This window comes from Catharus ustulatus, chromosome 12 (genome assembly GCF_009819885.2).
Source record: "Catharus ustulatus isolate bCatUst1 chromosome 12, bCatUst1.pri.v2, whole genome shotgun sequence".
Taxonomy (NCBI): domain Eukaryota; kingdom Metazoa; phylum Chordata; class Aves; order Passeriformes; family Turdidae; genus Catharus; species Catharus ustulatus.
In genome coordinates this window covers 2,401,130-2,530,362 of record NC_046232.1, presented here as the reverse complement: position 1 = coordinate 2,530,362, position 129,233 = coordinate 2,401,130, and the positions used below count along the sequence as shown (strand labels likewise).

The following is a 129,233-nucleotide window of genomic DNA, read 5'->3' as shown; positions in this document are numbered from 1 at the left end:
GCTCCCGGCTCCTGCCTGCACCCAGCCCCTGCCCGCTCCCGGCTCCTGCCCGCTCCCGGCTCCTGCCTGCACCCAGCCCCTGCCCGCTCCCGGCTCCTACGCGCTCCCGGCCCCTGCCCGCTGCCAGCTCCTGCCTGCTCCCAGCTCCTGCCTGCTCCCATCTCCAGGGGCTGGCTCCTCCCTGCTGCCTCTGCCCGCATCCCGCTCACCTGAGCGGAAACAAGCCGGCGAGCAACGACGGGAGCGTGTAAGGCTTTAAACTATAGAGCAGAATTTCTCTGTTCATGTTTTGTTGTTGTTGTTTCGTTTGTTTAGTTGGTTTTTGGCGGGTTTTTTCTTTTTTTTTTTTTCTTCTTTTTTTTTTTTTTCTTAAGCCTTTAGCACAGCACATGCATTAACATGACCAGGCCATGAATTATTTACACCCAGCTCTACTAAGCTTTTACTCTGGGACCCGCTCGCCTCGGAGCTAAAGTAGGTCACGTCTGCTCCGAGGGTCCCCGGGCGGCCCTTCCCCGGCCGGAGCCAGGCGTGCGGACACACGTGTGCCATGGCCCAGCCGCGCGTGCCCTACCCCGGCTGCTCCCGATGGGGTCCTGCTCAAAGGGACGCTCTGGGAGGTGATCTGGGGACACGGAATGCCCCCAAAATATCTACATCACCAGACAGGATGAAGCTCTCTCGGTGCAGGGAAGCTCTGGGTGGGGCACGAGCTGTTGGCATCACCAGGGAAAGGATGCAGGTCCATGGCTGGTCCTGTGCAGCCTGGGCATGTTGGCTAATAGCCAAAGGACAAACCTACCAGGGAACACAGAAGATGATACTGGGGCTGGAAAAAATATAGATAAGGGAAAAAGGCGTCTATTGTCATGATTTTCTTTTACACTTTACTGGAAACTCCTCCTCTTTTACTTGTTTTGAAGGTGGGACAAAAGATAAATCTCGGAGCTTTTCAGTTCTTTTCTCCTGAACGTGCTGTACTCTGCCACAGTGTGTGGGCACTGAGGCAACACAGTGGGAATAGAAACTCCAGCTGTTGTGATGCAAAGGGACCTCTTGGCATGGCTGTACTGGGTAAGCTGCTCCCATTGGGGGTGATCAGACATGCTCACAGCCAGCTAGGGGGGCCACATCCAAAACTCTGTCCCTGCTGCAGCCAGAGAGGTAGGAAGGGACTCAGGTCATCTCACACCAGCATTCATCCACTGCTGTGCTGATCACAGGAGCTCCTGTCTCTTAGGGCCATCTCACAGTGCTGATGCTCCCCTCGTGTCCCACACACCTTTGCTGATAGGTAAGGGTCCCCAGATGCAGCTCAGTCCCTTTCACCCATTTCTTCAGGAAATGCAATGAAGAACAATTCAAAGGCTTTTGTAAAGGATCAAACCCCAGCAATTCTCATCTGCTGGTCTGTGCCAGCACTGATGCCACCGTCCCCTTTCCTGTCCTCTCTCAGGCCAAAGCCTATCATGGCTAGAGATCATTTTGAGCATTACTGATGACCTGCCTGTTGTTTGTCTATCAGGCAGAGAACAATGGCCAGAGCTGTAAGGAAATGTCTGAGAGCCCCAGCTCCACACTGCAGCAGGATTTAGCAGCTACTGCTCCCTGCTGATTTTCATGAATCATAGAATCACAGAATTTTTAAAGCTGGAAAAGCCCTCTAAGACTGTGGAGTGCATCCATTCTCCAGCACTGCCAAGTCCACCACTAAACCAACATTCCCAAGCACCACATATTTGAACAGTTCCAGGAATGGTGACTCCGCTACTGCACTGGGCAGCCCTTTACAATGCCTGATCACCACTTCAGAGAACAAATTTTCCCCAACACTCAACCTAAACCTCCCCTGGCATAACTTGGGGCCTTTTCCTCTCATCCTGTCCATTGTTCCCTGGAAGCAGAGCCCAACTTTTCCCCTAGCTCCCTCTTCCTGTCAGGGAGTTGTGGAGACCCAGAAGATCCCCCCCCAAGCCTCCCTTTCTCCAGGCTGAGCTCTCCTTCCCCCGCCACCACTCCCTCAGCTGCTTCTGATGCTGCAGCCCCTTCCCCAGCTCCATTCCCTTCTCTGGGCACACTTCAGCCCCTCAATGTCGTGAGGGGCCCAAAGATGAACACAGGATTTGACCCGTGGCAAGAAGCTGAATCTCATGCAATGTTGCTGGGATTCCCCAAGCAAATATATGTTGTCCACCCCTGCATGGGTGAGGAGCAGATCTCCTGTGGTCAGGGAGCATCACATGTCTATGGGCCCCAGCCCATGGCATGTAGCCAGATAAAATGACTGGCCGAGATGTATAATGATGGATGAGCTCAGTAGCACCTCTGGAAGAGGCAGGTTGGGCTGGCAGGTGTACAAGCAGGCTCAGCCAGGCCTGAAATACCACCAGGAGTGTAGGAAGAGGTAGGGAGTGATGGACACCAAGCAGGGAGGAGACAATGCTCTGGCTGCCTCAGGATTCCTTATTGCATTGTGCCCCCTCTCAGGAGTTTTGCTTGGATATCACCACACTCTCACAGCTCCAAAAATACCTCTGCTGTCCCTCTGCCAAACATCTACTTGTTCAATTATTCCCCAACCCAGCAACAAGTCTGTAGAGACCTGGAATTGGCATCCCATTCCCCTGTGGAATGACACAGGTGATAAACAACGAGTGCCACAGGGATCATGTAACAAAATACACCCTAAAAATAACTGTTGGGGAAAGGTGAGGGGGAACAGTTCCTACCTCCAAAGTGATGACATCCCAGAGAGCCCTTGGAACTCAAGATGTTGCTTTGATGGGATCCTGAGGGTTATTAATTACAGGAGGTAACTCCATGTCGATGCAAAAAATACATGATACCGGGTCAGTTCTACAAAGAACAAAAGCTGCTCTGAGCCAGTCAGGCCTTAACGGCGTTGTTATTTGGGATAGTGTGGTGAGAAATGTGCTCCCGGTCTGCTCTGTCACGACATGTACAGTTTAGCAGGAAAGCCAGGAGGTGGCATCCGAGACCTGAGCACAGGAAACCATAACACTCCAGCAGGAGCTCGACAGCAGTTTGCAGCTCAGGAGAGTGGAGGAAACCTGCGTGCATTCTGTCATGCACTTTCTTCTCCTCCTTGGTATGGGGCGAGCTGAGATACTTCAGGCAAAAAAGCACTATATTAAGTTAATGGAGGAAAATATTTTATTTTTTCCTGTGGTCAGCTACAGCGTTGTTATCAAAAATACACCGAATTTGAGCTGGAACGGGACAGGATGGGGAGTGTTGCTGAGGTGGGACTATGGCCACTCAGGCTGGTCCTGGCTTGTTCCAGCTGAGTCTGGGAATCCCCTGGGGCTGTCCCTCTTCTGCGTGCCTCTCCCATGCATAGCTCCTGGTATTACTCATTTAACTCAATAAAGAAGAAGTGTGATGCCTTCTGGGATGACACAGCCATGACATACTCCGCTCTATACATACGGGGAGTGGGAGCCACCCCCGTGGGGCACTGGGCAACCTGTGCGGCTCCTTTGGTGAGTGAGCCTGAGATGGGCAGGAGCACCACTGTCATGCCTCAGTGTGTTGGGACTGACAGCAGATGGCACTGGGAAGCTAGAAAGGGACTAGCTGGGATGCCTGAAGGGAGAAGAAGCCACTGCTGCACTTGCAGGTTTCAGCCCAGCACAGGCAGGAACCAAGAAGAGTCAGCTGCAGCCACCCTTGGGACAGGGGAACACCAGCTCCTGATAAAAACCTGGAAGGATCTCCAAATATGTCCAAAATGTCCTGTTCTCTTGGTCTGGGGTGCTCAGATTGGGAGAAATCCCAGCTTTTCACCTGTCTCTAGAGTGTTTGTCCTGCTATGGGAAGCCAGAGCTCTCCCATTCCCTGCATTTCCCATGCTCCCTAGGCATGGCAGAGCGTGCCTCATCTCCTGGACTTCATCAGGTGAGATTCACCTGGTGGATTTCATCCATTGGGCATCATCCCTGGGCTTTGTCCATTTGGCTTCCCCTGCTGGGCTTGATTGTGGCTGACACATTCCTTTCATGCTCCTCTGGGTGCCAGGAGTGAGTCTGACCTTCTGAATCTCTCCTGGGTTCCAAGTCTCCATGCTGCTTAGCCAGGACAGGAGTTCCAGCAGGCAAAGGGAGAGTGGCAGCTTGTGCCAGCATGTTAAAGCCAATGGAGCAATTGGTTAAAGCCAATTGCTGCCACTGGCAGGAATTACTGGCTGTCAGGGCAGGCTGGTCCCACCACTGATGTGTTTCCATCACTTCCCTCAGCCCTTTGTCCTCTTGCTGTCCTTGGCATTAATGCTGAGGGCTGGGTTGGTTGCTCAGGGCTCTATGTGTGACAGCATGCTCCCCCTCATGGGACATCTACAAGTGCTCCTTCTCTGGTGGCAAAGACAGCAAGACCTACCCACTCTCAATAGGAGTCAGTCCGAATGTGCTGGGGAATCTGTCACCCTTAAGGATCATGAGCAAGGTTTGGCAGAAGAGCCTGATCCTTGCAAATGTCTGGGAAAGGCTGTCAGCTACTCTCTGTCCACAGCGCTCCTGGTGTTGGCCTGAGCTGGATCATTCTTCCCGCAGTAAGAAGCGTTATGGCTGCCCAGCTTCAAATATCTGCCACCTCCTCCCTGCCAGGGGTTGGTTCATGCCTGCCAATACCCCCAGGAAGTTTCTGCACTGGTGGGTGACCCTGTGTGGCAGGTGAAGGCCAACTAACTCCCTGCATCTTTCCTCGGGAGTAAGGCAGTCACAATCTGAGCCTTCAGTGTCACAGCAGGGCCTCTGATGGGGTGGGAAACACCTGATAACACCTCCCACATCACAAAAGCCTCCTGTAGCTTCTCCAGCCCTCCTGACAGACCTGCAGCTATACATCTGCTTCCCAAATCCCACCTGGATGTAATGAGGAAATATGGGAAGGAGTTTGGAGCACGAGGAGCAGCTGAAGGAGCTGGAGGGGCTCAGCCTGGAGAAAAGGAGGCTCAGGGAGGATCTTCTGGCTTTCCACAACTCCCTGACAGGAAGGGGTAGCCAGGTGGGGATCAGTCTCTGCTTCCACGGAACAAGGGACAGGATGAGAGGAAATGGCCTCAAGTCACACCAGGGGAGGCTTAGATTGGATATTATGGAAAAATTCTTCATTGAAAGGATGGTCAAGCACAGGAACAGGATGCCCAGGGCAATAGTGGAGTCACCATCCCTGGAAATGTTCAAGAATTGTGTGGATGTGGCACTTGGGGATATGGTTTAGTGGTGAGCACAGGAGTGTTGGGGGAACAGTTAGACTGGATCATTTCAGAGGCCTTTCCCAGCCTAAACAATTCCATAATTCTGTGTTCCTGTTCCAGCCTTACTTTTGTGTCCCAAGCACATTAAATGCTGAGGACCAAACGGGGTAAAATTTGATTAATTAAATATCCCTATTTTAGGTTGCCCCTCTGGTGTAGCACCTTGATATGGGCTGGGAATCAGTAAGGAAATAATGTTTTTCCATGGAAGTTGATGCTTGTGGGTAGTTGCCTCTTTAGGGGCAATTTTTGGGAATTGGAGAGAAATTTTTCTCATGTGGATCAGCCTGGCTGTGCCAGTATCCTCCTGAGACACAGTAACTGGATTTGAACAGACCATTTTGACATGGGCCTACTTCCTTAATATTTACCAAGGAAAGGTTTACCTGGAAATCCAAGGGACCACTGTGCCTGTTGTCTTGGTTTATTTTCTAAAAAAACCCCAAAAACCAAAAATGCAGGGGAAAAAACAGGGGATGGAGGGGGAAAGAAGATAAAAGAAAAAAAAGCCAATTATGAAGAATTTGTCCTTGCCACAGATCAGAAAATGCCAGAGCATCTCTTGGGATGATATGTTGAGTTCCAGTGATGGATTTGGCTTTATTAAACAGACATAGAAAGCCTATATCCAATATATGTAAAAAAAAAATGTGGTGAATGTGGAACCTCAAATACTATATGTGAGTATTTAATGAGAGGAATGGGAAATGGGAGGAATTCAAGTTGGATACAAGGGAAAAAAATGACATTGAGAACAGCAGAGTGACTGGACAGGATATGGAGCAGTGGTGAGGGGTTCACTTCATCCTTGGAGACCTTGAGAATTGCCTCCAACTTGATCTTTTCTTGTTCCTTGCAATTTAGGGTACATTGCATGGGAGAGGGATAACTCTGACAAAACTGGTCTCTCAGGCCACAGTCAGTAGTAATTTATCACTCAATAAATAAGGATGAGCAGATACTTTTTATTTTAAAAATGTTTCTAGCCAAAGTGGAAATTATCTATTGTTTTAGGGATTAAATATATGGCACTGAATGCAGACAATGTTTTCCAGAAGGTTTAAACCTTTCTAGAGTGTTCAAGCACTTCTTGGTGTTCTCTTCTCTTCATGCCTGCCCTTAAATAAAAACATAATATAAAACAAAACTGAAAAATAACTTCTTTTTAATCTGTTTGTATTCTTAAAAGGATTATTACAAACAGACACACAAATCCCTAGCCAGTAAGCACACCTTGGGTTTCTAAAGAAAATATGTTGTGGTGAAGAAAAAGGTGAACTCCCAGCAGTATGTGTTTGTGTATGGGATCAGAGCAAAGTTGCCATGTGCGGAAGGTTCTTGAGATAGTGAAAGCAAATGCTGGTGGCACTCACAGAAAGTGCTTTGGCATGAGCACTGAAAAAACAAAAGGTTTTCTGCATGTTTTTCTCAGTGGAAACACTCAGAAGTATGGGCTTTTCCTTTCTGGGCAAAGTTTTAGGCATGAACATCAGACCTTGCTGCTCCAAGGATGGAGAAGGATTGATCACAGCCAGCATCAGGATGAGAAAGGGGAGAGTTGGGCAGAGCTGTTCAGGTTTAAAACATCCCTGAGCCACCACATGGAATGCTTTGTGTTGTGGACTATGGAAAGTCGTATTTTTGTAACTACTTCCATTTCATTTCATGCCTCTTCATCCAAGCATAGCCCTGCATGAATGAGGCAGGATGCAGGGCAGCATTTTGGGACAGTCTCAGAAGAAAAGCCAAATGGTGGAGTACTGCTAGGAGTAGTGAGGAACAGCATCTCCAGAGCCTGTGATGAAAGAGACATGCAAGGACAGGAGACATCTCCTCCCTGAGATAAAGGAGCAGTGATGGACACCTTCCCTTGGACAAGCTGTTCCACAAAACCATCCCAGAAAGAACAGAAGACTTGGCTGGGGTGAATCAGCTCCATGTTTGCCTAGCAAACCGTGTGGGGCCTGAGTTGTGCCCAGTAACAGTTCTCATGGGTTGACACTCCTTGATAATGCCAACTGGTGTCAAGAAAGCATTCAACAGTCTTTGTTTCGTACTTAGAGAGATGTGCCTTGAGGTGCCCTGACTTGCCCACAGAAATCCCACTGCTGCTCAAAGCAGAGCTTTTGGGTAAACACAAGCAAACCTAACCTGCTCAGTGGAAGTTCTGGGGCTAGAGGGACACACACACTCATGTCCAGAGAGTGCTCCTAGGCATGCCTTCCTTACCTCCCACTCCTACAGATTTTGGATGGACTTACATATGCCTTCTCTCTGTCACCTGTATCGCACTCTTTTATTCCCTTTCTAGGATCTCCTGCTACAGTGATATTTCTGGTCACTCTTGAAAGATGTAATAAAGATGTAAACTCTTTGTGGGGGAAAAAGGTCAGCTGGTTTAGATAATTTTGAAAATATTCTTCTAGGGAAGAGCAAATACAGGCTTTACATCAGCACTGACACTTATTTGACTAAGGCCTATAGGAGCAGAGCTTGAGCTGAATGCCTTGTTCTGGTGATTTGAACCAACAAGTAGATCATTGAATCACAGAATCATGGAATATCCTGAGTTAGAAGGGATTCAGTCCAACTCCTTGCCCTGCACAGGACAACCCAAGAATCACCTCATGCATCTGAGATTATTGTCTAAATGCTTCTAAATGTGATAGTCCACAATGTGCAGCCCGTGAGCCTGGGGAATTGGAACAGTGCTTGACTCTCATGGAGGCTGGAGATGAAGTTGCCAGAGGAATTCTAGCAGTCTCTTGAATGAAAGGTGTCTGTAACATCAGTAAAATTGTGCTTCAAAGAGAAGGGGATCAGAGCAGGCAGGTGGGAGCACAGCAACACAAGAATGATGCTGGTGCATGGACATGGGAAGGTGGGATTTATCTGCTCTTGGGGTGGCAACATCAGAGCAAGGAAGGAAGTAGTTTGGGAGGCTTTAAAATAGATTTCCAGTAAGACCTTGCTGATTGTAAAGCAGTTTTAAAACTGCAGGTACCTGGGAGAAGAGACAAGTGCTGTTTGTGGGCACACAGAGCAGGAGTTAGTCACAAAGCAATGTGGAGATTCTGTGGGTTATGGCCTTGACCCTGATGATATAAGGGATCATGCCTTATCAGCAGGCATGAGAAGTGAGAGCAGGGGTGGACAAGGAAGTAAGGGCTGAGGATGGCTTCTGTGGAAATCACAAATCTGAGTATGCAAACAACTCCATGTTTAGTAAATACCCGACTGATGTAGTCATGGCATTTATAGAAGAGGTGGAGGGAGCAGTGGCATGTACATGAGGGGGTGGGAAAATCTTGACCCAGAACAGAACAATAATGCAAAAACTTACCACCAGCAGCCACAAAGGCTTCCAGGGCCTTCTTCTCCCATTGGATCATTTGATTATTATTTCAGAATCTAATCGGAGCTATCTTATAGGATTACTGAACTTCATCCTAATCTAGTTGGGTGGTAGGTCCCTATCTTACATAACTCTACCACTCAAGGTCCTTGGGTTCAGAGGAGAGATAAGACTGCCACAGAATGGTGGCTTTACTGCTGAGGTACAGTTATCACAGTTAGTATTGTAAAAACTAATTGACTTATTTTTCCAACTCTGTCAAAGGTGATGGTAGACCTTGGACAGGCACCTTAGAATTATCTGTATTAGTTCAGGAGAAAACACTTCGATGCAGTTGGTCAGAAATAGAATTGTGGTGTTGGGATGTGGAAGAAGCTCCAGAGTGATCCTGTTGAGAGTGACAACACCTCCAAGGCAAACACAAGAATCCTTCATAAGGAAACTAAGGGAAGGAGAATAGGAGCATCTGCCTCCAATGTGAGTCCTGCTTGATCTGCGCATGGAGATGGAGAGTTCATACAGATGGAGAGGTTTAGCTCCGGCTAAAGAGAATTCAGCCCTTTGGTTGCATTTTGGAGAGGCTTACCCTGACATCTGATCTTACAGCAGCTATTTGGCCACTCCACACAGGGTCCCCAGGACAACATCACCCTGAGGCTCCCCTGGCTGTGGGACAGCTGAAGGATCACTGCAGGGATCCCTGGGTTCCAAGAATTGTCCTCCCCCTCCATTGGGATTGGTGGGTGTGTGACCTGCAATGCTACTCTTTATTTTGGGGAGTTCATCCTCCAAGACATAGGGATGCATCTCCCCAGGTCATGTCCTGCCGTTCCTCACTGAGTTAGTTCTGAGGTGTTTTATAGTTTGCACACAAGGAAAATACAAACTGAGTTTGACTGCTGCAAGTGAACTAAGTTATTTTCATGTCAACAAAGCACCCACCTCCTTACCCATTGAGGCCACAATGATCCTGATCATAGACTAAACAGGTAAACATTTGGTTGCGTTAATGCAAAGTGAAATGGCGCTGGTAATAAGGATTGTTGTGCGAGGTCACACCATGGCTGTGACATAATCCCACAGCACTGCTCTTGTGTTCCTGAGGGAACATGAATGTCTGCCTTGCCAGTGAAAGCTGGACACCCACACACCTAGGTGAAAGAGAAATTAATTAGGACTAAGTCCTAAGTGTGTTTTGACTTTGGGTGGTAGTCAAAAGGGCTTATCAGGCAATGCCGAAGGCAAAGGAAGAGAAATGGACCATTGCAAGGTCTTCAAAACATCTTTTAGAGGATCTTGGAGGGATTTGTGGTGGCTGGTGAAGTCCTTGTGGTCCTGAAGGAAGAGCAGGCCCAGCAGGCACAGGCAGTAAAATATGGCAGAGAAAACATAGAAGTGTGAAGTGAATCTGATTCATAAAGGAAGTTGGAAAGAGAAGGGAAGAAAACTGAAGGCAAAGTGCTGACAATCACAGCAGGGATGAGCAGAAGCGCTGAAGGAACCAGTTTCCTTGCCCCAACAAAAAGTCACTTTTTGCCCAAAGGCTGGGAAGGAACTGGTGTTAGAACCCAAAGGACTTTTATCATAGCAGGAGCCCTGAGTCCTAGGGAAGCTCCCAGTCCATGCCTCCAGCATTTTTTTTCCAATTTAGGGAGCCCAGGCATCAGTCTGTGCTGTGCTTGTAGAGCTGCAGGATTTCATGGTCAATCCCATGCAGATAATTAGTGTGGCAAGTCAAGTCTGGAGGCAAATACACCCTAAAAAGGAAAGGCACAAGCAAGTGCCTTGAGCAAACAAGCATATCCAGGAAGAAACAACTTTTCCCCACCTTTCCATAAAATGCAAATATTCCTTCTTGGATGTGGCAGGAATTATGTTGCTGTGTAAACACTAAGGTATTTTGTCACAGCTTCTTGCGAACTTGTTCCCCTTCCCTCAGAATAACCGCAGTGATGAAGCTGACACTCACTCCAATTAGTGTTCCAGGGAATGACCCTGACAGTGAAAAAAAAATTCATCAGTCTTCATGTGCCTGGGAGGTGAAACATTTTTAGGGAAACTAAATTCATAAATATATCTATTCATGCAAGGAGGAAGACAAAATAACATTAGAAACAGAGGTCATTTTTTAGCTGGTTCTGGCAATTTTACATGACAAATCCTGTATATTTTCTATTTCTCTGGGGAAGTCAAGCTTGGAAAGCTTTCAGCTACAGAATGTTCTTAGAATGCTCTTCCCTCTGGTGACCTATGACAGGACCCAAGGGAACAACTGGAGTTGTGTCAGGGGAGGGTTAGGTTTGATATGAGGAAAAGGTTCTTCCCCAGAGGGTGGTTGGGCACTGCAAAGGCTCCCCAGGGAACGGTCACAGCCCCAAGGCTGCCAGAGCTTCAGGAGCATTTGGACAATTCTCTCAAGCACAGTGTGGGATTGTTGGGGTGTCCTGTGCAAGGACAGGACTTGGACTCAATGGTTCTTGCGAGTACCTTGAACCCAGGATATTCCATGATTCCATGATTCAATGACAGTGGAGGGGATAATCTATTTGAGATGTTTGTCAACTCCATTTGAGCAGAAAACGTCCTTTCCTCAAAACCTAGAATCCCTGAAGTCTCAATTTTTTCCCCCCAAAAAAGCTATTTCTGCAGCTGAGATAGCCACATTCCAATTGTGTTATGTCCACACAAGCTCACAGACCACATTTAATGAATTTTAGTCAAAGTGCAGGGTGCAGTGTTGTCACCAGCATGGCCTGGCGCTGGAGCTGAGGCTGGGATTGGGTCTGGAAACAGTGGCTGGGGCTGGAGCTGGGGTCGGGACTGGAGATGGGACTGGGGCTGGAAGCAGCACCTGGAGCAGAGGTGGGACTGGAACTGGAGCAGGGGCAGCAGCTGGAGCCAGGACCTGGAGCCAGGGAGTAGGGTAGGGAGGAGTGGTGTGATGCTGAGTGAGAAACAAAACAGCACTACAGAATTAAAAAAAAAAAAAAAAAAAAAAAAAAAGTTTAATAGGAAATAAAATAAGATATAAAAGTCCAGCACTGGGGCGCTCCTGGCAAACAGCCACCAAATAAGATATCAGCAGTCCCTATAGTGTTATCTTTATACTGTTATATAACTGAGATACCTGCATATTCATACAGTCCATGCATTCATAATTTTAGCATTTTTGTGAACTGTTCAATGTTATGGGAATTCTTCTGTTTGGTTTCTTCATACTCTGGCTTATCTGCATGATGTCCTGTGTGTCAAGTTAATATATTTTATTCCTCCTTGTGTGTCCATCCTGTTGTTTTACGTCCTCTGATAAGGATGTCATCTTTAAATTTAACATGGTATTTTCTAATTGTCCTCTGGTGCTCTGGTTTGTGTAATCGTTATCACTTGGAGAATTCAGTCAGGGAAGAAGGGGGGGTAACATGATTGCTTTACACCATTTGTTTTGATTACATAGAGGTATTTAACACCCAGAGTTTAGTTAAAGGCTATAATATCGTATATTCACCACACTACTATTTCTATAAACTATGCAATACATATTTAAACTGATAGATTATGTTATACTAACAAGCAGCTAAATAAAGGTATATATAATACTGTATCTAAACACTTATGATCAATGCAAAAACTAATATATAAATGTGAAAACCAATTTCATATTGCAGTCCTTTTTTTAACAGCTGTAACTGGACCAGGACCCAGGGCTGGAGCAGGCGCTGGAGCTGGAGCTGGTGCTGGACCCAGCATTTGAAGCTGGAGCTGGGATTAGAGCCTGGAGCTGCAGCTGGAGCTGGGGCTGGAGCTGGAGCAGGGGCTGAGGCCTGGAATTGGAGCTGGGGCCTGGAGCTGGAGGACCCGGGCCCGGAGGTGGGCCTGGAGCTGGAGCTGGCGCAAGGGTCGGGGCTGAGCCTGAAGCTGGGGATGGAGCTGGAGCAGGGGCTGAGGCCTGGGGCTGCCGCGGGAGCCGGGCCTGGCGCTGGGGTCGGGCTGGAGCCGTGCCCGGCCCGGCCGTGCCCGCTCGGTGCCGGGGGCGGTGCCGGGCCCACGGCGGGCGGGGGCCGTAGCAAGGGCGCCCCCCTCAGCAGCGACCCTTGAACCCGGGGCCACACCGAAAAAGCCATGGCGGCGCCGGGGCAGAACGTGGCCGTGGTGGTTCACCGAGCGGGGGACCTGCGCCTGGTACGGCCGGGAGCAGCCGGGGCCGGGCGGGGGCGGCGGGGCCGCGCTCGGAGGAGGGCGGGGGGCAGCGGCTCCCGCGGGCCTTGGGCTGAGCCTGCGGCACCGGGGAGGGGAGTGAGGCGCCCCCGGCTCCGGGTGAGCGTGACCCGGCCCCCAGCGGGGCCACCTGGGGGGCGCGGGGACCCAAATTCGGGGTGTCCCGTGTCTGGAGCCCTCCCATCCCCTCCGTGAGGGGAGCCGGTGGCCGCTTCGGGCTCTGCACAGCGTAACGGGGAAGGACCCGGACAGGAAAAAAAAAAAAATTCACCGGCCCTCGTGTGCCTGGGAGATGTAACATTTTTGCAATGGAAATAAATTCATAGATACACTCATTCAGGGAAGGAGAAGGATGCAACAGTATCAGAAGCATGGTCTATTTTTAGCTGGTTCTCGCAACTTTGTGTGTCCTATTTTGTGTGTATATTTTCTGTTTCGCCAATCTTGGAAAGGTTTCAGCTGCAGAATGCTCTTAGGGGACCCGGGAGAGGATAATCTTGAGATCTTTGCCAAGAACCTTTATCCCTGTAACCCAGCATCCCCAAAAACTTCCCCCCCACCCTCAGTCCCCTCCTCGCATCCTCACAGCTGAAATAGGCCCTTCCAGGGAGCAGGGATGGAAGCTGGCTGTTGCTTCTTTGGGCTGTCAGAGCCAGGTAAGCAGCAGGACAGAGTGTTTAGAGGGAGCAGGTGCTAAGGACCCTCCTGGACAGCGGGAGCTTTTATTTTGTATTTGTTTAGTACTTCAGGTTAGTTTTTCTTCTCTGGCTGCTAATGCTCTGTTTTTTTCTGGGTGCTGAATCACTGTGGCGCTGCTGGAGAGCTGTGTTTTCCAGTCTGGCGAGTGCCCAAAGAGGGCAAGGAAGATTTCCATGGGCAGACATTGGCAGGCAGCTTTCTGTACACAGAGTCCTGGCAGGAGGGCTCTCGGGAACACACGGACTTTAGATATGTGCCTTGTTTAGGGAATGTTTACCAGGAAAGAGGTTGATTTTTTACTATTCCTGCCCAGCTAAAGTGACACATGCCAAAGCCTGAGCGGTGCCATGTAGGTGGCTCCTGGTGGCTCCCAGGTGTCCCTCAGGCTCTGTGGACACAATTTCACTTTCCCTGTAATCACATGTAACCTCACTACCAAAAGAAATCAAAATGGGTTGAGGACTCTAGTTCAAGAACACATTTCCAAACCCCTGTGTTTAAGAAAGGTGTCTGAGACTTGTGAAGGTGGACACTGGCTCCATCGCATCTGTGTTGCTGCTCTCTAAACTGGCTTACACCCAGACATGTGAGTTTTCCTTGGATATTTGTACTGCTGGAGACCTTAGAGCTGGTCACCAGTGCCCTCCTGCCTCACTGGCAGCACCTTGTGTGATCCTCCTGGGCTTCCCTGAAGCTTCCACGATGTGGATGGTGCTCTTTGTATTGACCCACTTGTCATAGGAGTAGTCTCAGCAGTGAACTCTGAACTTGTTATCTGTTATTGATACCCAAAGCTGGGTGAAGCCATCTTCCCGTAATTCCCACACCCTTCTTAATTTTTGGACATGCTTCCTGTGGGCAGAGTTGCTGTGATGCCTGTGCTGCGTGAAAATGTGTTTGCTTTGTTTTGTTGACTCTCCTCTTGTCCTTAAGTAGGTGCACAGACTCCTTTTTGCTGTCTATTTATGATTTATTGGTTTCATATTTGTACCATGGCCTCTCTTCCCACATCTCCTTTTGCAGAAAATATTTACTGTGTTTACTTTACCAGTTGCCATTTCTGAACTTCTTAGTGAACAACAGACAACAAGCAGAATTTGCGTCTTTGGTGTTCTCCACTTTCGTCACTCCTATTTTCTTCAAATCAGGCTGGAGAATTCACGTCCCACCAAGATGTCTAGGTTTTCTGGGCACAGTTATTATTGCCAGAAAAAAGAAAAAAAAAAAAAAGGGCTGGGGTTTTTTTCCACACACACGTTTTCAGCTAGAAGTTGACTTTATCTCTCACTGTGGACTTTCTGTTCAGTCTGAGGTGATCCGTTACCTATGGTGTGTCACCAGATCCTGTGCTTATTGCATTTTCTATAGAAGAGGTTACATCTAGATTGACCTCTTTTAGAAATAAGGCTGTGTTCTTAGTGGAAAAAAACAAATCCCCCACACAGAAAAATTGCAGATACAGGTCTGAACATGGAAAATTTCAGTTGGTTGAGTCATATGAGAGCATAGGAGAAATATGCTGGGATTTAAATAGTTAAAATTCAGAACAGTGCTTCTCAAAGTCTGAGCAGCAAACAAATTTTTAAGAGTTTGCTGTTGGCACTACTCTGGGGGGACTTTTCTTAGAGACATAATCCTCAGGGTGGGTGTTGTATTGTCCTGATGTTGTAAAACTCAGCAAAATTAGTCCTTTGGCTTTTGAAGCAGCTGAGGGAGCTTGGTGAAGGCAAAAACCCTGCAGACCTTTTGGGTGGAAGGGTAATAGTGGCCACTTTTCTGACTTTGGTTTTGTCATTCATCCCATAAAGAGGTGCCATGGCAATTACAAGAGAATGTGCATGTAGACATTAATAGTTATAAATCATTATATATATATTATGTATAAATTATTATGTATAAATATTATATGTAAGTTATGTACTACTGGCACAAGTTGGTGAGGCCTGGCACAGGTTGCTCAGAGAAGCTGTGGCTGCCCCATCCTGGGAAGTGTTCAAGGATGTGGCTTGGAGCAACCTGGTCTAGCAGAAGGTATCCCTGACAGTGTAGAATGAGATGAGCTTTAAGGTCCTTTCCAACCCAAACCATTCTGTGATTTTGTTATTCTGTGATTATGTAGTAAAAAAGTTTGTGTTATTTAAAATAATAATAAAAGCACTGCAATATTAAGGCTTCATAGAACAGGTGGTTCAGAATCTTCCTGGTTACAGAAGGTGTTATTTTTTTTCAGCCAGTGAGATGGATGAAGGATTCAGCTGAAACTTAGGGCTGCTCAAGTGCAGGGAAATTTAGTATGTCTCTTATCTGGTCAGGGGAAGTGAATTTACTGGAAACTGATTTGGAGAGTGGATTTGCAAGCTGGTAGTGTGCTTACTCTTACAACTACCTGTGTTATTCCACTGAGTATGGAAAATGAGGGGAGCTTAGGAGCAGGCTCCACATGGCACAGCCATGTCTTATGGAGCAGACAGAGCCAAAACCCCTGTCTGGTCATGGATTTGCCTGAGCTAACCAGAGCTAAGTTTCTGCAGATATTCCCAGGGATATGAACAAGCAGCTAAATGCATTTTTTTTTTCCTTTTGTCCATAGGAAAACCGTCCAATCCCAGAACCAGGTCCTAATGGTAGGTCTATAGATGACTGATTCTGGCTGCTTTCTTTACTCCTCTGTTTTTTCATTCTCTTTTGTTGCTTCTTGATAATATAGAATATTTCTGAGGAAGTACAAAATTATCCAAAATATTATTGCTTTGCTGAAACAGATAATGCTGCTTTTCCAGCTGAAAAGAAGAGCTGGAGCAGTCACAGATAAACCCCTTTATCTGGCTTTTTTTTTTTCCCCCGTTCCATCAGTTCATGTATGTTACAGTAAACGGTACTTGGGACATGTCAGATGATGTTATGCAGGACTAAACATTAATAGGATGGGCATATGGGCTGATAGAAATTTGATTCACTAACTCTCTGGGGCTGAAATCATAGCTTTGGGAGAAGGGAAAATTAAATGGACTTGCTATTTTATTCCTTCTCCAGCAATAATAACATCCCTCTTTAATTGTATTACTTTGTTTGCCGTATTTTTATTGACATAAGTTTTTTTTCTTACCCTATTTTAAGCCTTCTTGCTATGTGAATCATTGCATAGTTCTGTATTTCTGCAGGTGGCTCATGAATGTGCCACTCTTCTAATGTGTGCACACACAATTCTGGTGTGTTGATTGAATGCCAATAAATTTGCATATGTCGATACTGGCTTGGTGTTTGCTCTGGGACCCAGGAACAGCCTGTGTGCTGCTCTTTCAGTGCCTAAGAAGGCTGGTTTTTCTACAAGGAACCTTCCCTCCTTTTCTGGCAGAGGTCCTCCTGCGCATGCATTCCGTTGGGATCTGTGGCTCTGACGTTCACTACTGGCAACACGGTCGAATTGGGGATTTTGTTGTCAAGGATCCCATGGTGTTGGGACATGAAGCTTCCGGGACTGTCGTGAAAGTGGGCTCTGGGGTGACTCATCTGAAACCAGGTACCTGGAACCAAACCCATTTGTTTGTTTTCCTCCTAATCAGTTTTGAGAAGGTCACAACAGGTTGTGTTCCGTCACGTAAATTTATCTGAAGTTCTGAACTCATAGAGTGACCTCCTTAATAAAGTGTCACTGCACTGCAATTAGTCACCCATCTTGGCCACTAGTATATGATATTCCGTAGATAGCTTTACCCTGGTATATGTTGAGCTGAACTGGCCTGGCTGTATTTTAATGCAGAGCAGAGTGTATACTGGTAGAAGGTGCCTTTTAAGGAAGCTTGATAAACCTTCAGAAACCACACCTACAGCTCTTGCCAGCAACTTGCTGTGAGTGTTTCTTCTCTGTGTGTGTTCTTGAAGGAGCAAATGGCCCCCTGCAGTGCAGAGGTCACTGGACCAACTGCTCCAGGCGCTGTGGTGGGACCTCCACAGTTTGCTATGAATATCCTAGAAAATGGACTAGCAGGGAATTTTGCAAAGTTTGCTGATGACAGCAACTAAGGCAAGCTGGAGAGGATGTGGGGGAGAACCAGCAAGAGTTACAGACAGACTTGAGAGATGCCAGTGACATGCAGGTGAGATTCAATGCAGGCAAACACAAAGTGATATCCACAACAGAACAAACAAAACCAGCTTCATATCTGAAATGCTGTGCTGACCATCACTGCTGAAGGGTGAGACCTTTGGCACTGACACTGGGCATAGCAGCATTGGCTCTACAGCAGTGAAAATGCAAATCACTGTTGAGAAGATGACAGAGACTCAGAGGATGTCAGTGCGCATCTGGAACTCTGCATGCAGTTCTGGTCTCCTCCTTTCCAAAAGGATGCAAAACAAGTGAGAAAGGTTCAGAGGAGGACAAGGAGATAATGACATGTGGAGCAGCATCTCTGACAAATGTCCAGGTCAGGAATTTGAGCTGAGAGCTAGAGAGACAACTCAAGGATGTGCGGACTCATGGAGGGCTGGGAGAACAGGTTGCCCATTGTCTGGTTGCTCTAGCACCAGAGCAAGGCACAGTGAGACAAACCATTCACCTGAGATGTAGAAGACCATGTAGTTTACATGGTGGAAGGAGGAGAAGTTGTTGAGCGTTGCTAAATACAAACAAACCACTCGCAACTTGGGAGGCCTTACAGCTGTGTACAGTCTGAGGCTGGGAGAGTATTCAGTATGTGCTTGTCCTGCCTCTGTCCTGTCAGACACATGTTGTTGGCCAGCTCAGAGAGGATGTAGTGACCTAGATGGCTCTTTACTTCCATCCTGCTTATCCCCATGTCTGTCTTGGTGGAGGGCTTTGCTCAGAGGTTTGTCTCTGATTTCTCTGCCAAATACACGTGAGGCTTGGTGTCCCTTGTGTACTTGCAAGTTGTACTGTGCTCACCCTGCTTTCTCTGGTCCATACTGCTTTGTGACTGCAATTAAATAATAGCTCTTTGTCCTGCAGCATGGGTCCTTCCTGCACCCTGGGCTACTCTATTGTAGCACCAAGCTGTCTCTGTTCCCAGAGAAATCCTACCAGGCGTCTGGGTGTTCTGCACCTTAAGCTTCCTTCTCTGTGAGGGTGATGAGGCCTGGTACAAGTTGACCAGAGAAGCTGTGACTGCCCAATTCCTGGAAGTGTTCAAGGCCGGATTGGATGGGGCTTGGAGCAACCTGCAATAGTGGAAGGTGTCCCTGCCCGTGGTAGGAAGTGGAACAATCTGAGCTTTAAGTTCCCTTCCAACACAAATATTTCCATGATTTTGTGATTCCCAGGGAACAGCCCTTTCCATCTCTGGCAGTGTGGTGGCTAGCCGAGTTCACTGGCTCCATCCTCAGTATTGCCTCTTCTACAGGTTCAGCAAAATATCTGGTCACAGTATGATTGCCTGGGGGCTGCCCTTTCATGTGCTCAGGTTGGCTGCAAGGCAGCTGGAGGAAGGTTTGTGTGTGGCTGAGTTTCGATCTGTGCTTATAAAACACCATCTCTTTCCGAGTGTCTGGGAAGATCTTGGTGATGGGGCTGCTGTGAAGGGAGCATTGGGACACAGCCTGGTGTGCGCAGCAAGACCTTCCTAATGTCCCTCCTGCCTGTATGGTGCCGGTGTTTCTGTGGTTTTTTGGTGCTACTCCTACTTGTGTGCCACCCTGTCCCTGACCCACTCCATCTGGTTTCATCCTGGCAGGTGACCGTGTGGCCATCGAGCCGGGTGTCCCAAGGGAAATGGATGAATTCTGCAAAACTGGGCGCTACAACCTGTCCCCGACCATCTTCTTCTGCGCAACACCCCCTGACGACGGGAACCTGTGCCGCTACTACAAGCACAGTGCAAGCTACTGCTACAAGTCAGTCCATGCTCCCTCCACAGAGAAATATATACTCCCTGGGGGAAGATTAGTTGCAGCAATCACCTCTTGGCCCTTTGGAACACTCTTTATGTGATCTCAACAGGTCTTATTGCTTTCTGATCCATAAATAACATGCCTAAACTTGGATGGCAGCCATTTTGCAAACGGTTTGTCAGGCAGGTAGTTTATCCCCTCTGGTGCCAGACACAAACATTTCTTGCAAGTCTCCTGGTATGTCACCACTGGTTTACCCTTTAATTATTTTCCTTTTCCCATTTGCTTCCTGCTCTTGGTTTCTTTCCTGTCTCTTTTCATATCCTTGCCTTCCTAGGCTGGTGCCTGAAGGTCTTTTTCTGGTTCTTTGCGCTGAATTTTGCTGCTGCTTTTCAGGAAACACCAGGGTGATTACTGACATCTCTCTCTCTTTTTTGAAAAAAAGTCATTCCACTTCGAGCAGAACAGGAACAGAAAGCAGTGGCCCTGCTGAGCTGGTTTTTCATGTGTCTCTGAGTGTCTCCACTAAGCTACCAGCATGACAACATATCTGTTTTCATGTCCAGTTCAGCAAACTTGAATATGTTATTAATTGTGGCAGCACTGGCACATTTGCTTAGAAGCAAATCTGTGCTTAAACACTCTGGCAAATCATAGAATCCCAAAAGGGTTTGGTTTGGAAGGGGCCTTAAAGCTCTTCCCATTCCACCTCCTACCATGGACAGGGACTCCTTTCACTAATGAAGATTGCTCCAAGTCCCATTCAGCCTGACATGAACACTTCCAGAGATGGGACAGCCACAACTTCTCTGCCACAACCTGTGCCAGGGCCTCAAATACTCCAAAGACCTGAAAAATTCATATGATATTATAACCACTTAAGTGCCTTTAACAAGGAGTTAAAAATAGCCCAAGTAGTGTCCCCCTGAGTCTGCTCTACCTGTGGAACTTGTCCTTTTTCAGCATGTATGGGGTTGATACGTCCATGAGCAGGAATGTCCTTGGGATTGATCTCTGGTGTCTGCATGATAAGTGTTCAGGTGTGTCAGTCAGAAGGAGGCGCTTGACTGCTCTTCTCCTGAGAGTCCTCGGGCAGGAAGCTTTCAAAACAGATACCAAGCAGCTGCAGTCAAGATGAGGTGCTGGTCTGGATGGGATTAGCATCTCACTGTCCAAACCTGCTGTCATAGATTTCCTGTGTATCAAAAAAGCGTTTTCTGACAACATCATCAGTCTTTGCTTGAGAGGAAGTGGTTGGTTTGTAGCTGGCTTCTTCCAGGCTTTTGCTTTTTTCCTCCAATTTGAGCAAGTATTACTTTGACCTATTCTATTCTATTCTATTCTATTCTATTCTATTCTATTCTATTCTATTCTATTCTATTCTATTCTATTCTATTCTATTCTATTCTATTCTATTCTATTCTATTCTATTCTATTCTATTCTATTTTGTTGCTTTGGGATGCAAAGCCTGGACCTGGTGCTCTCAGTTTCAGATCAGCAGTGCTGTGGCTGGCTCATGCAGAGCAGATTCCCTGGCATGCAGACACTCTGCCAACACATATTTCCTAAGAACAGATGATGGCTGAGCTCAGTGAGCATTCACACATTTGGGCAGTTTTTGTGTGTCCTGCTGGTGTCCAGATTCTGTGTTGGGTGCTCTGATGGAGGTGGGATCATACTGTGAAGCTACCCCTCCCCATTGACAGGGCAGGGCCCAAACCCAAAAATAGCAAACGTGATGCCAAACTCTGTGACAATGGAGCTCTTGGAGTCAAACCTCTTGGAAATAAGGGATATGCAGATACCTTACAGCTGTCTTCCCACAACCATAATTTCCATTTCCTTGGCTTCACATTGACCTGGCTGAGATCTGACCTTGAGCTTCCCAGTCACAGAGACCCTACCTAGCAGGTACCCAGAGCTATGGGAGAATCCACACTGATGGCCTGCTGGTGGGCAGTGTTGTGGGGCTTTTTTTAAAATTTCTGTCAGCAGTTCAGAATGGTTTAACTTCCTCTGCTTTTTTCCATCACTTATGTTGACTTCATTACAGGGCTGTTTTTGTCCAAAAGGTGTTTGATACCCACTGCACACATTGTCCCTGACTGCTGGGAGAGTGCGTGCTGGGACCAATCCACTTGTTAAAACACTTGGTGCACCAGGGAAGGTGATCCTGGGTGTTATGGGGAGACCTGGATCTGGCTGCCTTTCCTGGTGGCATCACCTTTGGCCGCAGCTTTTTCTAAAAGCTGATTCGACCCTGGTGAGCGGTCTGGGAACTCACTGTTGGATGAGCCATAGGACAGCTTTAGGGTGGTATATATGCAACTGGGGGGTTTATTCCAAAAGGAATGAGTGGCAAAGGAGTCCTTGTTGATTCACCAAGTACTGGAGATTTGATGTGGGGAAGTATGTGGGTCCCTGGGTGTGGTGCTTGGGCAAACCTCGCTGATAACTGATTCAGGTGCACTTGATGCTGTTTCAGAGGAGGGAAAGAAGCAATGGAACCTCTTGAAGTGTGTTCCAGCATGTTTCTCTGACCACAGGTGGCAGTGTGTTTTGCCACTGTGATTTACACCCCTGTTTGGTCTTCACCCTCATAAACTACATTGGTGACTGTTCCTTGTGTCCCATTCTTGCAGGCTTCCAGATAACGTCACCTTTGAGGAAGGAGCCCTTATTGAGCCCCTCTCAGTGGGAATCCATGCCTGCAGAAGAGCAGGAGTCACTCTGGGAAGCAAAGTCTTCGTGTCTGGCTCTGGTACAGTGATCACAGTCAGTTCCCTGCCTGCTGGGAGGGGTGGGCAGGCTCGTGCTCTGCTTCTGGGCTCTGCTGTAAGTGTGAGTCATGGCAGAGTCACAGGCGTGATGAGGGTGACCTTGGTGCTGCCAAAGCCTCCCTTGGCCAGGAGCACACTGAACTCTGGGCATGTTCAGAGGTGGGGCTGATGCTGCCTGGCAGTGGTACATGCTCTCTTTCTACCCTTTGTACCTAGGACCAATCGGCCTCGTTAATGTGATTGTTGCTAAGATGATGGGTGCAGCAGTCGTGGTAGTTACAGGTAAGTCCTTTGAGCCCTTTCAGAGTGTGCCTGTTTCCCACCATACAGAATCACAAAAATTGAGTCCACCATAAACCCAGCACTGTCAAGCCCATCCCTGTCCATAAGTGCTTCATCCACATGTTTTTTGAACAGTTCCAGGTACAGTGATTTTGCCATTTCCCTGGACAGCCTGTTCCAGTACCTGACCACCTTTCTGGGAGGTTTGATCTTGGCAGGTTTTTTTTATCTCTGGTAGTGTTGGATGATGGCCCAGACAGTGTTTGCACACTGTTTTCTGTGTGCAGCCACACTGTACTTCTCCACTTGTCTTTCTTTGCCCTTCTGTCTGCTCCTGCTGGAGGTTTCATTTTTCATTGTTTAGCCACAGTGACAAAAATTACCTTTTTGGGGTGTCTGCATTTCAGAAATGGGGATTCCTTGCATAACTGTATCCTGGACATTAGGCTGCTGCTTACACAGTCTTTGTCCACCTGTGTCAGGAAAAACTCTGAGGAAGGAGATCCATTTTTCTAGATACCTTCTCCAGGTTTGCATCTCTTGATGATGAAGTTTTTCTAGGGTCCACTCACAAAATGTCACTTACAGAAATTTCCCCTTGATACAAGAACTGAAATGAATCTTCATCACCTTTGCAACTGCCCTTCAGGTTGTTGAGACAGCCATTCCATTCCCCACTTTTTTTGCCATGCTAATCTAGCCCAGCTCCTCCTAGTTCCTAGGCCCTCTCTCTCTGTAGCTTGCCCAGAAGGATAGAGAGCAGGACTAACGTCAGGATGTTTTCTGGTTGAAATTTCCACATGGGGGTTGAACAGAGTCTGGAAATGGTGTTTCCATCTCCCACTATTACCCTTCAAAATATATTCTGAGTGGTGATGGCCATGAGGAGCAGTTAGAGGTCCCACTGGAAATTGAGCACAGATTACTGCAGTTTTTATGTCAAAACCCTAAAGGATCTGGACCTTTCAGAAGGCTACTCACCTCCCATACTTTGAGCCAGGTGTATTTTTGACCTTTCCATTATTGTGTGTCCATTTTTGGGTCAAGAGATAAAATTTAGGTCCCACCCTCTTGCCTTCACAGAAACATCCTTCAATAGTAGCACAGGTCAAAACACAAGGCACAATATTGCCTTCTCCTCCCTTAATCCTTTTGCAGTCAAATCCAGGGCATTTTTAGCTGTGCTGGCCTCACCCTGCAGGTGTGTGTTCTTGATGAATGTATCGGTCCACACCTCAGATTTTGTGAAGTGTTGTCTTTTGAGGATGATGTTTGCTGTAGCAGGAAAAACAGCTCTGCCTCCTGAATCACACACAAGGAACCTTGTGCCCAGGTGGTGCTGGGCTGGGGCAAGGGCTGGGGGTGACCCATTCCCTGGGTGGGGAAGGCTTAGTGAGTGGGGGTTGGTGGGGCTGAAGCAGCTGGCTCAGTCTGCCCCTCATTTCTGCTCCAGCCTGGGTGTGTACCCCTTAGAACCAGGAGCTGGTGCTGATGGGGACCTTGGGCCAGCTGAGCTGGCTGTCACAGGAGTTTCCTGGTACATGGTTTGTAGGATCGTCAAGCTTGGATGCATGGAATTACCCTTTCTTATCTTTATGTGCTAGGCTAGGTACTGATTCTGACTTATGGATATCTCTTCCACGTGAGGGGAGTCTGGCGGAGGCACTTAAAGACTCCCATGAAGGTGCTGTCCCAAGTCAAATATTTGTGTGTAACGTGAGCTGAGGAATGGGTTTGGTTTGGCTTGTTGCTGCTGGAGGTTTTGCTGCCTGTCTCAAGGAACTGATTTTTGTTTTGGCTTTATGAGTCAACACCTGTGAGGTGCCCATCTACCCAGAGAGGCCTTTTTGTATTTTGCTGCAAGATTATTTGAATTCATTGCCCTGTGTTTTTATCATGTCTGTGACGAGCTTTGTCTGTGCAGCACTTATGGCTTTAAAAGTTTGTGTTTGTTTTGACAAGCATAGAAATATTTAGAAAAGCTTTTTTGTGAGAACTCACCTCCTACAGCTTCTGTCTTTGGCATGTCTGGAGTGTTTGATATATTTAATGGATGCCAGTTGGGTGAGAAGACCAATTTGTTTCCTGAGTCCTCATCTACTCTACCACAGGGTCTGTGTCTGTCTCCACTCCTGAGTGGGTGTGATTGATATTTACGGGCAACCTTCTCCAGTCCTTCTGCCTTGCTGTTGCTCGAAAAAGCTGCTTTTCTCCTTAGATATATGCAAAAGATCAGCCTTCCTCCCCAGTAAGTGAAGGGGCTGTTTAGGTGTTCATGTTGGGCCATCTTGCATTGCACTGTCTGTCACTGAAGGTGCACTTAATAATTCCTACTTAAGGAAAATTATTCTCCTTGCTCTATCTGAATCTGAATTCTGGATGTTGATGCCTCCAGAAACCCTGGAATTAAAGGTCAGGAGAGGTAACTGTACAGTTCTCAACTCCTTTGAGAAAAAAAGTCAACACAGTAAAATCTGAGAATAATAAAGACTATTTGTTTGCCTGTTAAATTGGCTCACAAACCATCATGAGAGACTTAAGGGTAATTTTATAACTTCATTGAAAGCAATCAAAACTTTAATTAGTTCCAGGTGCTGGAAAGTGAAAACAAATTTCTGACTAGAGGCAAGATGCAAGCCATTAATTGTTTAATGACCAGTTTCCCATAATTGTGTGAGTTTAAAGTCCAAAGGACTTGCTCCTTCCAGAGACTCACAAGTGCCTGGATCTCTGAATGATCCAGTGACCTGCAGATGTGTCTGCTTCACTAAGTGCTTCCTGGTGATTCAGGCGTACTGAGATGTTATTGCAGCCCTGGCTAGGGCTGACAGTGTTGCTGCTGCATTCGACATGCTGCTTAGAGCCAGGGCTTCCTTCCCAAGCAGGTCAGCAAATCAGAGGCCAGTTACAGGGAAGATGTGTAATTTTTTGCTGCCTGAGAGTGTTTTTGTGACCCTTTGAAATGCACTGGCTGCCTTGTTACTATAGGACACTGTGGAATATTTCTACCAGAGGGAAAGTATAAAATATATAGAATATATAAATATGCAAAATATAGACTACAATGACTCTAATATTTTAATATTTATATATTATACATATATAATAATTTAAATATATATTTATAATTTAAAATACGTTAGTGACTCGTGGATGTTAAAAATGATAGAATCCATTTGTGTCTGCTGTGAGCTGCTAGTGTGAGACCAAACTTCACAGGGAGTTTAGTCATTACTTGATAGGACTTTTGAACCCCTGGAGAATCCTTGCCATACACTGAGATTTGGGAGACACCAACCATGCTGGGCTAAAGTGTTTTTGAGGCACTTCAAGTGCCTCAAAATGCCCCTGGCCACGCAATCGGTACATGGGAGGTCTCTGAGTGCACCTCAGCTAGGGTCAAGCATGGCCCCACACATGGGCTGGAGCTCAATCCTAAGAGCTTGGGAGGGACAGATGTGACTCCTGCAGCCACAGGAGCAAGTCCATGTTGGGGCTCCAGCATGACGCTGCCCTTTCTTTTCAGCCTTGGCTTTTCCTCTTTTGTCTGCATTTTATTACCCTTTGTTACCCCTTCTTGAAATGCCCTCCACAGTTCCCCTAGGTGTTCAGCTTGGTAGGTTAGGTGTGCTCACACTTACCATCCCGAGCCTTACAGCTGCCTGTGGGGGCTTGTCCATCTTCTGGCCTGCCAGTGAGAGCCTGTCTATCCCCTGCCCTGCCAGTGAGTACCATCATTTTTGCTGTGGGATGGGCAGGGTAGAGCCTCTGGCCTGACTTGCTCCCAGGACTGCGGCTGAGTCAGAGCAGTTCATGTCAGAGAACTGGTCTTATCATCCTCCTCTTTCCCTTGATATTTTCACTCCACCCCATCTCTGACTTCTCTGAAGACTCAGCCCTGGTGAGAGGGATGTTATCTTTTTTGCTATGTGTGCCCTTAGCAGGCATTGTTTTCTGACTCTTCAGACCCAGGACTTCTGGGTGGAAACCACCCCTCAATTTTGGGATTAGGAAATCTTGTCTGTTACATCTTTTCCAGTACCAGCATGCAGACCCCTGTAGACCACTGCTTTAGTGTAGGGAAAAGAGGTGATTCTTTCCTGGGAAATCCCACTCTTCTCCTCGGCTGTCCACATCCTTATCTCCAGAGGTGACCTGGTTACCAGTGGTGCCTGGAGAGGAATAGGTGCCTTTCTCCCAGGGGATGTGGGATGCCTCAGCAGGACAGCTTGGTCCATAGTACAAAGCCCCCATGGCTCTTCGGGTGATACTTACAGCCCTGTGAAGATCCCTCAGGACAGAGTGCAGGAGTACAGCCATGCCCTCAGAGATGTTTATGATCACCAGCTTTGTTGCTCATTGTTAATGGAGTGTCTCAGGTCCACCTTATTACCAGATCCACTCCCTATTTTCTTCATGGGCTTGCCTGCTCAGTCAGGCAAAAACTATCTGAGAGATGCTCAGCAGCCTTCAGAACTGCTACAGGGAGGGTAAAGAGCAGGACAGGTCTGTGACAGTGTGGAGACACTGAGTGTTTACAATGAATGCATTCTGCACTTTGCTCATTTGCTTATCTGAAGGCATCTGCTGAGGGTTCCTTGAGGAGCTGAGGAAGTCCTTGAAGAGCTCATGATCTGTTCTCATTGTGCACTGTTAGAAGTGAAATGGCCACATTAATGATCCTCCAAGCCTGTTGTCTCCTGTTGGAAAGATTTCTTGGTTCTGTCCATAGCCAGGTGATTTCTGGGCCATCAAGGAGCAGGGTCAGAGCAAGCTTGCCCCTGGCTTGTGCTCTTTGAGAGGTGTCCTTTAGGGTGGAGGTAAATAATGCGGACAGCCAAGAAGGAAAAATACGAGAGTGGTGGTGATCTGCCTCATTGTAGGCTGTTCACTAGGCTAACTCACTGTGTGTGTGCAATGGGGTTTCATACAGTCCATTCTCACTAGAGGATGAAGATCCTGTGGGAGTTAGTGAAGCTGCTGCATCAGAGTCATTACCAGAGGGACACTGGGCAGGGCAGTTGCTGAGGCAGGTTTAGGTAGGTGCAGTAGGTGCCCCATCTGCCCTGGTCTCCTGCTGCATTTAGCCTTTGCCTGCACTGAGATTCCTCTGCTCTGATGTGTCAGGACAATGACCAGGACAACCACAATAGCCTGGCCTCAGCTGTTCCTGATCTGGTTCCTTTTTGTGGTGTCCCCGTAGTGCCCTTTGGAGTTAAGCTTGGGCTTCTGCTTTTTCTTGATGCACTCTCAGTGTTCTGGCAGCACCAAAGAGAAACTGGGCCATCTACAATCTGTTGGTCTTAGAAGACACTTCCCCAGTCTAGTGGTGGTGGCTGTCCCTTGACTCAGACATTGCTCTGCATGGTGTGGGTTTCACCTGTGGGTTTGTGCTTCAGGCTCTTTGAAGCACACCCTCTTCTGCAGCTGGGGAGCCTTTGGCATCTCCTATGTCATTAAGTTGTCCTCATCACTCGCACTTCATCATCCTCGTCATCTGGACCCCTCAGCACAAGAAATATGTGGATCTGTTAGAGCAGGTCCAAAGGAGAAGAATGAAGATAATGAAGGAGAGGGCTGGAGCCTTTCTGCTCTGGAGCCAGGCTGGGACAGCTGGGGGTGTCCAGCCTAGAGAAGAGAAGGCTCCGGGAAGACCTTAGAGCCCCTTCCAGTGACTAAAGGGGCTACAAGAGAGATGAAGAGGAACTTGTATCAAGGGCCTGGAAAGACAGAACAAGGGGGAATGGCTTCCCACTGCCAGAGGGCAGGGCTGGATGAGATATTGGAAGTTCTCCCCTGTGAGGTTGATGAGGCCCTGGCACAGATTGCCCAGAACAGCTGTGGCTGCTGCATCCCTGGAAGTGTTCAAAGCTGGGCAAGGCTTGGAGCACCCTGGTCTAGTGGAAGGTGTCCCTGTCCATGGCAGGGAATGGAACTTCAAAGCGGATTGGAGCTTTGAAGTCCCTTCCAACCCAAACTATTCCAGGATTTTATCATTCTCTGTCTGCCAAGAAGGTGTGAATCCTCACTGCTTCTGGCTGTGCACTGCTGTGTACACACATGTAGTGAGCAGATACCAGGTTCGGGTTCTTCCTCCTCTTTCATGTAATGCTCCAGTTCTTGACTTGGTTTTCTTTCCACAGACTTATCTGCCTCTCGCCTGCAAAAAGCCAAGGAGGTGGGGGCAGATTTCACCATTCAGGTGAAGAATGAGACCCCAAAGGAGGTGGCTGCCAAAGTGGAAAGTGTGCTTGGCTGCATGCCTGAGATAACTGTGGAGTGCACAGGAGTGCAAGCCTGTATCCAGGCTGGAATTTATGTGAGTACCACTTGTTCCGAAGGCAGACCAGTGATGGTGTTGGTGTGTTTCTTCTGGGATGGTTCAGTGAATGAGCTATTTCACTCCCACAGTGCTTAAATTAAAGTGGGCTCATTGAGGGGAGAGAAGCTGCTCCTTAGGCTGAAAACAAAGAGGGACAATTAAAGTGTTGATGCTTGGGTGCTTAACCACTTACCAAGGAGACTCCAGTAAGATTCCCAAACCCAGGAAGTTGGACAGCATTCTCCATTGAAGTTATCTCCAAATAAGAAGAACAATCAAGAAAATTAATCCCAGAAGCAATGAAAGAAGCAATTAAGAAAAGGATATTTTGATGCCATGAACATCCTACAGGAGCATGGAGGGAAGGTTAATGTGGAGTTACATAGTCAAAAAACAGGAGGGGAATGGGACAAACTGCAAAAAGAGAAATTCCAGTAGAGCATCGGGTCTTAGTTTTAAGTCTCTCCCACTGAAATCCCAAAGTACTTTTTGTAGTCCTAAAAGCCAGCCATTTTTCAGAACAGGAATTTCAGATTTCTACCAAAATCCTTCAGAGATTTTCAAAAGATTGCATTTTTAGTTTTGATTACCATGTGTTTCACTCTTACAGACTCCTGACAGCATCCTGCTTCTCTTTGGCTTCTCTGCTGTGCCCCAGGCGGTCAATTGCAGCCACAAAGGGCTGACCCTGCACAGGCTCCTGCAACTGTGTTCTGGAAAATGTAACCTGTTTATGTGTTTGTTCTCCAGGCCACTCGTTCTGGAGGGACCATGGTTCTGGTGGGGCTGGGGCCTGAGATGGTGACAGTGCCCATTGTGAATGCTGCTGTGCGGGAAGTGGATGTCCGGGGCATATTCCGCTACTGCAACACGTGAGTCTTGTGCAGGGGTGGGGCTGATGTGTCTCCAAGTTAAAATTCCTCAGAGCTGTACTTTCTTGCTAATAAAGAAAGTACTTTTCTTAATCTGTAGCTCTTCAGGAAGGATTTATGGGATGTTGTCACTCTCCTTAAAATGAGAAGTGTTATTAAGTAGGCGGTTTGAGAACTAGATTAGCTGCTGCATCCCTTTGTATCCCTATTGCTCTAATTTAGCCCATTTGTGGTTGGGCTTGATGATCTTGGAGGCCTTTTCCAATCTCATTGTTTCTATGATTCTAAATGGAGTGGCAATGCAATCCGTATTAAGGACTCTGCCAGAGAAGAGGCTGGAAGCTGACTGAGGCTTTTCCTTTTCTCTCCCTGTGCTGAATCCATGAGTTTGAGCTCCACCATGATCAGTGTGCAGGCAAGACACTGGGCAAGAGGAGAGCAGAGCATGGTGGTTTTGGTTTTCATTTAGGGCTTCCAAAGTAGTAGTTTCCTGTGATTTTCACTTGCTTCCTGTGATTTCACTTACCCTCTCAACTGTCTGTGTAGTAGTGCCTGTTTTCTCAGAGGTCAACAGAGCAGTTGGCTTGTCCCATCTCCCACACCAGACACCTGAGGTTCCCTCCCCAGAAGATTCTTTGCAGGCAAAGTTTCCTGGGCTAAGGAAATAACTGTGATGATCCAGACTGCTCCATGCTCTTTTCTTAGACTCCAAACTAGTGGCTGCTCTCATCCCCTGCTCTCTGCTTCTCTTGCAGGTGGCCTGTGGCCATCGCTCTTCTCGCATCCAAGCGGATCAATGTCAAGCCCTTGGTTACGCACCGTTTTCCCCTGGAGAAGGCTCTGGAGGCTTTTGAGACCACCAAGAGGGGTGAAGGGGTCAAAGTCATGCTGAAGTGTGACCCCAATGATCAGGGCCCCTGAGCTGTCCTAGTGCCTGGCCCTCATCCCTGCTGTTTGTAACTAGAAAATCACATGTAATGAGGGTGAATGGCACTGGGATTCACCATTAGAGCATTAACAGATAACTAGAAATGGATAGCCAATAGTTTGAATCAAAATCCTGAATTAGAGATGATGATTTGCAGAATTTGATGGCTCTTCTTCACAGATCACCATGTGCAGGAGAGCCTGGCCAGGTTCCTCCGTGCCAGGGAGGGTGTCACTGGCATGTGGCACAGCAAGGGCGGAGGTGCTGGCCCTCCCCTTTCCCCTCCCGTACTGCCCTGGCTGCAACATTTCCTGCATGACAATGCCTGGATGCAAGATAGTCCTATGTGAATACCTCCCCTTCCCTCGTGAGTGCTCAGGGACTGGACAGCCTGTGGAACAAAGCCTAGCCCTCCCCACTCCATGGGAAGCACTGGCACATTCAGGTCATTCTCTCCACACTCTTCTCAAAGCTCAGAACCAGGGTTTTTGTGACTCTTGGAGGCCAGCTGGCACCATGTCTGCTCCCAGCAGCTCCTTGTGGGACCACTGCAGGCAGGGAACTGCTCCCAGCAGCTCCTTATGGGACCACTGCAGGCAGGGAAACTGGGATTGCTGAGAGCCCTGTCTTTATGTGCCTCCCATGAAAGGGCTGTTGGGGGACACAGCTGCTTTTGACATGGAGGGGAGCACAGGTGAGACATGAAGGGACAGCATCACTCAAAGGTTTTACCACTGCGAACACATTATAATTATTTGAGAATATCAAGCCTTCCTGCTGAGTTTGTGAGCCACAAACAAGGTACTAACAAAGTAGAAAAAAATCTAATCTTTGATTACAGTCATGTTAATTTTAGTATTGAGAAATCAACTTCTGCCTTGGGCTGGTACTGAACTTTCCTCAATAAATTCTGGCTGCCTGAGTCCTTCCAGATGTGTCTCTTGAGGTGTGGGGTGGGTGGATTGGAAGGGTTTGCAGGGGCTGTGCAGACCTAAGCCTCACTGGTGTGCAGGTTGAGCTCAGTGTTGGCAGGACTGTGAAACATCAAACAACCCACTGCTTGCAAATGAAATCTCATGCTTTTTCCAGATGTGGCCAAGTTAATCCTGGCAGAGATGGAAGGCTTCAAGTCCATGCTGAATTTTATAGGGATGAAACAACCCAGGGGAACCTTCTGTAACTGGAAGAAGTGATCAAATATGTGCTCAGCACATTCCCATGCTGGGAGGAACCCCATGCATGGCTGAGGATTCACTGGCCATCCCGACTCGTGTCATGTGGGGATTCCCATTGGCATGGCTGGAATACCAGTAGCCGTTGCAAGGTTGTTCTTACTGGGAAATGGAAACTTGCTCTCTGTAGTCTTAGGGGCCTGCTTAGCATCCTGAGGGCTGGAGTTATCTCCACAGCTCAGCCTGGTTGGGCTCCTTGTCTCACCTGCTCCCTCATCAGGTGTTGCTGGGGGCTTTGACACTGTGGGAGCAGGTGGGGACAATAGGTCTGGTGGATGTAATCAGTGGAGTTGTGCCTATGATCCCCCATCCCTGACTCCATTGTATGTTGCCAGTGCAGGGGAAACTCTCTGCAACTTAGCCCATGTTCCAGTGGGCTGGAGTTAATGCTCTGTTCTAGGAGCAAGGCCAGCACTTTCCATAAGTATTACAACACTTGAAGAGGCAAGAAAGAGTTTTAAGACTTCAATCAGATTTATTTGAGCTCAACCACAAAAGCAGCAGTGATGCAAAGCCAGGCATTACTGAAACAAGCACAACTGATCCCTGACTGAAGGACTATGACACTGCTGGAAGAAGCCAGTTCAAACACAACTAAGGCCCTATGCAAACACCCAGGGAAGGTTTGGAGGGGTAACAAGCAGACACTGAACAGTATGTGAAGAAAGCTGTTTCAAGAAGAGGGATAGCAGGGAGCTCCCTGGCTTCTCACCCCATCTGTTTACCACATGGGTCTTGGAACAAAGTGCTGTGAATTCAGTTTGTGCAGGCAGCAAGCTGTTCCTCAAAGCTGGTCAGAGACATTCCCTGAGTCTCCCAGCAGAGCACAAGCTCTGTCTCGAGCAATTAAGGTGGCAGAGCTGTGTTTAACTCAAACAGTGAGTTTTCTGGATTGGGACACACCAGCATGACCCTGGGGAGGGGGCTGTAGGGATGTGTGGATGGTAGCAGGATGCCCTGGGCTCAGGGGTTCACACTGGGGCCTTGTAGGGCAGTGCTGGGATGGCAAGGCTTTATTAGCACACCGGCCTCTGCTCTGTGGGTCTCTCCCTGTTCTCATCTGTGGATGACATTCATCTGGGAGAGTCATGGGTGGGAGCTCGGCACCATGGCCACTTATTGTTGCTAGGTGCTGAGGTGAAAAAATGCAGCTGCAGCCACAGGGTGGAACAGTGTGGGATAGGGTCAGAAGTTCTCATAATGATGTGCAAAGTAAGTCTGGTCCTTCTTGTTCATCTGCCGGCAAGCATGTTCCACGCTCTTTGTCATCCCGGGTGGGCCACAGCTGAAGACCCCGATCTTTTGCACCTGGGGAAGAAGGGAACCAAGGGGGTCAGACTGCAGCACCAGTTCTCCCTACAGTCCAGCCCCTCTTGATCCCTTGCTCTCTGACAGCTTTGGGCATGGATGCTGGCTGAGCAATCTATCTCAGCCTCCAGAGGCTTTTGGGGAGGTTGTCACATTCCCATGGAGCTGCCAGGGCCATGGAGGAAGGATGGGAGCCCCTCAGCTCTGGCCAGTGGTTGCAGCCGGGGTCCTGCAGTAGCAGGGGGTGTTTCACAGGTATGGGGCATTTCTGACTCTTGCAGCTCAGCCTGGCTCCAGAGGGAAAACAGGAAAGGATTCATTCCCCTTCCACTCTGTTCTTGGTGCAGATGCCACTAGGTCTCCAGGACTTTGGGGACAGGCTGGGACCAGTCGTCCACAATGGCCAGTGGGTGCACCTCCTCCTGTCCCCAGCTGGACACTGACCTCAGGGTGCACCTCCTGCAGTGAGTTGAAAAAGGGTACGAAGGGAGGGCGCCCAAAGTGGGTGACGGAGCGCAGCCCTGTGAACAGGCTCTTGTTCAGCACCTTCTGGAAGTGCCGCTCACAGATGTACTGAAAGAGAGATTGGTGCACGTCAGATGGCCCAGCACAGTGCAGCATGGCCCTGCACAGCCTGGCATGACATGGCCTGGCATCCTCCCCATTGGATATCCAGGCTCACCAGCATGGTGGTGCGCAGGTCGAACTTCTCGGCCAGCTGTGTGATGTAGATGTGCACAGAGACTAAGTTGTTCTTGTCTGATTCCTCCACCTCCCGGATGATGTCTGTCAGCCACTCAAACTGCCGCTGCGTGCGTGTCACCCAGATGAAGTAGATCTGTGGCACATTGGAACGAGGCCTAGAGTGAGGCCAGCATCCTTATCGATGTCCACGGACTCCATGGAGGATTTTATCCCCAAAGAGGCCAGCAGCAGCAGGAGGCATCTCAGAATCAAAGCATCAATCAGGTTGGAAAAGACCTCTGAGATCATTCAGTCCAACCTCTCAGGGGAGTTTGTCTTTCAGATACTCTTACCTTCTTACACACCATCTTTGAGTTTATGGATGACTTGAAGACCAGATCCTTGAGAATGGATGCAAAAGGTGTCACCCCAATGCCTCCTCCTACCAATACTGACACCTCAAACTTGTTCCACTCCTGGTGGCCCTCCCCGAAGGGTCCGTCCAGGTAGAGCTGGAAGGGAGTCAGCTGTTAGCAGAAGTCTCTGCTTGCCCAGGTCTTAGAAGCCCTCAGGGCTAAGCAAGTGCCTCAGGCTTGGCACAACTCATTGCTGAGATGCCTCATGGGTGACATCCTGTGCAGGGCTCACCTTGGGCATTGTGCCAAGTAGGGCCAACTTTTCAGGAGAGTAGAGTTCCCGCAGACGGGTGGTCCAGGGCCCAACGGCGCGGATGTGCAGGCTCAGCGTGTCTTCGTGCGGAGCCGAGGTCAGTGTGAAGGGGTGGTACTCGGTGGTGCCCAGGGCCATGCAGGCGATGCGCACCCACTGCCCAGACTTGTAGTCAAAGTCCTGCAGCCGCTGGAACTGCAGGTGGGTGACACCTGTGGGGAGACGGGGAGGGGGCTCCATTAAGTTGGAGATGTTGAGGAGTTGATGTTCCTGCATAGCTGCAGCCCCTGATGCTCTTGCAGGGAGCCTGGGCTGTGCTGGTGCTGTGTGACATGGGATGTTGTGGTACCTGAGGGCAGGAGCTCAGCTTTCACCACACTGATCTCCACCTTTTTCCTGCTCAGGCTGTACAGCTTGTCTGCACTGTAGATGAGAGCTGGGATGATGAAGTAGATGTAGAAACGGGGCTGCTGGATCAGTGCGTAGCTGCCATGGATGATGGTCTGGACAGGGAACAGAACCCTTTACCAAGGCGAGTCATCACCCCTGGGATGATTTGGTGGCAGCTCAACAGCAATGGGGAGCCAGGACTGGGGCTACCATCTCCCTTGGGACTACCCCAAGCTATTCCATCTCATCAGCTGCACTGACTTGACCTACAGGCTTTCAGTGCGTCAGCACCACCCCTCCCTTCCAGCCCAAATCCTTTACCAGGATGTAGAGCAGCACGTAGAGGTGGTGAGTGATCCAAAAGCCCTGAAAGCTGACACGCCGGAAGTGGTGGGTGGCAAACACATACATCACAGCAAGGACCACAAGCAGCAGCACTCCTGTCATGCCTGTGAGAGGAAGAGTTGGGAGACCCTGTGGGGGAGAACAGGGCAGCCCCATAGGGGCTCTAACTGGACTGGGAAGAGGGCTGCCCATCCTAAACACAGGTGAGCAGGTCTGTGTGGTAGGTGTTCTCACCTGGAACAGTCTGGAAGAACCACCAGTAATACTTCTGTGGGACCTGTGACCTGGAGAAGAACAAGAGATTGCACCATGGAGTAACCAGAATGAACTAGTGGTTTCCATTTTAATTTCTGTCCACGGCCAGGACACCGTGTCTGGACTCTGCTTCAAATTCCACCTACCCATCATTTGTAAAGACACTGGAGAAGAGGCATGACAGCACACTAAGAGGTGTGACTGAGAAGATGTAGACATTCACTACATGACCTGCAGTGTGGAGCACTGTAACAGACAAAAACACGGAGAAAGAAGCATCACTTGATGTGGATGGAGATGTCAGACCCTGCTGATGTTCCCAGGGACCTGGAGATTCCTCCTCTTCTGTAGCGTAAAGGCATCTATGTCTCTCCAAGGTCTTTAAGCTTCTGCCTGGTCCTTCCATAATGTGATGGGCTGGTCCTCTGCTTGTGGGTGGCAATCCCCCAGCAGCCCACCTACCTGAGAAAATCAGGGCTGCCATGGCAATCCAGCGGTGGAAGTCAACAGCAGCATCGAAGGGGATGTAGTGATTAAGGAAGGTCTCCCGCAGGACGGTGATGAGGTTGCGGCACATGGTAAGCAGGATGTAGGAGTACATGAAGGAGATGGAGGCAGCTGATCCCCGGGAGATGATGAGCCCCACAAAGGTGGTCTGTGCAATTCCAGTGCTGGGGGATGCAAAGGCATAGTCTGGGGAGAGAGAGTGGAGGGGGTGTCATGGGCCCAGCACTGAGAGCCACGACCCTTCCTGCAACAAGGAAACAGCCACCTGTGTGGCTCCACCAAAAACAGGACACCAGGGATGGATCTATGTGGGGAAGGGGACACAATGACCCAGAACTGCTGGATGACAGGATGTCCTTGGAGATCCAGGGAGGAGAATGTCCACCTGGGAATCTGCACCTTGGGACTGTGGCCTCAGTTGAGGAATCCAATATAAGAGGTGTCCCATAAAATGGAACTAGTCCAGTGGAGACCACCAGGATGGGTGAGAGCTGGAGGACACATAGAGCTATGTCTATGTAAGGGAAAGACTGAGGGAAACGGGCTTGTTCAGGCTAGAGGAGATGGGTCAGGGAAGCTGGCTGTCTTCAGCCATTTCATGGGTGCACAGAGCAAGTCTTTCTCAGGGATGCACAGTGGAAGGATGTAATGCAAGAGCACGAATTTCACTCTAGAAAATTCAGGTTTGAATTCTTGAAATTCTTCACAGGGAGGATGGTCGAAAACCAGCATAGGCCTGGTAAGGCGGTGGAATCACCAGCCTTGGAACTGTTCACACCTTCTCTAGACAAGGCCTTCAGCAGCCTCATTCAGCTCTGGAAAAGGGTTTTCTCTGAGCAGGGCATTGGACCAGACCCTTCCAGAGATCCCTTTCAACCCCAGTGATCCTTTGGGGACCCTCAATCCAGGGCAAAACTGACACTGTTGCCTAAAGCTGTGCCAGCCAAGTCCCCATCGTGCCCCAGGCAACCACCAGCTTTTAGGGATGAAGCCCATGCCCCCCACAGCAGGGCTGGGTGGGCACTCACAGTAGGCTCTCTCAGCAAAGACGCCAGCGGTGATGGCAGAGAAGAGGGTGACACAGATGATATGGCGCCGATAATTCTCAACGAAGCGCTTGAACTCCTGGATCTTCTGCTGAACTCTGTTCTTCTCGTACTTCTTCCGTTGTGCTTCTGTGTACAGATGCAGCTGGTACTGGTTCCCCCTGACAAATACAGGAATGCTGGTGTCACCATGAGGTTTCCCTGGCAAGGAATGGCTCAGGGCCCAGGTTTGGGTTTCCTCTCAAAGTACCCCTGCACATCAGTAACAGGGGTGACCTGCAGATCACACCCTCAGAGGGTGATCTCAAGTCAGCCTGATCTACAGTGCCCTCAAAAGCTAGTAGTAAATGGGGAGGCAGTGACTCACAAATGAAACTGTAGATGAGAACAGCAAAAGAAAATTTCATAGTAATATTAAACCATTAACAATTATCCACAAAAAGAGAATTTCCTTATCTGGTGCAATTAAGGTAAACCAAGACATTCTGGCCACCAATAACAAAAGCTGAATTGCTTCCTTGAACAAATACTTGTTGCTGCCACAGCAGGGAGAACCAAATTCTCTCCTGCAGCTGTTGCAGGCAGCCCAGGTGAACCAGCAGCACTCCATGAAGCAGAGGAGCACAGACAGGAACTGTCAGACAAGACCCCTCTTTAAAAACCACTATGCCAAACTCTGGTGTTGGCCACTTAATTAGTTTGGTGGTTTTTTTGTAGATGCATATCACCCAGACCCAGCTATGGCACTGTCCTGCCAAGATGGGACTGTTTCTGTAGCTCCTTGGCCAATGAGTGCTCCTTGGAGGGAGGGCTGGAGGGCTACCCAGTCTGACATGGAGATGTGAGAAACAGCAAACAGGATGAGAGGACTCACTTTCTTCCTGGTCTCCTCCTCAGCTCTTGGCCTTTTCGCTCCGTGTAATGACTCGTGGTGTCCAGATTTGGGTCTTTCTTCTCCTCTGAGATGGTTCTGTGCAAATAGATCCATGTCTACCCAAAGCTCTATTTGCCAGAAGTGCTTGCCAAAATTTTCCCCTTTTCTCCACTTCCCATCTCAGGCTCAGCTGGGAACATGTCCAGCTCTTTTCCACAAGCCTGCTTGCATTAACTTCAAGTGCAAATGGTCTGGATTTACCCCAAGAGAGCCCCTCCATCTGAAAAGCAATGCAGGACTCCCGTCTCCACACAGAGGATACAACAGGACTCTGCAGGGGGCAATTCCGCCCTTCGGCTGTGCCTGGGGAGGAGGATGGCAGCCCCACCGCAGCATCCAGCATGCATTTCCCACCCTTTCCCCAGCACTGGGACTTCTAACATCTGGTGGGAGCATTTATTGGAAGGCTTGGGGTGAAGGATAGATGTGAGCCAGGGCAGCAAGAGAAGGAATAGCAACAGCGACACTAAGGAAGGGAGCTTACCCTTTTGGCTCTTTTTTAATGAAGGAGACACAGTTGTGCGGATTTTGTTTCAACACCTCAGGGACACCTTTGAGGAAACAGAAGGACAAACAGCCATTCAGAAAGTGTAAGACAAAGTTCAGGAATCTCCTGTGGGCAGGGAAAAGCTCTGAAGAGACCCAAACATGTCACACATGAAGCAACAGCTGATGCCCCATTATTGCAGTTGAAGTGGGGAGATGGATGGGCCAGAATTTGAGAGTTCCATATTGGGTGCTGCCCATTGCCTGCAGCCTTGCAGGACCTGGGCTATCCCAGTGCTCATGCCCACTGACCTTTGACACAGAGCTGGGTGAGCCGAAGCTCGTTGTCATGGTCTCGCAGCATGTAATGGAAATTCTCCCATGTCAGCTCATTCCTGTCCTGAAACCCCGAGGCCTGGAACATGGACTCGGTCACCTGGTCTGCCTGTTCTCTTGATAGGCAGTTGTTGGAGATCTCAATGAAGGACCTGGAGCAAGGAGGTGAGATGGGGACACCAGCTGAGTCCCTCAAATAACACAGGGCAGAGTCTCAGACCAGTTCCATGGGAGAAATGGGTTCTTGGTTACAAGGGTTGAGTCCATGGTCTTCACGGGGCCTGAAGCACAGAAACTGGGAGGTGCTTCTGAAGACATGTCTATAAACATTGTGAAAACATTAGGAGAGAGGAGGAAGAGTACCTGACCATCCTCAGAAACTCTTCCTTGGAGAGGAACCCATTCTCATCAACGTCATACATCCTAAACATCATCTTGGACTTCTCCTCCGGGGACCCTGATAGGGTGAGGAAGAGGCAAAGTAAGAACAAGAAAACAAGAACAAAAAAAACAACAACTTCATTTCCGTCAACAAAGATGCTTTCATATGTTGTTTTTGAGTGTCTGGACCTTGCAGCAGCGCAACCTCATCCTTCCACTTGACTTTCTCAAGTGCAAGGTGAAATATTGGGTAGACACACGTTCTTTCTTGGGCATTATTTTTCAAAGTCAAAGTGCTTTTGCAGAGCAATGATTTTTCTGGGAGTTGTTTTGATTGAATCTGGCATTCAACATCATTACCTATGAATCCACCATTCCAGTGGTCTTTTAGGGAGAATCAGATACCAGAAACAGTTACTATGGTCTCTCAAGTACAGGATGCACAGTCCCTTCAAGAGAAAGGGTAGACATGTCTGTGGTGGTAGAAGACAGCTCCCCTCATGAACCATCTTCCAGAAAACACAATTATGTTGTCATGCCTCGTAACCCAAGCTGAAGCTGTCCCGAGTGAAGGAAATTTTAATCTGTAGCTTGTGTCTACAGGTTGACCTGCTGGGTAAATCTTGTCCTCCACTCTGACAGAGCCCAGAAACAGGTCCAAGGGCAGCAGATGGAGGCATTAACCAGCTCCCACCTTTCATGAAGACCACCAAGATGTCCAGGAACTCTCGGAAGGAGATGTAGCCATTGCCATCTTTGTCAGCCAGGGAGAACATGGACTCCACAAACGTGGAGTCCTCTTTGAGCCCCAGGGCTTCAGCAAACTCAGCTCTGCTCAGCTCACACGTAAGAGACTCCTTTGCCTTCTGTGAAGATTCAAAGCTGAGCTCTCCAGCATCGGATCTGTCAATTTCCAGCACCTGCAGGTTGTGTCCCACAAAAGAAATGTTCTGAATGATGGCGGAGCAGAAGGCTGGTGTTTCCTTTCTGACTCATTGCACAAAGACTGGTGGCTCCCTGGCACAAAACTCATGGCAGATACCATGGAGAAAGTCCTGCACCTCTCCTACACAATGTGACTTCACACTCCAGGTGACTAACCACTCTGGAGACCCGTCACATCACCCAATAGTCTCTTTGCCACTTTAGACACTCGTATCACTGCAACAGATCTCCCTTTGTCTTCTGCAAAGGAAAATGTCCCTGGAAGTATTGGCCCTTGTGTGTGGCTTACCAGTTTTACAGAGAGCAGCAACCCCAATGTTCATTGCTTAATCAATACAGAAATACCTTCTCCCATGCATCAGGGCTTGCTGCACCTCTACATACCTGTGCAAACAGGTGCCTGAAAAAAATCTCCAGAATTTTTTTTCTCTGCTCTTGAGTGACTGCCCGTTTCATCAGGCTCTGTTCCTTCATCTCAGATAGATGCAGTTCAAGTCTGCTCTCCTTCAAGTAGTCTCCTAGCTTTTTGACAAAGATGCTCCTCTCGGCCTCCTCATTGAAGAGCAACACCTGCAAAGGACCCACAACTGGATGTGATCATCAGAGGCTCAGCTCCATGGTATTTGCTGGACCTAGTGGTTCTCAGGAGACCACAACTCAGCAGAGTGGTGCAGAGGACTGTAAGAAGTCCAGGAGAAGGTGTCATAACCCAGGCACCATAGTACTCACCAGGTCATATTCCTTGGGGCTCTTCAGGAGCAGAGCTTTGTTCCCTTTGTTGTTGGAGAGGATCACCTCCACTCTTTGGTGGGCTTTCAGGTTGATGCTCCGGAGTACAGATCCTCTGTTATCCAGCACTTTGAGCACTTTTTCAGCTTGGAGCCGAATGTAGACAGGAGAGTTGTCTGTCTTGGGCCCATGCCACTCTGTGGCTGGTGAGAGAGAGCACAGGACTCAGCTGGAAAGGTTCCTACCTATCTCAGAACCTCCTTCACCAAGAGGCATTTTGGGAGTGATTTCATGACCAGGTGTATCTTAAAGGAACAATGATGATGTCCTAACTGCAGAGCTCAAACACATGCACACAAGAGGAGTACAAAATATGGAGTAGAGAGGCAGGACTTTTCCAGTGTGCAGAGCAAGGAGACACTATCCCTGTCCTGGAACTACTGGTGTGATTGCTCTACACAGATTTCCTTCGCAGGCATGACCTGGAGAGGATTGGAATTACAGAGGCACAGGATGGCTCAGGTTGGAAGGGACTTCTGTTGGAAGGCTATTTTGCCCAACCTCATGTCCAAAGTAAGACCAGCCACAGGTCAGTCTGCTCAATGCTTTATCTGGTCAGGTTTTGGATAGGATGGGCTACCAAGTTCTCTGGGCTTCGTGTTCCACTGCTTGACTATCCTCCTGGAGAAACAATTCCTCCGTACATCCCATCTTAAAGCCCCAGGCCCAGCCCTGCCTCAGTGTGTGCCCTGACTGCAGCAGCAGCATCACCAGACGCCATCACAGGGTTGATAGTGCCACCTTACCACATGTGTCCTCGCCAGACACCTTCCTGCACACGCTGGTGCCCTGCTTCCTCTGCAGTTTCTTGAAATCTCTCTTGCGGAAAGCGGCAACAACCCAGGCAACAAACAGAGTCACTGGGGACACATGGGAGAAGGAGGCATGAGAGATCATAAAGCTCCTTTGCCCTTTTGGCTCCTTCCTGCTGCCCAAGGACCCTGCCAGCTCAAGCACCTCATTAGTGACCAGGACTCAGCAGCTCCTGCGGGGAGGTGCTTTGTCCCTTTCTCTGGTGGAGAGGTGGAAGAGGAGAAGAGTGACAGGAAGAGGAAACAGTGACAAACCCAGGGGCAGACAGCAGAGGACAACAATGATGATCCCGAAGCCTGCACCACTGTCTGCAAAGTAGTCCAGCACCATCATGGGCGTGCAGTTTGCCAGGTGTTGAGCTGTCAGCTGCTGGGGCTGGGGGCATGGATTCCCTGCAAGGGGGAAATAGGTAGTGAGTGTCATTGACCCTGTACCCAGCTCACCAGCAGAACCCCCAGGAACCTCTGCATTAAGATGTTGATGAGATTCATGTCTGAGTGACCCAGAACTGCAGAACTGGGGTACTTAAATTAAACTCCAGATCTTGGGGAGAGCCTTTGGGTTTGGGTTCAACCTTTGCCTGCCGCAGCAAACCAAGCACAGAACTGGACTCAAGTGCTCTGGAGGTTCAGCACCATCTCCTTGGGATGGGCTAACCAAGAGGCACCCTGGGCCACAGCAAATTGGGGCTCAGAGCCTCCACTCATCTGGATGTTGCAAATCCAGGAAGTCCTCCTTGTGTGATTACAAGGAATGCACACCAAGGCAACAAGGTCACCTTGTGAGGTCTGGAATGTTACCCCAATTAAATGCTTACAGTAAACGGGAAGAGTATGGCAAGATTCCAAGAGGAAAAGGCATTTTGCCAAACAATATGCATTTTTCCCTTGGGATCATGCCTGCACTTCAGCCCTCTTTCAACATCTGTATCATACATCAACATCTTGCTCACAAGCAACTCTTGCATTTTGTGCTCATTGCGCTGATTTAGGGTCATAGCAGGTGTGAGGCTTGAGAAACTCCAAACCTGATATGTTCCTTCTGTCATTTACTCACCAGCTGTGTCACTGGTGAGTTTTCCTTGCTGGAGCCATTCCCTCCCTGTGCCCTCCCATTGCACAGTGTGCTCACCCTCTCTCCATATGAACACATGCGGCTGGAGGTCTGTGGATTGGGCATAGGTGACAGAAGTCAGGATGCTGTGAAAGGTGGTGTTACGGATCTCCATGATTTCCTCCTCTGTGAACAGCCTGGATAAGGACGTGGAGACAAGTGGTTGCTCCAGGTGTCACTGACCAGCAACAGGAGGGAACTGATGAAGCTGGAGGATGCTTTTTCCTCCAGCCCCAGTTTTCATGTGTTACTGGGGTTTGCAGAGCAGCTACCAGATAAGGACAAGGTCATTACCCATTCTTGGTGTTTTCGAACCAAAACCTGTCGCCACCACGCAGGCGTAAAAACTGTTCCAGGATGATGGTAGAGAAGAGGGAGCCATTAGCCTCCAGCATGCCTCCTGGGAGCAGCTCCAGCCTAGCCATGTTGTTGGCATACAGGTCAGCAACCTTCTGCAGGACCTGGTGAGAAACCCCCACCACACATCTGTGAGCACAGGGAATTCTGCCAGGGCATCAGAAAGTGTTGGTTAGCCTTAGGAGGGGTAAGAAATGTGCATTTCCCGGGCATCACACACATCTGTGGGCTGGCAGGATGCTGAGCCTCACATAGCATTGAGCTCATGGCTTGAAGTTGAGCAACTGAGCAGCACTCCCAGAGCATCTCAGCTCTAGGAGGAGCAGAGTGCCTGGTGGCACAGTGGCATGGGAGGGTAGAATTGGGGCAGGATGGTTTATTCATGCCATGTAATGACGTAGTTACCCCAATGCAAGAATGAAAATTACACAGTTATCACCCTGCAGACATGAAAATCAGCCAGGGTGGGACATGCATTGATCTCCCTCTTCCTATGATGCTGCAGAATTCAGTTCCTGCCTGGAAGGTCCCTTCATCCCTTGGCCCACATACATTCTTTGCCCAGACCAGTTCCCTGTTACCTGTGGCTCCAGGTGTGGGGCAAGGTTTGACCAGTTTTGGAGAGGTTCCAACCCAAAACGCTGCCTGACTTGGTTGTAGGTTGGCAGGCCAAAGTCTCGCCCACGCTGAACCCAGCTGGCCACATAGTCGGTGCGGGAGTACTTCACGGGCCCATACCAGTAATCTGTGGGTGGACACGTTTAATGTGCCCTGTAGCTCTCTGCACTACATTAAAAAGGCTGAAGCATGTGGTTGGGTGTGATGGAGGAAGCAGTGGCACCTGCCTCCCCACCTTGCCCCCAGCACAGCCTCAGGCATTGGGGTCCCCCACCAAGGCACAGCTGCAGTACAGACCTTGGAGATCTTCCACTATAATGTTGTCCTCCTGCTCTGCTATCTGTGAGCTCATCCCCAGCAGCAGGTTGTCCACATCTTCTGCCTGTGACAGCCCGGGGCTCTGAGAGGAATAGCATGAGCAAATGATTCCTCTTGCATGAGGAAGGACAGAAAGTAGCCCCACAACCCTGAAATGGTGCCCCCAGGGGTGCAGACTCATGATGTAGGGGAATCAGGGACCTCTTCCAGGCTCATTTGCTCCACATCAGATCAGTCTTGAAGTCTGAGCCTGACACAGCTGAAGGCTGGGGATGTTAGATGGGGAGGATCTCCCACCCCTTGTCTGGCTGTCATGCTCTGCACCCAGTTTCTCTTGCTCCACTCCCTGTGGAGTGCCCCATAACACAGAGCAAGAGATGAAGCCCCCTGGCCAGCCTGCCATATCCTCAGGACCCCCATGCTCCCTCCCCTGTACCTCTCTGCTCCAGTAGCTGTTGCAGAGCCGCACTGCTGGGAACGAGCCACTGGAGACAGACACATTCTGGAACTGACACTTGGTGTCTCTGGAACAACAAAGGAGGATTCACCCACAGCCCTGAGCCAGTGCTGCCTGGAGCTGTCAGGGCTTGGCTGTCTCAGCCGAGGGTAGGACATGGGAAAGGGACAGAAGACCATCCCAACAAAGACCATTCCCAGTCACCAACCGAGCTTGGGCATCCCTTCCCCTCACACAGGCACTGTAGTCCCATAGCCCCGCCAGGCTGCTCCTACCTCTTGTAAACTCCTGGAGGCACCATGGTGGCCAGGAATTGCCCTGCAGCTGCCACAAACTCTGGAGAGAGGCTGGGGTCCAGGTGCTGCTGGTAACCTGTGGGGCAGTAGCCAGGCTGGAGGGAAAAGGGGCCAAGCTCCCTCTCCCCCACCCACTCACCAGCTTCCCTAGTCCCTCTACCCCTGCTTCCAACACTCCATTTCCTTCCTACCCCTCACCTTGGTACTCCGGGACCTCTGTGCCCAGCAGAGTCGGCAGCCACTCATACAGAACAATGCTCTAGGGAACAGGGAAGCTGAGTCAGAGCCAGAACCATGCAAGATTTTGGGAGTCCCTTCAGAGCTGGGGGATCCCATCCCTCACCTGGAAAGTGGCGATGACCCTCTTGCGAGTGTGCTGGAAGAGATCCTCATCAGACCAGTCAGGATGCTCCTGGGCCATTGCTTTGGCCAGATGATTGTGGTACCGAAACCAGGCGATGCTCTCAGCCTGCACAAAGGGGTTCTCATTCCCCCAGGCACTCCCCAGGTCTGCAAGAGCCACCATGACCATCAGTGGGGGATGTCACCACTGGGTCTAGCTTTGCCCATGGCTAAGATGCCAGCCCTGTGGATCTAGCCCTTTGTCTCTTTGCCCTTCCTTCCTCTCCTCAGGCAGACCAACAACCTGGGCAAGTGAAAAGCAGTACTGGGTCCCCAGCACGGAACAAATGTTGGGCAGGTGAGGAATTCAAAGCAAGCTGAGTGAGTTTGTATCAGCAGCAGCCCTTTTCTTCAGAGGAGTTCACCTGGGATCAGAGCTGGTCTCTGACATTGCCACCTGGTCATATGGCCTCTGGAGTTCCTGGGATGTTTTTGCTGGGGCTTAAATCTTCCACTCCCTTAGGAAACTCTGACAGCTCTCTTGACCCATGTGTCCTGCCTCCCTGCATCTTCTGCCCTTTCCCCTTTCCTGGGATCCACTCTGGGCTCAGCTCCAGGGATCTCCTGCTCCCCTTGCTCCCAATCAGGGATGAAAAACTACTGGAATGTCACCATTACCGTATATCCCTTGGGGACCGCCCTGCCCCGTGGATGGATCCAGTGCCTTCCACATGGGAACCCTCCCATCCGTCTGCCTTGGGAGGCTCCCGCTGGGCCCTGATGCCAGCTGTCCCCCCGAGAAGCTCCTCAGGGCATCGCTCCAGGAGTGTGAGGGGCCGTAGATCGCGCTACCATCCAGCCAGCCTGTCATCTCGTTGGTCTAGGGCAGGCACAGGAAGGAGGCATTAACAGGTGCCAGGAAAGGTGTAAAAAAGAAGTTTGTCTCTTTTGCTCTTGCAAAATAGCCTGTTTCAACTCTATTTAAACAAGAACTCTCAGGAAGCAAATAAATCAGCTCTCAGGAAGCAGACAGTCTCTGTGCAAACTTCAGGAATTGGTGCCAGGAAGAGGAAAAGACCAGGTACAGGTTTTTCAAAAGTATATTTGGGATTGTTTTTTCCCCAATTATTTTGACTATGCCCAGAAGCAGTGAGTCTGTGTGTAGGCCGGAAGGGGACTAAACCTATCTCTGGGGAAACTAGGAACTAGGAACTGTCCCCTCTGATCTCCAGCAGGAAGTCCCACTGTCCTGGCAGCATGCTATCTCCCCTGCCAAATGCTTGCATGGAAACATACTTTTAATTCTGAAAATATGCTTGAGTTTCCAATTTTTTTAAGCTTTTAAATGTTGATAAAAACATGACTTGCTAAACTGGTCTTTTCAGGGTTTGTCACATGAAAGGTTCAAGGGGGTATTTAACCTTGGTGATTTTGGCTGGGAAGATCTCCAGCATGAAAGAAATCTGGGGAACACAAGCAGAATGGCAAAATCCAGAGAAATTATGGGAAAACCTGGATTTATTTTCCAAAACGACTGAAATTCAGGGAAACACTGCAACTTTGTGGCACTGTCAGCTCAGCTTTGTTATATAGTATTAAAGACAGGACTTGGTGTCCAAAACAATGTGCGGTAATTACCTAATTACCTTTTCTTTGTTCAGGAAATGCTTTGACCTTGGGCAATCACTAGTGCCGCTCGTTGTGAAACTTGGAAGTTGACTTTGGCCTCATTTAATTGGTTCAAACACTTGAGAGATGTGTATTTTTAGGGACACAGTAGTGCTCTCATTTTATTTTCGCAAGTTATCTTGGCTGCTACAGACCCCAATGGTGGGTGAAGAAGAATTTAGGCAAAAGGCAAAGAGCAGAGGAAACCACACCTACCTGTTGCCGGGGGTTGTTGGGGCTCTGCCCCGTCTCTGCTGCCCAGCGGGTGCGCTGGAAGGGCAGGACCACATCTCCAGTGCTGGCAGGGTCAAACACTGTGTCTCCAGACGGGATGTGGATGTTGAGGAACTCAGCAGGACAGCCGGGTTTCTCTGTCTCCAGCATGTCCAAAAGCACATGGAAACCTGACAGACACCAAAGCATGGTCAGCAGCAGCCAAGACTGCCGCCAGCACCTGGAGTAGGACAGCAAGGAGAGCAGCTGTAGGCTGAGTGGACCGCCATGTGTGACAAGGGTGACCCAGGCCAGGTGGAACAGGGCTTGAAGAAACCCGGCCTAGTGGAACAAGATGACCATTGAGGTCCCTTACAACCCAAACATTCTGGGATTCTATGATTTCCCAGAGACAGACATCTCCAGAACTGGAGACCTAAGACCCACTGAGCTCCTGGGGGAACAGAAAAAACTGCTCCAACTTGCAGCAGTTCAACTCAGGACAGCTTATTGTACTTCTCCGGTGTTCCCGACATGGGGCAACTCCACTGATAAAGAAATGATGAAGTTCCCAGCTGACTAATACCAGCACTTGGGTTAACTGGCAAGGGTTACCAAAAATCGACACAAACTCTTTTAGCTGGACAATGCTGTGGTAAAGCCATACCCAAGGTTTTGTGGTCTGATATCCACATGTGGGTCTGCTGAGGAGGGCTGGGTGAGGAGCACTCCGATGCATAGCCTTGGGTGTGTGAGAGACCAACATTTTTCCACCCAAACCACCGTTTTCCCAGTTGGTGTGGGGCCCCAGGTCTTACCGAAGAAGACAGCCAGCACGGTTATGTTCCTGCGGGAGGGCAGCCCCGAGGGTCCCCGTGCTACTGCATTGCTCAACTGCCGAGCATTGGGCACGTGGGGCTCCTGCAGGGCCTGGTAGACGCCGTCTGCATAGTTGGCTGGCAGGAGACGCAGCAGCCTAGCTCCTGCAACACCAACAAACATGGAATGGGTTCTGTGGTACCCAGTGAGAGCCACACCTACAGCGGGATACATGGATGCGTGTTCAGGTCCCAGAAGACAGTGAGAGGATAGCATAGGTTCTTGGAGTGACCAAGAACATGCAAGTTTTGGTGTCATCAACACTGGGATCAGTACTTTTAAAACCAGGAGAGATCCTCCATCCTCCACCTTCCTCTCTTCCAGCTGTCCTCTAGTCCCTGTTGCCTCCTGGAGGTCTGAGGTGGTGCTCCAGTGGGTAACTGGAGCAATGTTGAGCTGTCCCATGTTGACTGTGCAATCATACAAAAGCGTGATGTTTAGAGCATCATAGGGAACAGCCAGAGAGGCAGCGAGACAAGTGTGAAGATGAGAGAGAAACACTCTGATTTTGCATGCACTGCTAGTCCCAAAACTGAAAAGCCTAGAGGCAGGTCATTTCACTGAATTTGAAAAGCTTGTCACCAGTGTGGTGGCTCCATTTACTCAAGTTCCCCAGAACTGGGTGAAATCCTGAATTCCTGCCTTAGTTTCCACAAGTTGGTTTCCAAAAGTTAAGGTCTGATCTGTCTGCTCTAGAAGAGGAAGACCTGGTCTGTCTGTCATGGCTGGTTTTTCCTGTCAGGCTTTGGTGTTACCAAAAAGCTGGTGACACACATGTCGGGGGAGAATCCTTTGGACTCGAAGCTGCGCATCTGCCACTGCACCTTGTGTCAGTGTGTCACCAGAGCAGTGACCAACCTGGGCTGCCAGAAATGAGGATTCAGAATCTTCAATGTTTTAGATAAGATCCTGCCTGATCTGTCCTGGTCCCTGGGTCAAGGACTTCTGGAGCTGAGCCCATGGGCTGGCTGTAGGCCCATGGAGGGGAAACAGTTCACCGATGACACAGGGAAATCCCAAATGCCTCTCCCAGTACCGACCAGTATATGGTATCAGCTCTCTGCAGGGCAGAAAATCAATAGGTTCAGCATGTCTGGACCATGAACTCTTCTGCCTTGTGTTGAATCCTGGCTGAACTGCATGTTGATTTTGGCTAAAGATGGTTTTCTGCAGCTCTGGGATCCCTGACCATCACAGAAACACCTGCTGAAAAGAGCTGGGTCCTCCCTGCCTTGGATATTCTGAGCGATCTCACAAAGGCATAGCTTTACTCTAGGATTGATCCAACACCAGCACGACCTGCAGATTGTGCCTGGGCAGCAGCAGAACGTGGCAATGCCCAGACATGCTGTCTGACCCCTCCATACTGCTCTAACAGGGTTGTTAGGTGCATCTAGGACCATTGAGGGCCATGGGAGGTGGCATTGTCTGCTGGTTCAGGCTCAGGTCAGAAAGGTTTCTGTCTCAGCCACAAAGCAAGCCAGATGCCCGAGGGGCAGCTCACCTCACCTCACCCCATCCCACCTGTCCCGAGGCCCGGCACTCACCCACGGAGCCGTAGCTGTGATGCATAAGGTTGTTGTACCAACCATCATAGCGCTGGACCTCCCAGGAAATGCTCTCCTGGGCTCCTGGAAGAGACAACCCACTTTACGAGCAGCAAGAAAAAAGCATGAAACAAGCATCACCACTAGAGAATTATATTTATATTGTGATCTTTTCCCGTATTCTTTCTGAAACTTCCTAAATACACAGGTTTTTTAGACAAATTTTGCACTCCTTTTGAGGGACAATAGCTAAAATTAGAAATTCATGCCTGTCATCCTGATGTCCTCAGATCAATTTGTAGCCACCACCAGCCTAATTCCAAAAGATATCCCTCTTCTCCTTCTTTCTCACTGGATCAGAAACGTCTCCTTACTTCTGACTCCTACAATGTCTACATGAGTCAAGGAAAGGCTTGGCACTTTTGCATCAGCATCACCCTTATTTCCTTCGCGTTAATTGTTTTACTTTTACTTTTTACTTTGCTAATCCTAGCAAAGACTTCCAGTTCCAGCTTACAAGCTGTCTACTCAGTTGTCACAGGGCAGTCTCTCAGCCTGCACTTCGCTCCTAGTTTTTCTTATCTCCTCACAAACTGCATCCTAGAATAATAGAATTTGTGTTGGAAGGGACCATAAACATCACCTGGTTCCATTCACCCTGCCATGAGCAGAGACACCTTCCACTACACCAGGTTGCTCTGATATGATGTGTGGGTCAGAGGAAATTCCCCTGAGGGGCATCAACTACCCAAGATCTCCCCTTGTGTTCCCTTCCCCAAAATCACACTTACTCCCCAAGGTCCATGCTCCCAAAAGAACCACAACCACACTCAACATCATTGTTGCAGGTTGCATCAGCCACTGGGTCTCTGGAAGCAGCAACCTGCAAATGGAGCAGAGGACAGAGTTGGAGGTGGGCTGTTCCTGGAGGGTGGAAACATGGAAAGACCGAGACCTCAGCTCTTTTTGGTGGTTTCTGCTGCTGGGTAAAACCTCACTGCTGCCATCATCCATCAGCAGTGTCTCCTAATTTGGGCTCTGGGAAGTTGGCAGAAGTCGTGTGAGACCCCATCACCTTGGGATGTGTTGGGATGTGCCAGCTGACCTGAGAACACCTTTCTGCTGAAGCAGGACCAATGGCCCTGCCTTGGGGTATCCCAGTTACAGACTCACAGCTCATCATCTAGTTGTGTCTGCTCCATTACAGAAACAGGTACATTTCAAATGGAAATTTTTTTTACATTGACTCATCCAAGCAAATCCAGCTGTGAACATGATGGGAAAGCCTTAGCACACAGTCAGACATCCCAAAGTGTGTAAGCACTGCAGACAAGACAACTTGGTCCCCTCTGACCTAATCTGATGGCCATCCCTCCTGACGACCCTTTCTCATGATGCTTTACCACCTCCCTTTCCAAAAAAGCCCTGGATCCAGAGCAGATTTCATCAATGGGAGCTGAACATTTAAAATTCCAGGCAACAGCTGTCAGAAGAGAGGGATTCCCAGTACTGAATTGTGATTTAGAGTCACAAATGTGACAATTCCACCTACCACTGGCTTTTGGTGCACAGAAATGCCAAACCTGAATTTAACTCCAAGGCAGGGTTTTCCACTAAATATGGCTCTTTGTCCCTGTTTCAGTGTGTATCCAAAGATGAGTACTATTTCAGAAGACCTGTGCTGCCAAGAGATGCAGCAATGCACAGGTTTCAACTTTTCCTACACAGCTCTGTCACTTCCAAATAGATGTTTTTAATTTTTAATTTTATTCATTATTTTAATTAAAATTTAAATAAAATCAGGAAAGGCTTACACATTACCAGCAGCTCTGTAGGTTTTATTTTTTATTTACTGAGAATTACAGTGGGGTGTTTTCACCTATAACTCCTAGTGGTGCAAACTGCAAAACAAGAGCTCATGTTGAACTGCTTGGAAAACAAAGTGGCCTGAGACTTAAATATTATCATTTGCACTCACATTAATTACATTAATCAATTTAAACACTCATCACCAGGTTGTGAGCGAGTATGTAACTCGTAGTCAGTCCTTCTGCCAGCGATTCCTGTACTTTTGCATTAGAAAATAAGTTGTGTCTCAAGAAGTGACATTTCCACGCTACTTGACCGGCACAACAGTTCTTCCTTCCCACATCCTTTCCACCCCACAGCTCTGTGGTCTGATGGATGTGAGATTTACATTGTGCAGCTTGTGGGAATTAGAGGCTCTGTGAGCTGCATTCCATACAAAGAACATGGAAGTTTGACTAATGGTGACACACAGAGATGCCTGTGATCCTGGCAGGAGCGACAGAGCGCTCCCACCATCACCACATGGGACTGGGACTCTCCTGCCTGAAAGCTCTCCCTGTTGAAACAGCTCCTTCCCTGAGCACTGGCAGCAGTTGTTGACTCGTGCAGAGAGGTCCACATGGCCTCCTGTGCTGTCGAAAGGGAGACCCCAGAGACACAGTTAGATTTATCTCCTCCTGATCAGAATGTACAGTTGCAACCCCCACTCGGAGTGAGGCCTGAAGGTGCCACAGAAGCGGCTCAGGAGACACAGAGCAAGGCCAAGGCTCAAAGCACATCACCACAGCCACAGACCCCCTGGGTCTTCTCATAGAGTTCCAGCAGAATAAGTGTTTTAAAATTTCTTCTGTCACTAAGCACATCTCCCTTTTCCTCAGGTATGGGAAATACTCTTGTCTCAAGCTGTGAGATTAAATGCCAGTTCTCATAAACCTTTTATCTTTTTATGCCTCAGAAATTAAAATTTATTTATTGCCTTATCAAAGACTGGAGGTTTTCCAATCTGGATCATGGCCAATGTGATACAGTAATGGTGGTGATCTTGCAGTCCTTGTAAACCCATGGGTGCAGCTTGCTGAGGAAAGCTTGACAAGTGTGAATTATTTCCACAGCCTTGTCAAGCTTCCCAAGAATTTTGGAATGAGGAGCCCTCCAGACTCTGCTTTTCCACAGAATCCCTGTGTCATCTTTGGAATTCATTCCCTCCCTCTGCATCTACTGAAATTAAGCTTGTCAGCCTCGTCTTCTCCCATCACAGAGGATCCCTTGCCCTGTCAAAGCCTGGAGTTTCATACCCCTCCAAAAACTGTCAGATAGTGCAAACACACAGCTTATCACAGAGCAAGGATCTCCTATTCCACCTGATCCCAGCAAATTTGGTTCCACTAAAATTAGGGCTTCAGCCTCCAAGAGTTTCCTGGGCTCTCCCTGGAGCCACAGGTAACCTGGGATTGTGGAACACACCAGCATCCTGAGAGAGCATCAGCCCCATGGCAGAATCTAAGCGTGGCCACCCAGAGGACAGCAGATTCAAGGCCTTCCACAAGCCTGGAGCCTGATCCCTATGGTCCTTGTGAGTCACAGCTAATTTCTATCTCTTCCCAGTGCTGGTGGGACACACCTGGGGACTGCCACCTCCCCCCACACACCAGTCAGTGCAGGGATTTGAGAACAGCCTACATGTCCCCAGCCCCGGATCCTAGAGTATCCTAAACGTGTGCATACCCTGTGGCCAATCTGCACACAGGGATAAGCGGTGTCTCCAGCTTCCCCTGGGGGCCAGACGTCCCAATGCCCCAGAGCACAGCAGGGACTCTGAACCCTGGAGGAACGTGAGAGGTCTCTGCCCGTGCCTGCGGTGTCGTGTCCCACGCAGGACGCGCGTGTCCCGTGCGTGACTGCACCGCTCCCTGCAGGCCAGGGCGCGCATGGCCCCATCTCCCCGTGCTCGCACATCACCCGAGCGCTGCAGCCCTCGGGACGTGCACTGGGGATACGGCCCGACCCCTTCCATCCCCCAGGCACGGCCCATCCCGGCGTGTCCCCACAGCAGGAAAAGGAGGAGCAGCACCAGCTCCTGTTCCCTCCAGCAGTGACGGCAGAACCTCCCGCGGGTAACACGCGCACGGCCCCGGCCACCACAGCCCCGCGAGCTCCCGGTCCCGCAGCTCCCACGCGAGTGGGAACACGTCAGGTGCCGATCCCCGGACCCACCCCACCTACGCAGGCAGGAACACGCGTGGCCTCGGTCCCTCAGACATCCTTCCAAGCGCAGACACGCATGGTTCCCAGACACAGCCACAACGGGGAACGCGAGTGTCCCTGATTCTTCAGTTCGCGACCCGCCCCCCAAGCAAGGACACGCGTGTTCCCAGTCGTTTGAGCTCCCTTTTCCCCACGCAAGCGGAACGCCCACAATTCTTTCAATACCCCACGGATTCGGCTGCACGCGTGTCCCGATCACCCTCTCAGGCAGTGCCACGCGTGTCCCGGTCGCCCAGGAGCGCTGTCCCCCGAGGTGTGACCCGCGTGTGGCAGTGGCCTGACCTGCGGCGGAGTGCGGCGGACGGGCGGCACCGCGGGTTACATACGGCCCGCGGAGCCACCCCGCCTATAAGAGCGCGGTGCGGGACGGAGCCGCCCAAGCCGCCGCCTGCAGCAGCAGCAGAAGGAGGTAGGTGGTGGGAGGGGGTCCCGCTCCCTGTCCCCGTCCCTGTCCCCGTCCCGGTCCCTCTCTCTGAGGTCAGCCCGTGGCGCTGCCCGCCGCTCCCCGGGGGTCCCGACTCGCAGTGACAGAGGGGAGGATGCTTCCCATCTACAGTTAACCCCCGGTTTCCTCTATTCCACCCTGTTACGGGGTCAGGAAAATACAGCCAGGTTGTCTCCTCACTCCTCTTTACCTGGGAATTGCAGTTCTGATGATTCAGTTTCCAGGGGAGAAGATTTTATTTTTTTCCAATAGAAAATACCAACCTGCAGGAGCAACCCAGCTAGGATTGCTGCTGGCTCTGCCACCGGGAGTTTTTGGCTGAACACTTCCAAATCTGAGCACTCGGTTCATTCTGTAGCAGGAAAATGGAGATTATGTAATGAGACACTTCTGGGGTTTGGGCAAACTTTCTGCTTTCTTTGCCTTTCTCTCCAACAAGTCCAGAATATTTTAAAATGTAAGACTACTTTATTTTTTTCTGCTGAACTGCTGATTGTACCTTGAAGATATTTCTAGTTTTCCCCTCCATACATTGTGACAGAAAGAACCACAGGGGCTCTAAGGTCACAGCAATGCTTGAGTGTGGAGGATGCTTTCCAAGGTGCAACAAATTCAGTTTATCCTGCTGTGAGCTGTAGGCATCAGTTTTCCACTTGAAAGCTGCAAAAATGCCAAAGAACTGCAAAAATGCCTGTGGGGCAATCAAGGGAGAAAGATGGGCAGACAGCAAAAGAGTTGTTTCCCTAGAAGCTCCCTATAAAACAAGTCCCAGCATATGGAAATGCAAAGCATACAGAAATGCAAACATCCATTCATGCTGGTTGAAAGTTAAATTTAAATTTAACAAGACAGCGTTCTTCATGTTGTATTTTGGTTTTTAATTTTTTTTTAACTCTGAAGAGTTGTGTTTTGGTGAATATGGACTTGGAAATCTTTTTTGCTTCATTGTATCTCATAGGAGATTTGGGCAAAGATACCAGGACACAAGTGGAATTATGATTTAATCTGTCCTAGGTTAAACTACTCATTTATTTCTTTTCTTGCAGCAACTCTGACTGTATTGTGGGGACTTTTGCTGGACTTCAGTAGTATTGGGAATCGGCTACAGCTCCTGCTTGCCAGACAGTCACAGCTCTTGAGGGCTTCCTTTCTCCAGGTTTGTCTTTCCAAGTAATTAACCCAAAGCTGTTACAGGAAAATAGCCCCAAACACTTGTAAGAGCCCACCACAGCTCTGGTAGTTTGTAGCAGTCAAGCTAAATCCAGGTCTAGAGCCGTTGTAAAATCCCAGTCTCCATTCCACACTTTAGTTTTATTATCTGGGTTACTGGACAGAAAATTATTCTCAAATAAAATAGTACTTTATGTATTGAAAAGCAATTCAGCTGTCCAAGCAAGCTGTTTTATGATAGTTATTGTGATCCCCACTCACCTCTAGGGATTTGGGACCATATTTTTGTGGCTGAAATGCTCTGGGTTGGATCTTACCTAAAAATATTATTAAAACAGCTTTTGGAAAATGAGAATAAAATCACCTGCTCTGTACAGGAACAGAATAAAATGTTGTTTAGACATGAGTCAGATCAGCTCTGGCATTCCCTGACTTTAACAAACTTCCTGCAGCAGTTACATGCAGAGGGGCTATTTAGTAAGCAATAAATAAGAGGACTAAGCATATTATCAGTTTTGGTAGAAAAGATGTGTAATCGCTGGAACTGGAGTGTCAGAGGAAGTTCAAGGTCATCTGTGGGAATGACGCATCTTTTCATTTCATATAATTCAGCTACCTTTAGCCTTGAGATGAGCTCACAGAGTTTTGAATGTTCTTTGGACCCTCATCCTGGGACTAGGGACTGCTTCTGGCCCCTCCAGACCAATCCTCCCTCTTCCTCCTTCACCAGACCACCAGCTCCTGGGGAAAAGCTTCTTGGAGGAAATGAGCAGGAATAGGGGACTTTGTTCCACTTGGCACTGATGGTCCTTGGCTGGGGATAATTTTGATATTGTGAAATCCATGTTTTCAATTGTTCCTGGTAATTTTGAAGGAAAATGCTTCTGTGGTGGTTACTGGCTTGGGCACTTCCCCTAAGAGTTCACCCCAAGGTGGAAAGCCCTGGCTGCACCCTCTGGAGGGAAAGACTTGGCCCTGTCTGGAGAAGAGCTGCTTAACAGGTTCCTTCTCTGGGGCTGCTCCTCACACTGCAGCAGGACAGGGGTTTGTGGTTCCTTGGGCTGCCACAGTCCCTCAGCCCAGGCACCTCGTCTCCTCCACTGAGGGCTTTTGGGTGGTGTGTTCTCTACTGGGAAGTGTTCTACCTGCTTGCAGCATCACATTTCCTTGTCCCTCTGGGGACCATTTTGGTGAATCTCCCTCAGCTGGTTATTCCAGAACTGAACCACCTGGATGCTGGAGGCATCCAGGCAGGGCAGTGCAGGGTCCCCGCTGAGACCACCTCTCTTCTGCAGGGTCCCTGCTGAGACCACCTCTCTTCCACAGGCTCCTGGAGGTGCAGGATGACTCTTTTCGATGGCATCTACCCCTTCTACCCGCAGCAGAGGAAGGCTGCTGGGTTTGACATCAGCACCATCATAGTCATCGTGGTTTTCCTGGCGCTGGCTTGCAGCTTCCTGCTCATCATCCCAGGCATCCGTGGACGGGCGGTGTGTGACCCTGGGCAACTGCTCCCCGTGTTCTGGATGCTGGGACCCTCCTGGGTGGTTTAGGGTGAGACAGGAGGAGAGCCAGGGCTATTCCTCCCTGCCTGATGCCCCATCTCTCTCCCTGCAGAGGTTGTACTGGACTCTCCGTGTTCTCCTCAGCCTCTTCGTGGGATTGGTGATTGTGGGTAAGTGCTGTGCAGCCCTTGGGGATGGGTCTGAGGGCAGGATTAAACCCTGGGGTGGGGTCTGTGTCTGGGAAATGTGAGTTGGGGGTCACAACCAAGCTGGCTGTGGGGTTTACCTTACTCATGCTCTGCAAAGCAGTCACACAGCTTCCCAAAACAGCTTTCCCTTCCCTGGTACAGGGGCTGAGGGCACTTGGGGGTGCCTGTGGTTACTTCTGGGAGGTTTGCTGTCTGTAACTCAAACAGGCCCAGCTCCATCAGGCTGCACAGCCCCATGTTCTTCCAACTGTGTGTGCAACCCGACTCAGGCAGGATGCAGGAGCAACCACAAAAGCATGGATGAAATGCAAAGAGCAGATTTATTTTCATTACCTCACCCTCCAGGGGATCCCCAAAGCAGCATGGGGTAGAGACAAGGAGGGGACCAGCACCACGATGCTCAGTCCGTGCCAAAGGATCACCACATTTGCTGTTTTCACCTGTGGTTCAGGGTTATGTGCAGGAGTAGTTCACTGATGTATTCTGATCTTTCCTGTAACAGGGCTGGATCTCAGGCTTGTTCAATAGGTGCTTCTGAGCTGCTGAAACACAGATGTTCCACTTCTCCATCACACTAGGCTGGACAGTGGTTACTGTGATCACTGGGTTTTTCTACACCCCAGCTACATTGGTTGGGTGTGTTAACAATCCCCCTCCCCAGTTTTCCATTATTTTCCCACACTATGTGAGCCCTCCTATGCTGCCTGGGGCAGTAGCCAGGCACATTTGGAGATTGTGAGGAGCCTTGCAGCGATGTGGAGGGAGCAGGTTGGAATAAAACACAAGGCAGAGATTGCAGTGGGGTAAAGACCTCCCAAGGAGCAAGGTCAGAGGAGATGAAGGAGAGGATTTCATTTAGTAAAACCCAGGAAATCTCCTGTAATAACTGATGGTGGAAACCAGGCAGTGGCAGTGGGATTTCCAACTCAGACAGGGCAACAGGATGGCTAAGGAAAGCTGTACTGAGGGGATAGAAGATTCCAGGTGGCAAGAGAAACCAGCCCTGACCCTAAATCCCTCCTGCTGTGAAGGACAAGATGGATTACAGGACTGCTCAGAGAGGGATGAAGAAGGAGAGGGGTAATGATAACCTAAAAGATTATTTGACCAGGCACTAGAAGCAGGTAGTCATACTGGGACTAGCTGCAGGACACACAGACCATCCCAGCACAGGGTTCCCACCCTGGGGATGTCCAGGTTCTGGGAGATGCCACCAGAGCCGCCTGAGAACCTGGTGCCAGGCTGGAGGTGGCAGGGGGATGGAGGGCAGGACTGAGTCCACAGCCCTGCAGAGCCATCCAGCACCGCTCTGTGACAAGGCTGCAGTTGGGCTCTGCTTGGGCACATGGGAAGAACAAATTGTTCTGAAGCCAGCGTCAGAGTTTCTGTCTGGCAGCAGCAGGCCACACTCACCCTTGCAGCCAAAAACATTCCTGTGGAGCTCCCACTGCATCAATGCACTCACAAGTTGACTCAACAACTGAACATTTTCTCAGGAAGGTTTTGTTCAGCCTGATATCAAATCACTGACTTTACTCTCCCTGTTGGAAAATGAAGCCCACTGCAAAGTGGAAGTGCTTCAGAAAAGGATACCTTATTCCAAAAAACATATACAAGAAAAGCTTCAAATTTTTGTTTTTATCCCAGCTGGAATGACTGCCCAAGCTTTCCCATTCCCACCCCTCTCCACCACCTCCTTTAGACAATGACTTTTACTGTTTCTAATAGTACAATTTAGGGAGCTGAATGTGTGAAATGAGACTCACCACTGTTCCTGTGGCTGACAAACAAGCTCATCTCTGAACCTTGTCCCTGGGTGGTGTGGCTCTTGCCATGGCGGGCAGCTTGCAGGGAAGTTCTGGAAAGGATGTCCAAGGAGAAATCAGGTCATGATGTTCATCTCTGGGGATCTGAGCTCCACTGCTCCCAGATCCAGGGAGCTGATGCTTAACAAGGGGAGGACCTGAGTTCTGCAGGGTGTGGGAGCTGGTTGGGGCATGTCCTGGTGGCTGAGTCAGCATTCCTGCCCTCCTAACACTCCCTTCCAGTACCATGGTGGGAATGCTGCCACTCACTCATGATTCTCCCCTTGAACACAGCAAAGCCTGAAACCAGACCTGCTTTAACTCCAGTTTTATTTTTCCTGGCAGTTGTCCAATTCACAGGGGACTGGGAGACTGGCTGGGTGCAGGCAAACACCTCCTACAAGTCCTTCAGCCCTGTCCAGGTGAACGTGGACGTTGGGCTGCACATCGGCCTGGCAGGGGTGAACGTCACGCTCAAGGGTGAGTCTGATGCCCACATCTGGAACTCTGGAGTGGCCATGGCCCCAAGAGGTTTACAGCTGCTCTGTAGGGGCCCTTGGTCTGTCTGGAGGCTCCTGGGACCCTGCCATGCCCATGCTCCCGGCTGGCATTGCCCAGGTTCTGGCAGAGCAGTACCTCAGCTCATCCCTCCTGCAGGAAACCCAGTGAACCAGATCAACGAGACCATCAACTACAATGAGCACTTTCCTTGGAACTTTGGAGCGGATTATGACCACAGCTACAGCAAGGGGCTGGAGAAGGGGCTGCCCAGCCCCATCCTCTATGTGGCAGAGAAGTTCAGCACGCAGAGCCCGTGTGCTGTGCACAGGCAGTACCGCATCGCTGGCCATTATGCATCAGCCATGCTCTGGTGAGTCCTGTCCTGGTGAGCCCTTCTGTCCTGCTGCAGGTACAAGAGATGCAGGGATGTGAAGAGCTTGGCCACCTTTCCCCTAGGCTTTTGGGATGGATGGGATTCCATCCTGCCAGGAGGGAAGCTGTGTGCATGAAGGGGTCCCTGCAAGGCACGGTGGACACTTTAGGATGATCAGAGAAGAAGTCATGGTTCTCCCTGCTGGACAAATCCACAGAGCTGGGCACAAGAGAGAGGAAAGTGGTGCAGGTCCTTGCTGTGATGTGGTGATGATGGCAGAAGTCCATCCCCGTGGATGGAGTGGAAGCTGCTGTCCTTATTGGCCCAGAGAGACCCATGCACACATGAAGAACTCTCCCAACCCTACCTGTGAGTGGATTTTGTATCTCAGATTGGGATCAGGTGAGGGAAAGATGTTGCTGCTGTTATTGTGGTGTTGATCTTGACTCTGTCACAAGGTCAGAGATGTGTCACTGCCCACTGGGCTGAGGGAGAGCTGGTCCCCAGCTGGCAGGAGATGGTCCCTTCCACCACATGTTGGCCATCAAGAGCCATTGCAGTGCTGTTCTCCCTGCTTGGTGTTCGACAGCAGGGATACAGAAACTAGGGAAGAAGCCTGGCAGTGCCATGGAACAAGGGCTCCTGGTCCATAGCTGAGGCCTTCCTCTGTAGCCCAACTCTCAGCAAGTGCAGGGCAAATGACCTCTGCCTGCTCCTGCATTTATCTCAGTTGTGGGTGCTACTCTCAGGGTCCATGCTGCCCCATATGTAGAATGGCAGGTACTTGGGATGGTTCAGACTCACTGTGTGGGCTGCTACAGCCTCCTTGAGGCTGGTACTGCCTGTGAGCTGAACAGTGGGAGGAGGGAATCTGTGTTTCTGGATGCAGCAGTGTGCAAGCACGTGTGCTTGCTCAGCGTGGGATTAGGGATAATTCCTGCCTTCCCTCAGAGCTTCTCCACCTTGTACAGAGCACTTGGAGTCCAGATTCCTCCTTCCACACGGAAATCCTCACATGGAGCATCTTAATCCATGGTACTCACCCACTCATCTCTTGGTCTTCCCTTGTCTCCAGGGTAGCCTTTTGCACATGGATCATCTCCAACATTCTCTTTTCCATGCCTGTCCTCGTTTATGGAGGATATATGTTCCTGGTCACAGGGGCCTTCGTGATCTTCTCACTGCTCTCATTTTCCACCGTGAGGAACTCCCCAATGTGCGTGATCCAGATTGGGACCAGGACCCTGCATGTGGCCTATGGAGGATCTTTCTGGCTCGTGCTAGCAATTGGTAAGAACATCAGGGTTCCCCAGGTCACATCAGTGTGTCCCTCTGTATGTACAAAAGTCCCAGTGCTTCCTTCTCAAGTGGGAAGTGCAGCTCTACAGAGCCCCAGCTCGTGCCTTGAAAAAGCAGATCCTGGCAGAGATGTGGAGGGGAAAAGGGGAAACGTCATCCTCATCTCAAGGGCAATACAGGCATTTATGGTTCCTGAGGTGCAAAGACATTGGGATCGCTTTCCTGGGTTTTTAAATTTCTGCCTGGGTTTTAAGGATGCTCAGAGCAGCTCATGCAATAGAAGACCACCTTCCATAACCAAAGGCATTGTCCTCTGGCAGGGGACAATCCAAGGAGAGCAGTGGGGTGGGGACACTTCTGGAGTGACAGGAACCCAACTGAGAGCATGTTTGTTTCCAGGCCTGCTCTGTTTTGTGTTTGGAATCATCATTGTGGCAATGCATCACCTCAATTTGGACCTGTTGAAAACTTTCTTTGATCTCCGTGAGGACAAAGCAGAGGAGTACCAGGAAATGCCTGAGGTGGTCATCAACCCCAGTTTCATGAACAACGACCTGTCTCCTTCTCAGCCCTCTGAAATCAACAGCATCTAGAAGAAAGTCCTCACTCTCTCCCTGAAGATGGACCCAAAAGAGCAGAACACATTCTTCTTGATGCCCCCAGAGACGCATTCCCCATCCAACTGCCTTTGAAGTCCGCACTGGGATAGGTCCTTGCTGGGAAGCACTTTCAGAGACTGTGTCTCCCTGACAGTGCCCTCTGGAAGGGGCAGGCTGTGCTGGTAGGCTCACAGCTCCAGAGACCTGAGCTGCACACTCACCTGGGGATCCCTGACCCAGGAGGAATGCCCTTGCTGCTCCATGCCCTGCCCCATGCAGGGATTCTCCACTGGTCTGTTCCCACGGAAACTGAGAAACAGCTCGTGGGTGACATTTCTCCCGGGGAGCACCTGCTGCTCCAAAAGCCTGCCATTAAACCTGTTAAATTATTTCCCAAACATGCCATTTTGTAGTTTAGGAAAGCCAGGCATGGATCCAACTTCTGCAGCCTTGATGCTGCAGGAGCTGGAATAAAAAAAAGCTGCTCCACACTGAGTAAATGTACCATGGAGTTAGCTGTGGCAGATGTGGTGATGTGATACTTTTCATATGCAAATTTGGCCTTTATTAGACAAAACTTGTAGCCTAATGTGAAACAAAAAGGTGCCATAGGAGAGGGAGTGAGGAATGAAGTTATCCTTGTCCAGCTGGAGCACACTTTGGCTGGGCAGTGGGGGAGGGAGGGCAATCTGTCCCTCTGCTTCACTCAGGTGAGACCCACCTGCAGAGCTGCCTCTGGAGAAGGACATGGAGCTGTTGGGATGAGTCCAAAGGAGGTCATAGAGATGCTCTGAGGGCTGGAGCCCCTCTGCTCTGGAGGCAGAGAGAGAGAGCTGGGAGTGTTCACCTGGAGAAGAAAAGGTTCCAGGGAAACCTTACAGCCCTTTCCAGAGAATAAAGGGGCTCCAAGAGATCAGGAGAGGGACTTGGGACGAGGTCTCATGTGACACAATGAGGAAGAATAACTTCTGGCTTCCAGAGGGCAGGGTTAGATGGGATATTGGGAAAGAATTCACCCTGTGTGGGTAGTGAGACCCTGGCACAGGTTAACCAGAGAAGCTGTGGCTGCCCCATCCCTGGATGTTCCAGGACAGGTTGGATGGGGCATGGATCAGTCTGGGATAGTGAAGGTGTCCCTGTGCATGGTGGGGGATGGAACAAGATGAACCTTAAGGCCCCTTCCAACCCAAACTATTCTGGGATTCTATAACTGAATGCTGGAAACCTGGGCACTTTAATTCCAATTAATTATAAAGTACATAATTTCAGTATTTTTACTTTTTTTTTCTGAGATCCTTGCTGAGAAGTTACTTATTTCTGTCAGATAAATACTTTTGTGTCACTAATGTGGTTTGCTCTGTGCAGGAATTATTTTCAATAAAAGTTTACTAAAACCCCTCTCCTTTGAAACACTGTGGACATTTAGGGGGCTGGTTTCTTAAGAAGGAGCCATGGGGCACATCTGAAGGTGACCTCTGGCAAACCTCCAGCAGCATCATCCTTCCCATGGGGATAAATGTCTCATTGGCACGTTTCAGGGGGTCACTCACAAAGAAATCTTTGTCACGAGGAGCTGTGAGAATGTAGGAGAGCCACAAAAGGATTTTAACTAGCTGAGGGCTGGGGCTAAAGCTGTAAGAGTAAACCAGCAAAACTCTCTTAGGAAAAGGAGGATCCTTCCTTGAGATTTTCTTGCATCCAGACACATGAGGTTTGAAGGCACTGAGGGGAAGATGGTACAGCAAAATACAAGGTTTTGGGGCTGGTATGGGACAGATCCCATGACACAGGAGGCTGGGGGATTTCCCAGCCTTTTGGCCATCACATCTGGCTCTCTCCAGCTTCATCTCCTGCTTTAGGGCATGATTCCTGCCCAAGAGCATCCTCACCAGAAGGAAAACTTCGTCCTCTTGTAGCAGACATATAGGAGCATGAACCAAAATAAACAAAACCTAAATAAAATTTGATCTGTTTGAAGCACTAAGTGTGTTTGAAGCACTCTGTGTGTCTTGTCTGCTTCCTAGCAAGCACAGGATGGCCAGGATTTCTGCAGCAGGTGTTGCACAGGGCCAGCTGAGCTGTACCAGTGACATGATGGAGCATGTAGAGAGCACTTCATGCAGGGCAGTGGCAGGATGGGGCTGCCCGTGTCATGGGGACCGGCCACCTGCAAGAACATGTGCAGGTGGAGATGTTCTTCCCTTGGAACCACACGGAGGGGCACACCCAGGACCGTTGCTCAGGGGTGATTATTTTGCCTCAGTAGGTCACAGCAGCTTCATCACTTGCCCTGTAAGAGCTGGTTGAGCAGCCCCTGCATTGTGCTGCTGCAGGTCCCACTTCCTCCTTCCACCACAGCTCCCAACTCAGTTTCCTGGCTGGGTTGAGGTGGAATTAGACAACAAGAGGTAAAATGATCACCCCTAAATCCGTGGCTCTTGGCCCAGAAGAACTCTGCCCTCCCCATGTCTGGGGAATCTGGCATCCAACCAGAATCAGTGCCAGCAATGGAACAAACACTCAGCTTCTCAGGAAGCACAGCCTAGGGCTCTGCAAGGACCATGCTTCTATGCCCTGGTGGCACTCACTGCAACCACCGTGGCACCTGGCAGGCAGCCACTGCACTGCTCCCCAGGCAGGAACACATTGGAAAGGTTTGTGATGCCTGAATTTCAATTGACTAATCCAAAGGGATTTGTTGCACTTTGGATCTGGTCTGTCTGTATGCTGAAGCATCTCCTGATAGATGTCATTGGGCTGGCTGAGATCTCCTGAGCCAAAGGAGTTCAGCTCCAAACTCTGTTGGGTCCTCTGGGTTCTCACTGAAGGCTCTTCCCAGCAGAGTGGGATGGGAGAGGATGCCATGGCTGGGCTCCTCCTCCCCAGAGGAGAGCCTGGCCTGTGGTGCTTCTTCTGCAAACGTCTCTGCAGGGCTGAAGGGAGTTCCCATCAAACCTCCCACATACTCAGGGGCACACCAGGAACTAAAGTTCTCCCATATTGACTCTGCTTGTTTGCTGGGGATATTCCAATACCCTATTTAGGTTGCACTGCCTTGACTTCGTTGCCCTGCACTGGCTGACCATGGTTAGGTGTCCCATTCAGGACCACAAAAGAGCTCTTCCTTTTCTTTATCCCTTCCCTGTGGCTGCCATGTCACAGCAACAGTCCTCAGAGGAGCACCTCTACCAACAGATAAGTGAAAGGGCAAGTCACACTTATTTTGTTGAGATAGAGGGGAAAATAAGTGAGCACAAAACAGAAATAAATGGTTGTGAAATCCTCAGAGGTAAAGGAAGGGGTGCAAAGCTGAAGCATGCACCCTGCCTGCCTGTGTGGGCAAGGGTCCAGCTGGCTGCCAGCAGGCAGGAGTGGGTGGCTGCCTTGGGTGTGCAGAATGTCAGTGTCTCTTACCCCTGACTTGAGTATTTCCACAGCTGAGCAGGAGGAACCCAGACTGGAGGTGCTGCTCACCACCCCCTAATTGATTATAGCTGATCTCCAGGGCATTGCTGTACCTCCTTTCCCATCTCCTTCTCTTCTTCCCTCCCTCCTGGTCTGGTACCTCCAGCATCCTACTAAATTGTGTTCCTCTTTGCCATCCTGCTCTTCACCTCAAACTGAGAGGAGTGTTGGGTACAGGGCACCCTGGGGAGCACAGCTCCATCTGCATTTCCTGACTGCTGATGGGAAGAGCATCCAAGGGCAGGGGACTTTTTGAGGGTCTCCAGTTGGAGGGGGCTGATGTGGGCTCTACTCCTTTGGTTCATATCTATGAGTCTGCAGTTACTTGCCTTCTTGCCTTCTCCCCAGTTTTGTTCTGATTTAATCTCTGTATCCTGGGGAGGACTCAGGGTTTATTGGGATGGACTGGGGGGAAGGGCAGTAAAACAGAAAAAAGAAAAAAAAAAAAGAAAAATCAGACTGTTGTATTTGAGAAAACTCTTTCAGATCTGGATATTCTCATCACTTGGTTCTTGTCACATCTCTTCCCACCTGGGCTGCTGATGGATTTGGTGAATTCAGGAGCAGCCTCTCCAGACCTTGTCTCCCTGTGCCTCAGAGCTGGGTGGCTGTCACTTGGCAGAGCTCGCCCAGGGGGACCATAAGCCCATCCTGTGCAGAGCAGCTGGGCTCAGCTGGCAGGCAGGACTTGTCCCTCACCTTGTCTTTGCTGCTCTTGTCCAGGCTAAAGATGAGCTTCAGCTTTTCTGGCTGCACAGAGTTGAGGATGATGATGCCCAGCCCCAGGAGCAGGCACAGCAGCCCTGCAATGCACAGAGATACACAGGGACACCACTGCAGGAGTCCTGCTGGGTCCCAGCTCCACCCAGCTGCACACCAGGGACATGTCCCATCACCCAGCAGGTCAGGAAAAAGTGTTGATTTCTCTTTCCCCATCTTGATTCTAGCACCACTTTGGGCTCCCCAGTACAAAAGAGAGGTTGATGAACTGGGGTAGAGAGTCAGGGCTGGAGCCCACTATGCACAGGGAAAGGCTGGAGGACCTGGGCTGGTTTAGCCTGAACAGGAGGAGTATCCAGGGGGAATCAGTTAACATCTGCTGCTGGAAAAGGACTGGTCTCCCTGGAGGTGATGCTGTAACATGGAAAATTCTGGTTTGATCAAAGGAAACAATTGCTGCTGGGAAGTGGAGCAGGTCCAGCAGGTAACTTCAAACATTCAAATCTCTTGACTGCTCATCTCTTTTTCTCCCCAACCTTGATAATTCTGATCTAAAATCTTCTAAGCTAAAACTATCACCTTCTGTGACCAGCCATGGATAAAGAAGGGATTAGGAGCTGTTGGGGCATCATATCTGTAGGGATGGAGAGGAAAAGCCCCAGAAGCAAGCTGAGCACTCACCTGTCACTAATGTCAGCCAAAAGGATTCACCATAGTCTGTTTTCAAGGAAACTGGGCCGAACTGGATGGGGCACTTCAGAGTGTCTCTCACAGTGAAGAAGAAGAGCAGTGAGAAGAGGATCAGAGTGGCAGTGAGCAGAAGCATGTGGCCACCATACAGCAGGATGGACATGGAGAAGAACAGGATGGATATGAGCCATGTGCAAAAGGCCAGCCTGCAAAAGGACCACAAAACTGAGCAGAAAATATCATGTTTGGAGTATCTGCTCAGGGTCTCCTCTCCATATCCCAATGGAGGGATAAAGCCTGGGCAGCCTCATGTAGCTGACCTTGCTTGCACAGACAGCTGGGCAGCCTGATCTAAAGAATCCCTTACAACCCAAACTGTGTAATGACATGCATGGTGGAGCTGTGGGACAGATTCCACAGGAGCAGAGAGGGATCTTTACACCTGGGAATGTTCAGTATTGGATTTCCTGGAGCCCCCAAGCACCTTGGTATGGCTTTGGCATCAGCCCTGCTCTGGGTGTGGGGCTGGAGTAGAAATCTCTGGAGGTTCCTGTGACAAACTGAAATATTAATGTTTGATAGTTTGAATATTTGGCCATTTGCAGAGGCAGCAGGTGCTTTGCTGGGGCTGGGTTCCCCTGTACCAGGGGAGAAGGAGGGGTTTTGGGTCTGTGGTGGCAAGCCCTCTGGGGTGCATAAGACTGAGGACCCCCCTAGAAGCTCTGGGTTTTGAGCCAGATGAGGGAGAAGGCAGATAAGAAGCAGACCCTGGAAAGGCAGGGTGATGTTTTTTATCATGCCAATGTCCTCCCTTACAAAACTGGCTCAGGTGAAATACTCCCCTCCCTTCCCAGGAAGGTCCTGCTCACACCACACATTGTTTCCATTCACATCTCTGCCTGAGGGTTTTCATCTCTTCTGAGGGGGTAGAATTGCTTCAACTCTGGCGTGAGAGGCAGGGTCATGTCTTAGAAGGGGTCATAACCATCAAAAACCCCCAAAGCACCCCAAGACTCTGAGCCCTTCCACCGGAGAAATACAGTAATTTCACGACTATAAGGCACACGCTTCTGACTAAAATTTTGGTCCGAACCCGGAAGTGCGCCTTATAGTCCGGTGTGCCTTATGGTTGTGAAATTACTGTACACCTGATCCACAGCATTGCAACAGATCCAGAGTGCTGCAAAATGCAAAAGTTCCCCTCTGCAGGGAGGGTGCCTGGGCATTTCCACTTAAACCTGAACTGGCATTAAACTCTGAGATTTGTGGGACCCCCACCACTGAGAAGACCAGAAGAAGAGGATCAATAGGACAGTGTCTGGTTCCATGGGTGGGCATATCTTTTTACTTAATTTGTCTCTCTCTCACTCCCTCTCCTTTCCTTTTCTGTTTCTTTCTATCTTTGTCTATATCATATTTGCTGTCAATAAAATCTATAGTATTGACCTCAGCATATGGTCTCATTTGCACCTTAATTTGGGAAGAGGATCTCTGTAATAAACAGATTGTAACAGTCCTGTCAAAGTAACATTTTTTGTTATTCTTGTGATTGTCCACAACGGGTCACCCCCAGGCAGTTCCCACGTGTTCAGAGGGACAATGGCATCAGGGGACACCTTTGTTTGGAGAACTGTATTATTAGCTATGCCAACTCCTGATTCAGCACCTGGAGTGCATCCAGCTGCCAGCCCTACCCTGTGCTTGTGGCTTGGATTTAGCTCCCTGGGGAGGTGAGCCTAATAAGATTTTCTGATTCCAAGAAAGAAACAAAAAAAGAGTTTTCATGAACATTTCTGCCTTGAAATACAGGAATGTTTGGGTAGGGGTAATTATTTTTCCTGAAAATAAAAAAGGAGATGGATACATGGACCTGGAACCTACATTCATGGCAGAATTGCAACGCTCTCTCTTCCCTGCAGTGCCTTTCCCACCACCTCTGAGACTCATGGGGGTGCTGGAACTCCACAATCAAAACACACACAAGGGGTCTAAGTTTCATACCAAGAGATGAGCTCTGAGCACCCTCTTGAAGACCCTTCACAGTGGATCTCAACTAGGACTCTTTACCTTGGTCCTTGGGAGAGATCTCGAACCCTGAGTCCCACAGTTGCATCTATTTTCTCTTCAATGAATTTTCCTCAGACTGCAGTTTTGTACATCAAGGCAGAGGACACGTGACAGGAGTCTGGGGACATGGATAAAAGATGCTCCAAGGACTGGAGCCCCTCTGCTCTGGAGACAGGCTGGGAGAGTTGGGGGTGTTCAGAGAGGACAGAAGGCTCTGGGGAGACCTTACAGCCCTTTCCAGTGCCTGGAGGGGCTCCAAGAGAGCTGGAGAGAGACTTCAAACAAGGGCTTGGAGGGACAGGATGAGGAGGAATAGCTTCCCACTGCCAGAGAGCAGGGTTAAGTGGGATATTGGGAAGGAATTGTTCCTGTGAGGATGAGGAGGCCCTGGCACAGGCTGCCCAGAGAAGCTGCCCCATTCCTGGAAGTGTCCCAGGCTAGGTTGGACAGCACTTGGAGCAACCTGGGATAGTGGAAGGTGTCCCTGCCCAGGGTGGTGGGTTAGAGCAACATAAGTTTTAAGATCCAATCCAACCCAAATCACTCCATAATTCCACAATTCTATGAGTCTATGACAGACCCCAGAAACGTGAGAACCCCAGATTTTGCAGAGAGCCAAGGCTTTGGCATGGCCTTACAGTGACAAGGGTGGCTCCATAAAGCTCCCTCTGCTGTCCCTGGTCCTTCCCAGCTCCCCACTGCATGGGACAGGGCTGACCTCTCGCTGTAACTCACCACAGGGTGAGTGACGTGTAGTGGCCAGCGATGCGGTACTGCCTGTGCACAGCACACGGACTCTGCGTGCTGAACTTCTCTGCCACATAGAGGATGGGGCTGGGCAGCCCCTTCTCCAGTCCCTTGCTGTAGCTGTGGTCATAATCCGCTCCAAAGTTCCAAGGAAAGTGCTCATTGTAGTTGATGGTCTCGTTGATCTGGTTCACTGGGTTTCCTGCAGGTGATGAAGACTCAGGACCTTTCTCAGCACTGGAGGAAGCTCCAAGGCTCCCTGGTGTGGGGTCATTATCCAGGTGCATGGGTGCCAAACCTGCACCCAGTCCCCTCCTGTTCAGATTTGCACTTACCCCTGAGTGTGACGTTCACCCCTGCCAGGCCGATGTGCAGCCCAATGTCCACGTTCACTTGGACAGGGCTGAAGGACTTGTAGGAGGTGTTTACCTGCACCCAGCCAGTCTCCCAGTCTCTGGTGAACTGTACAGCTGTGAAGACTTCAGGGGTTAGTTACAGCCTGGCAGCAAGATGTCTGGTGCTGGAAGCACCTGCCAGGATGGTCACCATGGTCTGAGCATCATGACCCAAGGTCAGGACTGGACTGCCAGCCCCAAGGGGCAGAAGTCCTGTATGTGAATATCAAGCCCAACCCACGACCCTGAAAGCCCCACTTGGGTTGGTTTCTCCCCAGCCCCAGTGCAGATCCTAATCCTGGTAGCAGTGGGACTGATGTGTGGGCACTCTCTGGGCACTGCTTTTCATCTAAGCCCATTTGTCTGAATTCCGTGGAAGTTGGTGGTAGGTTTTTGGTGACTGCCCTGGATTTGAGCACCAGTCTTCAGACTGGAGGCAGGTGGGTGCCCTCCACCAACTGCTGGATCCACCCCCCAGGCACAAGACATGTGTCCATCTTCCCATTAACTCATCCTATGGGTGGGACCTGGCCCTTGACTGATCTATTCACCCTCCCCACCTTTCCCCTCCATTTCTTGGACATCCATGAGCTTCCCCCCAGGATCCCAGAACTCACTGAGGAGCACTGCTCCCATGAAGAGTCCCAACACCACCCGCAGGAACCAGAAGAGTCGCTGTAAGGGTTGAGCAGAGTGGAAGGAGAGGTGTCAGTCAGATCTTACCATGGGGACTTCAGCACCAAGCACACAATTCAGAAACATGGTGAGGAATAGAGCTGTCCCTCCCCTCGGGAGTCACCCCATGTGCTCTGTGGGTGAGTGGCATGGGGTACACCTGGGGCTGAGGCATCCCTGCTGTGGTGGGGGGGAGGCAGCAGGGAGATTGAGACAGGGGAAGAAGATCAAAAGAACCCATTGGGAAAGCTGTGACATCCCTTTTCTTGAGAAAGAGGGTGGAGAAATTCCCTCTAACAGTCTTCAGCTGCTATTTCCACATTTATCCAAACCTCATGTCTTTGGACGTGTTGACAGCTGGCCACAGCTGTAGGAAAAAGGAGTGACCAGGCGTTTGTAGAGTGACAGAAGCCCCTCAACCAGCCCTGCTGCAAGACAAGGCATACAACAAGCACTTGATGTGGCTCACAGCAGGGTCTGCCCAGTGAGTAGTGTTGGGACATGCCCAGTAAACACCTCCTTCTTTTATTGAGATTTCTGGGAAGGTGGGGTGAGATCTTTGAGCCTCACCCTGCTATTCCACTCTGGTGAAATCATTTAGACTTATTCACAGAGACACCCAGCCAAGGTCAGATCTAGCTTCCTCAGCATTCTGGGGTGGTGGAGTTTGGTGTCTCTGGGATGAGTGCTCATGCTGGGATAGGCTGGAACTCAGTCCCATGGCTCTCTAGAGATAACAGAGCTCTGGCCATGAGCCTATGGGCAGGTTTGTTTGCCAAGTCTGTTACGGAGGCTGGGAAGGAGGAGGAATGTGGGATGCATAGGCAGCGACCAGAGGTCTGAACTGCTCCTGCCCCTCCACTTACCCCCCTGGCTGGGATCCCTGGCAGGATGACGATGGACGTGACCAAGATGGAGAGGAATATGGTGACAATGACAGCCCGGGTAGTGTCAAAAGGGAAGCAGGCATTGGCTCCAGGGTAGAAGGGGTAGGAGCCATTCCACAGTGTCATCTTGCTGCCTGGAACGACTCAAAATTGGCACCCAGAGAGACAGTGGTGATAAAATCATCTCCTCACATCCACTCCAACCAGCCTTGTCCATAGAACTATCTCCTGCCCCCTTGCCAGCACTCTGCTTGTCCCTGGTATGGCTGCGTGTGCATCCCAGTGTCCGTGGGCACTGAAATACCATACTGGGCATGCACCCAGGTATCTCCCACAGGAACCCTTCATCTTCCCAACGTACAGCCCACAGCTGTTGGAGCCACCAGGGTATGTGCTGTAATACTCAGGCTGTCCCCAAAGAGGGACAGCAAGACATGCAAACAAACACTCCTGAGCTGCTCACTCCCCTCTTCTGTTTTCCATCCCCGAAATCTTCCCTGTGCTCCCTCCCCAGTTCAGCTCTTCATTCAATAGGTGTGCTCGGGGCTATGGGTTAATCACTGCACGAATACAGGCTGAGCCCTGTCGGGCTGCTCCTCGCTGAGCCTGTATGAAGTTAACTCCTCATCGTCCAAGGAAACGGGAATAACCCTGAGGGGACAGAAAAGCTCCCTGTCCTTGGCAGCGGTGTGCCAAGCACTCAGGAGCGAGCTGGGGACAACAGTGGGACGCTGCCTGGGAGACCAAAGGCTGTTTTTACCACTGCAGTTGACCAACTCACTTTCCTGCTGTGAAAGAGCAGCTCAGCATCCCCCTGGAACGAGGGCTATCCCTGCAGCAGCAGCAGCATAAACACCCACATCCCCATCCCGAGCCTACCTCCGCTGCAGCCGGTCACGGGCTGGGAGCTGCGACGTGCGCCGGGATGCTCCGGGAAGCGCCGGGATGCTCCGGGAAGCGCCGGGATGTTCTGGGAAGTGCCGGGATGCACCGGAATGAGCCGGGATGCTCCGGGAAGCGCCGGGATGTTCCGGGAAGCGCCGGGATGTTCTGGGAAGTGCCGGGATGCACCGGAATGAGCCGGGATGCTCCGGGAAGCGCCGGGATGCACCGGGAAGCGCCGGGATGCACCGGAGTGAGCAGGGATGCCGCCTGCCCGCCTGCTCGCACTGCCTGCCAAGGCTGCGGGAGACGAGCCAGCCTGCCTGGAGTCACGGCTGTGTTTCTCCCAGTGTTTCTTAGAGTACCTGCCTCCAAAGGTGATTGGATCATCCAGCCTAAACCACAATGGACAAGCCGCTCCGGCACTCCTGCTGAGTCCCAGGGCACGCAGGGGAGCTATGGGCTGGCACAGTCCTGGGAAGGGTTTGCCTTCATCCCCTTGGCTTTTCTTGCAGAACAGTAAAAACTCCAGTTCCATATGGCATGAAGACCGTGCAGCTGCCAGGCCCTTCTGGATCCTGGTGGGAGACGAGGTCTCCAAAGCCCTCATCTGCACTGCCTGAAGGTTCCCATCACTGAGCACTGGCCTCCTTGACGACCCTGCTGCTGACTCCCTCCCTGGGGTAGTTTCCCTGAGAAGGTCCTGACTGAGCTGTTGGTCACCAGGCAAGGAGTCTAGAGGTGTTCCCAGCCTCATTGTGCAGAAGATGCTCAGGTTTGTAACCTGGTCATGGCATGGAGAGAATGGAAATTCAAACTTTTGGGGTTTGCTCTTGTACTTTGGCCTTTCAGTTGGCTGAAGAAGGTTGTATTGATGCTGAGAAGGACCAGCGTGGCAGAAGCCCTCTCCTGACCCATGTTTGGAGTCTTCCCTCTGATACTGGCACAGCCATCCCCTGGATATTTCTTTTTTGCATACCAGTGAATGGGCCAGCTGGATACTCACCCCCTTGGCAGAGGGAGGCAAAAGGCAATTTTTGGGCAAAGACTTTGCCATTTCCCCTCAAATCCCCAACTGGTCTGACCCAGTCTGAACACTGAATCCCTCCCCAGGAGTTGTTTAAAAAAATTAAAGGGTGGTAAGGGTGATGCGGCTGAGGAATGTATGTGCAGAGATTTGCTGTGGAGATGTCTGGTGGGGATTGGCACCAGCTCCAGCTCTGACAGCCCCTGCAAAGCAGAGGGAGACATGGACTTCACAGCAAATGGAGCAAATCCTTGAGGATGATCACATGGATACCCATGGGGCTTTGGACCTGTTGGAAAGGTGGAAGCACTGAGAAGGTGGCTGGTAACTGGCAGGGTGAAAATAATCAAGATGGGGAAGATGCAACCATGTGAAGTGATGAAGGGATGAGGGTCTAAAGCATTCTTTGTTGCACTCCCTGGAGCTGGGAGAGGCAGCAGAGGGGTGAGCCCTGCACTGGCTTGGATAAACCAATATGTGGAGTTTGCCTTCAGAAAGGATTGAGGCATGGTGGCTTTGGGGCTGTTCAAACAAGCATCACAAACATGTCCTTTGCGGGGATACCCTATTCCCAAAAATGAAAACAAGGGGGAAGGAGTTCCCCTTCTTCTCTAAAGGTGACCAGCAATACAAAGGTTTGTGTGTAAGGACGTCGGGGAGCTCCCAGAAATGCTCTGGTTCTCTCATCTGTCCCCAGCAGTGTCAGAAATGGGCCATGATTGTGGCAGTGGGATGCTCCCCTTCCCTGGAGTGCAGATGAGATCATATCCTGGGAAGTGTGAGAAAACGTCTTGATTTACCCCCCACCTAGCACTCTGCATATAGGAAGAGGCCATTATTACAACTGAGTGTTTGTGTTTTCCTCATTTTTAAATTTTAAATTTTCTGAGTATTTCTGCAGGTAGTAAAAGTGTGTATTTCATCACACAGTTTCCAAGGAACATTACACATTTTCCAAGGAGCTTCTTCTCCCACTGTCAGCACCCTGCCCTTGCTGGGGCAGCCCTCTTCCTTGGGCAGCTTCTGCTTCCCTTCTTCCGGAGAGATGGAGCCCCCGATTAGGGATTAATCATTTCATCCAGGTCACCCGAGGGAGGGGCAAGGGGAGGGGCACCCATCACCTCTTGCGCAAGCGGACATTGAGTACTGCATTAGCCCGCCTCCCTCGGAGTTGCATCAATCACCTCTCAGTGCTGGGAAGTGCAGTGAGGAAAGAGTGGGTGCATGCCTGGGCAAGGAGGTGATTTTGGGGATGGACCAGGAAGATTTCTGCCGGACCCATTGGAGCCAGAAGGATGTGATGCTTATATCCAGGAGTCACTCTGCCCCATAGCTGTCCCCATCACCCCTCTGTCTTCTGCCCTGACACGGACAATCTGCGGCTGGACTTGAGCTGGGGCTCTGTTGTGAAGCCCATCCTGTGGAGCCTTGCCCAGGAATCTTTGCCACAGCTGAATGGCCGATGATGGAGCAGCTTGAAGACAGTGCCAGGAAGAAGGAAGGAGGATCAGTCACACCTTGATGAGCAGAGAGGTTGCTGTGGGGTTGGTTTGGCTCTAGATATATTTGCAAGAAGGATCTATTTTCCCAGCTCTGTTTGGAAGTTACATTTTGAGAGAAGGAGAAGGTGTTGCTATGCATTACACTGACCAGTGGGTTTCATATCTTGTGATGGAGACAGCTCAGGGTCAAGTGAAAGGACTGCCAAGAGATGGAGGCAAAGTTCAGCAGGAGTCACATATCATCCTGGTGGGAACTGAAACAGCAAGGGTTTCAGCCACATTTCGAGGAAATCCTCATCTAGAAATTGAGTGTTCAGCCCTCTGACCCTTCTAAGAGCCAAGAGAGGAACAGCTCTCTGGACATGTTCTAGACCTTCTGTGGCAGGAGGAGCCTCTTGCTTTGGGTACTTGATCATCTCTACTTCTAGTCCCAAACAGCTCCTTTCAACTCCTGCCAGTGTTACAGATTTCCATGTGTTCTCAGAGATACAGGGGGCAGAAACCTCCCACTGCCCTCCCAAATATCTCAATCCCACCCAGAGACTCCATGTTTGACTCCAAGGGCACTAAAATTCATGTCTGAGTGGGGAAGGGGCTGGGGCTGTTCCCATTCCTTCCCTTGCTCCTTCCTGGGGTTACCCAGCTTGCATGAGGGGTTGCAGGACCAGCCCTCCTCTCCTGTTGACAGACCCCAAGTGCCCCTTACAGGCTGCCCTAATACCAGCTCTGCAACAGGGACATGGGGAGGGATCATGAGAGGGTTCATACCCTGGGAGGTGGGAGGAGAGGGGAAGAATGTCACTTCCCATCTTGCATCTGTTACAGGTGTTTCCATCAGAGAGCAAATGGATTTGCCAGCTCCCAAACTGACTCTCCAGACTCATCCCAGAGTTTCCCTCATCTAACAGAGTTCTGCCCTGGGGTCAGTCTCAAGAAGTGCATTAGTTGTGGGATGCATTTTATCAGTGATTTTACTCTCCCAGCTTGGGGAACCTTGTCCCCACGGATGACAGCCCTTTCTGCCAGTTTATAATGTAACCATCAGGGAGTTGAACTTTTCCCAGCTTTGCTGAGGCTTGTTAATGATGCACTATGCGGTAATTAGCACTTTAATCCCTGGTTGCATCTTAGAGAGCTTTCTTTTGTAATCCCTGGCTTTAAAGGCCAATTTTAAGCAATGAACGTTTTTCTGTGGAAACTCCTGTGTCTTTTATCTCCCCGCCAGCCTTGGAATCCCTTCACACCACCTCCCAAGGGGTGTGAGCTCCCAGATCTCAGATCAGCAAAGTGAGCATTGTGGTGGAAGATATCCAAGGCAGATTAGGGGCTGGCCAGGTCTCCTATGCATGTTCTCCACCACTCTGGGTGTCACAAAAGCTTTGATGTACGATGGTCTTGGTTCTGGAGACAAATTTCAGGAGGAAATGCCCTGGAACAAGTGTTTCTTCTACAGAGAAAGGGCTTCCATAACTTCTTTTTTTTTGCCAATGACAGAAATGGATACATGGGATATGGGATACATGGGAATGAAAGCGGGGAAAAAAAAATTAAAACTGTTTATTAACAAAACAAGATACCCGCAAAACAACGGGGAAATAAAAAAATTGATCCTCATTCCCCACCTTGCTGCGTGGCCAAGAGGCAAAGATGGGTGGCTGCCCTTCTCTGTCTCTGGGAAGAGGGGAGACAAAAATTCACACAGCAGCTGGGAACTTGTTGGATTTCTGGCATGGATCTTCTCCTCACAGCAGCCAAAGTTGGTGGATTTTAAAGTCCTTTCTCATGTTAGTTCAGCTCCTCCGAGGTTCCCTGCCCCCTCCCCTGAAGGGCTGAAAAGAAAAACAAGCCAAGCCAAAAACAGTTCAAGGGGCAAAAAAAATGCTGAGAGGATTCCTGGTACAGGGAAGGGGAAGGTGAAGGGGAAGGGGAAGGGGAGGGGGAAGGGGAAGGGAAAAATCCTTCTGGCTTCAAGCTAGCTAGAAACTAATCCCACTAAAAGAGTAACACAGTGTTCAGGGTCTGCTCCACAGAGAGATTGAACCAAAATCACACAGGAACCCAAAGCTTGCTGGCCCACCCCCAGGTCAATTTTAAAGCCACAGAAGCTATATTCTGGGCATAAAGCAGACAGTTAGAAAATAAAAAATCATTATAAAATCACCCCAAGACAACGATGTTCAGAGCTCTACCCTCCCAGTGGTGCTGTCCCACCAAACATCACCTTGGGATGATGTGTTGCAGCTAGTGACAGTCCTGCTGTGAGTGTGGGGTTGAACCAGAGGCCTTCAGCAGCCCCCCACCAGAATTTATACGAGACTGAAGGTCCTGTTCCTCCCATCATAGTCTCACAGATCTTCTAGCAGAGCTGGTTCCCTAAAACCTTTCAGGATATGTGTCTCCTGTCCTTCCAGGGAAAGGACACATGGCAGGGAGATGGGAAGCTGGCCCTTCATGAAATGACAGGGTCTTTTAAGGTCTAAGTCTGCCATCAAATGTTCCCAGGCAAGAAAAACAGAGTCCCCCTTTTTCCAAATCCCAGGTGAGTATTCCTGCCCTGCTGGGAGCTGCCTTATCCCTTTCCACGGCACTTGTATCAGGTTCTGGAGCATGTTGCTACCTCCCACACCAGCAACATGACCAGGCTGGAGCTGCTTCTTGTGTCCGTGCTGGAGGCTGGTGGCTCCCTTATCAATGCCACCACCCTGGACCAGTTTTTGCTGGTTTAGGCTTGAAAACACTTGGAATAGGTACAGATTCACTCCTGAAGGGAAAGGTGTTCCTTGGCAAGGGAAAGGTGTTCCTTGGCACGTGAAAGGTGTTTGTTGGCACGTGAAAGGTGTTCCTTGGCACGTGAGATGTTGGGAGATGTCAACAAGGCTGTGGGAACAGTGCAGGAAATGGGAAGAAAGGACTGTCCTAAGTTCACTCTTTCTATATCCTACCTGGAGTAGGAAGGGGTCTTATTGTATCCACCTCTGCCTACTCCATTAGGAAGATTTGCCCAAACTACTGCTTGCCTTATCTTCCCACAGTAGAAACACACCTCGGTGTGGTGGCAGACCTACACATATTTTATAAAATTCATTAATTCCATGGCAATTCTGCAGCTCTACAATTCCTGGCATAGTGTCAACATTGTACAAGGAGTCCAAAGGATGGCTGGTGGAGATGATAGGAGGTGGCTTACGGCACCTTCCTCTGCAGCACAGCAGAAATATGTGCTATGAGCACTATGAGCTATTACTGGTGCAATTTCCCAGTGCTATGTCAGGTGTTCTGCTTACTGTGTTTTTCACTCCACAAGCCTGAAGAACCAAAAAATTTATTAACACCTTATTCCTACTGGAGTCCTTGGCTTCATCTCAGCCCCATGTGGAGGTTAAAATGAATAGAAATGAAAAGAAAATGGCAGTGGGATTGTGCTGGACCTTCTCTCGCTGCACTCCAGCACCCTGGTGATTTGGGGAGTCCTGTGGGGAGGGTCCTGTGGCAGAAGGGCTCTCAACCAACCCCACAGCTGGTTTTGTCCCTGCTGCTCTAGAGCTGTTTTCATCCCATTAAAGAGCCCATAAAAGAAGACTTTGTGGGTCTGTAGCTGGGGTGATCCCTGTCTCTTGCTCCAAGGAGCAGCACTTGGTGCACACACACTGTAAGAATGTCTCATGAGCAGGGTCATATAGAGGACTTTGGGTCAGACACAGCCCTGAGACCTCCCAGACTGGGCAGACAGGGAACTGTGATTCTGCCAACACAGCCAAGCACCTGTGCCTCTTTCTTTGGGTTATTCCGAAAGAACACTAAAGATTTCAATGCTCCATGTTCTATGATGTCCATACTGTAGTTGCTGAAGCACAGCCCATCCCAGTCCAGAGCAAGGCGTTTCCTTGGAGCCAGGGTATTCCTTGGGGGAAGACTGAGCTTGGGACCAGCAGCATTTGGAGTCATTTCATATCCCAGAAGGCTGGGATTTCTCCTGGGCTGAGAAAGAAAGTCAAGAGAAGGGTTTCCTCTAAAGACCGGAGCAGTGAGAACAGGCTGGTGTCTAGGGAATTTGACCCTTTCTCATTTCCAAGGGAAACTGGAGAACTGTTGTTCCAGTGTGAAATGGATTCTGAACTGCTGGGGTTCCCACAGAGGTACCAAATCTCTGGCAGGCCTCTTACTGTCTACTACTGCACATGCTCTGATCTTTAGCTGAATCTCTTCCTGAGGCCTCAGCCAAGAGTCAAGGCACCTGATGCAATGAAAGTCTTCATCACAGGAAAAGGATTCTGTGGGTTGAGATAAGTTTGATGGCTGAAAGATCACAAAAATGTAAAAATAATAATAATACTAGTGTTACTTCATACTACTATGACTAATGACAATAGCTGTAATTTAAGAAAAAATGTTAAAAGAACACCCAAGAGAAACAAGGGATACACAGTTCATGTTCACCATCTGCTGACCAATGCCCAGGTTGCCCCTGAGAGCGATCAGAGGCTCCTGGCCAATCCCTCCCAGTTTATATACAGAATATGATGTCCTGTATTACGGAATATCCCTCAGCTGTCCTGGCCATGCTTCCTCCAGTTTCCTGGGGAACTCCTCACTGGCAGAATGTGGGACACTGAAAAGTCATTGACTTGGAGTAAGCTCAGCAACAGCCAAAACATCCTTGTGTTGTTGACATTACTCTTGTGCCGAATCCAAGCCACAGCACTGGACCAGCTACTGGGAAAGAAATTAACTCCATCCCAGTAAAACTAGGGCAGTAGCCTCCCCTTGCCCATATCACTGATGGTCTGCCAGATTCCATGTTTCCCAAGACCCCATCACCTTTCCTGTGTTCTGATGGATACCCACACACACACACACACACACACACACACACAGATCATTCCCTCAGTTGATGGACTATGCCTGTAAAAGTCCATTGAGTTCATTTTGACCATGAAATTGGGTTCCAGTTGTCTTTCAGGGCAACAAAAGTTTCTTCCATGTTAAAGCTAGCTCTTGTTCCATCACCACTGCATTTGTCCAGTTTCATTAAAGTTCATCCTCTGTTAATGTGATGATCAGAGGGGAGTCAGCTTCAGGTCTCCAAATCCAGACAGTGCTGTGAGGTGCCTGGTGGGATGAGGAGTGTATAGAAGTGCCGTAGAGTTGATAATACACAGCATTATGTACCAACTTACTTCATACAATTGAATTTATTGGCTGTTCTCACCCTAGATGAAATTGCCTTGAGGCATACATTGGGTTTTCCCATCCTCCAGCATCACCAACAAAGTACACTCAGGTTCTTGAGTAAAAAGGAATCCCACAGATGGTTTTGCCTTTGCCTGAGGCAGGAATAACCCAGGTTGTTTCCTTCAGCATATTCTTTATGTGCACTGCAAGAACTTTATCCCATTCTGAAGGTTACCTGAAGGTTTGGATTGGGCAGGGCCAGCCCAACAGGCAGATCCCCTGGTGTTGACTGAGTAGTAACTGGCCTTGGTTAAATGCTTATCCCAATGTTCGAAGGTCCCATCACCCTCTCAGTGTCATCTTTATCAGTTCAGTTTTTCCAGAGGCTGGTGAGGGATAGGGAAAAATGAGCTGGTGGGTCATATAATAAGGAAAAGGCCTTTGAACACCTTATCACAGAATCACAGGATCACTGATATTGGAAAAGTGCTCTAAGACCATTGAGTCCAATACATGACCAGGACCCTCTTTGTCAACCAGACCAGAGCACTGAATGCCACATCAAGTCATTCCTTGAACAACTCCAGGGATGGGGACTCCCTCTCCTGAGCAGCCCCTTTTAATACCTCACCACCCTTTCCATGAAAAAATTTCTCCTGATGTCCAGCCTGAGCATCCTCTAACACAGCTTGAGGCCATTTCTTCTTGTCCTGTCCCTTGCTCCTTGGGAGCAGACCCCCAAACCCACCTGGCTGCACGCTCCTGTCAGGGAGTTGTGGAGACACAGAAGATCTCTGCTGAGACTCCTTTTCTCCAGGCCAGGTCCCCCCAACTCTGTCTGCTGCTCCTGGTGTTCCAGCCCCTTCCCCAGCTCCATTCCCTTCTCTGGACATGTTCCAGCCCTATAATGTCCTTCTTGAAGTGAGGGGTCCAGAGCTTCCCCACAGCACTAGAGGTGCTTCAGTGGTGCCCAGCACAGGCACTGCCCTGGGCTGTGGCCACACTAGTTTTGCTACAAGCCAGTTGCTGTTGGCCTTTTTGGCCACTTGGAATCTCTATGTGGCTTGAGATCGTACACTGCATTTAACTTCACCTCCTCCGCCCTGGGATGCTCTGCTCCCTGGAAATTGTTTGGATACAGTGCCAAGCTCTGGAAATTCACTTCCTCGGGTTGTCCCAGCCTCTGTCCTGGTTGGATTTACCTTGGTCAGGTCAGGGTTCGATGTTCATATCAGGATATGAAGAGCTTTCCCTGGAGGAGCGTGGGGGATGGCAATGGAATTTGGCTGTTTTGCTGTTTTGATGGCAGCCTGCTTCCCTTTCTGCTTCCTTCCCTCCCTTCCTCACTGCCTGGCTTGTGGGTTTCCTGTGGAATAGAGGTCTCCAAGCCCCCCAGAGGAGGGAGTACCCCAACGTGGGGCCTGATGTCTTTGCAAGAACAAAGGAGAAGGGTGTCTTCTGCCAGCACGCCAGGGAGCACTTTGCTAAGCCTGGGACAGCAATGACACCAAGTGGTGGCAGCAGACTTTCAGTGACATCCCTCTGAGCCAGCTCCTACTCTGACTCAGTTCCACAACCAAAGATGAAAATGTCAATCGTGAAGGTGACTTGTGTCTATTTATCTTACTTCATGAGATAAATACTTCATAAGATAAAACTTCAAGATCTTTTCCCATCCCTGGGGTCATGCCATGGCCTCAGGCTGTGGGGGAAGCCCAGGAACAGCAATGGTCGCAGCTGTTAATGAGCTCTCAGGCTTCCAAAGAAACCTTTCACAGGTCTGAACACCCCAGGAAAGTCGTCCCACTGATCCTGAGGGGCCCTGTTGCATCTCTGCTTGCAGTGCACAAGTCCTGCTGTGAGCAAGGATTTGAGCACCAGCAGCAGCAGCATGGCAGGTTATCCTCAAACCAGAGGAGCAACAGGAACAGATCAGAGATGGGAAAAAACCCTAAAGTGAAGAATTTACTCATTTTCTAAGCTTGGGCACAAAGATTTGGTCCTGGAACTTTCCAAGGAACGTGACCTGGTGAGTGATAAGATATTGTGCTGAGCCTATGCATGCTGAGGGCCAGCAGGTAAATGTCAGAAAGGTGGATGACAGGGCAGAGACAGAAAAGTGCAAAAAATTATGAACTTCCTCAAAAGCTTTCCTGACCCTCTCAGTTTGTAATAGAAATTCAAGACGGAAAAGTGGTTCAGGGCTTGAGTAGTTTTTTGTCTGTGAGGGAGAAATAGAAACATTGAAACAGCTGAGCAGTGGACTCAGCCTTCATACCTGGAGGTTTTCAAGCTCTGAGTAACCCAGCCTGAGCTCAGGGCTCATGTTGCTTTGGGCAGATGGCTGGACTACAGATCTGCTGAGATTTTCCCCAGCCTGAGTCTTCCTGTGCTTGTAGGATGGTGTCCAAGGCAGGTACTGGGCACTCAGGGCTCAGGGTGCTCCAATCTGTGCAGCAGTTCAGAGGAGGAGGATGAAGAGATGCTCCCCAGCGGAACAGGCACTCCTTGAATGGACCACTGCCTTGGAAGGTACTGCCTGTGGAAGACTCATCCATGAAAGAGCATATATATCCCTCGTGCCTTCAGCTGCTGCTTCTACAAGGGGACTGAGTGTCAGCAACAACAGGGAGGAGGAGAGGTGCTGAGAGCCTGCCAAAGGGGAGGGGAGGTGCCTTCCTCAGGTGTGAAAATGCTTGGGGGGCTTGTTTCTTCCAAAACATTAATCAAATACTTAAATTAATTGATAATAAATTAACTTATATTTCCTAAGGCAAGCCTATTCTGCCCATGGCAGCAGCAACAAGTGACCTCACTCTATTTTGCCTCAACCCAGAGGAGAGTGATTGAGGGCTGGGGACACACAGACACAGAGGCAGCTGGACAGGTTCTGGCTGGGTCAGAGGGAAAATGAGGATCTCACCTGGGTGCCTCATGGCCAGGAACCTGCTCCCTTGCTCCAGTGAGCTTGACACAATGGTCCCATGGCACATCAAGTCCGGAACCCCATTAGGCTATCAGTCCCTCACACTGCTGGCTGAGGGGCATCTGGTTTCCTCCAGTGTCAAACACAATCCACAGTGTCATTATTTTTCCTGCTAATAATTAGTTTTAAGTCAAGGCTTTACTCCAGCTAATGAAAATGTGAGCTGGGGGGTCATCCACATCCCAAAACACAGCAGCGAGTCTGGGCAAAAAAGTAGATATTACAGGAAGGACTCCTGCATGAATGGTTGTGGGACAGTGGAAAAACCTCTTGAGCAAAGCTGGTGGGTAGGAGACCATGAAGGACTCACAAAGGCAACAGCTACAGCCAGGCTGTTCACCAGCAGGATGTAGAACCTGGGAAACTCAAGGTGCTGTGCTTCCCAAGGGCAGCCAAGCAACTGCTCCAGTGAGGAAGAGAAAGCTTCACAGGATCTGAACTGTCCTTGAAGGGATAGTGAGCATGGTGGGAACATCTTCCCTGGCTTTGATCCCTCTACTAGAGTTATCAGCATCTTCAGATGCTGGATCATCCCTTGGCTTGGTATGATGTGGCTCTGAGGTTCCTGTTCTTGGGCAAAAGGCTCTCCTGTAGGATCAGAAGATCAGGTTGAATTTATCATCAGAACTGTAGAGAGCAGAGTGTAAAAGTTTAAAGTTTCATTTATGGCAGCAGGTTTTGCTCTTCCTGGGGACATCCTCAGGGCCAGAGAGATGCTCAGGGGAAAGGCTGACACAGTACCAATTGCTCAGTTGTGAGGAGAGAAGGCTCAGTGGAGACCTTAGAGCCCCTGCCAATGCCTAAAGGGGCTCCAAGAAAGCCGGAGAGGGACTTGGGACAAGACAAGACAAGACAAGGAGAAATGGCTTCCCACTGCCAGAGGACAGGGTTAGATGGGATACTGGGAAGGAATTGCTCCCTGAGAGGATGATGAGGCCCTGGTGCAGGTTGCCAAGAGCAGCTGTGGCTCTGCCATCCCTGGAAATGTCCAAGGCCAGCCTGGACAGGGCTTGGAGCAATCTGGGATAGTAGAAGGCATCCCTGCCCCTGGAATATGGCCACAAGGTGTGCCTTTTAACCCAACCTATTCTATGATCCCATGACCCCCAGAAGTGGTTGGCAGCCATATTTGTGAGCAGCACTTCCAGAAGGTATAAAACCAGTCTGCTCATGGGACTGTTCCATCAGCCATTTCAGCCAGGTCCCAGCTCCCTTCTCCAGCCATCCTGTACAACAAAGGGCCCTGGGGCTGCACCTCTGCCCCTGTGAGTGTTGGACTGCATGCACAAGGTGAGGGTGCACCAAGCCATCATCACAAAGCAGCCTCATAATCAGACTGAGTGTCTGATGGCCAAGGCCAGTGAACCTCTAGTAACCCTGAGGTGCTACAAAGCCAGGACTCTGATGGAGCCAGAAATCCCACCACTGCCAGGACAAGATTTTGCTGGGAATATTCCCAGCAAAGAGAGTCACAAAGATGCTTCAGTGGTGAGTGGTGTGATCAGCTCACCTAAGTGTGCTGTTTTATCACGTTTTATCATGTCTCCTCCAGTGAGCAGAGGCTACAGGGAATGAATCCAACCCTTCTGAGCTGTTGAGAGCCAAGCACTTCCTTTCACCCTGCCCCAAGGTGGTCCTACTCATCATTCCCTCTGCACAAGTTCTGGGGGTCTGCCTTCCTACCCCCACATAGGAGTCTGCAAAGAGCCAGTTTTATTCAGGCACATCAGACATCAAGAAAACAAAACATACAGGAACTATACAGGGAGGCTCCACTTTTCACACACACCATCACTATTAACAATATTTCAGAAAGAATAAATAAAAGTGATGTTGCTGTAGAAACCCACAAGGACGATGCTCTCCTCTGTTCATCACCCACAGCCGACCTTGCAGACCTCATCCTCATCCTTCCCAGCTGCACCTCTTCAGTTTGAAAAGTACTTCTCCAGCACCTTGGCTAAAAGCCCAGTCTCCTACAAAACAAGGCACAATGGTGAGACATTGCATACAACCACCACCATCACCATCCATGCTGGGTACCGTAGGACAGATCAGACAAACATCCCATGCTGGAGCACGACGGCATTTTCAGGGGTGCCTTGGGATGGCACATGAGAAGGACAGAGCCAGAAGCCTCCCATCTGTGCTCCAATGGCTGAAACACAACTCAGATGTCAAAGGGAAACTTCATCCCAGTGAGGCAGCAGCCACTGGGCTGAGCTTCAGGGGAGAGCCTCATTTAGCAGAGAATGTGAGAAGGGAAAAAGAGACAGAAAACACAGCAAGGAAGAATCACAGAGGAGTTTGTGGGATTGGCACTGACCACAGGGCCCAGAGCTATGCAGGACAGCACCTGCCTCAGGCAGAAGGGCTCTCCCCATACCACTGGAGCTGTTCTGTTCCACACACATGGTCTCTGCATCCTGGGGAATCAATGCCACATACCTAAGGAGATGACAAAGAATGGGAAGGATCCTTCTCTGCCAGCCCAATCTTTGTCACACAGAGCAACATGACAGCAGTGTGAAGCCCCAGCATGCTGAGAGCCAAGCCCTGTCTGTCACACATGACTAGAAAGTTGAGATGGAAATGAGAGATCCTGAGCAGGGCATGGACCAGGGGTTTCATAGGGCAGAGCTATGAAAAAGCCTGTGAGGAAGGTGGGAACATGGCACATAGATCAGTTCAGGCTGGGTGCTGACACCTGGTGTCCAACAACAGTCATGCTGAGGGGGAAAGCTGTCAGGGTGGCAGGAATTTGGACTAGCATTGTGACAAACACAAGAGCAAGAAAAAGTAAGGTCACACATAACAGTATAATGTGGACAGCACTCAGAGGCACTGGGGAGAAGCAGTTCTGTAATATCAACAGCATGGATGTGAGGATACCCTGGTGATGGGTGGGAGAAAGGAGCAGGAGGACAGGAGCTGTGGAAGTGAGGTGCTCAGAGGTGCCAAAGGAGCAAAACCAGAAACAGAACCCAGCAAGGTGAACCACGGGGACCAGGGCACTGCTGAAGGAGAGGCTTCAGGTTTTGGGAAGAGAAAGTGGGGGGCAGGAGCCAGTTACACTTCAAGCACACATGTGGGCATGGAATCCAACCTTGTTCTACAGAGGCACCAGGCACCAAGGCAGGCACTGGCCAGCACCTGCAAGGCACACCCTCCACCAGCAGAGCTTTGGCACCCAGTGCTATACCTGGCCAGGACCTACCCTTGAGCACTGGCCAGGCCCTGGCACTCAGCTGGAATCTGTAGTGCAGTATCAGCACTCAGGGCAGCCTTTGCACAGGCACAGCTGCAACATGAGCAGCGATCTATGAAGGGGATAGCCCCAGGGAGCATCTTTACCAAATTCACACTACACACTCAGAAACAAGGCAGCACATCTACCAACTCTCCCATCCTCTCAACAAGTGCCCTCCTGCTCAAAGGTTCCTCGGGGAGCATGGGGCTCCACAGCTCTCATCTCCTTTCCAGCTGCATCTGAGAAGCAAACACTGCAGCAGCACAGCACACTACACAGAGAGTGGGGTGGGCTAGTGCCTTCAGCCTTGCCCAGCAGTATCTTCACTGTGGGAAGCCCTCTACTGAATGGGAACAGCCCTCTGGGATGCATCAGTTTACCTTAATCTGCTGAAAGTGAGTCCAAAGGGGGCTTGAGCAATCAGTAGCTCTCAGGCTCCCAGTCCTGCAACTCTGCTCCACCCGTGCCAAAGAGGAGCAAGCCCTGCCTAACCCTGCATAGCAGAAATAGCTTTACCTGCATGCAGTGCTACTGGATAGCTCCTCAGGCTTCTGGCTCAGTGGGACTGACTTAAGAGGATTTAATCCTTTTTAGAGTCCCAGTTACTTCCTGCAGTAACTGGAAAGGGTGAGACTCCAGGGAAGTGTGCAGGAGGCAACAGACAAGCAGAGCCACACAGACTAATTCCATCTATGAATGCATAAATTCCATCCCTGGACTGAGCAATTCAATCTCTACATCCTGCCTGAGGATCTGTGCCTGTGCATTGCTCCCAGGGGCAGGTTTTCCACTAGGAGCCAAGTGAGCTCAAAGGTAAAAGCCACAGTAAGGCTGAGGATCTGCTCATACACAGTGGAACCAGTGAAGCTCCTGCCCTCTCCCTGCTCCCCAAAACCTGCTCTGCAGCAGGAGGACCAACACACCCTCTCCAAGGCTTTGTGCCCTCAGCATCGAGGAATCCAAATCACACTGACACAGAGTCAAAGCTCTTTGCTTGATTGATGCCTTTCCCTTCACAAACTTAGTCCCTCATGATCTGCTGCTGTGGAAATAAGAGGGAGAAAGGATTTCCCTGTCCTTGGAAAAAGGGGCACCATCCTCTTCTGCATCTGGCTGAGGAAGACCCAGATGCTTATTAACAACCCCTGGAGACCACCACTGTCACAGCTCCATCACAGTGTTACTTGCTCATCCTCACACTCCTCCCAAGCACCTGGGACTATTTGTCACTACCCAGCTAGACACAAGCCTAAGCACACTTCTCCTCTCTCCCTTTATGGTTGCTCTTAAGAAGTGGTTTAAGGAGGGTTAAAAGGAAGGTAAAGAGGGGAAAGCACCTGTAGCAGCTGTGCAGGTGCTCCCATCTCCAGCACAGCTCCTCCACCCTTCTGCTCTGAGCATCTCCCTCCATCTAAGTCAATATTCACCTGGTCAGTGAGGTCGTATTTCCCTTGGTTCTCATCCAATAGCCTTTCTTGCAAGAGGATTTTCAGGAGCTCCCGGGTCAGCAGTTCCATAATGTCCTCCATCAAGGCTCGTAGAGAGGGACTGAAAACCATTGGCACTTCAGGCTCCTCCGGAGTCTCCAGGTGTGGGGAGCCTGTGATGCTCTTCTTCCCCATGAAGTGACCTGCAATACCACACACGGTGTGTCTGGGGGGATGCAGGGCTCCAGCTGAGCTATCACTCACCAGCAGGAACCAACGAGGAGCACCAAGTGACCTAAAACTAAGTTAGTCAAGAGAAACCCAGAAATCCCAAGTTCTCACTGCACATGGGATTTTTGGAAAACTTCCCTCTCTGTTCCTGTTGACAAGATCTCTGGGGTTACAGCGATGCCACCCAGGGATGCTGAACCTCATATTCCAGGGATGCCATACTGCTCAGTCTGCTGGAGATGCCGCCCTGGGATGCAGGTGGAGGTGACTTCACGCCTCCCTGGCCTCCCCCTGCCCATCGCGGTACTGCCAGCACCCCCTTCCCTGGTGGGAGCAGGGGCTCCGCACAGGCGGCCACAGGACAGTGCAGAAGGTCGCCGTGCCCCGCACACCCTGCGTGTCCCTGCTCCCCCCGCCCGGTACCTGTGGCCCAGAGGTTGCCGCGGGGGTTGACCTTGATCTTGGCGGCCTGACTGCGATGCTCAGCTAAGTCGAGGTGGACGGCAGGTCCCAGCGCGGCTCCGCAGAGCAGCAGCAGGAGGCACCACAGCGCCATCGCCGCCGCGGGACCCGCGCCCGCCGCCGCCGCTCCCGGTTATACCCGCGGGGGCGGGACCTCGCTCCACCCCCGGCCCCGCCCCGGGCTGGCACACTCCGTCCTCCGCTTGTGCCAGCGTGGGGCATCCTAGTGCTCGGGCCGCGGGAGATGGGACTGACCCACCACTGAGGTGAACTGATCCCCATTCCCAGATCTCTCCGTCCACCTTCTCCATGCTGCCTTTTCGCACTGGAGCTCAGCCACGAGCTTCATTTCCAGTTCAGCTCAAACCCATCTCCCAATACGTGTACCTGTGCACCTGATTATCAGGATGGACAATCTGAGGATCCTGTCCTTAAGGACCTGCCAGCTCTGCCCAGCTCCTTCATTTTCCAGAGCAGCCTCCCAGAGGATCTCACTTACTGCACAGCATGAGCACCAGAGCCTGTCTATCACTTCTCACCTTTTCCACTCCCTTTGAGATTTTGCAGACCACTACTTCCTGATTACTACACCCAAACCTTCTATGGATAATCATGTTCCCCATGAGCTCCTCCTTTTCCATTGATGGGATGGAGCTGTGACCAGCCATGCCAGGGACACAGACAGTGGGGACCTGGGACACAGACTGTGAGCCCAGGGCTCACAGGTGAAACTGGAAGCATTTGATCAGAGAGCTCCAAGGCACAGGGTTGTGCTGCTCCTTCTTGTCCCTTGCCTGCAGCCAACAGGGATTCCTCCAGGTTCTGTATTAACACAGGGATACTGTCAGGGTCTGGGGCACAGTAGGTTGGGGTGAGGTCTGGTGGGGGTAACCAGGGTCAGACATAGTCCTGGAAGGTCCATAGTGAGGAGGAGGAGGGCCTGGGGCCAGGTCAAGCCAGGCACTGTGGAGCTCCCACAACACAGATCAGTGACAGTCTACACACCCAGGGCTGAGCTCAAGTGGCTCCTGGGTCCATGTGGATAGAGGGAAGTCCCAGGTGAGATCCATAAAAGCTAATTAGTGTCCTAAAGGTCCTGACAGCTTCTGCTGGATTTACAATTCCATGACTTTGCAAGGAGGTGCTGGTCGTGGGGATGAGATGACCCAGTTCTCCTGGGAAATGGCAGAGGGAATTCATTAGCAATGCCCTTCTCAGCATGTGCTCCTTTTCAGGAGAACAGGGATGGAGGTAACACATTCCCTTTCAGCAGCAGAGAGCTGCAAACTCAACTCTAAGCTTACAGGAAGAAATCCAAAAGTGTTCCTGTGTCACCACGTGTTTGGCATCCTCCCAAACTGTGTGAGTGTCCCCTTGGGGGGCAATTCCAGCATGGGCTCCCTTACTGTTCCAGAAATGTGCCACAGTGATGGACAAGGCCTTCTCCTCCCTCACCCATCAGATGTGACACCTCTGCCAGCCTTGTGTCCAGATGTGCTGGAGGTCCTGGACTCAAAAGAAGGATCTCACTCTGCTCTCTCACCATGCTCCTTCCCTGTGTTCAACAGGAAAATGGCTGAACAGGCAGTGCTCAGCTTGCCACTCAAGGAGGTGACCCTTCAGGGGGCCACAGGGTGCATGAATACCACCCTAGATGTGGCATTACAGCACCGCAGCCCCACCTCTCCCATTCACATCATGGCAGCTTTGTCTCCCCCACTGAGTCAGCAGAGAGAGGAGACCTGAGGTCCCTGGTCCCTGTGGTGCTGGTGGCTGGGACCACTACTTGGGCTCTGGTGTCCCCTCCCAGTGCCCACATGCCAGTGCTGCATCTGGACAGAGGAAAGACCCCTGTACCTTCACTATTTACTCTCTCAGTCCATGTCCCTCCCCCAGTGTCCTGCACTGCCATTGCACTGACAAAACAAAGCTTTGGGTATTATCCCAAGCCTTTTCTCCAAAACAGTTCTGAATTCACTCGTGGTGGTTGAAGTGATGGAACTTTTGGGTTTCTAGAGAAGGTGGGGGGTGTAGGAAGGGCACGGGAGGAGGAGGATGTGAGGTCCAGAGAAGGTGCTGGATGTGAAGGAAGATCCTGATGCTGCTTCTCCTTACCCTGGGGAAGGGGTGTTTTTTGAAAGGTGAGCAGCAATCCTCTACTGTGGGGAACAGCAAGCTGAAGGGTTACCTGCAGGATTAGGGAGGATGAAGCCAGGGATGAAGTGATCCCAATTACAGAGGGCAGATGAAAGAGCCCTGGGCAATTATGGCACCAACTGAAGCATGACATGGTTAAGTCCCACTCCTTCAGTGCTCCTCACAGGCAGCCCCAGGGGACAAGGGATAAGCAGTGGGAAGCTGCAGGGTTTCAAACAGGATGAAGGCTTTGCACTGCTCTAATTAGATGCACAACCAAATGCACAGAGATCTTCCTTCTATTTCAGCTGCTGTTATCTCAGCCAAGGTGGGAGCAGAGCAACAGGTATTTTCCATCCCAGGGGCACTGCTAAGCAAGCTTGGGAAAAGCTGGGAAAAGGAAATCAGTGCCACTGTAAACCTTCAACAACTGAGGGGATGTCAGATTAATTGCTGAGTACTAAGGCTTGACCTCATGTGTGTGTGGGAGATGTGAACCCATAACCCTGATTTCAAGTCTGGAAAGAGCACTGGAACAGCTACTCAGAGATGTGTTGGAGGCTAGAAGTGGGAGCACAATTCAGGGCAGCCAGTGGGGCTTTATTGGAAAACAATAAATGAGTTGGTGAAAGGACCCCAAGCTCAGCACTCACTGAGCAGCAGGAGCAGTGCTGTGATCCAGGCAGGGCACTAGGAACAGCAATTCCTTCCTCCACAACAGCCTTGGTAAATACCAGCCCCAGACACCAACAGAGATTTTCTCTGGATTTTCCAGTCTTCACAAAGAAGTTGTTTTTAATTTTAGAGAAAATAACTGGCACCCAGGACCTGCTTGGGAAGGGCACCAGGACCTGAGCCCCAGAACCTGATCACCAGCCTGGTGGGGTTTGCGGTAGATATTCTGCCTCTCCCTTTGTCCCACTTTGGTGGGTCAGAGCAAGACACCCAGCCTGGCGCCTGCTGGGACTTGCAGCATTCCAGGTAGGAATTGACACTGCAGTGCTTCTCTGCCACTTAATCTCTCCAACTCAGCAGCTACCAGCCCCCAAGGGGATCTTCCCAGCTTACATATCAAAAAAAGCTTTATAAATTCTACTTTATTTTTTGCTAGCAGAGGTCAGCACACCAGCTTTCACAGACGATGCAGGAGATGGGGCTGTTGGCAGCCCCCGAAGTGACTCCTTGGAAAATGGCAAAGTGTCGATGGTTATCTCCTCGAGGCAGAGGAGGGACTGCACAGAGCTCCCTCTCCCTTCTCCTTTACCCTCCGGGGCTGGGTGAGAGCAGCCCTGCACAGCCCCACATCCTCCTGGAATGTCCCTTCCCACCCAAAACACCTCAAAGCTCCAGGTATCCTCAGCTTCCCCAGATGCCTGCAGCTGGAGGGAGCAGGGGTTGTTTTGCTCTGTTTTCCCCCAGCAACTGACACACACGGTTTACTCTGGATGGTTGCTGACCACAGAACTGACATTTTCACAGCACAATCTGTAACAAACCCGACGTTTCAGATAGTAACACAACTTGGAACCCGTTGTTTTATAAATAGAGTTAAAATTGGTTTTTCTCCCTGTACACCATTTTGTCTTTATGTCCATTTAAATTTCATCTTTTTTATTACCCAGTCTCTTCTGTCTTCCCTTCTGTTCTTTACCTTTTAACAAATAATTTCCCATGAGGATCCCCCACTTGTTCCAGGGCTGCTTCCTTCTTTCAGAAACCTTTGCTGAGGGACCTTGACAAATACCTTTGGGAAATCCAGTGGATGATCCCTGTGGGTTCACCTTACCCATAAGCCTCCAAATTCCTTCAACAAGTTCCAAGTCTATTCTTAGGGTCTTCTGTTCCCTACCAAACTCCTGTCCAAGTAGAGATAAGATGAGCAATAACAGACCTGTGAAAGAGGCACTAGTGGCAAATCCTCTAAATGCACCTAAAGATGAAGCAGGATTTCACCAGGTAAAGAAAGGAAATCACAACTAAGGAAAATAAATGGATGTAAAAACTGCACAGCCAAAAGGGCCTCACTAACAAATGTAACAGAACAACCTGAAAATACCCTGGTTCAAGGGCTTTAAAGCAAGGTCCATTTTGTTTTTTCTCTGCTTTGCATCCAAGTTTGGAGTCCTCAGCACAGAAAAGACACGGACCAGTTGGAGCAAGTCCAGATACAGCCACGAGATGCTCTGAGGGCTAGAGCCCCTCTGCTCTGAGCCAGTCTGGGAGTACTCACCTGGAGAAAAGAAGGATCCAGGGAGACTTTACAGTTCCTGCCAGTGCCTGGAAGGGCTCCAAGAGAGCTGGAGAGGGATTTCAAACAAGGGCCTGGAGTGACAAGACAAGGAGAAATAACTTCCCACTGCCAGAGGACAGGGTTAGATGGGATATTGGGAAGATACTCTTCCCCATGAGGTTGGTTAGGTCCTGGCACAGGTTGCCCAGAGCAGCTGTGGCTGCCCCATTCCAGGAAATGTCCAAGACCAGGTTGGACAGGGCTTGGAGCGACTTGGTCTAGTGGAAGGTGCCCCTGCCCACAGCAGAAGTGGGACTGTGGGACTGGCTGGGCTTTAAGGTCCCTTCCAGCCCAAATCATTCAGAGATTCCATCCTTTCAGTACCTTTGGCACTGTCTCTGGACCCCAGAGAGAGGTAGCCAGGCTGGCAAGGGAGAGACTCCATGCTGTGGATTCAGCTTCCCAGGCCCTGCAAATATCCACCTGGGCAAGGCCAATATGTGCTCAAACTGATGGCTCTAAATAAAAAGCAAATACATGAGCAAAGGTCTCAAATGCCCCTATTTGTCTCCTTCACAGAGCTCCTGGTGCCAATAAAACTCTTAGCAGCAGTTAGGTTGCTTCAGTCTCTTCTTCACCATTTTTCCAAAGCCAGGTCCTGACACATGCCTGAGGGTGTATTTTGATGCATTTTCTCATTGTTTACAAAGATTAAATCCTCTGATACATCCATTCGTCCACAGGCAAGAGCTGTTTGTTTATAAAAGATAAAATTTGAAATCTTGCACATCTTGATTTCAACTCATTTTCAATTTTCATTTAAGCTGTAAATGAGCTGTGGTTTTCCCTGAGGTCTCCCTTTCACTCCACACTGCTGGACATATACAAATAACTGCTCTGCAAGAAGACTTAAGAGAAGAAAATCGTGTTTCCTTCCAGGCAAATCCAGGCCTAGCTCAGAAGTGTCCCAGCCAAAATTATACAGCAGAAATCCAACATCCCAGTTTGAATGAGTCAAGGCTCAGAGAAGTTAATTTCCTCCATATTACTTTCCTTCAGGTCTGTTTTCAACCTCCCCTTTCCCTATAGAAACAAAGGTGATAGCAAGACATTCAGCAGAGAGATGCAGCAAGAATATTTTAATTGTTAAACAGAAGGAGCAAAAATAGTTAAAAGATGAGGAGGGCAGAAGGAGTAAGAGACTGAGAGCACCTTGCTCCATCCTGAATCACAGAGGTTCTGATTCAAAGGTGAATTTCTAGTCCATCCCTATTTAGACTGTTCTTCTCTGTGAAGATGTTTATTTCCCACAAGGTTTAGGAAACTCTGCTAGACAGCCATTCACAGGACCTGCTGAGAACTGTATGATTTCTCCATGAGCTGGAGTAGGTTTAATAGACAATGTGCTCAACTAACAGGCCAGCACATACAGTCAGGTCCTGCTCCATGGGGAACCTGGATTATGTGTGATGGAGCTGATGGGTTTTTACAGAACTGAGGGATAAGCAGGTGAGGCAAATGTGAAGAGGGATTCTCACAGCTGGGCCAGACTAGGAACCCACAGCAAAGCCACCCAATTAGGGCAATATAGAGCCACCAAGGCAGATTTCTCAGGAAAGCCCCTGTGTCCTGTATGAATCCAACATGATTGGCACATCTACTCTGGCAGAGACCTGTGGCTCTGAGAGGTGAGAGTCTGGGTGCAGATGACAAAGGGACAGAAGTGTTATGAGGTTGGGAAGAGGTACAAGGGGCAGGAGGCTGGCTCAAAGCATAGTGTGGGTGCTGTTTCTCTTCTCCCAGCAATGAGAGTCAGATAAATCACCCACCACACATCAACTCCCACCCTGAGCTGCTGACACTGTGGGAACAACACAGGCTGGGCCATTCTGGCCTCACCCCAGTGCACCTTCCTGGAGGATGGAACCAGGACATTCCTCATCTGATTCAGCCACTGAGTCACCAGCACCGTGTGGGTCATACAAACAGCTGCTTTGCACAGCCCCTGCTCTGGCACAGGAGCCATCCCCAGGGCATATACTCTAAGCACCTCTCCCTTCTCTCCTCCTCTGTCTCCTCTACATCTCCTGGTCACCTTTTGGGCTGTCCTGGGAGCTGCACACTTTGTTTGTGTTGTGCATTTCTCCAGCAGAGAGTGGTCTTCATGCATGGACCAGGTTTCTTCTTGAAGATGCTCCTTGGTAAAAAATACAGCTAATCTGTTCTGATTTTATGGGCACGAAAATCACCATGAAATCACCCAATCTCATTAAAGACAGTGGGGAACTCACCATCTGACAAAACCTGAGCCCTGTAAACCCCTGCAAAGCAATAAGCAGCAACAGATCTGGATGAACCACCGTGATGCTCCAACCAACAACCATGCATTAAAGAATCATAAATACACAAAACCAGCCTCTGTCTCGCAGAGCTCCAGCTTGCAGCACCTCATCCACCCCTCACAGCTCACTTCCCAACCATCATGCTCTTGCTTATGCATTTAGCTTTGATACAAAAAAAATCACCCACCAGAATTCCAGTGGCCATCAGACACAGCCCAGCATGGATTTGCTTCATGAAACAGCTCCTGCCTGTGAAGGAAATCTGTGCCCTGAACTGCGGATGTGACTGAACTGTAATTAAGCACTGGAATTGCTACCAGAAAACCCGCTCTGTTTGGCTGTAACCAACCACAACAGAGGCAGGAGCAATCAGCCCTGGTAGACTTTTCCCTTCATTTTTTTCTCCTTTATAAACCAGACCTTTCAACACCCACATACTTTACAGGCAAATCCCATTCCTGTGGTGACACAAAGGTTCTCCATTTCCAAAGCCTCCAGTATCACCGACTGCTGGAGCTGCCCAGTTTCACCTTAAAAAAAAGTAGCATAAACTGAAATAAAACACAAACACATCAAGTTCCTACCATAAACCCCCTGGCTCCATGTGAGCTCAGAAATGCTCCCAAACACCTCAGCATCAGCACCCAGCCAGCCAGAGATGCTGCTCACTCTGCTTTTCTGCTCAGCAAAGCAGAAATAAATCTGGTGGGGATGGAGCCAGCAACAACCCAGTGTCATCCTGCCCCATATCCCCACAAGTTTCCAGACTGTGCAGGCTCATCCCCAGCACTCCCCCATCCTACTGTGGCTTGGAAAGGTGCTGCTGGAGGCAGGAGGTGATGTGAGAGGTTGCACATGATGGGGTGGTGTTGGGAGCTGTGATAGGGTTGACTGCTGAATTATTTTTGCCCTAATTAGAGTTAACTCCTCATTTCACAACTGCAGGTAACAGAACCACATTCTCAGCTGCACAGAGCTGAAACAGGCAGAACAGGCACGGCAGAGATGATTCTCAACGCCACATGGCAGCCCCTTGTTTAGGACAATTGGCTCCTGTTCTTCATGCACCTGCACACCCTTTGGACAGAAGCCTCAGAAAGCTGAGCTGCAGCAGGGGCTCCAGCCACCCCCCCAATCACTCTGCATTTTTCAACGCTTTCTGTTCAATTCCTTCACACAGCACCAGACAAGAGCAGGGCACATCCTCCTCCAAGAGCTCATGCTGGTCCTGTGTCTCCCAGCCCGGGACTCCTGACACCAGCTGCCACCCTCTGGACACATCATCCTGCAAAGAACTGCAGTCTCAGCAGTTTGAGAGCTAAACCTTACTTTTTTTTTTGTTAAATTAACTCAGTGACAGGAACACAACTGCTTTTGCACGCTCAGAATTTTGGAGAAGGTCTGAAGGGAGAGGACTTGGAGAGCAGCAGCAGCACTCCCAGCAAGTGCTTATGAGGAGGTGTTGATCAGCAGCTTTCAGACAAGCTCAACTCAGCACTTTGTGTGAGTCCAAGTTTAAAAACTCATTTATGCATAAAAGATGTGTAGGCTCAAGGCAAAGCAGGGACAGACTCAGGCTCCACATGAGCTGCAAAGGCAGAAATGCCTCAGGAAGGTGCTCTACAGTGATAGCACTCTCAGAGATTTCTCTGTTCTCTCAGGGCTGCCTGGTTTGACTTTTGACAGAATATCCCATCCTTAAGTCAAGAATTACAGAGAACCTTTATCCACATTCTCCTCTCAGGGCTCTAATACTGAGGGCAAGAGATACAGATTTTATTACCATTCTTATTATGAAGTTATGATTACTCAGAGCCACAGGCCCGAGGCTCAGTGCTGGGGGTTGGCCTGTTCATAGACTCCTTTCAGTGCCCTTACAGGTGATGTTTGCTTTATCTTACATAGGGAATAAAGCACCTGGTAACATCAAAACAACTCACCTCCAGAGATGGGAGAGACCTGAAAAACCCAATGAAAGACATATGCAAGAAACTGCAAACAGCCATAAACATCCCAGTGGATTTTGTCCTTGCTTTTCCTGACTGCTTTTGCTTTATACAAGCTGTGTGTGTGGCTGCAGTGACGCATCTGCAATGATTCCTGTTGCTCTGGAATCCTGGAGGCAGTCATGGAGAAGAGCTGATAAACTGCAACATTGCTGCCTTGCACCTCTTCCCTGGGCTCTTTCTGACATCTCCACCAGCAGGATCACAAGCCTGAATGAGAAGCTCAGAAAAAACAGCTGCTGCACATGGTGCCAAATGGGTTTTTATTTCAGACCCCAGGGCACTCTGTAGCTTTCAGGTGAGCTGTGAGATGTGGCCAGTTCATAGGACACCTGAAACCCTTTTCCAAACTAAGCAATTTTTATTATTGCATCCTGCTAAATCATCCCTGTCAAAGAGCTGAGGGTATTTCCTATCTCAATCCTTCTGTTACCTAGTGTCACAAAAGTAATCCTTTGCCATCTTCTACCCCAAACACCTTGCAAGCATTTAGACAGATTATTTCACTGTCATTTACAGAAACACAGAAATATTGATTGATCAACAGCTCAAGAAAGATTATTCTCCAAAGAGAGGTGAGAGGAGCAGCTGCTACTGCTCTGTGAAGAGAGAACAAGTTAGATGGTGGCTCTAGGAGTGAGTGTGTAACAGCAAAGCCCAGGTGTCCCCCAGAACCTGAGCAAGGAGGCTGCTCTCTTTAGGGCAATAAGAAAAAACGTGGCAAGAGGCAAAATCTTTATTCCAGTTCTGAAGTGGAAAAAAACCGTCATGGCAACAACTCACCACTGGACAGTTCAGTAAGCATAAGGGAGGAGGCACCTGGCCCGGCCAGGCACACACTGAGGACATGGTCCCAGAGGCACTTGGAGAGGAAGCTCAGCTTCAAAGTACAAGCACTAAACACTTTGGCTCAAATTTTTAATATAAAAATTCACTAAAAAGGCTAAAATGTGACAAACCATTGGAAATACTGTGACAAACATTCACCCTTACGCAGTAAAAATCAAAACAAACCCAAACTGGCAAGAAGCTTTGAAATGCATGCTTTCTTCTTTCTCCTGGCACATCGGACCATCAGCTACTTTAAACGTTCATCTAGAAAATCCATGGCACCTTCACCTTGTAGTTCACTGCAAGGGACTACTCTCGATGGACCAGCACAAATAAACCCAGTAAAAAGAGGACTGCATACTGGAAGAGAGAGCAGAGGAGACACAGGAGTGCACACTGATATCTACAGCAGCGAACGTGCAGGGCACAGGGTTCTGCCTGTGTTCTCATGAAGGAATTCAAGCTGGGGTGGAAAAAGCAGGCAGGAAATAGAAGAGCTCTTACCTTAAATTTTGGATAATCGTTCATTAAGATAGTCACTATTCCAATATAGGGCACAAATCTGCAAGAATAAAGGTTTTCTTAAAACAAACACTATTCCAGGGTGCAGAGGGAGCATCACTCAAGCATCCCGAGGCCTGCAGTCAATGGGCTGGTGACTTCTTCCTCCCTGTGGCAGTGGGGCTGAGTGACAAGCAGCCCAGAGTGTGTTTCAGCCTATGCCTGGTTTAGATATCACTTGCCTGCAAACGCTGAGCCTCCCAGGACAAATCTGGTGACAATTCCAATCAAGTCTGAGCCCACGCCACCCTCAAATCTGTGTTCATCCAGCATGAACATCCAGGATGCAGCTGACAACTTGATGCCTTTGCTTAAGCCAAGCTAAGAACTCTCCACACTCTCAGGCAGGTTACAAAACCCAGCAGGGATAGCTCAACACAAGGAGGGATTTACCAGATGGCTTTTGGGGACAGCAGTGTGAAAAGCCCCATCATTTTCAACTGCACTTACCCTCTTGCTCGTCCTACAACATCCTTCTTCTCCAGCCAGTGCTGCCCCTGTTTGTAGAGCCCTCTGTCATCCACAGCATTGTTGTCTCCCTTTGTCAGAAATTTGATGTCTCCATTCTGCCTGGTAAAGACAAGACAGCCAGGTAAGGCAGGACAGAAACTTGTTAAAAGCTATTCTACAACAAGCATGGAGAGACCAACACAAGGGTACTAGAAGCAATCATGTCCTACAATTCAAGAAGGATAAAAGAGGGAAACTCTGTCAAATGCAGCAGAAAGCAGATGGTTTGGAAAAAACTGTCATGGGAAGAATGAATTCTGGCCCCAGCTAAGCTTTCCAGCAGACTTTCAGAACAGAACCAGCAGGACAAGTCATTTCTAGTGCAGGTGCAGCTATTGCCTCTTGGCTTTTAACCCATCTTGTGTTGATGCTTCTCTTGTAAATGTTCAATTCTGGTCTCTCTGCTACCACACAGAAGGAGAGGTTGGGATTGAAGCACACAGCTCTACTCAGCAGTGGGCAGAAGCAAGCTGAAACTTAGAACCGATTAGGAAAGGGGGACAGAAAAAAAACCAAATAATACCATGATGACACTGCATGAACTCACGATGTGCCTACATCTCGAATGCTCTGGGCAATGCTGAGACCCCCAGACCCTTTTCTGCAATGGAGAGAAGTGGCAAAGGTTGAAAAATGGTTAACAAGGTCTGAAACCACTTCTATACAACTACAGACCAGCCTGGAAAAGACAGAATGGATGGGAGATGTGACATAGTCCACCATAAATGACAGCAACAGTCAAATAGCTTTTCACTGTCTCTTCCAATGCAAGAGCCAGAGGGTACCAAAAGGAGCTCAGAAGTCATGGGTTAAAGCCAGGCAGAGAAGGTGGTATGCAGAAATAGCCACAGTGCAAACTAAACTATGTCTCTCTGCAAGGTATTTTGGTTTGCAGAAAATTATATTGGCTCAAAAATTGACCTGATACTCCATGTAAAAGAGGAAATTAGGCTATTTATAAAGAACTAGGACTTTGTGCTTGAAACTGTAACCTGCAGAAAGCAGGGAAATTATCACTACATACTCTGTCAAGTCTTTAATTAATCCTGAGATGAATTAGATTGCTATAAATGGGATTATGGAGCAGATTAATCTTTCCTTTGACCGGGGAAAAGCTTTATAGATTGTTCTCAGCCATTCCTGTTCGGATGCTGGACAGCAGCCCAGACAGGCACTACTCAGGGATTCGTCACTGTCACCTTCCTGTGGCACCTGCAGGCAGGTGCTGAGCAGAGCATCCTCAGTGCTTGAATCTCAGCTCTCACAGAAATGACAGATGGAATGCAGAAAAGGAATGCAGGCAGTTCTTTGGAGCTCAGGCTGTTTTCATCATGCCTGAACATGCACAGGTTCCTTGACAGCAGAAGCTTAGAAAGGAAAAAGGGGGAAAAACCCACAGCTTTCTCCAAACACATCTGGCTTGTTGCGTTGTGTGGGAACAACACTCCAGGACCTCAGAGACACTGTCTGGGAAAAGATAAAGATCCCCAAAGGTGCAGATAATGTTGTTTAGGTCTGAAGAGTGACGGTGTAGGAGTGCAGCACCTTACTGAGCAGAGTCAAGGCTCTGTCATGACGTGGCATGAGAAGCCCACGGTGCACTTCTCTGTTGTCTGAAGTGAGTGAAGACTGGTCTGACTGCCCTGCTCCAAAACCACTAAGTAAATTTTGACTGCAGACTCTGTGTTAGTAATAAAGAACAAATTCAATATTGGGCTGAAACAAGAAGAAAAGGCCAGCAAGGAACAAACACTTTCTCACTGACACAATATTGATGTGAAACTGGGCCCTGAGTTGCCCCAAAATCACAGAGAACACTTTCTGTTTTCCTGCATTTTGACACTCCTGTCAGCTTCTGCAGCGACTTTTCACTTCCAAACTGGCACCAGAAAATTATTCTTTAAGTAGTGAAAGAAGCAACTGACATCCAAATCCTGCCTTGAGTTCCCAGATTCAGGTTGCAGTATGGATTTTTCCAGTTTATCTCTCCTAACAAAAAGATTAGGTTTGTGTTTGATTGTTTCAGTTAAATGAAACCTAAAATACTACAGAATGGTTTCACCTTCCCAGTATTGGCACTATGGCCCTTTTACATTTAAACAAAAAATAGTGCTGGATACCCTAATATTGAGAGATAGAGCCAGGCAAAAAAAAAAGAAGGGTGGGCAACATCTGAGAGAAATTGCTGCACAGAACAGGAGAGGAGGAAAACTGTATTTCACTTTAAAGAGTTCCCACAACATCACAAAAAATGCTCATACAGCATTAGGTGTCAAATTCAGCCCATAAACTGACCTTATTTTTAAATCAGTGGTAACAAAGAAGAGCACTTTGAAAACTGACATTGTTCAAAGTTCTAGGTACAGAATAAATCTGAATACCAAAGAATGTGCTTTGCCTACTGTGAGAAGCATTGTTTCGTTACCTCAGAGCCAGGATTCCAGCTGTGCATTTATGTGCACAAGGCTGGTCATCCTTGAGTAGAACTGCACAACTGGTCTGGATATTCCAACAGTTTTGGGAAAAGGGACCCTCTCCATCCCATCAATATCTCAACTAGAGGAATCCTCAGATTGTCACCTGATACAGCTCCAGCTCATACTAGAAAACAGTCAGCAGAAACAGATGCTGGGACTCCAACCACCTAGTGCCTCTCAGAGATGCTTTGAAGAATCAATTATTCAGTTTAAGATTCAGTTTTCACTCGAACAACTCACACGGTTGGCTTGTATCCCCACAGAGCAGCCTGGAGAGGCCACAGCTCCATCCAGCACAACAGGAAAGCTCACGACTGCAGTGGAAGCCTTGGTTGGAAAACTAAGCCCTGTTCAGCATGAAACCAATGCCTGTTCCATTCCTTCAGACACACAACCTCCCCAGTGCTGAGAGTGAACAGTACACAAAGACTCTGAGGATAAAAATACAACTTTCTAAAGAGACAAAAGACCCTGAGTCTGCATGACAGCAAAGACCAGGACCATAGAGACAAGCTCTAAAATAACACACGCTACACACAAAACACCTTTCTGCCACAGCTATGCCCCACTAACAAGAATCACTTCACACATAAATGAAGCCAAGCTACAGCAGACAGCACAGCAGCTTGGGACAGAGGGGATGGTACAGGAGACAGTAAGAGGTGTCAACCTTCCAGTGCCTAAAGGGGCTCCAATAGAGATGGAGAGGGACTTCAAACAAGGGCCCTAAATAGGACAGGGGCAAGGGTTAGACAGAATATAAGGATTAAATTCTTCCCTGTGAGGGTGGTGAGGCCCTGGCACAGGCTGCCCAGAGAAGCTGTGGCTGCCCCTGGATCCCTGGAAGTGTCCAAGGCCAGGCTGGACAGGGCTTGGAGCAACCTGGGGTAGTGGTAAGTGTCCCTGCCCATGGCAGGGGATGAAATGAGACTGGCTAAATTTAAGGTCCCTTCCAACCCTAACAATTCCTTGATTCTGCAGTTTGAAATGTCCAGGGCGTTGGCACAGACTCTCAGTTTGTGCCTTCTGCTGGATGATCTTTACAAGTAAACCAAGTAGGACAGATTTTGTCTGTCTGAAACTTCTATGTTACTTCCTACAGCACCTAGATATTTATAATTGACATCCCACCCACTTATTTACCCAAGCAGATGAAGAATATCAGTTAGGGAAACATCAGCAGTAGAACCCCCAGATTCTTAACATACTTCTCATGGATTTTCAGGACACGATGGACTATAGGAATTTCCCTTCCTTCTATCCTAAAGACAACTATTTCTCCCACTCTGATTGGATCTTCAATTCGGTTCGTGAGGAACAGGAGATCTCCTCTGTGGAAAGCAGGCTCCATACTCCCACTGAAAAAGAGGAGAGAAACAACTGAACAATATTTAAACACTCAGCACCGGGTTTTGGAGTTCATGGCCTTTAAGGAAAATCTCACAAGAACCTCATGAGAAAGAGAAGCTGTGGATACCCCATTCCTGGAAGTGTTCAAGACCAGGCTGAAACCTTGATGAAGAGCTTCTGAGAAAGCCACCTTGCAGACTGGGCAACTGTGTAACCTCTATTGCAACCAGGTGTTCAATCATCGTATTACCAGTAGTTTGGACAGGTTGGGAAAAGAGCACTGCCAGTACCTGGTGTTACAAGCACATCCAAAAAGAAAAGTTTTTTTAATAAGCAAAAAGCTGATGACAAATACTACCTTTTGATTTCTGAGCTCACCATTGGCAGGGCAACGCTGGCAGCTCTGTAATGATGGGAAGCTTTTCTTTTTAAATTTACTTTTTAGAGATAGATAGATAGACAGATTATCCTCAGGAACAAAGCACTGAAAGCATCAGGCTCTTGCATTCCCATCTAAAACAGACAAAGGGACTTGCCAAAAATTTGTTACTGTGATTCATTACCACGACTCAAGTTATTTTTCTTCTGTCTTGTAAATGCCCATTGTTGCCAACTACTTATCCTTCCTAATTCCACATAAATAATGCAAAACAGAACAGTGAACTTTAACTACTGCGCGCAATTGTGTTTTGTATTTTATCTCCACAGAGCAGAGCAGATGCAGTTCAGAACAGCAGGTCACATCACTGTGACCTGTCTTACTCACTGGGAGGAGCAGTGGGAAACATCTGTCCTGTACTTCACGTCAGGAGGGAGTTCTGGTAAGTGGCACTTGGTCATGGCATTACAGCATTTCTACATCATGAACATTGACACAGAAACACAAAGAAAAGGCCAATGTGGCCACAGAGCAGGTATAATATCTGTGCCAGCATCCAATGGCAGCCCAGGGAATTTGTCCCAGGCAGCAGAAAGGTGGGAGTAACACTAGTGGTACCCACTGCAGGACACTACTGTAAGGACAATGTGTGACACCCCAAACATACAGCGACAGTGACAGCCCTTAAACTCAGGACCACCTCTGCAATGGACATTCACTGAATCATCGCAGATGGGTTGGAAGGGACCTTAAAGATCATCCCATTCCACCCCCTGCCAGGGACACGTTCCTCCAGATCAGGGTGCTCCAGGCCCTGTTCAACCTGGACTGGAACACTTTCAGGAATGAGACAGCCACAGCTTCTCTGGACAGTCTGTTCCTGGGCCTCGCTGCCCTCACAGGAAAGGATTTCTTCACACTGACCTATCTACTCTGCCTCGGGCAATAGGAAACGGGACACCCCATTATCCCGTCACAACCTGCCCGGGTAAAAGGTCCCTCTCCCTCTTTTTTACTAGCCCTCTACCAGCCGGCTGAGAGAGCGAGGTTAGATGCTCTTTTTACCCACTCCCTCTTCCCTCGCTATTGCTGAGCCTGGATTCTTAAGGAGCTTCTCGCCCGCGGGGGTTGTGGCAATAGTCTCTGTCTGACCCATTCCTGTGGGGATCCCCCTCGGGGGGGCCTGGCGATTCCCAGCCCAATGAAACAACCTGGGAATTTAAGCCCCCGCATCCCTGGACTGACCTCAGTACCACCACGATGGGACTCTCGCTGCCCGTTACCACCATAAGCCCCTTCCAGATCATGAGGGCGGAGGACACGATCATGCCGAAGTTCAACACCTGGTAGTACAGCTGGAGAGGAAGGGGGTCGGTCAGGCCTCGCCACTGGCGCACGGCAAGGCGGACCGGCCCTGTCCGCCCGCTCCACTTTCCCCTCCGGCCCCCCTGGCCCCTCCGGCACCTGCCGCTTGTTCATGCGCCGCACATCGTCCAGAAAGTCCAGCGACAGCATCGCCGCCGCCGCCGCCGCCACCGCCGCCCGCGGGCCCCACTTCCGCTTCCGCCTGCACGGCCACGTCACCGCCGCTTCCGCCCCCGAGCGCAGGGGAGGCGGCCCCGGAGCACCCGGCCGGGAGCCGGAAGCGGGGCCGGGGCTCATCCGCACCCCAGGGAGCGCGGCACGCACCCGCATCCAGCTCAACACCCCTCCAACGTACAGCCCGCATCCAGCCGGCATCCCACATCCAACAAAACAGCCCCTCCAACCAACACCCATCCGACTGAAACACCATAGCCAATCAAAAGCCGTCCATCCAATGGCAATTCCATCCGTGCCTCTTCAGTCACTCCCATCCAGTCAAACCCATTCAGCCAACACCCACTGAACCAAATTCCTGTTCAACCAACACCTGACACCCCTCACACTTCACACCCCATTCAGCCAACATCTAATCTACACCCCCCATATGACATCCCACCCAACCAACCCCAGCACCCCACATCCAACCAACACACCAACCAACATCCAGACAGAACCAGTGGGCTATATCCAAGCATCGCAAGACCAGATGGTGATGAGCCCAAGCAAGGAGATAAATAGTTCTTAAATTATTTAAACATCATCAAGAGTAAACAATAACAAGCATAGTTCTGGCTCAACAGAATGAAAAAAAATAATAGTATAGAAGGTAATTATATTACACAAAGCATGGGCGTGACAAGGAATGAGGGAGGAAAGAGAGAGTCAATGTGACTACATGGAAAAGAAACATCTCCTAAAGGACAGGTAATGCCGAGCCTCAGCAGGAGTTATGGAGCTACTGATGGAGTGCCAGCCCCTGCTGTGCTGCAGGATGGTGGCTCCCACTGTTTCCAACACCTCTGTGAGCTGTGCTCTGCTCCTCTCCCCTCAAAACGAGCTGTCAGGGAGCCCTGGCACTCGGGATACATCGGGAGCTCTGGAATAGCTTCATTCCAGTTGATCCCACTGACAGGATGAGGGATGTTATCCCCTTCTGGCGATGGCGCCAATCGGAGCTCCCCACTGGCATGAACCACTGAGCACTGGGCCTGGCACCACCCACCCCAGGATGGCCTCCAGCAGCGCAACTCCACAAATGGCCAACGTTGTCCCCAAGGGGACCAGGCCCTCCTAAACACTGTACTCACCAGGGAGGACTGGGGCTACAAAATCCTCTTTCAAGGATGATTCAGGTCCAAGACATTTCATTAAACTGCATTTTGGAAAAGAATGTTGTTATTTGGGCAACTAAAGAATAATCAGCACAACTTACAGCTTGAATTCATCCCGTGTAACACAGATCCCAGATCGGCCAACACAGTCGTGACAAACACGGTTGGCTGAGCCAGTGTTATGAGTTAAAATGAGTAACACAAAGGCAGGATGGGGGGAGAAAAAAGAAGCCATAAATAGAAGGAGAAAGAAAGGGAGATTGGGAAGGCAAGGCTGGGGCTCTGGGCAGAGGCTGAGGCGGTGCACACTCAAAGGAGAAGAGCTTGTCTGAAGGAAACTGCAGCTGAAAAGTGCTCCTGGATCCTCAGGAGTTGGCCAAGCCCCACTGAGGATTCTGGCTCTGCTTTCCCTTTTCACCTCTCTGGGCTGGCAGGGAGGTAGTGCTTAGGATGCAATGCCAGGGTTGCTTTTGGTTTTTTGTGTTTTAAATTTCCCTTACAAATAGGAGTTAACGGAAAGCAACATCCATCCCAAGAAATCAACAGAATATTTCAAAGATTTGCCCCATCCCCACCCTGTATTTTGAGTAGAAACCCTCCAACAAAAAACCCCCAATCAACCAAAAGGGCCTTTTGCTTTTAAGTCTTAAGAGACTTTGAATGATTGTTCTGTGAAGTGCTGTTGGGGCCTTCTGCGCCACACATCTGACTGTGCTCACAAAGAGCTGAGTCACTTTTGCATTCTTTGTTGTCCTCTTCCACTGTAGTGTACAACTCGCCATTGTAGTCCTCATGTCCGTTCTTACCCATCTCTGTTTGTAACTTCTGCCTTTCATCTTCCTCCTCCTCCTCCTCCTCTTCTTCCTCCTCATCCTCCTCATCTTTGACTTTATGAACAATGAAAAGGTGTCTGTTCAGAGAGATGTGAGAGGTGTAGCACAGGCCACAGAACAAGCACTGGAAGGTGGAGCTGTCGGTCTTGTGCCGAGGTATGTGTTCCTGGAACTCAGTCCGGACGTCCGTCACAAAGCTGCACTTAGCACATTTCCAAGGAGCTTTCAGTTTTTTGGCTGGTGGTGCATCCAAACCTGCAGTGCTCTCTGCCTGACCCAGCTCATCCGGTGCCATCCTCTTTGGAGATTTTACCTTAAAAAAACAGGATTCAAAAGTTACTTTATAATTTGAACCGATGAAGAGTAAGTGCTAAAATCCACACACATGTCTGAAGATGCCTGAGGGTGAAGCGGTGCCTAGGGATTCCTGGGGCATTCCCTTCCCTACCCATACCAAACACCTCACCCAGCAGGATTTCAGCTGCTGCCCTGTGATGTGAGATGGGAACACTAGCAGAGGCTGGCTGGGCAGAAATATGATGGGGAAATAGTTTAGAATCAAGGACTCATCAAATGGTTTGGGTTGGAAGGGAATTTAAAGGTCATCCAGTTCCACCCCCTGCCATGGCAGGGACACCTCCCACTAGACCAGGTTGCTCCAAGCCCAGTCCAGCCTGGCCTTGCACACTTCCAGAGATGGAGCAGCCATGACCTCTCTGGCTAAAAATTTGGTTTGGTGTAGGAACAACTTAGACTTTGGTGTGGGAAGGAGAAGGCCACAGAAGAGGGCCAGCTGAGGGACACAGTGGTGGTCATTAGCCCAGACATCGCTTCTCAGATTTAACTTGAACATTTCCTCCTCCACTCAGATTTTATCTTAGTGGCATCTCTCAGTAACTCATCCCCTCTATCTTAGAATCCTGCAGCTTCTTCTCCAGTGAGGATGACTCACTTAAATATGTCCCTGCAGTGATATGCAAAATGGGTATTTTTAAAATAAATGGAGCAAAGAAGCCCAAGCAGACAACCCTCCACTCCAAACCAATCCAAAACAAAATCAGTAGAACAGTTACATTTGCTATACAAAATTACACACTCCTACTTAAGAAAAATGCAGTTCTCAGAGGTAATGGATCTAGCAAGTATTTTAAAACAGAAAATAAATCTTTTATAACTAGCAGAAAAAATAAGGGACAAAGAAGAAAAATGTGTCATGCTCACGAATGGGCTACCAGGGGAATAATAGGGTAATAACAAACTTAAATTACAAAATAGACTGAATAAATGCCAGTAAAACACAGCAAGAAAATCTTGAGAAATGCAAGATGCAAATTCATGTTGTCCTGGTGCTGGTGCAGCTCAGCTGTGCTTGCACTGCTGACTCTGACCCTCCCAGAGGGAACCAGGCTGGATGGAACTGTGAGGGAAGGAAATCTACCCTATGGATGGGAGGGTTTGACTGGCACAAGGCCACAGCTTGATGTAACACCCCAAATTAACAGCTACTCGCCAAGTACATTTAATTGCACATTTAATTTTTCATGAAAATAGGTATTGGTTACTTCTGCTCTGTCTCTCTCTGGAGCTTTGGCCTTGGCCATCTGGGATAAGTCTGGGTTTTTGATGCCGTGCATGAGGCTGATGTGGTTCTCCAGCATGAATGGTTGAGGAAATGTCTGATTTTCATCTGTACAGTACCTTGGAAATAAAAAAAGGAAGACAATGTATTAGAGGATATGCTCTTTGTATTGTGCCAAACAGATGTCACTGGAGACAGACTCTGGTGAGTAATTTACCATTAGATTACCAAAACACACAGCAAAGCATCATTTTAATAATAATACATTACATAACAGAGAAATCTAGAACAGTTTGGAGTTTGCCACAGTGCTCATGAATGAGAGTAAGGCATGTCTTCTTAACAGTGCTAAATAAATATAGGCACTAGTGGAGATCAGATATCCTGTGACAAATGCCAAAGAGGATAAATTATCAGGATGGAAAACATATGGGAGAACAAAAACTGACTCTGAGATGAGAGAACTACACAGAGAGAGCTGATGACTCGTGTGACACCTGGGAGACCTGTGACAAATCCAGTCCTGCACCCAGCACTCCCACGTACCAGGGAAAGCCAGCATTACATCCACCAGACTGTACCACAGCACAGTGGTAACAACTGAAATTCTCACCCAACTGCTGAAATTCCAACTTTTATACCAACAATCTAGGCAGAAACAGTTGTGAACATGTCATTTATATGTAATTCTTCATGTTTGAACCTGGCAGGACTCCAGAGCTGCTACAGAGCTGGCTGACATCTCAAAAAAGAGCTTGTGAAGGGGATGTGTCATCTGTACCTTTGCTCCTAGATGACTGAGATCTCCTGGACTACGTGCCAGGCCTTGCAGACATAAACCAGCCCCCCTGAAGTGCACAGAGTGCTCTGTTAGCAGTTGAGAAATTGAGAAAGCCAAAGTTGAGTATCCGTGCTGTTCTGGTGCTTGCCAGCACAACATGGTAAAGGTCCATCAGCTACACATGGACCTGAGCAAGGACAAGTGACACCAGAGTCCCCTGAACTGCCCTAATTGCATCTGAGACAGCAGCAGCACGGGATTAAGAGCAACAGAGAGGAGCTGAAGTGTCTCTGGGTAACAAAGATATCTTCTAAAAAGGCAGAAGATTCCTACTGATCTTCCAGTAACTAGAGAGAAATTAAGTAACAGTCAGCAATGATGTGAAAATGCAGACATGCTCAATGAATACTTCTGGGTTCTAACAGAAATTGCTCAGAGGATGAATCAATATTTAATGATGATGGAATTTTTCTTCTTTGTGGAGGAAAGCTGAGAGGTTATTAAGTGGTATTTATCAAAAATAAATGTTGAAAATCAAGTGTTTCAGACACTTTCTACTGAAGACTTGAAAAGAAGAGTAGCATCTTAAAACAATAACAAAATGAACTATGAAAGAAAATACACAATACATCCCAGTATTTTGCAATTTTTCCTAATTTAGAATTATTTTCATGTGAGTAGGGAAAGATGCTTGCCTAACCTGAATTACTCCAGTGACAAGCATGGCAGGAGGGTGTTCAAGTAAGTCCTCCATCACTGAATTCTCCCTACAAATTTATCCAAAGACAGAGACCTAAGCAGGGCAGGGGTAGAAAGGGGAAATCACAGCGTGGTCAGTAATCAGATCCATGACAGATTTTATTCACACCTCAAATGGAAACCCAGGAGAAGAGGGTGACATGAAGCTAAGGTATCAAAATCCCTGAAGAGAGTAACAGGTGAGAGTGGTACAAAATGCCAAACAGGAAGAAGGAAAAGAGACATCAGAACCAGAAGAAATGAGGAGCAGTGGACATGTGATGCCTTACAGAGTGCTGAAAACAGTCAAGGAGGAATTCAGGGACTGGAGGGTAAGATTTTTAGAGCAGTGCTCTACAAGCTAAGACAGATCAAATGGAAGACAGGACAATAGACCTCAGATCCAAACAAAGAGTAGCTCTTGGAAATGTTAGGACAGTATTTCAAGGAAGAGGTTTCATCTGCAGAGTGCTGTGATTTCAGTGAGTCTGCCACTACAGTGATTGAAGAGAGCACAATCACTGTCCAATTAAGACTTCATCAACAGATTCTGAGAAAGAACACCACGATGGAGAATTAAACACAACCACAATTTCCTTGGATTGCTAGCTGTGTTTTCACTGCTGGCATAATCACTGCTCTTTGGGTGAACCAGTGGATCCGTAGCTGTGCGTTCTGAAAAGTAACAAGGTAATGCACAGCAGGCTGGCATATCCTAGGCTGGCAGGAATTTCCACACAAATCCTTCTTCCCAGCAACATCTTATGCTTATTTTGATCCTGAAACATTCCACTTTAAAAACAACTGATCCAGAGAGAACAGATTTACACAAATCAGGTGAGCATACCACCCAAGACCATCATCCACAAACTTAAAGCTGAGTGAAACACAATAGGAGACAATATTTCATTTCCTCCAGAGGTTCTAAGTCAGAGGAGTTACAAGAAATGGAAAGTTTAGAAGTCCTGGATGAAAAAATGTCTCAGGAATGTATTCCAAGTGGTAATGCCTATGCAGTATCCACTTACTAAAAGCTGTTGTGGCTCACCAGATAGTCCAAAGAAATACAGTACTTGAGGAATGTACTTGTACTCTTCAGATGAGGTTTTAGCAACTTGAGTGCAGTGAAGTGACAACACACGTCAGAAATGCTTGTATTAAACCAAAATTTTAGATAAACTGGAAAAATCCCCCAACCTATGCCACTGCAAACCTCTTTTCCAGCCCCAATGTGCTTTAATCCTGTTTCAAAAGGATGTCTCTGAATGAGACAGGAAGGAATTATGCATGGTCACTCAGTATACCACTTTCTCTGCAGCAGTTACAGAGGTAGATTCATAAGCATTGGGCTTTGTCCTGAACTGAGATTATATCCACAGTTAAATACGTTGACCAGCAATGATTTTTATTCACCACTATTTCCATAACTTGTCTGAAGTCTCCAGATCCATTTTCCAACTTTGAGGTGTGACTTCCCACGCAATTCCAGCAAGATGAATTCTCTATGGCTTCATGGCCTGTGCAGTCAGTTCTGCCCTTCTAAAGCAGTGGCAAGACCTGGTTCATTTATTAGGATTTTACATACCTTTTCCACCCAAGGAGAAGGCACAAGAGTGATGCATGACCACACCAACCACAAAGCAGTGAAAGACTGGCCCAGTATTTTATTGGATGTTTCACAATGATGAAAAACATAAATCTCATTTATCACCTGCAGATATCAAATCACACCTTCCCTTATGTTTCCAAAAGACATTCACTGCACGGTCAAAAGCAAGGTCTTATTTTAACCATTAAGTCTCTCATGTTTAACATATTCTTCTCCTCACTTTCCTTCAGTAACTTACAGTCTGGAGCAGACAGGAGCAGCAGACATGAGTTATTACAACTTCCAAACTTGAAGGATTAGACTGGTGCTGAAATGCAGTTTGCAAAGTGGCGTTGAGTACGTACCAGCAAGTGTAGACTTTCTTTGCTGTGTCGTGGTTATTGCGGATGTGTCTGCGCAGGCTGTTGGAGGCATTGAACGAGCGCTCACACTGGCGACAGGGGTATCTTTTCATGGACTGGTAGGAAGAGAAAAACAGCTTTGAACAGCAGGGACATGGAAGGCACTGACTGGATTCTAATTCCATGCTCTTCACCTGGACATTAACTCTGAGATGCAAAAAAATCCCATACATTTATGTAATTCTGCTGATAGAGATCACTGAGATTTTGAGATCCCACTTATATTCAGCCTAACAGTTGGATAATACCAGCACTGATCTTTATAAAACCAGGATTACTTAAAGCACATTTTACCAATGTTTTTATTAGGAATTACATATCTGCTTCTCCTGTGGGTTCATTTCACTACTGGACTCCATGCAGAATTCACTCAGTGGAAGGTCCCTTCAGGCCCAGAAGGCAGCAGGACCCCAGTTAAGTACAAATTCACTTACCTTTCTCTTGCTCCTTGTATTTCAGCACAGGGCAAGATGCTAAAAAGCATCACACAGGCCCTTCTGTAATCCATGTATGATATCCTCAATCCCCTAAGAAAGTCTGTCCTATAACCAGCCTCCTCCAAATTTTCCAAAAGGGCAAAATTTTTTGCCCTTTATGTAACCTGCAGGTACATTCCAGTTAAAATCTTCTTAGGCTTGCTTAATGAATACATATATGTATTAATGAATACATATATGTATTAAACTGAAATATTTGGCTAATTTCCTACTTCTGGGACATTCAAATGGGAAAATCCAGCACTCAGCCTGCCCTCATCTTCTTCTCTTGAAGTGAGGACATCATCAAATGGGACAACCCAGCCCTCCTCAAATCAAGCTAAAAGGACTCAAACAGCATGATCCAGATACCCATTCATGGCTGGGTGACTCAGGATATCAAACAAGAAGTCCTGATGCCAAAGTACTAAGAAATCTGGCTGCACACAGCATCTTGGCCCATGTTCTGCTAGTGACAAGGCTTTAGCTTGACAAAAGTAGGTCAAGGCAATTCAACACTTGAACTGGATGAAACACACAAAAAGTAGAGATTTGCAGTTTTTATAATGACAGCCCTGCAAAGGGACCTGGAATGCAGGAGACTGGTGTTCTTCCTGGTTTGCTAGCTCAAGTATTTCATCCATGTCCTTACCCTTCCATGATTCCTCTTCATGTGGGACACATAGGTTTCCCGATCAGGGATCCACTGTGAACATTCCTTGCAAGTCCAACCAGTTCTTCTCAGTCTGGACTTGGATTCAGGATTATGTCCTTCCACCCTCATGTCTTTCCTTGTCAGAGGAGAGGGGGAAGTCCCATTGGCTACCAAAAGCTCCTTTGGTGAGGTATGAACCTGGTTCTTTGAAGCCTTCTCAGACTTCTGCCGGAAGTTTGAGAGCTCTTCAGGATTATGGGGGACTCCATGAACACCCTGTATAACAGTAACAGTGGAAAAGCACATAACATTTACATGTAATTCACATTTCACACCTTTATTTATAAATAAATACCATTTATTATTTAAATACATAATTTAAATTCCCACTGGTCAAACTATGTATTGTTGTCTTGCTCCTGTAGGTTTTCCCATTTCTCCTAGAAGCTGCTGCAGTGCTTTCCCCAACAAGAGATCTTATCTTCCTAAGAAACATGAAGCTTCTATTTCTGTTTCCTGCATGACAACAGCCACTCCTTGGTGCTGCCTGTTTAGCACTTTGGATGAGCCCTGGGAACTCTGGCTAAACAGGGAAGATGAAATGGAAGAGAAATTTCAATTGACATTATTTCAAGAACATAATCTCTGAAAACACAGAGCTTTGGTAAGCTCTGAATGAAATGTTTGCTGGTATCCTGGGGCTCCAAAGCTGCTTCATCTTTGCCCATGGGATGGGAAGAGAAAATGTTGAATTTCTCCAAGTCTATTTCCTTCAATTCCACTCCATCTATTGATATTAACATTTTTCATGGTTCAAAACTTTGCTCCTGACATATAAGACCAAGCATAAAGCCAGGAACCAGCCTTACAAGGAATATGGTTCTAGCCTCTTTGTTACTCAACAGGCAAAATCCAAAAGTCCCCCAGAAAATTCTTTTAACAAAGAAAATTGAACACAAGGAAAATAATCTAAAAAATGAAGAGCTATGGGAAAGTAAAAGCAAGTAAAACATTAAAATACCAAAGAAATCTCAAGAAACTCAACCAGGAACAACAGTTCATCCACAGAAAAGGCTAATTTAGAGGTTTAATTGTGCACAGTAATTAATAATGGGTGAAGTTTCAACACATGAAAACCCCAGGCATTTGGAAGTCTTTCTGTGGGTTAGACACCAAACAAACCTCCAAACACAAGGTCTCAGCTGAGAAGTCTGTGTGCTTTGCACCTGTCCCAGCTGATAACCACAGAAGCCACGGCACTGCCAGCTCCTCAAGAACACAGATACATCACCTTTCACCCCATCTCTGAAGAGTTTCTGTGCCCATTACTCCACTGTTACAACACGGGGGTAAAATAAATGAGGAGCATGGAAAAATGAAGTGATTTCTCTGCAGAATCAATACCAGGAAGCAGAGTTAACTCCTGCTCTGCGATGCTCTAAACCTGAGGAAGATGAGGAGGCATGTGGATTCTTTATTTTGCATGTAGTCACCACCTCCTAAAAACTCTACAGCATGAAGGTGATCTCAGAGGAGATGGAGGAGTGCAATTACTACCCTGCCACAGCCAAAAAGCCGCCAATTACCTCAGAGGTTAAGAGACAAAGTTTTGTGGTGAAGATCTCGGGGTGCTGATGCAAAGTGCTGCAGGCAGGTCCCTGGGATGGGATCTGACAATGAACCACAAGGTATCTCAGCTCCAGTTTTTTAGCACTGGGGATGAACACCTCTTTGAAGATCCTAGGTGTCATAATGCAAGTTCCTTGTAAATAGGCAGTTTCCATGGAAAGATGGCAGAGTCGGTGGGAATAGCAAAGAGACAGCCGGAGAGATGGCAGATTCAGTGGGATATGGCCAAAGGCAGCAGGATTTTGCTGCAGAGACAGCTGGAAAGACAGCAGAATTCGGCAGGATACAGCCAAGGTAGCAGGATTTTGCTGCAAAAACCCTGGCAGTAGGCAGCAGAGTTGCCGCGTGATTCCAGAAACCCTCTAGAGGATTGGAACCGCCATTAGGACCATGGGAGTGTAAGTTTCTACACCAGAACACCCCATTCTGAAGGTATGGACTTTCTTTCTTAAAAAAAGAGGGGTTAATTACAACAAGTGGGTTTTACTAGCCCTGCTTACATGGTGTGAAAGCCATGAACTAGATTGTCTTGGTTTGAAAGGCAGGTGTTTGTTAAGAAAGGCAGAAACCTCTCTTGAAAGGGAGAATGTAAACCCCTCCCTCCAAATTATTATAATTTTGAAATTAAGGAGCTCTCATGCAAAGATATGGAAATAGAAATAACAATTCTTTACTAGGAAAAAAAGAACAACATGGTAATACAAAAAAACCCAAACCCAAAACACTGACAGAGTCAGAATACAACCTGACACCCTGTCAGTCATGGTGTTGGTAACAGTGTGAATAAATAGTGGCTGCAGTCCTCTTGGAGTGACAGATGTGGTTCAGTTGGAGCAGTGCTCCTGGAGAAGGTTTTCCTCCGAAGGTCCGGTGATGATGTAGAAGGGTTGGTTTTCCTCTGGAATCCACTGGAAAAAGGCTAACTGATGTTCCAAATCTCAGATTTTATCTAGGTAGGCTCCTCCCCCATCTCATAATGGGATGATGTAATTTTATCAGTCACACAGTGGGACTCAATGGCCCATTAACAGAAAATATCTCCCTGGAGGAAGGATGGGTTGTGGAAAAGATAAAGAACACTGCCCTACCTGATTTTAACAGATGGTCCATTGCCAAAAGATATCCCCCTCTGGAGATAAAGATCACCGCCCAACCTGGTTTCAACACATGGTGATAGAACACATACTTTTGGTTACATCCTGCTTTGCAAGCCAAGACATAGATGTATCCAAAGGGATCTCCTTAGACTTACTAACTTGGGAGAGGGCTGGCAAAAACATGCTTGCTGCAACCTCTGATGGTGATATAGCAGCCATCAATGTTATAAAACCATCCTGGTTTTATCATCCTGGACTTACTAAATTAAATAATGAAAGGGGTAGAGAAGACACAAATAGCTGTGAAATCCCCGCGCAGAAACAAAAGACCTTTTCAGGCGAGGACAAGATGCCAGTTAAGCATTTTGCAGTTGTGCAGGGCCACAGGACCAGCCTGGCCATTTCTCTAAGCCCATCCTGTGCATGCTTCGGCTGCCACGGCCACTGTGGTACCATGCCCTGCTGCTGTGGCACTGCAATAGCCTGCACAGCCCATGCTGTTGCTTCAGGCGAGCATGCCATGGTGCCCCGCTCTGTGGGACGGGACCACATGGCGATCATTCCAACACTCCCCATGCTGCAGCTGAAAGAGTTTAGGCTTCATGTCCAGTAACACACCACAAAGACAGCCCACAGAAGAGCCCCGAGATGGTGGCTGCCACGTGCTTTGGACACGGGTCCCCCAAGATGGCGGTGAGCACATGGCCACTGGCAGGAAGAGAAGTCGCACATCCTCTGTGGGCGGTGGCTCTGCCCCTGCCCCATCCTTTGGGGGGCACAGCTCCACCACCGACCCAGCCTCGGAGGGACATGCCTCTGTCCGTGACCCAGCCTCCATGGAGGCATCACCAGGAACTCCTTGAGACACAATACCCAGAAAAGTCAACACTGTTGTCCTGAGTGCACCAGAGTTCAGTTCTCCCTGGATTATATACCGACAAGGGATACCAACAGAGCCACTGTCCTCCTGTAGAACACCTGTAGAACACTGTCCACCTGTAGAACACCGCAGCCAATCCTGTGAACGTCTGACAAAAGGTGAAAGAGTCACTCCCGAGACCAAACGGGTGAGCTCCAAAGCCAAGCCTTTGACCACGCATCCAAGCCTTTCTACACCTCCAGTAGACAACTGTAAGTTTATCAGGGCAGTGGGAGGAGACCTTCAATTCCCTGATACAAGTGCAGGAGGGCCCATGCAGCCCTAAGCCACACAGTGTTGGTGGGAACTGGGGGAGCCATTTCTAGCGGCCAGTCCCCTCTCCGTGTGTCTTCTGCTAAGCTGTGGCAGCAGGAGCAGCTGGGGAGGGACGCATAGATCTACACAAGGACGCCTGCAAATGCATGGCACTCTAAAACAACCCCAGCCACACAAAAAACTGCTGCCCCGGGGTGGGGGCCCACAGGCACCTGCCCCCACACCGAGACCGAAGATCGGAGTGTGGGGAAAGTCCTTGCAAGGGTTCCAGCGAGTGAAAAGCAGTGGAGGAAGGATTGTGGGAGCGTGGCTCCACAGAAGTGGTAGTGAACGAGCCACCCTGAAAAGATGTCACCAAGCACATAGAAAAGCTGAAGTACAGCAACAGAGGGCAGCCCATCCTCTCAGCGAGTGCGGTGGGACGTTGGCAGCTCCCTGCCTTGTGGGCAGTAAGGAGGCAAACCAAAGAGCTTAGCAGTGCCAGCCAAGGCAATGCAGACAAAAGTAATACAAGCTTCTACCCCACACAGACAGCAGTGTTTGCCTTCAGCAGAGCCCTACAGCTGTCTGCCTGCCTCTACTTTTACTCTACTAAAACTTTCATACTTTGCAAACTTCAGTAAACTTTGTTAACCAGTTCTTTTGCAGTTGCAGTGGAGATGTCACGCTGGAGTTACAAATATGGATTGCAGTTTGCTAAATATGTCCTAGGGTTTGTAGTGTAATGTTTGTTATTGTTGCTTACATGTGCTAAATTAATTCACGTAATGCTTCTTTGTTAATCAATACTTTTGCAGTTACTGTGAAGATATAACACCAATGTTGCAAATATGGACTATGGTTTGTTGGATATGTACTAGGGTTTATGGTAGAACGCTTATTGATTTTGCTTGTGCACTCTGCAAGCATCATAGACACTCAACATGAAAAACTCAAATACCTTGTTTACTCTAACATTTTAAGTTCAGAAAAGCAAACATACAAGGACTAATTTAGTAGAAGAGTGTCTCATTCACGAACTTTGATTGCAGTTTTTTAACAGTAATTTCTGTTTACAATGTCTATAAAATCATTTTCACCTAGAACTTGCCCTTGCACATTAGGAGTCACTCAAATTTACCAAGTTTCATCACAAAGGGAAATGCCAGAGCAGATACCTATCACAAAAACAAGACATTTCCTACAGCTCTGGGGTGTGCCACACCACACTGGTATCCCCAAATTAGCAAAGGACAAGCAATAGTGGAAAGAGGAGGTAACACTTTAAAATGTAAACTTGAAAAACAGAAAAAAGGAATGGGTGGTGAGACCACACAGAGCAAGCTAAAGTTCTCTATACACTAAATCATTTGAGAGTCTTAGAAAAGTCCCAGAACCTAGTCATTAAAAACCATTTTCTATCACTACAATGACTGAAATAACCTGTTTACCTACCTCATAGAAATCTAGGACTCCTGAAGTGAAAGTTCATACAAGGATTTTATTTGTTTACAAATTGTTGTTCTACTTACAAACTGCTTCTACATTCTCATTTTATAAGGTTGAATGTTTTCTTGTTCACAGAGTTAAGGAGGGAAAACCTTTTCCAGCCAAATTCTTGGCTCTGATCAAGCCAAGAACCTGACTGATAAACGAGATATACCATAATCCCCAGGCATTACTATTCAAAAACAACAGCAGGTCGTTTTTGACCAGTTAATTTGGCTCTGCAAAACCAAAACCTTTTCCTTTGAGATAAACAGCAATCATCGACTTCACAGGAAGGCTTCAAATTGTAATTCATCACTGCATGCAAAGCACTTCCAGATTTGCAAATTAAAGACATGGGGGAGAGAGCAAAGAAGGAGGTTTGAATGGGTTTTGCCTTCAGGAATGAGCTAACAAATCTTCTGGCTTTCTCAGTGTTAGTATAAACAAAATAAAGTCATTGATTTTAAAAAAGTGCCTTTTTTTCCAAAAGTCCCTTTTCTTTCCAAAGGGAAAGAAGACTGCAAGTTCTTTCTTCAGAATGCCACTGAGAAACCTTCTGAGAGGATTTTTGTAGAGTATGGTTAGACACTGAACATAAAAACATCCTGAGTGAGATAACAGAAAAATGTAGCCCTTTTACATTTATGGGATAATCAGACCTGTAAGGGCTGGTACCTCCAGGGCAATCATTTCTGCCTCTCTCAATCCCCTCTTGCAGTCTGGTGTGGTTCAGAGCAGCAGGGAATCAGGGTGTCAAATGCCACATAACCTCCCTCTGAGGCAGCTGTGCAAAGGGTCCAAAGCTCTCCAGGTGAGCACTCAAAACAGCAGATTCAGCTTTCACTATATAAATTCAGTAACACTGTGGGCAGAGGATAATTGCTCCTGTATCCCAGCTGAAGAAAAAGCAGCCACTTGAATTTAATTACTTTCTTTGAGTTTAGGAGGCTGGGGACTCCCCATCCCTGGAAGTGTTCAAGAACACATTGGACAGCACCCAGAGCAACTTATGATAGTGGAAGTGTCCCTGCAGGGGGTAGAATGAGATGGGCTTTAAGGTCCCTTCCAACCCAAACCAACCTGTGATTCTATGTTTCTATGAAAATAGAAGAATCAAAAATCAAGGAGATTTACCTGTAAAACCAAGTTTTTGTCATACAGCTAAAATGCATCTAGATGAAAGGAACTGCCTGCATTAAGACCAACTAACACAAACCATTCCACTGACATTTCCAGATCCTGTAAATCACTCTTGTCTGTATTTTCTGCTAAGATATTCCTCAAGAATCTTCCACTTCTTGAACCACTTGCCTCACATGGTTGATGTAAATTCTCAGCAAACTCAAAAAATAAGATTGTTCACCAGTAAGGGAGAGAGTTACCTACCTTAACATGCTGCATTAGCTGCTGCTTCTGCATATACACCAGCTGACACTGTGGGCACTTAAACACTCCCACTAGCAACTTGCTGGTGTTCTGCTGGAAGTGCTCTTGGAGCAGCTTCTTCTTGTTAAAGACCATCTCACAAGAGCATTTGTAGATCACCCTTAAACAATTAAAGAAAGTAAATTCAGTGCCTGTGCCTCAAACAATGTAAAAAGTTATCTCAGCAACTCCAGAAAGGGATGGACTTCTGAGGACAGCTGTGCTCTCCATGTATTGTCCACACCCACGTGGACATCTGAACCAGTAACTCAACTGGGAAGAACATCAAAATGCCTCAGGCACATACCATAGCTTGCTAAAAATAAGTTCATTTCTATGCATACACATAACTGTGGGTGAGCACAGACAAATGGGAGCAAATACAAAGCATAGCAGCCAGCTACAAACTGCTTTCAATCCCACCTTTCCACAGTTCCTCCCTTAAAGCACAGATTTTTGGCACTAGCTCAAGCCTTGGAGGGAAAAGTTACAGAGTGGAAAAATCAGGACACTTCTCTTTAGTGATTTTTGGGGCCAACACTGCCTGGGATAACTCTTCCCTTTGAGTGCCAGATGCAGCAGTTGCCCTGGAGCCATCTACCAAAAGGTGCCACTGGGGGTCCTGCTGGACAAAGAGGTGACAATTAAGTTCCTTTTATGGATGTTTAGCTCTTGCCTGACCAAAGTACTCTCCTCCTACCCAAAAGACCATGTTTGTACCAAGGCATGCTCTAGTTTGGAACAGACCCCTGCTGGCAGACAAAGCAGCACATCATCTTATACAAGGACAAAAGCCAAAAAGAGAAAAAAAACTGTGAGGGAAAGGGGCAATCCTGGAGCCACCCAGTAAAGGAGAAGAATAAAACCAAAACACTTACTGAGTAGTCTTGTGAGGCTCTGCTGGGTGCTGGCTGGCCACATGAGCCATGGTGCTTTCGGCAGACTTGAAGGCCTTTGGGCAAAAAGAACACTTGTGGAAGACTTCACAATGTTTCTCGTGGATGTGCACTTTGAGCATGGCGAGGGTCATGAAGACAACTCCACAATGGATGCACCTGGGGGAGGCATGACAAAGAGCTGAGTTATAGCCACATCTCACCTGTGGAATGGCAGAGGTGGAAGGATCATGCTATCTATGGTGGGTCCCTGACTCAATCAGTTCAATCTCTTCCATATTAATGGAAGAGTCAAGGAGGAGGAATATGATACAGGAATTCTGGGCATAACTCACAGATAAATGCTAGCAACAAGCAAACAAGATCTACAAAAGAAATATTCAGAGACTAAAACAACCCAAAAAAGAATAAAGATGTGGCTCAACAGAATGCCAGTCCTGTACCTGTGAAAGCCAATTCCAGCACAGGGCACAAGTGAAAGAGTAAAGTCAAAGTACCTGATGAGATCTCCCTGTGGCAAAAAGCAGCACAAATACCAGTTAGTCCCCAGCACAAAATAAAGAGAAAGAATATCCAGTCGGAAATCTTCAGCAATTGTAGCTCCACTGAGCTCTAGAAAACCACAACAGCAACAGCAAAGATACTGAAAACAGCAACAGAAATGTCCAAAGAACTGATAAAGCTCATTAAAATCATCAAGATAAAAGTGCTGCCTACAAAATGCCTGTCTGGAAGGGCTGTCTCACTGCTCAGGGAAGAGAGAGGGAGAAGCAGAGAAGGATTCTTCTGAGCAGCTGAAAACAAGGCCAAGAGGAGAGCATGGCCACCCCAGTGTTCCCAGCCTGCCTCTCCTCCAGACACCTGTGACAGGTCTTGCCTAATATTCCCACAAGATGGCAACAATCAGCAGCCTTACTTCATTTAACTTTAACACTCCTCCCCAGATCTGCCTGCTCTGCTCTGAGAAATGCCACACTCGAATTTCCAAGGGCATGTGAGGATGCAGACACCTGCCCTCGCCTGCCCTGAGCACACCAGCTGCGGGGTTTGACCTCCCATAGGTGCACCTCTGCTGATCTGGGACCAGAAAAGCCTCTCCAAGGATATTCCATCAAAATGACACCAGCGGAACTCTGCTTAAGCCTGCACTGCATGTACAGATGCTAGAACAGGGGAGCCCAGCCTGGTAATGCAGGGGCCAACCAGTATTCATGGGATGTGAGAGACGCACAAAGGATAACTTTCTTACCTTTATAAACAGATTTTCTCTTAATTTCCCTCCTTTCCCTGAGGGCTGTGTCTGTCCACAGTGCTGTTCAGGGATGTGTGCTCAGCACTGCTGGCACAGATGGACCCCAGCTATCATGCATTGGAACAGCTCCAAGCCCGTATCAAAAACAAACAAGCTGCTGGAATATCCTTCCCTCCGAACCAGCCTCCCAACAGCGTTTAGGAAACAAGCCCAGACTTTGAAGTTGCACTTCAAAAGATTGTTAGGCAGAAGCCAGCCTGAAGGAGTCAAACCCTCTCCCCCACACTTTTAGAACACACAAAATTGCTGTTTTCTTAAATTTTGAGAGGGAAGCAGTGACAGAAGCTGGTGTCACCTTTGGGGAAGCACAAAGACATTCTGCTGGGGTAGTTCTGCCTTCAAGCCTGATTCTCAACCACATGAGACAAGGGGAGAGAGACTTTCTAGTACAGTAACACCAGGAAGCAGGTTATTATGGAAGAATAAATTCCTCAAGTATAAATGGAAAAACAAATACTAATCCTGGCAGTAAGGAATGGCTGGTACATCCAGGAATATCCAACGGGCTTCCTCCACAAATACTCCTTGAACTAAAAAGAGATGGTTCTGCCTGATGCTTGAATTACTTCATTAAGAATGAGGAATGAAATAAGCACTAACTCAAGGTCAAACATCACATGTTAATTTAATTTACAGTAGATGGAAGTATAAACAACAGCCACGTTGTAATTAAGAATCCCAGAAAGACAAGGTCTGAGAAACTAATTAGCTGAATAAAGTAGATGGAGGATGTCAAGGGGCTTGCCATATAATTCCTGCAAATTGCAAATCCTGCTATCATCCCCAGCATTGCTGGATCCCTGAGGGCAAGGAGGGTTGGCTAGGAGTCTTGGAAAACATCCTGTGAGAGGAGATAAAATCTGCAAGATGTCTTAAACCTCAAACGCTTACTACACCATCACCTTCCAGCCCCTCAATTCTCCAAATGGCACCAAGCAGAAAAATGAGTCCCAGATTGGTGGGGATGGATGGAAGAGGCTTGGAAAAAGTGTGGAAGGTGACACTTGGAACCAAGAAGAAAGGAGTATTAAAGATAATCTTGCTGAGTTTCATTTTTAAATGTAGAAGACCATTCTCATTTTCAGTGCAATTACTAGCCTTGATTCAACTCCAGCTAAAACAATCATACCCCAAATTTAATTGAAAGCATAGGAGTATGAGCAGAAAAGGAGACAGAATAAGGACTTATCACAAAACCAAACCTGTGCTCCAGAAATTCAAGAAAAATAGGGACATAAAGAGAAGCAGCAAAAGTCAAGCTAATCCCAGGAGGGATTTAAAGAATTCCTCAGCATTTCAGCTGTGCAAGTAAGAAATGTGAAAGAAAAGAATGAAGTCACTCTATGACTACAGGGCAGATGCCACAGATTATCTAGATACGGTTCTGCTACCAAAATTTATATCTTCTGTTTTCAACAATGTCAGTGACATCAGCCTTGCTGCAGAGACAGCCAGGATAACAAGGATGGCACAGCCATCCAGTCTAGTGGACTCAGCTTTCACAGATGAGCTTCAGCAGATGTGAATTAGATGAGAAGTTAAAGAAATTCAGCTTTTAGAGAAGCTGGGTAAAGCTGAAAAATCCCTAAGTAAAATTTGTGAGCTTTGCCTGTGTTTAGATCTTCATTTAGAAGTACGTATCTGCTAATGATATCTGTAGACAGATGGAAGCTCTTGTTGCTGGATTCCCAGGTGCCACTGAAGTCCCAAGAACTGCAACAACCCAAGTTAATTTTCTGACATCTCCATTTTCATTTTTCCATCTCAGGGAAAATATTTTTTCCTCCAGCTTTCCTCCTTCTCAGATTAACTCATTTTCAAACAGCCCCAGTGTCACAGCCATTTAATATGTGATGGAATTAATTCTTTGTTGTCAGCTGGGTCTCCTCAAATCAGATCCCACATTAAAAATTCTTATCTGTATATAATTAAACTCAGAATCAGTTTGTTATGTGCCTCTTGCCTTCACGGTTGAAAGAAAAAGCCTTTGAAAACCTCAGTGTGATTCAGGCCAAACCACACAGCAGAGTTTCCTGAATTTGCAGACATCTTAAAAGAACATCTCCAAGACCAGAAATTGCCCTGTTTATTTGAAATCTCAGAGTATTTAGTGGCAAGCAAGAGAAAAAACAGAACTTCAAGGAAACTCAAAAGATCACCCAGTCTCATCTCTCACGCAAATCATCATGTGTTAAGAGCTGTGCTGCAGCTCAGGTGATCTAAACACGCCAAGGAGCCAAGGCTTGTAGGGAAAAGTCTTATTAGAGTAAGCAGTTTAGTTGGAGAGAAGATATTGTACCACATCCAGAACCTTGGGAGCCTTCTCCACCTGACTCAGCTCACGAGAAATGTCTGGAGAGTTGCAGGGGCACAGAAGGAAATAATCTATGCCCTTCTCATAAAGGCACACATCCTCAGCCCATTACAACTGACGTAAATATAAATTAAAGCCTTAAGGAGATTTACAGGATTAAGATCTGCAATCTTTTTGCTGCATCAATCCAGCTGCAACACAAATTCAATACAAGAGCTTTTCAGCTCAAAGATGCCACAAAATAATGTCTGCTCTCAGAAACCTCCCTTAAATCCAATTAGTAATTATTTCCCATTTCAAATGTGTTTTGTCACGCAGAAAACCATGCCAGGCTCCAACTACATCCACTTTCATTTCTGCTGTAAGACACAGCTCAGAGTCACAGAATGTTTTGGGTTGAAAGGGATTTTAAAACTCATCTCATCCACTCCCTGCCATAGGCAGGGACACCATCCATTACACCACGTTGCCTCAAGCCCTGTTCAACCTGGCTTGAACACTTCCAGGGATGGATGTCCTGATTTCAGATGTTAATTTCTTCTCAGTAACTGCTACAGTGATGTGGTTTGGATTCAGAATAACATTGATAACACACTGATATTTCGGTTTTTGCTAAGCTGTGTTTATCCTAATTTAAGGATATTCTTTTTGTGTGCGTGTGTGTGTCTCTCCTCCAAGAAGGCACACAAAACAAACTGGGAGGGAGCACAGCCTGGACAGGGACAGCCACAACCTCACAACACAACCAAATTGCAGAGGTGTAAATCCCAGCCTCCCAGGGAGCCTGAGCTGCACACACCTGAAGCCAACTTTGCGGGAGTAGTGCAGGCAGTTTTCCTTGACATGGGTCTGGAAGTAGGCGGAGCGGCACACGGCTCCACACTCTGGGCAGCAGTACGGGGACTTGTGAGCGTGAATCCTCTGGTGGGCACAGTAACTGCACTGGTTGGGCAGCATCATCTGGCACACTTGACATGTCTGATGGAAGAAAGGTCACATTAGTTAGTTATTCTCTACTTGGGGTTCCCCACCCCCCCCCCCCCAACCCCTCAAATTCACCCTAGAAAACTTCCAGGTTTACAGGAAGCACAGGCATATTCCTCCAGAAGCAGCATCAACTCCACAAAGCTCTTTAACTAGTCTCCTTATAATCTCTTCCCAACATCTTCCACAGATAACCATTTCAAACAAAAGTTCCATATTTGAACCATATCTTCATTGGTTTATTTCCTTTTTTTATGTGGAAAGCAAACTCTTTCACCTCTTAGTTCTGATGACGTTCTGAATGCTCAGCACTTTCATTTCCTGACTTGAGAAGAGCTCTTTTCTCAACAAGCGCCCACCTCACACCAAAACATCACAAAAAAGAAGGAAAATTGTAGCCTGACTCCAAACACCCTCTGCTGAAGGCAGTGCAATCCTGACGTGCACCCTCCCCATCAAAACCACTGCTGTGCCTCTTGCAAAATTTCTTTGTATCAGATGAAATTTGAACTTTCCAAGACCACAAACTATACGTTTCCCTTACAGAAACTTCATGATGACTAGAAATAATGCAAAGCCTCTTTCTCACCCTGTTTCATCCTTAATGAAATCCATTTTTACACTAAGGCTGACTATCAAAACCTCTTTGCAGAAGCGTAATTTGCTTGACATGTAAAGTTTTTATGTGGATGTATCATCCCATTTTCAACAGTTGTCAAACCTCTGCTCCCTTTCACAGGTGTCTCAATTCTGTACTCCCTCAAAGCCCAGGAGCAGCTACTCATCCTCTGTAGGATGCACATTACTGGATGCAGAGCAGGAGTAGAGCTGGAGCAGGTCCCTGCCCACTCTGAGCCCTCCAGGAGCAAAAACTGTTTTCTGACATTTATCACCCCATGCAAAATCACTCCTCTAACTTAAGAATGAACAACAGCATGCAGTTAATTATGGATTATGAAATCAAGTAATTAACTAAATAATTTCTGTGGACTTAACTGCTGGCAGCCAGGGTAGAAACATGAGACAGAAGCGCCTAAATCTGACAAAAAAATAGAATAAAATTAATGGCCAACTCCCTTTTCTGTATCATTGCTATTTCATGCAGCACCTCTGTGATGCTTGCTCTACCACATAACATCCACAAGGAAACAGTCAAAACCCCTGCAGGTAAGAGAAACCATCACATACAATAAAATGCAAAGCTATGACAAACTTGAAAAGTTCATGGGGTGGAAGGGAATAAAAAACTAGTGAAAAGTGAAAACTGCAGAAATTGCCAAACACATGAAAAGCTTCAAACGTGGTCTGAGATATGTCACAACTTAAGTCTAGGGGAGAAATGGTTTCTCCAGGAAGAGAGAAATGAGTGGAAAAACCACATGGCAGGACCCCCATGTACACACCCATACACAATTAAAGGAAACGCAGGAACATTTCAAACACTGCAGAAGTCCCCTAATTTCAGCAAGGAAAAACAATGCAAATGGGCCAGGGAAATGGGAAAATGAGAAATAGAAAAGCCCCCAGGATCTCTCTGCAAGAAGCTGAGCAGGACCTTTAATTCTCTAATGCACTTTCAAATCCCCAAGTAAGAGCTACAAGAAGTAAGTAATAAGCAGTAAATTTGTAGTGAATAAGAGCAGTAAGTAATATGTAAGTAGTAGGTAAAAGCAGTTTAATTATGGTTAAGACATTTTTTTCTAACTGGCTTGAGATTTACAATGGAAAATTTATCTCCCTGGCATTGTTAAAACGGGACTCTTCTTGTTACGACCTCAACTAGTATGTAAGGCAGAGTCAGCACAACCACAAACTGAAAGTACCTTTGCCCTAGTAAGGCACTGAGAAACATGGTCTCCAGATCCTGCCTTGTCAAAGCCAATTCAGTTTTGATTTCAAGGCAGTTTGAGGCTCACCTCTTCCTCCCCCGCAAGTCATACCCACTGCTCCCAAAATCAATCAGCACGTGTTGAAAACCTGAATTTCCACCACCCTGCATGTTCTTGTGTAGATCTAAAACATGCCAAAACCACTCAGTATTTGATGAGCTCCATGACTGGGCACTGCTGCCTGGGGATGTCAGAGAAGCAACTAGCTCCTGTCACCTCCTGCATTATGTGAAAAGTTCCACAGGGACTGAAACCATGCTAACATAGGGCAGAAGAGATGGGGACCGTGAGCAAGAGGCACCAAAACTGTGGTTATCTATTTTATGGCTGGCAGAAAGCCTGCTAGAAAGTGTGGACACATGATATTGGAATAAAAAACAAGACTCAGTGAGGATAAGGCTAAATTAATTCATTGCTCCTGCAGACACCATGGAAGGAGCTAGAAGGATTCCTACACTGACACCACACACCACAGGAGGGACATAAACCAGCCCAAGCCTCCAAATTCAGACTGCAGCTTCTCCCTTCTGGTCACTTGGAACAATCCAGGCTCTCCAGAGGAGTCAACAACCACATGGGTAAGGAAGATCTAAACTGCAATGGGTCAGGCTACCAGGATTTCCCAAACAGCTTTGCAAAATCCTTCACTACAGGATTTTGAGGAAACTAAGGTACTACCACACAGGAAATGGAGTTTGCTTGAATAAGTGGTTAGAAGAAAAGAATAAGCAGTCTTTTGACAGAGTAAGATCCCCAGGAAGTTCTGCTGGCATTTGGGCTCTTCAAAACAACCTCAAAGAATCTGGGAAAGTTAAACAGCAAAGACTGATGATCATAACCCAGTAACTCAGCATGTTATAGATAAGGGCTGACCACGAGGGCTGGCTGCAAAAAGAACATGCAGGGCTGAGGTTAATAAAATGAACCAAGCAGGGAACACACTGGAGCTGACGAAGGTTCCAGCAAGAGAAAAAAAAACCTAACTGGTATCTTCCTGCTCACACTCAACCTTTCCTCAACACCTGCAGAAGACACAAGGCCAGACATCCTGCCCAGGAGGATTACAGGAGGTTCTGCTCATCCCTTTTGCACCAGGAGCTGCTGCACTCGTCAGGAGCCAATGTGCAGCCATTCTGGGCTCCCCACCAAAGCTCAGTCTTGGACATGGAGTGGTTCTTCCTTTTGCAACTCTTCTACTTCATATGAGAAATTATAGCTTGGTTCCAGATGTCACATTTTTATCTCTCTCCTAGTTTTCCATGACTTTTCAAAGAAGTCTGGCAGCAATTTGAGACATTCATTAGTCAGTTATTTCTAAAACATGTTACCAGGACAGGCTTGAGTTGTGTAATGTCTGTGTTTTTCATATACTCCCATAGCCTACGCTTTAATCAAGAGTTATTTATTACAAATTTTCTTTAATTCTGGTTTGCCTGCCACATTTCATTTGGGCTTTTCTTCCACAAGTCACATTCACACACAGACAAATGCTCAGAAGCTCAGCCATTTTGGAATACTTGAACCGATTCCCATTTTTACTTATTAGCGTCTTCAAAAGAGGAAAAAAAATAAATATTCACTGAGATACAGTGCAGATTGAAAAAATATACTACTCAAAAAAAGTTTGTCTGTTAAACCCAACCCTGCAGCCAAAGAGGTGTTTGCAAATCAGGGCATTTTACAGTAACACACAGTTTTGCCCCAGACAGTGTCTGTGGAAAGGGAACTGGCACGAGCAAAGAAACATTCCAACAGTTTTAGTCTCTTTGCTGTCCCAGAGTTAAATGATGGTGATGAAACCACATCTACTTAAGAGCTGCCCCAAGCCTACAAAGAGTCCACCTTGACATGATCATCATGGAGCTTCAGTTAAAAACACTTAGGCACCAACCCTATGGCATGCAACCAGGACAAGGGAAAAGATTCACAAGCAAAAAAAAAAAAAATTACTAAGGACTCAAAGGTAAACAGCCATAGGGGAACAGAAATTGTATTTGTAGACTGCTAATGTTTTAAAGAATACTTGCCCCTAACACATTCAAACCAAAAATCTCCTGCCAGTGGTGCCCTACAGCCCCACTTCTTCCCAAACCCTGCCTTTTGCAAGCTATAATTTTTATGCTTCAGACAGAGCTGCGGGGGCAACCAAGGGATCACAGAGACTAGCAGGATCCTCTTGCTATTAAAAAAAATAGTGACCAATTACTACTTAAAGTTAACCTTTAACTTCTCAGTAGCTCTCCCTTACTGGGATGAATGCCAGCAACCTGTATCCCTCAGCAGGGATGCTTTGACTGTAGTGGTGCAATGAGAGGACAGCTGGCACACCTTCATCTCTGCCTCCCTGTGCACCCCCTTCCCAC

The 129,233-nt window shown here is 48.5% G+C and overlaps 7 protein-coding genes across 10 annotated transcripts in view; 2 read left to right on the top strand and 5 right to left on the bottom strand.

The window, feature by feature from the left end:
* The first annotated feature begins 12,665 nt into the window (after positions 1 to 12,665).
* Positions 12,666 to 31,498, top strand: SORD (sorbitol dehydrogenase). The gene is made up of 9 exons (XM_033070986.2): positions 12,666 to 12,809; positions 16,135 to 16,168; positions 16,900 to 17,064; positions 19,235 to 19,394; positions 22,035 to 22,153; positions 22,389 to 22,454; positions 28,598 to 28,773; positions 29,527 to 29,648; positions 30,404 to 31,498. The coding sequence occupies exons 1-9, from the start codon at positions 12,750 to 12,752 to the stop codon at positions 30,567 to 30,569; spliced, it is 1,068 nt and encodes a 355-aa protein (XP_032926877.1). The 5' UTR covers positions 12,666 to 12,749; the 3' UTR covers positions 30,570 to 31,498.
* Positions 31,499 to 32,298: 800 nt separating this feature from the next.
* On the bottom strand, positions 32,299 to 51,218 carry DUOX2 (dual oxidase 2). Its single transcript, XM_033071064.1, has 33 exons — positions 50,296 to 51,218; positions 49,505 to 49,588; positions 47,897 to 48,061; positions 47,082 to 47,269; positions 45,876 to 46,077; positions 45,199 to 45,365; positions 45,054 to 45,114; positions 44,835 to 44,931; positions 44,539 to 44,626; positions 44,082 to 44,184; positions 43,748 to 43,911; positions 43,104 to 43,270; positions 42,828 to 42,946; positions 41,951 to 42,088; positions 41,630 to 41,743; positions 40,824 to 41,026; positions 40,479 to 40,664; positions 39,844 to 40,069; positions 39,132 to 39,225; positions 38,745 to 38,920; positions 38,431 to 38,497; positions 37,887 to 37,982; positions 36,995 to 37,173; positions 35,922 to 36,152; positions 35,606 to 35,705; positions 35,439 to 35,488; positions 35,181 to 35,308; positions 34,819 to 34,972; positions 34,449 to 34,681; positions 34,154 to 34,312; positions 33,799 to 33,954; positions 33,561 to 33,689; positions 32,299 to 33,116 (listed from the first exon to the last, which is right to left on the bottom strand). Exons 1-33 carry the CDS (start codon positions 50,516 to 50,518, stop codon positions 32,994 to 32,996), a joined length of 4,770 nt encoding a protein of 1,589 aa, XP_032926955.1. The 5' UTR covers positions 50,519 to 51,218; the 3' UTR covers positions 32,299 to 32,993.
* A 2,674-nt stretch (positions 51,219 to 53,892) lies between these two features.
* LOC117002189 (dual oxidase maturation factor 2-like) lies at positions 53,893 to 62,873 on the top strand. The gene is made up of 8 exons (XM_033071065.2): positions 53,893 to 53,987; positions 55,070 to 55,179; positions 56,520 to 56,683; positions 56,811 to 56,868; positions 59,058 to 59,192; positions 59,370 to 59,583; positions 60,662 to 60,876; positions 61,285 to 62,873. Exons 3-8 carry the CDS (start codon positions 56,537 to 56,539, stop codon positions 61,476 to 61,478), a joined length of 963 nt encoding a protein of 320 aa, XP_032926956.1. The 5' UTR covers positions 53,893 to 53,987; positions 55,070 to 55,179; positions 56,520 to 56,536; the 3' UTR covers positions 61,479 to 62,873.
* Positions 62,874 to 65,360: 2,487 nt separating this feature from the next.
* On the bottom strand, positions 65,361 to 72,086 carry LOC117002027 (dual oxidase maturation factor 1-like). 3 transcript variants are annotated; one of them, XM_033070799.1, is made up of 7 exons: positions 72,010 to 72,086; positions 71,110 to 71,264; positions 70,186 to 70,243; positions 69,509 to 69,643; positions 69,162 to 69,375; positions 66,351 to 66,565; positions 65,361 to 65,752 (listed from the first exon to the last, which is right to left on the bottom strand). In XM_033070799.1, exons 2-7 carry the CDS (start codon positions 71,254 to 71,256, stop codon positions 65,544 to 65,546), a joined length of 978 nt encoding a protein of 325 aa, XP_032926690.1. In that variant the 5' UTR covers positions 71,257 to 71,264; positions 72,010 to 72,086; the 3' UTR covers positions 65,361 to 65,543. The 3 variants fall into 3 exon arrangements, with proteins under 3 accessions (XP_032926690.1, XP_032926692.1, XP_032926691.1); XM_033070801.1 differs by lacking the exon at positions 71,110 to 71,264 and having other exon boundaries at positions 72,010 to 72,084; XM_033070800.1 differs by lacking the exon at positions 72,010 to 72,086 and having other exon boundaries at positions 70,186 to 70,610; positions 71,110 to 71,190.
* A 12,311-nt stretch (positions 72,087 to 84,397) lies between these two features.
* On the bottom strand, positions 84,398 to 94,927 carry NMB (neuromedin B). Its single transcript, XM_033070211.2, has 3 exons — positions 88,031 to 94,927; positions 87,377 to 87,579; positions 84,398 to 84,675 (listed from the first exon to the last, which is right to left on the bottom strand). Exons 1-3 carry the CDS (start codon positions 88,161 to 88,163, stop codon positions 84,628 to 84,630), a joined length of 384 nt encoding a protein of 127 aa, XP_032926102.1. The 5' UTR covers positions 88,164 to 94,927; the 3' UTR covers positions 84,398 to 84,627.
* A 2,575-nt stretch (positions 94,928 to 97,502) lies between these two features.
* SEC11A (SEC11 homolog A, signal peptidase complex subunit) lies at positions 97,503 to 104,469 on the bottom strand. Of its 2 annotated transcripts, XM_033070210.1 has the most exons (6): positions 104,356 to 104,469; positions 104,137 to 104,246; positions 102,371 to 102,520; positions 98,626 to 98,745; positions 98,119 to 98,176; positions 97,503 to 97,974 (listed from the first exon to the last, which is right to left on the bottom strand). In XM_033070210.1, exons 1-6 carry the CDS (start codon positions 104,404 to 104,406, stop codon positions 97,924 to 97,926), a joined length of 540 nt encoding a protein of 179 aa, XP_032926101.1. In that variant the 5' UTR covers positions 104,407 to 104,469; the 3' UTR covers positions 97,503 to 97,923. The 2 variants fall into 2 exon arrangements, with proteins under 2 accessions (XP_032926101.1, XP_032926099.1); XM_033070208.2 differs by having other exon boundaries at positions 97,503 to 98,176.
* Positions 104,470 to 104,966: 497 nt separating this feature from the next.
* Positions 104,967 to 129,233, bottom strand: part of ZNF592 (zinc finger protein 592) — a 41,017-nt gene continuing 16,750 nt past the window's right edge. The window contains exons 3-9 of the mRNA XM_033070207.1: positions 124,797 to 124,975; positions 120,354 to 120,530; positions 119,437 to 119,596; positions 112,657 to 112,935; positions 111,472 to 111,584; positions 107,983 to 108,118; positions 104,967 to 106,733 (exon numbers count right to left, since the gene is read on the bottom strand). Coding sequence (XP_032926098.1) covers positions 106,227 to 106,733; positions 107,983 to 108,118; positions 111,472 to 111,584; positions 112,657 to 112,935; positions 119,437 to 119,596; positions 120,354 to 120,530; positions 124,797 to 124,975 — 1,551 coding nt within the window. The 3' untranslated portion in view covers positions 104,967 to 106,226. The remainder of the gene's footprint in view (positions 106,734 to 107,982; positions 108,119 to 111,471; positions 111,585 to 112,656; positions 112,936 to 119,436; positions 119,597 to 120,353; positions 120,531 to 124,796; positions 124,976 to 129,233) is intronic.

Excerpts from the sequence above, each read along its gene's own strand:
- SORD (XM_033070986.2), top strand. The coding sequence starts at position 12,750 with ATGGCGGCGCCGGGGCAGAACGTGGCCGTGGTGGTTCACCGAGCGGGG. Across the intron at positions 12,810-16,134 it reads GAGCGGGGGACCTGCGCCTG|GAAAACCGTCCAATCCCAGA; the intron begins GTACGGCCGGGA and ends TTTTGTCCATAG. Across the intron at positions 16,169-16,899 it reads CCCAGAACCAGGTCCTAATG|AGGTCCTCCTGCGCATGCAT; the intron begins GTAGGTCTATAG and ends CTTTTCTGGCAG.
- SEC11A (XM_033070208.2), bottom strand. The coding sequence starts at position 104,406 with ATGCTGTCGCTGGACTTTCTGGACGATGTGCGGCGCATGAACAAGCGG. Across the intron at positions 104,247-104,355 it reads GGCGCATGAACAAGCGGCAG|CTGTACTACCAGGTGTTGAA; the intron begins GTGCCGGAGGGG and ends CTTCCTCTCCAG. Across the intron at positions 102,521-104,136 it reads CCCATCGTGGTGGTACTGAG|TGGGAGTATGGAGCCTGCTT; the intron begins GTCAGTCCAGGG and ends CCTCTTTTTCAG.
- LOC117002189 (XM_033071065.2), top strand. The coding sequence starts at position 56,537 with ATGACTCTTTTCGATGGCATCTACCCCTTCTACCCGCAGCAGAGGAAG. Across the intron at positions 56,684-56,810 it reads CAGGCATCCGTGGACGGGCG|AGGTTGTACTGGACTCTCCG; the intron begins GTGTGTGACCCT and ends CTCTCCCTGCAG. Across the intron at positions 56,869-59,057 it reads CGTGGGATTGGTGATTGTGG|TTGTCCAATTCACAGGGGAC; the intron begins GTAAGTGCTGTG and ends TTTTCCTGGCAG.
- LOC117002027 (XM_033070799.1), bottom strand. The coding sequence starts at position 71,256 with ATGACACTGTGGAATGGCTCCTACCCCTTCTACCCTGGAGCCAATGCC. Across the intron at positions 69,376-69,508 it reads GGTGAACGTCACACTCAGGG|GAAACCCAGTGAACCAGATC; the intron begins GTAAGTGCAAAT and ends CATCACCTGCAG. Across the intron at positions 66,566-69,161 it reads TACACGTCACTCACCCTGTG|GCTGGCCTTTTGCACATGGC; the intron begins GTGAGTTACAGC and ends GTCCTTTTGCAG.
- DUOX2 (XM_033071064.1), bottom strand. The coding sequence starts at position 50,518 with ATGGATGATGGCAGCAGTGAGGTTTTACCCAGCAGCAGAAACCACCAA. Across the intron at positions 41,744-41,950 it reads CCTCTGCTGTCTGCCCCTGG|TGACTCTGTTTGTTGCCTGG; the intron begins GTTTGTCACTGT and ends ATGTGTCCCCAG. Across the intron at positions 33,117-33,560 it reads TGCAGGAGGTGCACCCTGAG|GTGCAAAAGATCGGGGTCTT; the intron begins GTCAGTGTCCAG and ends CTTCTTCCCCAG.
- NMB (XM_033070211.2), bottom strand. The coding sequence starts at position 88,163 with ATGGCGCTGTGGTGCCTCCTGCTGCTGCTCTGCGGAGCCGCGCTGGGA. Across the intron at positions 87,580-88,030 it reads CGGCAACCTCTGGGCCACAG|GTCACTTCATGGGGAAGAAG; the intron begins GTACCGGGCGGG and ends GTGGTATTGCAG. Across the intron at positions 84,676-87,376 it reads AATACGACCTCACTGACCAG|GAGACTGGGCTTTTAGCCAA; the intron begins GTGAATATTGAC and ends CTTGTTTTGTAG.